This window comes from Leptodactylus fuscus, chromosome 2, assembly GCF_031893055.1.
Source record: "Leptodactylus fuscus isolate aLepFus1 chromosome 2, aLepFus1.hap2, whole genome shotgun sequence".
Taxonomy (NCBI): Eukaryota; Metazoa; Chordata; class Amphibia; order Anura; family Leptodactylidae; genus Leptodactylus; species Leptodactylus fuscus.
Genome location: NC_134266.1, coordinates 89,204,013 through 89,329,550, shown reverse-complemented (window position 1 = coordinate 89,329,550; position 125,538 = coordinate 89,204,013). Strand labels below are relative to the sequence as shown.

Sequence of the window (125,538 nt, the reverse complement as noted above, 5' to 3'; positions counted from 1 at the left end):
TAATTATTGCTCCCACAGTTGATTTCTTGAATCCAAGCTGGTTGCCTATTGCAGATTCAGTCTTCCCAGCCTGGTGCAGGGCTACAATTTTGTTTCTGGTGTCCTTTGACAGCTCTTTGTTCTTCACCATGGTGGAGTTTGGAGTCTGACTGTTTGAGGGTGTGCACAGGTGTCTTTTTATACTGATAACAAGTTTAAACAGGTGCCATTACTACAGGTAATGAGTGGAGGAAAGAGGAGACTCTTAAAGAAGAAGTTACAGGTCTGTGAGAGCCAGAAATCTTGATTGTTTGTAGGTGACCAAATACTTATTTTCCACCATAATTTGCAAATAAATTCTTACAAAATCAGACAATGTGATTTTCTGGATTTGTTTTCTCATTTTGTCTCTCATACTTGAGGTCTACCTATGATGTAAATTACAGACGCCTCTCATCTTTTTAAGTGGTGGAACTTGCACTATTGGTGACTGACTAAATACTTTTTTACCCCACTGTATTTCCCATTGCTTCTGTAGCCTTTCTAGGTTTTGGCTCAAAAAACCGCAGACAAAACTGTAATAAAATAAGCTGCATTTTTGCAATGTGGGGCCCAAGCCTAAAGCTAAGGCTCTACGTAGCAAGCCATAGCCAAAAATTACGTCCCAATCAGGACTTGCACCAGGCCCCATGGTTGCGGTGGCCCCCGGATCCGGGCACAAGATTTATGTCCAGGAGAGTACCACTCACAACTGATACAGTTGAAGCCTATAACAGAGCAGGATGCGGTAAAGTCCTTGCTCTGTCATAGAAGACTTATAGTAATGGGCAGGATGTCCCAGCACAGGTGATGACTTCACTGCATTGTGTCACCTGCATCGGGCCAGGACCTGGACCAGTATGCAACTACAGGAGAACATTTCCACTGCTCCAGGGGGATCAGGGAACCGTGATGTGAGAAGGTAGCAGGCAGAGTGCTGGAGTCCAGGTATATCAGCCCCAGGTTGCTGACATATGTGTGGTCCAGGGTGGATCTGGAGTAGGCCTCGGCCCAGGTCTGTGCACGCTATGGGGGCATTCACACAGAGTAAAGTGGCGGTGATTCTGCCACGATAACTTGAGGCAGAATCAGCGCTGATAAAAAGACTCCCATTGAGTTCAATGAGTTCCATCTTCCGCGCAGAACACATTGAAGTCAATGGAAGGCTTTTTTTTTCAGCACTGAAATTCCACACCAAATTCCTCACCATTTTCCTCCGTGTGAATGGACCCTTAGACAAGAATGGTTTTGTATCCCTCAGGATTTGGTCCAGGAGCTGATATTCATTTTTCAGGGCAAATTGCAGAAGTCTTGAAAAATAATAGTCAACTCGGAGTCTTGAAAGATTATGTGTGTTGTTTGTAGTGACTTGTGTACGGTATTATGGCTATTTTATTCATCCCAATCTAAGCTTGGTTCTGTGTGATATATTCATCTAATACCTTCCACCATTATTTGGGGGGTTATACATCCTTGCTTACTTTTGCTGACAGTTTAACGCGCAGTCTGTATATTTTGCCTTTAAGAGGACCATCCTTTATAAGATCATTTTTTTATGTGCACATGCGGGTGGTCTGCTCAAAGAGGTTTCACTGTATGGGCACAGTAGTAACTTTATCTCCATCTGGAACCCTGATTTATACAAGTAATTGTAGGGATAATATAACCCTGATCTTAAAGTGCGAATTTAGTGCGAGTGTTTTTGGCATTCTTTCTGGCAATAATTTATTAGCCATCCAAACACACATTGGGCTACATTGTATATTATGTATTTTTCAATAAAATGTAAAAAGTTATGAATGGCTTATAATTGTACTTCAGTTATCATAGAAACATCTGACTAAACACATTGCAGACGGTACGTCTGTGTAAATTGTCAGTGTGCTATCCAGGTTTTTCACGGATAGAATACTAACCCATTCATTTCAATGGGCTCGTATACATGGTGTGCGGGTGGATTGTCTAGGCCGCAAAATATGGAACAGGTCCTATTCCTGATTTTGCTGCCCTGCTTCCACAGCTCCAATTCATTGAACGAAAGGGGTAGCGGTAGCACAGCATCCGTGGATCCCACGTGCGCCGCCCATGCCATTAATTCACGGCAGAAAGTTAGCACACAGTCGTGTGCAACTGACTTAAAAGATCTAAAATTCAAGGCTGTGGAGTCAGAGTTAGGATCAATTTTGGGTGGCGTTGAAGTCAGATTCAGAGTTGAAAAAGTTAAGCCCAGTGCACATCTGCGTTCAGGATTCTGTTCAGGAGACCACTTGGAGACCCCCCTCGAACAGAAACCTATATGCATAGAAAAGTGGTAACCTGGGAAAACACGCAGAACTCATAGATTATAATGGGGTCCATTTGGTTTATGTTTGGTTTCCACACGAAAAATGCAGAGAGAAAAGTGCCCAAGCGGATTTCCCGAAAGGAAACCTGAACACAAATGTGAACTGGGCCTAACTGACTCAGACCCTAGCTTCAAAATAAAATACTGTTTTTAACTCCTTAGCAACATGTGAAGTAATAGGAAATTACAGCCACCAAGCGTTAGGGCAACTTTCCATAAGAGTATGGCACAAGTCTTCTGACCAGTCAGACACTCTGAGTGATCTCTGGGGCAGCTGTTAGCTACAAATTACAGCTAATACCTTGTTCCTACACACCCGGTTGGAGCTGAGATACAATTTCAGAAGAAGAATTACTGCTTCAAGTCCTCTAATGGGACATACAAAAAAACGAATAACAAAAAAAATCTAAAATTTAAAAATAAATAAAGCTTCCACTTTCTTATATGAATTATGTACAACCCCCCCCTGAAAATATATAAAACAATACATATTTGGTATTGCCACATCTGCAACAATCCCTTCAATAAAACTGAAACCTGTCTGCTAAACGTTGTGAAAAAAGGAAAATAAAGCCAGTCGTGTCTCAAAATGGCATAAAAAGTGATACAAAAATTATATATACCCCTATACAATACCAATATAAAGCACAGCTCATCACACGAAAAATAAGTTTGCACTTCAAATGCAGATCCATGGAGTGAAAGGAGGTGTATGGATCTGTCTTGTAACGCTGAGTCCGGTGAGACAATATTGCGCTTATTTTGTTCGTGTGGCTGATAGTAAGCCACTTGTATAGTTAGATTATAATTTCTGTTTAGTTACACGCTCAGATGAGCAGGATTTTATTTTGTTTTTACCGGAAGTTAAGGCTGTATTTTATTTTTGCTCATTTTGTGTCTGAAGTGAAAGTTGACTTATTTTCCTGCTTCTTTTTCTAAATAAACCTGTTTTGCTGCATAGTTTATGTCCTTGTCTTTGACTGCTTGGGTCTGCACCTGTGCTGCTACCGAGCTACCTCCCCTACAATATATAAATTAGGTATTATTGCAATCATAAGGACCTATAGAATGAAGATAACATGTTACTTATGATGTATGTTGAATGGCAAAAAAAATGTCTAAGGTGCATTCACTTCTGGGACAACTAATGCTCTCTAAACCCCTTGATAAATTCTTTATGGGGGTGCAGTTTCCAAAATGGGGTCTCTTTGTAGGCGATTACACTTTATTGGCACCTCAGGAGCTCAGCAAACATGACATGGCACACAAATACCAAACATCAAAATCTGATCTCCAAAATCCATATAGGCCTACATGTAAGACACTGTTGTACCCAGGATAAAGTACAATGTCATATGCGCGTATAAACTGCTGTTTGGGTACACAGTAGGGATGGAGCACTATTTAGTTTTTGGAGCACAAATTTAGATGGTTTGGTTTTTGGACACCATGCCATTATTGCAGAGCCCCTGAAATGACAGTAAAGTGGAATCCCTTGACCTGTGAACCCATTTTGGAAATTATACCCCTGAAGGAATTTATCCAGAGGTATATTGAACATTTTACCCCTAAAGTGTTACATTCATTTTTTTAGAATTGAATGATAGTGAAAGAAATATTTTTTTCCAGAAATATGTGATTTCAGCGCACATTATGTTGTACCCAACCTGTGTCAGAGACAAACCTTCCAAAAGCTGTTGTGCCCAGGATAATCGTTTCACAGTTTTTGGAGTGTGTGTCCTTCCGCTGACACAGGCTGGGTGCAACATATTGGGTACTGAAATGGCGTTTCTCAGGGAAAATTGCAGTTTATGCATTAACTCAAATGAGTTCTCTTTTTGAGGATTTCCATTATGCTGGTACCTTAGGAGCTCTACAAATGCAACATGGGACCTGAAAACTATTCCAGTAAAATCTGTCCTCCATTCTGAATAACGCCATGTACCCATATACATCATTTTACGATCACATATGGAATATTGCTGTTTTCAGAAGAAATTGTGTAACCAACTTTTTGGAGCTTTTTTCTTCTTTAACCCCTTGTGAAAATTAAAAATTTGGTGCTAAATGAACGTTTATTGGAAACTAGTAGTACCCGCGACTTCGTCCGCGGAACCCTGACCTCCTGCGCGACCCGCCTGTAGCGCTGCGCAGGCTTCTTCCTTTTCCTTGTGTCCACAGCGGCTCCCTTTTCCTCATCTCCCCCCTGGCGCCTGCCAACCCCCTTTTTCCTACCCACTCCATGTGCTCACTTCTTTCTCCTACCCCGTGCCCCTTTTCCCCAACCCCATGCCCCCTTCCCCCGTGTTACCTACCCTGTACCCCCTTTTTCCCACCACCCCATGCCCCCTTCCCTGTCTTACCTACCCAGTGACCCCTCCCCCCCCCCAGACCCTGTGTCACCTTTCCCCCCACCAACCCGTGCCCACGGCCTCACCAAACCCCGGGCTCCCCGTGTACCGATGTTACAGGGGTGCCTATGAGGGCCCCCCTCCTGCGGCAAGCCATGTGCCCCCATTCCATCTGTGGGCGCTGTGGCGGCCCTGTCCCCGTCCCCCTTCCAGGGGCCCCCGGGTTTACCTGCCTAGGCCCCCCATTCCCGCATCCCCCACTGGACTGGCAACCTCCTCACTCCCAACACCCCACCCCTCTCCCTTCTCAAAGTCCCCTAACTCGCCTGTCGTCACAACCCTTCTCCTGCGGCCGAATGACACTGTAGATAGCCCTAAGCAGACATCAGCGACATCCCCGACGGACATGCAGAGTCCAGAGGTCGCAGCCGCCACGGGACAGCAGGCCGAACCGGCGTTCCAGACCGCGGCGCAGGCGACCCCCTGTCTGGCCGCGGCAGAGCACTGCGGTCCTGTGGTAAGCCCAACACAGGCGGGGCAGCGTACGCACTTCTCACTGCCCCAGAGTACGGGCGCTGGTTCAGGACGCTCTGGACCTCTGAGAGCCGTCATGTTCTTGTGGACGCCGGCCGATAGCTCCGCCCACATAGAGAAGCGGCACCCATCCAGGTGAGCTGCTGATGGGGCTGGGATGACGTCATCCCAGGTCCTACAGTGTCCCAGGTTGCCTGCAGCAAATTCAAAAGTGAAAAGCACCAGTCACGGGAGTGAATTGCGGTGGTGTATGGGAATTTCATGTAGCCTATCGTTCAATCTGGGACCCAAGGCATGTATGTGCGCAATTTCAGCCAAATCCGTTCGCCCGTCTAGGTGTCATTGCGTCCCCTTTCCAACCCCCCTTCCCCCCCCCGACCCCTTTGCACCCACCCCAGCAACCCCGACTTCGGCCTCCTCCCCTGCCTGGGGTTAGGAGCTAGGCCCGAGAGGGCAATAGGGAGTTTGTGGCTTGCTAATGCTAAAAATAATTAATGGGTTAATTATGGAGGTTTCTAATACATAGATCTCTAAAATCCCTTTCATTACTGTAATGGACCCTAACAAATGTGTTTGGGAAATTTCATTGTAAGGCTGAGGCACCTCATTGCGGAAATGCAGCTTTTTCTTTTGCAGATTATGCTGCGGTTTTCTGAGCCAAAGTCAAGAATGGGAAATATATAGGAAGTTCTCACACTTCTATCTTCTGTTCAATCCAATCCTGGCTTTGGCTCAAAAAACTGCAGCAAATTGTGCAACAAAAAAGCTCTGTTTCCGCAATGTGCAGCCTCAGCCGAAGGCCAAGACCCCACAGTTTGGAAATGCCACCGGAAAAAATGGCAGTGTCTTACAGTAAGTGCAAAGTGGATGAAATTCTAGAAAATCCCATACCCACTTTACGGTAAAAACCGCGGTGTGGACACGCTGTGTTTCCCAAAACTGTCATGTGTAAGAGGTTATAGACATGAATAAATCAGTATGTTTGTTGCTTGTTTACTTTCATAGGAATTCAATCTGTAGTTTGTTTTTATCAGTTAGAGGTGCTTTAGCACTTCTGGCTGACTATGACAGCCATTTTTGAGTCGGAGCAGGAGTTGTAGTCAGGCTGTACGTCATTGGTTTCATGGGGATGTACGAAGAGGGCTCAGAAGCTGAGCTATCTCCATGCGCGGGAGATGCCGGATGTATAATATAGCCAGGACCTGCCGCTAACATACAATCACGGCATCTAAAGTGAGCAGGCGCCATGGGTGCATCCATCTTTCACCGATCGCCGCCCTCCAGAACTTCATCGGATGGCAGCGATCGGTTGCCATTACAGCCTATTATAGCCTATTGAAGGTTCTCATGCTTTTCATTTCATCAGTTCTATTACACACTGCCATAGAAGTGAATGGATTTTCCTACACTATGTATAGTATACTATATTAGTATCCCATGTATATACTATATTCACTATATACACTCCTTATATATCAGTATACTATGAGCGATCAGACCCCCTAGGGTTCAAGATCCCTTGGGGGTCTGAAAATAAAAGAAAAAAAAAGTTTGCAAAAGTGTAACAAAACACACAATACACAAACGTTAAAATCACCCCCCTCCCCTTTCCCTAGATCACATATAAAAATAAATAAACAATAATAAATATAAACTCTTTAGGTATCCCCAGGCTCCAAAATGCCCAAACTATTAAAATATAAAAATATTTATCTCATATGGTTGAACAGTGTAGCGGGGAAAAATATCAAAATAGCCTTATGGCAGTTTTTTCAACACTTTGCCTCTTATATAACAGAATAAAAAGAGATCAAACCATCAGAACTTCCCCAAAATGGTATAAATAAAAACGTCATCTTATTCTGCATAAAACAATGTCTTACCAGCTCCATACACATAAATATAAAAAAAAGCTACCGGTGTATATGGCAACACAATTTTTTTCTATCTTGCAAAGTTTAAATTTTTTTAAAAGGTATCAAAACCTTACAAATACTATATAAATTTCGTATTGCTGTGATCATACAGAGCCACAGAATACAGGTAACGTCATAGTTACCACATAGTGAATGCTGTGAAAATTACAAAATTACAGCGCGATTGGCTGTGCTGTGAAGAAGGACGTCTCTGACTAACTGTCAGAAACGCCCTTCTGACCATAGAAGAGCTACGGTACCGGGACCGTAAGCTCTTCACACCGGGCCCAGATCGGGAAAGCCGACAGTGCGCTGAACACAGTATATAGAACTGCCTGTGGGCAAAATGGTGAAAGGTCCTCTTTAAGGGGCCACTATGGGGCATAATAGAATGCGCAGAAATGCGTAGGCGGGGGTCGGTCGAGGTCTTCAGTGTCGGGGGGGGGGGCATGTCAAAAGTTCGCCACGGGGCCCCGCCATTCCTAGTTACGCTGCTGGTGTAAAGCCATTCTTAGGGTAAGGACAAGTATTCAGATGTGTTGATTCAGGTTTTGATAGCAAAACCAGTAGTCAGTTTGAAAAAAAAAAGTAAAATTTCGGCAGTGCTTCCGCCGTGGCCCAGCCTTATATACAGTAGTTTTGTTGCTTATTAATGCTATCCTTTATTACTCTGTTCTGTTTTATACATCAATGAATGATTTAGAATGGTGTTCTCAAGAATATTTACGCAAAAGAAGAAGGAAAGCTTCTGGCAACTTGACAATTTGTATAAATGTGCCCTGTTGTTGCCAAAATACCGCCTAACCCAGTGTTAGCAAATTTCCATCCTGGGAACAACAAATACCCTATTGTATCATACACGAAGATTATTCTCAAAATTTAAACTACACGTCATTTTTGGGTTCTGAAAAGATATAAGGACTTATCCATTATCTGCCATAAGTAAAAATTTTACCTCCATTCACACATATACCACAAAGATTTTATCTTTTATCTAAAGCTCTGATTGGAGATGTAATGTGAAGTCCTGCAATAGCTTGTCAAAACTGGAAAAAGCACCAGTGGCAACCCTACCACATAACGCACCTGCACCCCTTCCTATGCAGCAATGTTATTCGTATGAATGTACTCTGGCACATCTGCACACCTTGAACTTAGGGCTTGTTGCATAGGAAAGGTTAAACCCCTGTCCCTCACGACATCCTCCTGAAGACACTCCCTCCTCCCGACTAGGCACATTCATTTGGGCCTAATCCGGAGCGGAGTGTGCGACTGGATGCCGGGTGCAGTGCACTGGCATTCAGTCGCGGCTACCCGTATTTTGGTCCGGAACCTGAGGCGGCCTCCACCTCAGGTTCCAGACTAAAAAAACTCTGTGTGAACTTACCATTATAGTGGGAGTGTTATGCTCGATTCAGGTTTCCGTTCAGGGGACCGCTTAAAAAAGCGGTTACCTTCGGAAACGGCAGAAAATGCGGAGAGAAAAGCAATTCTTGCAGGACTTTTCTCTTCACATTTTTAAAGCGGATTGGGGAACGGAATCCCCAGTTGGAGACCAGGCGCAGGTGTGAACTGAGCCTTAACAGAGCTTAGCATAGCTTATGGATGCACAAAAGGTTTGTTGTTACATTGCTATATCATTTGTTGTGTATGAGTTCCATAAAACTAAATGCCGTTTTATATGCCCGTTTTCTGTCAATTTAATTGGTTTAGACCCTTGCACAGTCAGTGCTTTATTATTTTATGGAAACTCCTTAGTCCCGGTTCACATCTGCGTTCGGTATTCCGTTTTGGGTTCAGGTCTCCATGCAAATTTCCCGAACGGATTACTGAATGCAGATGTGAACCTTGCCTTAGATGCATAATGAAGAATTATGGCTGAGCTGCAATACCATGCACAGCTACTGTACAAACGTATGGCACTGTGCTAGGTACAGTCATGGTCGTAAGTATTGGCACCCTTGAAATTTTTCCAGAAAATGAAGTATTGCACGTTTTGTTATTCACATGGTTATTTCTTTTGTAGGTAAGAAGGTTGTTGAGGGTTATAGGAAGCAATTGATTTCAGTTATTTTCCAAAGTGTGTACAACAAGATTCTAAGTTGAAGGTGTCAGTGATTTTGTCCAGCCCATTTTTTGGAGTTTGTGTGAAGTTATATAATTTTTGGCTATTTTCTCTCAGTTTTTCTTATGTGTAATTGCACATTTTCTGGATTATCTTCAGGGGTACCTACTCTTACAGTCATGACTGTGTGTGTTCCCCGCCCACTGTGACTATTTAGGATAATTTACGTATGACTTTTTATGCTTTCAAACATTAATAACTTCACTTAGCGGCAACAGAAAGATTACACAGGGGCAGCAATGAAAAGGGAATTACTTCACACTGCACATTATGGGGCCAGTGTATCATGTAGAACTGTCAGGTTCCCTTTAATATTACTGTATTTCTTGTACTGAAAGGGGTATTCCCACGTCGCATACTCACCAGTCTTCACTGCTGTAAAATCTTCTTTCTTCCTAGTTTCTTACATCATTTGGTGGGCGGGGTTTTACATGTAACCTGCCGTTTAGCTCCGCCCACCACATAGCGTGATCCTATGGGGCGGCTGAAGGGCCTGTGATGTCATCAAAGGTCCTTAAACACTATATGCACAATATTGGACTATGAAGTACAGGCAGCAGCAACTCCATTCAGTGTTACATACAGAGACTGCCTGTCTCTGCCATAATGAACACAATTGAATTAGCTAACCTGATAACTGGGAGAACAGAAGAAATGAGAGCAGCTCCTCTCCCCTATCTGAGAGCAGGAAGGTCATGTGGTGTAGACACAGGAATAGCTAGAAACACAGGCTCACTCCCGTGCACTTAGCCCCTCCTCCCTCCCCCCTGAGAGCAGCAGATACATCACTTGACTTTTGAGCAGATAAGTCAAGGGATGTGTCAACAATGAATTGAATAAAGTAAGATAGTGGACAAACACAGCAGCTTTGCTGCAGTAGTGTATTTATGAAAAGTCTTACATACCTCCCAACTTTTGAAGAACCGAAAGAGGGACAAAATGTGCGTCCCGCATAGCGCGTCGCAGCAAATTTGGCCCCGCCCACTTTTGTGTTTACTCGGCCCACTCGTTAATTTTTCATGTGCCCGCACACAGTATAATCCTCCTACAGTCACCCGTAAATTATATGTCCCCCCTCTATCTCTCCCCCAGTTTCATATACACCCTTCATCTGCCCCCAGTTTCATGTCCCCCTTCCATCTCTGCCCCAGATTCATGTCCCTCCATCTCTGCCCCCAGATTAATGTCTCCCCATCTCTGCCCCCAGATTCATGTCCCCCCTCCATCTCTGCCCCCAGATTCATGTCCCCCATCTCTGCCCCCAGATTCATGTCCCCCCATCTCTGCCCTCAGATTCATGTCCCCCCATCTCTGCCCCCAGATTCATGTCCCCCCTCCATCTCTGCCTCCATATTCATGTCCCTCCATCTCTGCCCCCAGATTCATGTCCCCCATCTCTGCCCCCAGATTCATGTCCCCATCTCTGCCCCCAGATTCATGTCTCCACATCTCTGCCCCCAGATTCATGTCCTCTCCATCTCTGCCCCCAGATTCATGTCCCCACATCTCTGCCCCCAGTGTCATGCCGTCCACTCCATCTCTGCCCCCAGTGTCATGCCGTCCTCTCCATCTCTGCCCCCAGTGTCATGCCGTCCCCTCCTTCATCTGCCCCCAGTGTCATGCCGTCCTCTCCATCTCTGCCCCCAGTGTCATGCCGTCCTCTCCATCTTTGCCCCCAGTGTCATGCCGTCCTCTCCATCTCTGCCCCCAGTGTCATGCCGTCCTCTCCATCTCTGCCCCCAGTGTCATGCCGTCCTTTCCATCTCTGCCCCCAGTGTCATGCCGTCCTCTCCTTCATCTGCCCCCAGTTTCACGTTCCACCTCCACATTACACTTGCCTTCTCCTCCGCTCCCTCGCAGCTCTCTGCACGCCTCTCCCGCTGACACATATGCGGCTGAGCTTCGCCGCTGCCGCAGGCTACTGGCTTGATGATCGCGTCTACAAGCCAGTAGCCGGCGGCAGCGGCGAAGCAAGGAGCTGACACAGGTCAGTTCCTCGCTTCAGCCGCATATGTGTCAGCGGGAGAGGCGCACAGCGGCGAAGCGAGGAGCTGACCTGTGTCAGCTCCTTGCTTCAGCCGCATATGTGTTCAACTCTGGACGCAGATCTGAGTTGAAATCGGGACATACCTCCCTCCAACCGGGACCGCGGGACATGTCACCCAAATTGTGAATGTCCCGCGGAAATCGGGACGGTTGGGAGGTATGGTCTTACATCCACATTAACAAGCAGTATAGATAGGATCCTTGCGATGGGACAATCCCTTCAAAGAGGATATCTGAAGACTAACATTGATGCCCATCAATAATAGATTTGTGGAGGTCTGACACTTAGGATCCCAGCAAATCACCAGTGCCCAGGGAGCGTGACTCTTGGTATTAGTGAAATCTATGTGACAGCACTGCAATACCTACAACCTCCTCAGTGACCTCTAGTGCTGATGGTGAGCTGAGCTTATGCAGCACCTTACTGACTGACGAAAGGAGACAAATTCAAGGAGCAACCTAAGGATAAGCCATCTTGTTATAAACCGGATAACTCCTTTACATAATAAACCTGGATCTAGTACTTATGTGCTGAGCTTGGTGCTGGTATTAATGGTCTTGGAAAATTTAGAGGAGAATACTGTTACATTGATACAACTAGTACAGTATATTTAGAATGCTATTATTATAAGATAATCCTTTAATAATAATCCTCATTATTAATAATAATAATAATAATATTTGACTTGCTTATTGAAGTAAAAATAATTTACAACACAGACACCCTACACATAGGCAGTCTGAATCCCACCCATGAGGAGTTCTCCACCTCTGACTTTGTATGTGATGTGCGATCGCAATCTATGATTTCACATTATATATTGAGCATAATTATAATTGAGTTTATGGTCATAAATCTACTGTTGTAAAATAATAGTTAAGGATGCGTTCACATCTGGGTTGGAGCCTCCCTAGGAGACTGTTCCTCAGATTCTGCCTACAATCGGAGAGAGAAGCCCTGGTGGAAACACGTGGGGAACCACTTTTTAAGTGGACAGGCTCTCCTCTACGTCTTTCACGTCCCCATGTGGAACCAAATGATGGACACCCTAACGCTAGTGTGAACCTAGTATAAAGCAAAAAGAAATCTGCATGCCCATGGCATGAACAACTCTTTATAGACCAGGTCCCTGCCAAGTGGATGTGATTCTAGTGAACAACCACAAGCCTGGCTTTGACTTTTACAAAATCTGCCATTCTCTTATGCCTGTAAATGTACAGGAGGGCGGACCTAGGGCAGCCACATGAAAGTCCTATTAACTCCAGGTACCTCAACTGAGTGACTGGTATATATGAATACTGCTCAGTATACAGCACAAATTACATTGTAAATTACATTGGACTTTAGCTCCACCTAGTTGTCATAATTGGTAACACAGCTAAGCGATATTTTCCATTTTTTAAGGGCAAAGGATTGTCAGTTTGATAATAGAGTAGGGATAAGCATTATTGAATTATTAATATTTTCCCCTTGTATATAATCTTCTAACAGAATAATAGTAGAGTTGTATGCTCCATCGCATAAGAGCATGCCTGTATGCTAATAAGCGATCTTGCAGTTCGGCACGCGTCCACTAGGTGGCGACTGTCTCTTTGGAGTTCTATTGTCTGCCTTGTTGAGCAGTGTGCTGCTCCCTGCCTGCTGCGCATACACTCTCATACACACACGGCTCTGCTCACACTCAGCCTCATTTCACAAGGATTTCCTTCGGATCTCCCCTGATCTCTCCGGAGGATTGGACCAGACTACTGTACAAGGAAGCAGGTGAGGGGGAGCGGAAAATAAGCCTGGGCCGCCATGATATCCGTCTATTTGTAGCAATCCCTAACTGTGTTAACCCCTGTGATGCCGCTGGCTGTGCACTGGTATCAGCAGGGGTGCGGTTGGTCATCTGCTTTCTGGGGTGCTTGTGTAAGGTGCATGGCTGAGGCTATGGGGCTGCAAGGAGTTGGAGGCTATTTTTTCTATGTATGAGGCATGAGGTGGGCAATGCCTCAATATCAGTCTATATAATATATATATATATATATATATATATATATATATATATATATAATATCATGTTGTATATACAGCCTTGTGTATGTAATAATAGCAGGCGGTCATGTATCCTGCTGTGCTATATGCTATCCTAGCATGATGTTATTTTATGTGCATGCTACTCCTAGTGATGCTTGCCCTGGATTTCTAGAAAGCAATGTCTGTATATGTAATGATTGTAGAGGAATTGAAAGGTCGCTCAGTATTCTCTGGGGATACTCCTATGTGACCCTAGTAGATTGTCTTGGGCTGAAGTCACCCCAAAAGTCGGACATTGTAGACGGCAGGACTGGTATGTGATATCCGCAGTGTCTATGAACATAGCAACAGTGGCCCATCATGTAGAGCTTCCTGGACATCTGTGGGATTGGAGTCCTGACAAAGGAGTGGAGGATTGCCCTCTATGTAGGAAGAGCCCAGCACATCCTGACCTGAGCGTTTGGATTGGAATATGTCAGAAATAATGGATGCCGTATGCTAAATCTCGAGTTAACCAATATGAAAATTTTTCGTTTTATTGGCCAATATTAGTGGTATGACCTAAAAGTTGATCCAGAACAAATAAGACAAAGTTTGCAGAATAAGTAAGTGTTCTGACCCAAGAGGCAGAATTGCAACAACTGGAACCAGTAATTTTTACTTCCAAAGATGTTCTGACAAAGGTTAACAATTGTATAGTTGGTTACAGGTTAGTTCACACACTGCAGATTTTTTTTCAGTATTTTTTCTACAGAAACAAATGTATGGAGCAGACTGTCAGTCATAGAAATTTTCAGGTGTGACTATATGAATAACCATGATAGTTCTGTGGCCATCATCAAGACCAATGACTGATTTAGGCTACAGCCACACGTGGCGGCTCGCAGCGGACCCACCTGCGCCAGAAACTGTCTGGTATTCGCTGCATGTTTAACCTGGTTGCTGAGCAGTTCAACCATTACATTGCAAAGGCTTAAACCCGATGTCAAATTGACTCCGCTCAACACTTTGTGTTATGTTTTTTTTTTCAACAGTGTGTGGATAGGATTTAGATCCCATCCCCTTCACCACTACTGTAATTTGTAGCTGCGCTCATTGTTAATGTGCTACAGACTCGCAAGGTGTGGCCCCAGCCTAAGGGCCCTTTGGGAAGATCTGATGTCCAATCATAACAAGTAGCAATTGGCGATCTGACTTGTCAACACTGTAACCATTTTTTCGTATGCAACAGTAGTCCTATGGGGATTCCTAGCATCCTAACTGACTATGATACTGGGAGTTTGCGCCCCGACTCAGTGTTGGGTCCAAGAAATACAGCCAACATCACTCTTGGCTAGATTTGCCTGTGTGAAGCAGAATAACTTCCAGACAGCGGCACCTGCCATAGCTAGTGGCTGCACAGTTTGGAAGGTAATACCATGGTTTCCCCCAGATTTGTGTGGCACAGTGTGACCTATATAATGAGTGAAAGTACTATTTATTTATTTTTTTAGTCTGTGCCTGGTTCTAACAGACTCTTGAAGTCTTCATTGTTTAGTCCATTCTGCCCCATGGCTACTAGAATCTATTCAGGACTCGGCACAAGCATATCGCGGCATCATACAACCTCGAAATTGTATAAATCCATAATATGACATTGATGGGGCCCTAATGGATCTCTCTAGGCATCCTATTACATGTAGGCACAAAGATCTTCACCTAGTTCACATATATATGCTTGTTTGGCTGAGTGCGTATGTGTTTGTGGTGCACCCAAGAGAAATCGTGAGTTCTTAGATTAATATTGACTGTCATGAAGATATTGCTAACAATATATTACTAGTGTGACCATAGATGTGTACTCAATCTCATGATGTAAATGCCTTTCATTCTATGTTTTTTGGGGTTTTTTTGTAACAGTTTTTTTAGTAAAGAAATAAAATAAATTTTAAGATTTAAAAATTGATGCTGTTAGTATGGAAAGTAGACCTGTGGTTGTGCTGGAACTCCTACCATCACTATGATACAGTGAGTTCTGTATAACCAGTCTGCAAAGTCACATGGAAAGTGTCTCCTGGATCAAACAATTGTCTGAATGGTCCCTTGGGCCTGGTTCACAACTGCGTTCAGTATTCCGTCCGGGGAGTCCGCTTGGGAACTATAATCCGTGTTTTTTCCATGTGGTGTCCACACGAATCATGCAGAGGGAAAAGTGCTGCAAGAAGTGCTTTTCTCTCCATATGATTCATGTGGACACCGCGTTGAAAATACACGGACCCCATTATAGTCTATAAGGTCCATGTGGTTTCTAGCTTGCCACTTTTTAATGCGTTCGGTATTCCGTTCGGGGGTCCCCAAGCGGACTCCTCGAACGGGATACCGAATGCAGATATGAACCAGACCTTGGCTGAATGAGCCTTCAGCTGACAATCTGAAATGTTTGGCCATCTTCAGGCTGTGTTTACATGCCCCTTTTTCTTTGCTGTACAACTGCATGCAGTTTAATTGCAGTTATGAGTAGCATGTATATACTATGCCAGAAAACCAGAGGTTTTCAATGTAATAAACCTAAGTATATAGAGAAAATGTATAGTAATATTTATTATGGATTACTGCAATTATGTAGTGTATGTAGTTCACTCAGCTTTATTTGCACCCCGTGTTGTAAAGTAATGGCGTTGCTTCCTTTTTGATTACTCAGAGACACCATCATTTATCTGTTCATCTGTATGTAAAATTACCCCCGCTCAATACTACAGGATCGATCAGAGTAAATCTGACCTCTTATAGATTATTGGTTAGTCCATGAAGACTGTGCGAACATGATCCAGATAAAGCAGGTCTGGACTATCTTTCACATCTTCGTTGTTAGAATGCAGGTTTACGTGACTCCACCTTTGGTTCCATTTGTGCTTGGAGCTCCATTACAAAATCTGTCAGACTTCAGAGAAGATATAACTCAGCACGCAGTGTTTTTCGTCTTGTGAGCACAGTGACACCTCATCCATTGGACTCTGTTGTTTTTGTTGCACCCTGGAATTGTCAAAGAGTTGTGGATTTGTTATATCTGGAAGCCACAACACAGGTGTAAACAGAGTCTAAGCCAACCATAACAGGTAGAAATGAAAGTGTTGTTTTTTGGGGGGGTTATATAATTAACACTTAACTACTTTATAACAAGGCGTTGTGCAACTTTCTAGTACTTGTGTTTTAATAGATTGCAGATGTCAGTGAGGATTTTCTTGTTTTCTCTTGATCCTCATATTTCTTACAGCTGAGTGTTCACTATGATGTAGACATTCAGATCTTCTCCTTGTATTAATGTAGGTATAAAATCTGGAATGATCAGTTTACATAGGATTGTCTAGGCTGAAGAGTATTCTGTTACCACTTGAAAAAAATGCAAAAAAACTGTAAGGTCTTCATTGGTTTTTAGTCTGTAAACAAAAACTTCACTGTCCGCAAACAGATCTTGAAAATGGAGACTCCACTGCAAAAAGAGAAAAACTGATATGAAGGGAAAAAAAACACCTGGCAGACCCCATCATAGTCTTATCCCATAAGCTTTAGGAGCACACACAGCAAGCTGGTGATTTATTGCACTTGAAAAAGGGATTATAAATCCCGAAACGCTTTGTGCTTTTATCCCTCAATAAAACTGTAATTTATACAGTCCTATGAAAAAGTTTGGGCACCCCTATTAATCTTAATCATTTTTAGTTCTAAATATTTTGGTGTTTGCAGCAGCCATTTCAGTTTGATATATCTAATAACTGATGGACACAGTAATATTTCAGGATTGAAATGAGGTTTATTGTACTAACAGGAAATGCGCAATATGCAATAAACCAAAATTTGACCGTTGCAATAGTATGGGCACCTCAACAGAAAAGTGACATTAATATTTAGTAGATCCTCCTTTTGCAAAGATAACAGCCTCTAGTCGCTTCCTGTAGCTTTTATTCAGATCCTGGATGAAGGTATTTTGGACCATTCCTCTTTACAAAACAATTCAAGTTCAGTTAAGTTTGATGGTCGCCGAGCATGGACAGCCCGCTCTCAAATGATCTGAAAACAAAGATTGTTCAACATAGTTGTTCAGGGGAAGGATACAAAAAGTTGTCTCAGAGATTTAACCTGTCAGTTTCCACTGTGAGGAACATAGTAAGGAAATGGAAGACCACAGGGACAGTTCTTGTTAAGCCCAGAAGTGGCAGGCCAAGAAAAATATCAGAAAGGCAGAGAAGAAGAATGGTGAGAAAAGTCAAGGACAATCCACAGACCACCTTCAAAGAGCTGCAGCATCATCTTGCTGCAGATGGTGTCACTGTGCATCGGCCAACAATACAGCGCACTTTGCACAAGGAGAAGTTGTATGGGAGATGATGAGAAAGAAGCCGTTTCTGCAAACACGCCACAAACAGAGCCCCCTTAGGTATGTAAAAGCACATTTGGATAAGCCAGCTTCATTTTGGAAGAAGGTCCTGTGGACTGATGAAACAATGATTGAGTTGTTTGGTCATACAAAAAGGTGTTATGCATGGCATCCAAAAACAGCATTCCAAGTAAAACACTTGCTACCCACTGTAAAATTTGGTGGAGGTTCCATCATGCTTTGGGGCTGTGTGGCCAATGCCAGCACTGGGAATCTTGTTAAAGTTGAGGGTTGCATGGATTCCACTCAGTATCAGCAGATTCCTGAGAATAATGTTCAAGAATCAGTGACGAAGTTGATGTTACGCCGGGGATGGATATTTCAGCAAGACAATGATCCAAAACACCGCTCCAAATCGACTCAGGCATTCATGCAGAGGAACAATTACAATGCTCTGGAATGGCCATCCCAGTCCCCAGACCTGAATATCATTGAACATCTGTGGGATGATTAGAAGCGGGCTGTCCATGCTCAGCGACCATCAAACTTAACTGAACTTGAATTGTTTTGTAAAGAGGAATGGTCCAAAATACCTTCATCCAGGATCCAGGAACTGATTAAAAGCTACAGGAAGCGACTAGAGGCTGTTATCATTGCAAAAGGAGGATCTACTAAACATTAATGTCACTTTTCTGTTGAGGTGCCCATACTTTTGCACCTGTCAAATTTTGGTTTAATGCATATTGCACATTTTCTGTCAGTACAATAAACCTCATTTCAATCCTGAAATATTACTGTGTCCATCAGTTATTAGATATATCAAACTGAAATGGCTGCTGCAAACACCAAAATATTTAGAACTAAAAATGATTAAGATTAATAGGGGTGCCCAAACTTTTTCATAGGACTGTATATCCCAACGTTGGATTGCTGTCCACTGATCTTTCCTGCAAGAGCGCGGTTTGTCCATTTGTCTAGCTAAAAGAATCCTCTTATAGCTATCCTCCAGTTCATTCAATCCTTTGACGTTTTTGCTGATGTACCAGGACAAAGACGCTGCCACCCTAGGTTGGGTTATAGGTGCTTTAAGTGGTTGTGACGTTTCACAACCGTCTAAGGTAAGAGGCCAATAAGGCCCTATCAATAGTCCACAGATTTGCTATAGAAATTTACACTATTGTGCCGCTCGGCGTTTCTCTTCTTTGTTTTTGACCTAAATAAGTATTATCATTGTCATTGCAACAAACTTTGCTGAAATGAATAATATGGGTGATTTGTAAGAAACTGTGTCATATATCTTCCTTCTTTCATGCATTTTACTTACTCTATTTCCCTCTAAGCTAAAGTGACTTTCACTGTGAAAATAACTGCTCTATTCCACTCAAGACAGACTGCAGGTCCATGACTCAGATAACTTCTCTCTATAGAAGTCTATGGAGTAGGAAGGGAGAGGAGTTATTAGGAAGAGAGGGTGATAAGACAAGAAAGACAGCTATAACAACTGCAGAATTTAAGGCATAAAATGTTACTTATTGTGCACACACCTTACAACTTATCCTGAAAAGTCAAAGGAAATAACAGATAAGTTTTAAATCCATAGGATATATGACCCTTGAGGACATAACCCTGTGCCATTCACATCACCAAAGGGGCACGGCCAGCACATTTGTTGGCAATGTCACAAAGAGGCATATGACACCACTAAGGGCTATTTCATACGGGCACAGAGGGGGCGGATTATGGCGCATAATCCACGTCATAATCCGCCCCCTCACAATGGTGGTCTATGGAGACCGCCAGGCTACTTTTTTCCCTGAGCGGCATGTTGCCGCTCACTGAAAAAAGAAGCGGGCTGCCCTCTCTTCAGGCGGATTCCGCGACTTGTTGAGCCGCAGTGTCCAACTCGTGGCAGCAACCTCCGGAGTCGGCCCATTCATTTGGGCCAACTCTGGAGGGAGAAGCTGCGACTGTCAGAAGCCTCGATAGTCGTGGCAGGCGGATTTTGATCCGAGAGTGATGCGGCTCCCCGCGTCAACTAACCCTAAAAGGGATGGGGCATTAGTAAAAGTGGATGTGGTCATATTAATATTTTCATGTACAGTTCTCCTGGTATAAAAGATGGCAAATGTTCTTTAGGGTAAGACCCCACGTAGCGTTCCGAAGAAAAAAGCACTGTGGGAAATCCGTGCACCGCTTTTGATAGAAAGAATGGGGATCTCTTCAGACTTTCTGCTTCATTTGTACCTATTGGGAAACCTCCAGCATTTCCTCAAGTATAATTGACATGCTGGATTTCCAAAACCGCAATGATTTTGGAAATCACTGTGTGTACGCAAAGTGAGGATAGGATTTGCTAGACTTCAGAAGCAGCAACAAAATTTTGTTCTGCCTTTGCATCCTGTGTATCACTAGCCTTAAAGTTTTTGCATTAGAGTGGGTTAACATTGTGGTTTTTTTCTAGAAAAATGCAGTTGTAAATCCTTGCATTATTTTCAATCCACTTGTGTTTTTTTTTTTTTTAACACGTGTTTTCAATATAAAAATGCATGCATTTGTTTTCAGGAAAAAAGCACAGTGTAAACGTATCCTTAAAATTCCCAGTCCTGTTTATGTTCTTCTTGTTTTAACAGAACAATATAGTATGATGCATAGGTGGAGGGCATCAGTCTGGTTTTACAACACTATTAATGCTTTATAGAAGGTGGTTATGTCAGCAGATGTAGAATGGAGAAATCTCTTAGTTTGTAGACTGGTTTTACAACTATGAATTATAGCTCATGTCATGGCTACATTTCCCAGATCGGTGACAGTCCATGTGAACAGGCGTTACAGCACCGTACTGTGTTTTGATGTTATAAGCTTCTGAATTACTGCCGCTATAGTGTACAGTATACACACGGTACTGCAGCAGGGTGTAATCCCGTAGCAGTAAGCTGTATATTTCCCTTCCTATTTTCATCTGGGCCTAGTAGTTGCTCAATATGGGAGTTAGTATACTGATTCATTACTTTAGTACAGGTTGCTGCAGTAACTAAATTGGGAGTAGAAAATAAAATAGGTCATTCTAGTTAGTCAGGCTCTGTTCACACTGCTGGTGCATTTCCATTGTTCTGATGCTTTGGTATCACTCATACATTACTTCAGTTCAAGACTAAAGCAGTCATGTGGGGAAACAAGAAAGTTTGCAGTTCATTCACCGCACTGTATAAGCCAACTTACTAATATGTATACCAGCCTGCTGTGACCCCCATTCTGAGCTTTGCAGAGCTCAGTAGGGGCCAGGAGCACTGCCTCCAGTGCTAATGCTCAGACTCTTAGTCACATGACCAATAATGTGCCACTGTACGTAAAAGCAGAGTTGGCGATGTCACCGGTCATAAATGGAGTAAGCAATCTTATTCATATACAGTATGTCTTCAGCTTTAAGCTAAGGCCACATGTTGTGAAAAACACAGGTAGAAAACACTGAAGAAAACAAATCTCCTTCTCTTTGGTACTATGAAAAGCAGCATTTGTTTCTACAACCTGTGGCCTTTGTTTTAGGATAATGCCCCACATTGCGGAAATGCAGTGGAAAAAAAAAAGCCGGGTTTTACAAACCAGCAAAGGGATTGAGATTCTGGTTAAAGCTGTGGAAAAATTGCAGAAAAAAATAGGTCGGCTTTAGCTGTGGAAAAGCAAGTGTTTTCCCTATAGATTTAATAAGGGAAAAATGCAGCAAATACTGTGGAAAAACCACAATGCATTTCGCTACGGAGGTCCTTAGACTTGAGCAGTTGTAGTGAAGTCTGTGGATTACAAGTAAACCAGATCCATTTTCCAAGAAGAAACCTACCAGATATACTTTACTGTCAATTTATGTAAGAAAGGTGAAGGAAACTTATAAGGTACCTGCTAAGTATTTACAGTCACACCACAAGTTTTTTCAGCTGGTCTTTACTTGAAGTGTTTATTAGGGGATTCTATACTATAAAGGTTGATACTGTTTGATGTGAATATTATAACTTGCTTGGATTAGAGAACACATCTCTATCAAATTGACTTCTTTGGAAGGATTAGAAAAAGACATATGACTTAGATTGTAAGCCGTGACAGGTGAGTCAGTTGTACATCCTTACCCAAGCTATATTTTATGACTGACAGTTGGAGTACAGGGTGGATTTTCTGTGCAGGTGTTGTAAAACTAGAAGCAGTCATCATGAATCCTGCAAGACCTGTTTAGTACCGGATATATTTACCATGGGTGAGTTTCCTGCTATGCCTGTTACCTCTGTAGATATCGACTTGAGATAACTTAGCAACATACCTTGAGCAGACATATAGGGTCCCCAGAACATTGGCATCTTCTAAACAGTACCACTGTCAGGTCACAGCAAGCAGTACATTACTAGCTGTTATTGAGTATGTGCTGATATCAGGGGTCTATAGATCTAATCGTATAAAGGTGACATGGACATATAATACATCCTACTTCCTACTAATATGAATGTGAAAGTTTGTGTGTTTGGATTTGTGTTCTTCAATCACACAAAAATGGCTGAACGGATTTGAATGACATTTGACACATAGATTGTAACCTTGATTAAAACATAGGCTACTTTTTATCCCGGTAAATGACATGGCTTCACGGCTGCTCATGAGTCAAGTGATGTATCTGCTGCTCTCAGGGGGGAGGGAGGAGGGGCTAAGTGCAGGGAGCGAGCCTGTGTATCTAGCTATTCCTGTGTCTACACCACATGTGACCTAGCTTCCTGTTAGCAGATAGAGGAGAGGAGCTGCTTTCATTTCTTCTGTGCTCCCAGTTATCAGGCTAGCTAATTCAATTGTGTTCATTATGGCAGAGACTGGCAGTCTCTGTATGTAACACAGAATGGAGTTGCTGCTGCCTGTACTTCATAGTCCAATATGGGTGGGCAGAGCTACATGTGAATTTGGGGGTGGAGCTAAACGGCAGGTTGCATGTGAAACCCCGCCCACCAAATGATGCAAGAAACCAGGAAGAAAGAAGATTTTACAGCAGTAAAGACTGATGAGTATGTGAGGTGGGAATACCCGTTTAAGAGCTACCAAAACGCCGGAGCAGGCAAACCATCGATGGCAGCGATTTGCTGAATATAGGCAGATCATTGATGCCAACAACACACAGACGAAGTCGCGGGCAGAGGCTATTATAGTATATTTTAGAAGCAAAATGGACTACTAAAAGGGTATTCCCACAAATGTAAGCATATTTAAAAGCATGTTCCAATAAAAGCTAAACATTAATCCAAATATAAGTAATTATAAGTTGTACAGTTTTCCTTTATCCTTCTTAGTGCTGACAGTGTGTTGTTTTGATCTTGTTGCCAATAGATACAACCATGAATGCAGAGGCTTTCTCTACTCTGAGCCTAGCATTGACTTCCTTATTGTGGCTGCGTTATCTCCTCATACATGTCGTGATTCTGCTTGATAACCTAAACACAATAAGGAAATCATGGCTGGAATTCAGAGTAGAGAAAGGTCCTGCATTCATGGTTGTATCCATTGCAACCGATCAAGACAACAGACTGTCCCCACTAAGATTAGAGAAAACCTTTAAACTCAGAAAAATGTTTAATTATTGAAATTTGCAAAAAGGTTTAACTTTTAATTGTTTACAAAAAGACTAAGGCCCCATGTTATGGAAAAGCAGCTTTTTTTGTTGCAGTCTTGGCTGTGTTTTTTTTTTTTTAGCCAAAGCTAGGAGTGTAAGTGCTTTCTATATATTTGCAATTACTGTAAAAGCCACTTTTGGCTTTTTCACAATGTGTGGGGCCTTATCCTAAGCCTACATTCACACATAACGCCATAAATATAGGTCATGCTGTATGCAAAACAGCCGTGAAAATGAATGTTTTTCGTGACCATTATTACCACATTCGGTGTGCATTTCCACGGATCCCTGGTAATCGCTGACTTATTATCGGCTATATTCTGTTACTACGAAGTAGCCCACAAAAGTGTGACTAGTAATGAGTAGAGATGAGCGAATATACTTGATCTAATACCTCGGCCACATAGCTCCCGGTACAAAAACACTTCCGGGGCTTTGAATTTTTACTGCCCCTCCCACCTTCCCTGCCGCCGGGAGCTATGCAGCAGAGGTATTCGGTCGAGTATATTCGCTCATCTCTAGTAATGAGAATTAGTTGATAATTGATGAATCATTTGTAGACCCCCCAAATGGAAACCTAATCTGCTTAAAAAAAGAGGTTACCTGTGAAAACCCATGGACCCCATAGACTATAATGGGATCCGCTGGGTTTCCGCCTGAAGCAGATCTTTTCTCTTTGCATTTTTTAAGTGGATTCCAGGACAGAAACCCCAAATGTAAATGAGGCGTAGATGTGAACCTAGCCATACTGAAATGGAATCACAGGCAACCTCATCATCTTGTGACACCAACCTTATAGCCACAGATTCTTCTGTTTTTGTTTTCTTAATTTTAATCCCTTAACAGATTTGAAAGCCTTGTGCTAATTTCTACTCTGTCATCCATTTTTTGCATAATTTCTGTTTACATACATGGAATTTTCACTGACAAACAGTAATTTTTATGTCAACACAACAGATGAGCTCACCGATAAATAATATCTTCTCGTTCAATGGTTTTAAACTACTTCTTATTTGGTTACTTTCCCTTTTTATCTGAGTATTTAAATGATTCTCCAGATATCTAATAGGGCCTTTATTCCCTCAGACTATATACAATGTGGACTCACAGATCAGTGCTGGCTGATATACCTGGTCAAAGGTCACTGTTACTGGCTGATATATGATGTTGTTATTAGCATTATCATTCAAGGAAATTCTCATTCCTTTTTGTGACTAGGAAGCAAGATTAAATAAATCCAGGCAGACACTTCATTTCAGGGTTCACACAAGAGAAAATTGTTTATAAAGTAAACAATCTATATGGTAACTATCTGTAGACATGCAAGTCCACGATATCTCAGGTCGCTGTCTTTTGTAAACCTTGAGATCTTCCATCCAGGAAAAACATAGTTTTGAAGATAGATTTACTATAGATATATATATATATATATATATATATATATATATATATATATATATATATATATATATAGTAAATCTATCAGACAATAAATTATATATAATTTTATTTTTTTTTATTGGCTGCTATTGGATTATTCCAATAGTTGGTGACAACACTTCACCCACCCATCCCTTTTCTGCTTTGACCTCCAGTAGGAACCGCATACTATGTGTGGACACTAACCACATCACATCCTGATATTGTTTACCATCTGCACATGGTGCCCAGCTCCCACTGGAGGATGAAACGGAGGCGGGTTTGGGTGTGTTAATTTTGGCGTTACTTGCTAGAATAATCCAACAGGTAATGGGCTAACGTGGGGACCATAAAAGGGGAAAATATACTGTGTAAGGGACATATAAATCAGGGTTATGTTGTGTGGTGGGCTATTAAAGGGGGCAATATTCTGTGTGGGGACCATTAAAGGAGAAACATATACTTTGGGGGTCAATAAAGAGGACGTTATACTGTGTAGGGGTCAATAATGGAGAATTTTTTTTAACTTGCAAATAGGTCGAGCAGTTCTGGTGAAGAGGAGGTGTGGCTTAAAAATCTTGATGTTAAGGAAGCCATATTTATTAGAGTTGGTTGGCCAAATGTCCTATTTCAGCGAATCAAGTGTGTATGAAGTGCTCGGCCAATGATTATTCAACATATGTCGGGAGATGAAAGATAGGGCATGTTTTAATTCAATATCATTTGTTCTTAAAAGAGGTCAGCTGCCACAAAAGTTTTCTGACTGTACCTTATTCCTCTTTTCTCATTAAAGCAACGTGTACATGCAGTCAAGCATGTGAATGAGAAGTTTATTGGATGGCTTAAGGGTTCTTTGCAAGTTTTAGCATAGGGATTCTTTCCTTCCACAAAAAAGAAGCCATAACCACTATTACTCCCATAGCAGTTTACACTTTTAATCCCTCTGACGCTACAATTGTGAGCATAAATTGCTCTGATCTGTCATAGGATGAGCACAACAGACTTGTACAGTGATAGCCACAGATCGAGCTCCCTCCATTTTAGTCTGTTCCCATTAACTTTAATGTAAACCACTTGACAAATGTTGGATTCCATACTTTTCTTCCTCCAGAAACTAGAGTGAATGCAGACACCAGACGGAGGGTGCTATGTCTGTATTCTGTAATAATGTCTCTTGTTTCCTTCTTATGATAGCCATGGACTTTAGTAATGTCAATCATGCCCATGAGATAGCATTACCCAGCAGGCAGTGTGACTAGACTGAGGCTATTCCCCGCCCACTGTGACTACTTAGGATAATTTACATATGACGTTTTATGCTTTCAAACATTTATAACTTCACTTTGCTAGGACAGACAGATTACAGAGGCGCAGCAATGGAGGGGTAAGTACTTGTACCTGCATATGGTCGGGCCAGTTTATGGTGGGAAAAACACTTGACAGCTTCCCTTTAACACTGCATGTCTGTTAAGCATACAATGACTTTTACCCTAAAGCAAGCTTCTGACCAGGAAATTGCTGTCTAACGTGAATGTTGATTTCTAGAAACTCTATTCTATTGCTTCCAATACAGTGCATAATACATTGCATATCAAAGCAACTTATGTATATAATAAGGACCCATATGATTTGTTACTTTTAAGACCTGTCGGGTTAGGTTTACATGTACTGAAAACTTTGCAGATGATACTATGGTCAACCAGCAGTAGATTTTGGCAAGGTATCTTTTCTTGTGTGGATGGCTTTATTTTTATGCCTTTGGCGGTGAGAACATTAGAGTCATGGCCTTAATAGGGTCTATCCGCTATGACCACAAGGCTAAAATCAGACGACCCTGTGTGCCTCTTGGCCATGAAAAATGGGCACATTGGTCTGTTTTTAACAGCCATTTTGCATCTGGACTGTGTCCGTTTTTTAAGACCAAAATGTTAAAAAATGTGTGTGTGTGTATATATATATATATATATATATATATATATATATATATATATATATATAATGTTGTTGACATCCTAGAATTTTATTTTTTGATCTGGATTGCTATTGTATTATTATTTCATCTGGATTATTTTAGCAAGTTTTCATAAATTGGAAATCCTGTTACTAATGAATTACATATTATATTTTCTGACTTCAATAAATTTCTGTTATGTTATATGAGGCCGTTCTGTAGATAATAATAGCTTTCCATTCATAGTGGTTTCATGTGTTGCTTTAAGCAAATGTGTATTTAAAGAATTATCTTATGTTGATGGAGCTCATGGCAAGTTGTCAGTAGTTTCTGTTCAACAGATCTCTCACCGGAGAATGAGGAGTGTTGCATGTAGGCATGTTGTTCTCTTTTTTTTATTTGTTTTCTCCTTGCTTTGTATTATCTACTCATGTATAGATGTGGAATTTATTTACAGTCTTATGCTTTTTGAAAAGAGTCTTTTACATAAGCACAAATAATATTTGTTAAAGGGATTCTACCTCTAAACCAAGATTTTTTTTTCTAATTACCACGTCGGAATAGCCTTAGGAAATAGCTTTAGACGTGGTCTCCGCGGCGCTGTTCCTTACAAATTCCGGTTTTAACCGGTATGCAAATGAGTTCTCCGCTGTAATGAGGGCGGGCCCCAGCGCTCAAACGGCAATGGGAGCGTCCCCACTGCTGCCCGAGAGCTCACTCCAGCGACGCCTCCTTCTTCAGCTGCAACCTGCCTCTTCTGTCTTCTTCTGTCGGTCCAACTTCCGATGCCTGCGCAGTACACTCCTGTATTGAACTGCAAGAGCGGTCTCCCAAAAAGCCTTTCTTATTTCAATGTGGTAATTAGAAAAAATCTTGGTTTAGTGGTAGAATCCCTTTAAATTGCTTCCCTTTCAGTATGACAAGCAGTATGTCAAATGGTCAACTTTTTTGTATTGAGTCAAACAATGGAAATGTAATACTTGTGTTTTGGATTACCCAAAAGATGCATTCAACTAAAACTATTGGTGGCATATTGTAAAAACTTGCTGAAACTAAGAGGAGGAGGATTTTTGTTCCTTTTGTAATGGTTTTAAAAAACTCTAGTAGTGATTTTTCCAAAAACGCTGTGTATAAAACAACCTTTAAAGCATTTGTAAGTTGGGGAAAGGTTTTGACCCTCTAAATATAGGCAAAAATATTTCCATTTACACAGAGCAAGCAGATAACTTGAGGGTGGTAAGGAAATGAAACTTAAGGGGGTGTTCCAGTTCATATTTTTAGTGCACGGCAAGGCTAAAAATGGCAAAACCGATATACTTCCGTCCCTGTTTAGCCAGGCAACCAGCAGGGGGAGCCTCTATTTCAGTACCAGGTCTTCCTGGTAAACAAAGGTCGGGGATTCAAACAGAAACTCTCTGTTGGATCCCTGGGCAAAAGGTGAGGTAAGTATACAATATTTATTTTAAGCCTTGATGTGAATTAGAACCACCCTTTTAGGTTAAGGCCCCACAGAGAAGCTGCTTTTTTGTTGTTGCAGATTTTGACAAATAAAACATAAATATAGTTTGAAATTACACTCCTAAAGAGCTTCCCTTCATTAAATAATATGTAATACAAGAGCCTGTGTAGCCCCATACTTCTGGGAGAAGCAGTGTACACATTTTCAGTTGACAATAGAGAAATATGGAAAATAATAAGAAATTCTGCCAAGGAGCCAACCTCCATTAATAAAGTATGTTGCAAAATTTATTAGTGGCACAAATTCTTCCAGAAAATATAACGTTGCTCACTAGGTTCACTTTAAAAACAGCAATACAGGTCACTTCAATGCAGGTTTTTTGCTGGACCTATACTTTGAATAGGTTGGTAGTATTAGATTGGTGGTGTGCTGACACCCAGGACCTCTGCTGATCAGCTCTTCTCACCAACCAGCAGTTGTCTGTGTTGTGGCCAGTTGTATAGGAGCTGAGCTGCAGTAACTCAGCACAGTCATTACACGGACAACAGAGCGATCTACTTCTGGCTCTATTCTCCATATAGTGGCGGCTGAGAACAGCTGATTGGTGGTGGACCCGGATGCCAGACAACGGCCCATCTGATATTGAAGATCTATCGCATGGTTATCAATATAATTTGCCTGGAAAACCCCTTTAGTGTATATTTTTCTGTATTTCAGATTTACTATCAGGGCAGAGCCTAGAAATTGGCCAGAAATGCTCCTCACTGGTGCAGCTTTGGCACGTGTGCCCTGCTTGCCACTGTTTTAGACAGGTACACCAGATTTAATATAACCTGCATCTGAAAACTGGTGTCGGTTATTTCACAAATCCGGATGTACGTGGGCATGTTCTGAGTTCAAGTGCACCTATATGCGCAGAAAGTATTAGGAGGCTGGAGCCTGTGAGGGAATGGATTAAAAATGGGACTAGTCTTAAAGGGATTGTCTGGGCTTATTTTGTTCATGGCATAGGCTATAAATATATGATGGATAAGGGTCCAACACCCGGGACCAATCAAATGTACAAAGCTTCTTCTGGCGCCCATCTTGTAACCAATACGGGGAGCAGAAAGCTCTGTCTGCTATGTAGCGGCCGGTGCCTTCACTGCAGCTCAGCTCCCATTGAAGGAAGCCTGAACATTCTGCTTCCAGGTTCCCACTATCGATCATATATCTATTGCCTATCCTGATGATAGGCCATAGAAAAGTTAAACCTGGATAACCCTTTAATATATTTCCACCTGTGTGTGTATAATTTAATAGCCATCGTGATTTGGGATGTTTCACCATCCCCTCCCCCCCCCCCAAGTCCTGATCTCTTTTGCTGTGGTATGTGGTTATACAACACAATAAATTAGAATTATTATTTGAATAATAATAATTTGTAATCTACCATTATTATCAAGCATTAACTGATTAATATGTTACTTATTTCTGCCAGTGTGAATTCTTGGGTAACATACCTTAGTTTATTGGATTGTTTCTCTGTCCAGAATGGATGCTTATCAGCAATGGATTGGCTTATTGCAGATCTATAATAAATTTATAGGTATTACATCTTATAGACTTGTAAAGTTGGCCTTTATAAAATTTCTTATTGTTGGATTATGCTTTTTATACTGGTTCACAGAGGGTAATTCCACTATTCTTTGTATATGACTTCACTGTACAATGTGGAATATGTCATGGAATAGTCATGTACGTGGAAGAATTAAAACATAAGTTATTATTTTACTTTATAATGAGTTCAGCCTTTGTTACATGGATATCTACCTTAAATGTGTGTAGGTTACCAGTGACAGGTGTATAAAGGCTAAGCTCACATGTCGCCGCAGAAACCAGTGGAAATCATCGGAGAGAAATGTCCTGCACAGAGGACACCCGGCAGACATCATTATAGTCTATGGGGACCGCCAATGACTGCGGCTAACTGCTGATTAGTGGTCCAGCTCTCTGTCATTTGGGTCCTCTAGATGTGACCCTAGCCGTAGGCTGAATAGGCCTCCAACCCAAACATGCTAGTAACTGATATAATGTCAACACGCCACACAACTCCTATATATTGTCTATGGTGTATCTGCTCCTCCTGTCTGTGTCTTCCCCACCTCACACAAGTCTTTAGTGGGGGTCCTTAGGATACTGAGAGCACAGGTAACTTGCAGTGAAAACTGCACTTTCCAGAGCCCTGATGGCGATTACCGGTACTTCCAGGATAAGCAAGCTAGCTTTTCAATTTAGGTGACATCGTGGGAATCCTCCAGGGTACTGAAAGTGAATTCAAGCTGGGTTCATATCTGTGCCGAAATCTCTGTTGGAGATTCTGTCACAGAAAACACCAAAAATTGGTGGAGAGAAAAGTCCTGCATGGAGGACTTTCCTCTCTTTTTTACTTTCAGTTTGAAAACAAGGGACCCCATTATTGTCAGTGAAGTCCACCAGTGAGGTCCATGTGTAACTGCTGTTTTAGTGGTCTGGCTCTCTGTTGTTTGGGTCTCCAGTGTGAAGCTAGTGTGAGAATTTGACTGATTTCTGTAAGCACAAGATTTTGTTATAATTTGTTTCATGCTATTTAGTGTGCAAACAACAGTGTAATGTATAAACCGTTTCTATGCAGTACAAATTCTTTGACTGAAAGATCTGTTATGTTAAAGATATTTTGCCATATTCTTGTCAGTTCGTGAACATCATAAATCACACTATTTCTCTCAGTGATCATATTGGTACTTCCTTGGTTTGATATATTCCTTCTTGAACAAACAGTAACTCAGGGTTCCAATGTGTTACACCTAAAACAAATCTGCAACTGTATACATGAAAATACTCTTCTAGTGGGGTAACGCGGTGGTTCAGTGGATAGCACTGCAGCCTTGGACAACATCTGCGAGGAGTTTGTATGTTCTCCCCGTGTTTGCGTGGATTTCCTCCCAAACTCTAAAGACATACTGATAGGGAAAAATGTACATTGTAAGCCCTATATGGGTCTTACAAAAAAAAAAAAACCTCTTCTAGTGCTATGCTCCTTTATACCATATGTTACACCAATAAGTGTACAACTGTACATACAATCTTAGGATGATATAAGAAAGTTCCACAAAATAATTCAGACAGGTGGAAAAAAAACGCATATTCAATCACTGGTGGGGTGTAATGCAAACTATGTATTTAGCATATCCATTAATAACCATATGTCATCATTAGTGTGATACACAGGTATCATTAATATAGTCTCCACCCCGTATAATACCTTATTATTTAGATGTTTGCCTTCATGTTGGATAACACTTGTTTATTTTGCACATGCCTCCTATTCTCATATTTGCAAACCGTGATCAGAGTATGGCAACCAATAGATAATACCTCATTGTGAGCAGTATACGGGAGCACAGATACAGTGTGCTCAGTTAATGGGTGCAATGTGCCCCCCCTGTACTGTCTACCCGTTCATTTCCTCCTCTAAGGGGTGTAATGGGGGGGGGGGGGGGGGTCAATCATACCCTGATATTACCTTATTTCTAATTTCTCAATTTAGTCAGAAATTTACAAAAGGAATAACAGGAACAGCACAATGTATAGTTCAAAGAAAAAATTCTATAGAATTGCTGTTTCTTGGAGAACACAAATACCGTGAGACCTCTCTGAAAGACCAGACCAGATTTCCTGTGCCACCTTATAGTTCCACCATATATTATGGATATTGGCCCTCTTCTTTAAGAAAGCCATGTTTGATGCAATTTGTAGTGGTCCCCTCAAAGAAGTTTCACCGTCCATAATAAAATCTTCATATCCCAACTGGCTGCAGGTCCTGTTTAAGCTGCTGTGCTGTGATGTGGTCATGACTGCGTATAGCATGATCTGCTAGATGTGACTAGTCACGAACCATTGACTTATGATGGACCAATATGCATTGCATGGTTTGTTAAAATTAAAAACGTGTATATGATTTTCCATTTCCGTATGGCATGTTGCTGTTGGAATTCTTCATAAGAACAATCCCATAATTGATCGGCCACATTCATGTGTATGGCCAACCCTACACAGCTTCTGAGAACAATAGTTGAGTGTGATAATGGGCTTTGTGTCTGGCATTCTCACAGTTCTTATAGAATTGATCAGCTTTGACAAGTCTTGAGATTCATTACGAAGGAGAAACTTACTACTGAGGCTGGTCTATAGGTACCAGTTTCCCATAAAAACATAAACCTTCCATGTGCAAGTTAAAATGCATTTGTTACAGAGAATATTTACATGTCCTGATGATCGACAGCTACATATTATATTATTATTATATTATAATGGACTAGGTTGTCGGATCATTTAATTTACACAAACCAGTAGTCAGTGCAGATATCTTTATTCTTGTAGCGTAGCCTTAAAGTATTAGATCTTGATCAAACCTAGAATTGTCTAGTGATGCCGTAATGGAGGATGGAGAAAGAGGAAGTGAAGCAGGTGGTGTTTACATTCTTATCTATCAGCTACCATTACTAGGCCTCAGCCACACTACCAGCGCAGAGAATGAGGACAGCGCAGAGCTGTACATTTACGTATGAGCTTATGGTGGGAAACTGCCTTACAGAAATAAACATTCCCCCAGACATTGTGATGAATTTTCCGCTTGATTCATCTGTAGATCAGGGGCAGCAGGTGCAGGACACAAGCATCAGAAGGAGGAGGGGGGTTGTGATCATACAGTGTAACCCCCCTTCCCCGCCCTGACTTGTGCTTCTTCCTTTACAGATGGGTAAATCCCCTCCTCCTCTCCCATTGCAGGTCATTAGGGAGATGCTGGGCGGCTCACAAAAAGGTACCTTGGGAATACGGGGGAAGGGGCGCAATGAAATGCTTATTCTTAGCAAATAAACATGGCATTTTTGATGCATGTCATCAGATAGTTGCCAGGAGATAAGACTCAGTTTTGGTGAAATAGATGATCCTTTATCTTGATCAGACAGAGGAGGAGGAGGCGGCAGGGCTCTGTGCTTACAGTCTCATATTTTAATCGGATACTTTCCATTAAGCATTTTGAAACCTATATTTCATATATATTTCCCTGTCCGCTTTGGAAGTTCAAACTACCAGTCCCTGAGATAGTAGTCTCTGTCCAGTTATCTTTTATACTATATGGAACAGTACTTATAAACTATAAGCAGAGATCCTTTACCCAGTATGTATGTATTAGTGTACAAGGAATGTAGAGAAAGATGCTGAAGGGATGAGGTTTTCTAGAAATAATACTGATAAAAAGATGTTTAAGTCTCTCTCAAAACTGTGAATGTTGAAAATGAATCTGATTGTCTAAGGTAGCACATTCTGTAGAACTGGTGCAGCACAAGAGAGAGATGAGAGAGAATTTTGGATTATGGAGATTCTTAATCTTAGAATGGTGGCAGAATGTAAAGCAGGCATAGAATGACACACTCCTAGGAGAAACAGAGATAAGTACAGCACTGTGAAGACCTTTTCCGTGAGTTTGTTAACTTTAAATTGAATTCTAAAGTAAATAGGCAACCAGGACAGCACTGGCACAGTTGGAGGTCTCAGTGTAGTGGTTGGCCAGAAAGATGAGTTTGGTTTGTTGTAGCCATTATGGATTGAAGAGGGGACAGTTTTATGAGGAGAAGACTGATCAGTGAGGATGAGAACATGTGGCCCGACTGCTGGATGTGGTTAAGACCCTGTTTGCACAAAGTGAATTGGGTTTTTAAATAGCTGGTTACGTATTTGTATTGTAAAACTGGCCTTACACATTAGATCTTCGGTAGTGCCGGGGACATTTGTTGGAGTCCAACCAAAGGCAAACTTTAATGAATTGTGAGTGAAGAAGTAATTGAGTCTAGATATGGACATTAAAAGACCTATAATGACTACATTTATCATAGATTTTTCATGTATATGATCGTATTTGATGCTTAGATGTAGATGGAGAATACCAGTTTCTCCATTCCTGTCCCCCCCCCCCGTCTTATAGAAATAGTTAAAATGTAAAATTGCAACTATTCAAGAAGCAGAAAATGAAGGACCGTTTTAGTAGAATGTAATAATGTATGATATGCTTAAATATCCTGGCCTGATAGGAATGTTATGACTGTAACTGATAGCCTCATAGGAGTATACTATAGTAGTTTCCCTTTAAGGTTGTGAAAGACTGATGTCACATACCGCACCAGGTTGTGATTAGGACCTCTGAAGATTAGTTTACTTTTGGGGATGGGTGATTAGGTCTGGGTCAGATATATATATATATATATATATATATATATATATATATATATATCTGAAACAGCGTAGCAAAAACATGTCTAACGTTTAGTAAAACATCATGTCATCATGTGCAAACATACACTTACACTTTTTTCAATACATATATTTTTTTTATATATATTTTTTGCACAAGCAAATTTTGAAATGCTATGGATGAATGGTCACCCATCAGTCATTCTTCTTCTGAATTCAGTTCTAAAGCCAACTAATCTACCAGTATTGAATTGAGTTTCTGGACAGATAAAATAACTGGCATGACTACATACACGTGAAGATGGCACATACAACCTATATAAATGTCAGTAGATGTTGGCCAGATTGACTTTAAGCTTGGTACTATAGTGCTAACTATGAAGACATTAAACAGAAGATAGTAAAAGATACACACATTATGTATATAATTGCTTCTAGAAAGATTGTGTCTCACATGAAGTGTATGCCAGAGAAGCTGCACTTAAAGGCCTCACAACGCACCTTCTTTTAACAATAAGTGCTAAGAAATCATGAACAAAACCTATATCCTTATCGATTATGTAATAAAACCATATATTTCAGTGCGGATTGTTTGTACTTCGCTGCTGTTTTCAAGTAACTCTTTGATGACCTTCTGTTCCTTCCTGTGACAAACAATAGGGACCTCAATGTGTACTTCATATATATCATGTATAGCTCTATATAGTTACTAGGTTTGTTGTAACATTCATCATGAAAAAAGGAGAATGCTTGGCGTAAGATTGAAACATATATAAATTGAAGAGAGTTAAGCAAAATATACCATTTTAATATTTTAGATTAGTCATACACAGCAATACAATTTCTGGTTAATGGAGTTTTTGTGTGGGAAGGTTATCCTATGGGCATTAAATCCAGTGTGTTATCGTTCATTTGTGCTTTTTGGATGTGTAGGATTACCCATATAGGCAATATGGATACTTTGTTTTCTGTTCAAAACCAAATAGGTTGGCGCAAATTGGCAAGTGATCAGCCAAATGTCCAATGCCAACCATGGCTGATAAATTACAGCTTGACGGGTGACGTTTGCAGACACGTTCTCAATCTGGATATCTATACTTCTGTTTCTGCTGAAGTGTGTGAGTATGAGAGGCTTGATGTTGGGCTATGTAGTTAGCCTGTGGTGTCTTCTGGCATAAAGCTAGTAGTTACTGGGTCAGTCAGTGTCTTACCACAGAAACCTCTCGTGGCCTGTTTGCGGCATTGCTGTTCTTATGAATGAATGTCTTTGGCCCTATTCATTTTTATACATTTGCTTATCTTAGGATATTCTACATTTGTTACATTGCCTGTGCAGTTAGAGCAGATATAAGACAATTAAACATTGAGGGGAATTTATTAAGACTTAGTATTTTATACACAAGTCTTAACAAGAGGGTCCAGTCTCTTAATAAATCGTGCACACTCCCGTGCACCATAATGGAAACCTATGCCAGTCAGGAATTGGTGTAGATTAGAGATGAGTGAGTAGTATTCAATCGAATATCGAATAACATTATAGTCTATGGGAAAAAACAGGAATGTTGTTCTGGTTTCCATGGAAACCAAAGTTCGACACATTGGATCCTCCAAGTTCCGGAAGTAGCAGGACGAGGAGCATGAGGAGATTTTTGCATTGAATTCAATGGAATTTTCCCGCGTGTAAAAATACACGTGTAAAATCCAGTAAGCCATTGAGTTCAATGGCTTTTTTTTTCCGTATAACGTGCAAAATTACGCATGTTATACAAAAAAAAAAAAAGCCATTGAACTAAGTGGTTTACTGGATTTTACACGTGTATTTTTACACGTGTATTTGGGGCACAGTGCGCGCACATTACTCCGTGTGAATGGCCACTATAGCTGCCAAGTAAATTTTTCCTTTATTCAAGGTGTTATTAAAATATATATTTCAATGTCCAAAGACAGTAGAAGCAGCGACAAAACGACAAAAAACAAGCTTTCCCTAGCGATGGACTGCTCAGCATACAACACAATAGTTGCCCCTACTCTAAGCCAGTCCACAAAGGGCATGCAGCCATATCAACACCGCCAGATATTAAGCTGATTCAATGTTGAAACGCGCAAATAAATATATAAAAAGTGTTGTGTGTGTGTGTGTATATATATATATATATATATATATATATATATATATATATATATATATAATTTTCTCTCTTTTTCTTCTGGCTGCAAATCTGTCGGCACTATGCACATGGTCTTGGGAATGCTTGCTCTGGTGTCTGTAATTGGTTGTGTTTATATAATGAAATTCAAGAAACATGTTCTTTGTCAGCTATTTGGGCTATAGATTCACTGTGAACAATATGAATTTTCCATTGCAGCTAAACATGCGATTAATTCTCTTTCAGAAATTTATGGAACTCATACAGATTTTTTTTTTTCCCTTCTTCCCATAACCTACATGTAGATAGCTTCCATTCTGTAAAATTGCTTATAGGGAGTGATGATATTTTCACATGTTCTACAGCAAGGGTCAGCAACCTTTTTTTTGTCAGAGTTGGCGACTAGAATTAAAGCTGAAATAGTCAGTGTACTATGCAATAATTGTAAGGTATCGCCCTATATAAAAGTCACATAACACAAACCATAACATCCTTGTCCCTGACTTCTTTACTAAAATTATTCCTATTTAGTGAATATAAATTTTGGCTGAACATGAGGCTAAGAGTAGTTTGCAGTTAAATGTGCTGAACCGTTCCAGAGACTCTGTTGTAGATTACGTCGAAAATCGGCGAAGGGAAAAATCTTTCCCTGGTTTCAGTCCCCAATCAGCAAAAATGTAACACTAGTGTGAACCTAGCGCCCAGTTTATCGCACCCTAACTGTATTTTCATGGTCCATTAGGAAGAGATTCCTGCCTGGTGAAATAGTGAGTCCTATGCCACGTAGATATGCCTTGGATGCCGATTCCAGTAACGGGGAGGTTTTTTTTTTGTGTGCTTATGTCTTGTTTATAGGGTTAGTTATTGATAGTCATTCCACCTAGAGTTTGTAGACAAAGTAAGGCTGGGTTCACACCAGCGTTGGCTCTCCGTTCGTGGATTCCATTCCCCTCTCCACATTTTTCACCCTTTTTGGGTGGAAACCGGGCGGACCCCATTATAGTCTATCGAGTCTGCAGGTTTCCTAAGGTAACAGCTTTTTTAAACTTATTAGGTTGCCATTCGGGGGATGATCTCTAGAAGATCACTTGAACAAAAACCCAGACGCAGGTGTGAACCTAGCGTAACTTCATGTAATAGTTCAGTGTTTGTTGTAGACTAAAAACTTTGCCAACACTATACACAAATAACGTAATAAAAATCTATTCTAAGTACAATAAATAATCCTAGCCAAGATCTTGGATCAGAGTTTAGATTTCCATTGATATCCAGCATCTATGCTTTCTGAGTGGTTGCATTTGCAGAGGCTATCTGACAGTAACAAAGCATCCCCTCTACTCTCGACATGTGCACAGACCGTACCACATAAATAACACTGACAATATGCACAGACATTCCATTATGAAATGCTTTTAAAATGAGAGATTGACACAAGTGACCTCTCTACTTCTGCAGCCAAATTGGGTTATACTTGGATTAAGTAGATTTTTTGCCTCTAATGTATTCTTGGTGACATCACTGCTTGCCAAATGCAAGGACTTGTTTTACCTTTTTTTACATGCCTACATGCTTCTGCACTACTTAAATAAATCTCAAGATTATTCGGTTTCTTTTTGAGCATTATTGATTTCTCACCGTTGAATTCATTTTTAGCTATGAGAGATGCGACATAACAAGAATGAATGAGATAAATAGTCTTTAAGTAATGAACTGGGTGGATTAATTTGCATTAACTGTGCCTTCGCTTTCAAAGACTAAACTCTCCGTGCTCTAGAAACTATTTGCATACCATGGCAATAGCCAAGATAAAAATACAGAGGCCCAACAAAAATCATACATCTGTGGTCCTCTCATTGAGATAAGAATTACAGGAATCTCTTTCCATTGCTCATATTTCATTGTGGGGAAGGTAGGTTGGTAGAAGTGGTGGTGCGGACCCAAATACTCAAGACAGGGACAGCAAACCGTTTTATTTAGAAAAACAGGAAAATAAATAAACCTTGACTTCAGGCATAAATGAGCAAAACAAAATACAGCCTTAACTTCAGGCAAAAAAAACCAAACAAACAAATTCCTGCTCGTCCGAGAGACTAACTAAACGGAAGTAATAACCAAACTGTACGTGTGGCTTACTACCAGCCACACGAAAAAAACTCTTGTGCAAAATTGGTCTCTCTTAGGACAGACCCAGTCACTTCTGACCCACATCTGGGGCTGAAACCTATTCCAGACCTGTACTGGACTACACATAGGTCAGGAATCTGGGGCCGATATGGCAGGACTCCAGCACTTTGCCTTTCACCTTCTCACACCATGTATAGAAATGAAGATTAGTAAACCTGGAATAACAGTGGGGCAGGTTTACTAAGTGTCTAAGTTTATGACGGTGCAAATTTAGGATAGTTTTAAGATGCGCCAGATTTATCGAAGTTACTGATGCTGTTTGATAAATCTGGCGTATTGTTAGACTGCCTAGTATAAAATTACACCACTTTAGTTTTAGTTTTTGCATGATAAATGTAGCACAAAGCATGTTAGTTTTTTGTTGCAAATTATGAGAGAATTCTGGTGCATTTTGTTTAATAAATCACCCCCCATATGTTGTAGGTTTTGTTGTACACCAAAGTTTATAAATGGGTAAGGTTTCACGTTTTCTAACCCTCCTCACCTTAACCTCTCTACCAAACTGTAATGTACCCCGATCCCTATCTCCACAGCTCCTTAGTTTCTATACTTGCATTGATGACAGATACTAAAACTGAATGGTTAAAGGGGCTGTATCATTGGAATAACGTGTTTTTTGATATTCATATGCCTGAATAGCCTTTAAAAAGGCTATTCAGGTGCTGCTTTTCTTTTTTTTTTTTAAACCCTGGGCGTTCCTCCAAGCCTGCGTGCACCCCCCTGCGTCATACCTTCAAACCGTCCCCTCTGCAATTGTGCTCAAAGTTAGTCCTCCTCCTCTCTCCATGTAACCCCCGCCTCCAGCGTCTCTTATATTGCTCCTGTACATTGAAATGTCAGGGATGCGCAGTAACACGCCCTTCTGAGCGCTACTGCACATCCCCGAGCGCCATTTTCTTGTGCACTTTCTTCTACTGTCCACACGAAAATGGTGCTCAGGCATGTGCAGTAACGCTCAGAAGGGAATGTTACTGCGCTTGCTCGACATTTCAATGTACAGGAGCGATATGAGAGATGCTGGAGGCGGAGTTACATGGAGAGAGCAGATGGACTAACTTTGAGCAGGGGGTGCACGCAGGCTTGGAGGAACGCTCAGGGTGCACGAACAGGCTCATTTACATATCGGTTTTACTGGTATGTAATAAAAACGGGAGGCTCTTTTAAAAAAAAAAAAAGAGTAGCAGCATCTTTTTAATGGCTATTCCGGCATATGAATATCAAAAAAACACATTATTCCAATGATAGAGCCCCTTTAAGGCCTGGTTCACATTTGCACATGGGTTTCCGTTTGGGGAGTCCGCTTCGGGACCCCCCTGAACAGAAACTTCAGTTCGCACAATGTAACGTTGAGCGTGATCTGCAAAATAACGCGGTGTATACGCTCCTAACTCCCATTGAAATCAATGGGAGCATTTTGAGCGCGTCATCTGCCGGCACGTGTATACGTGCCAGATCACGTTCAACGTTACATCGTGTGAACTTACCCTAAGACTATAATGGGATCCGTGTGGTTTCTGCATGAAAAATGTGGAGAGAAAAGTGCAAGCCTTTTCTCTACGCATTTTTCATGCGGAGAGGGGAATGGAATGGCTCAGATGCAGATGTGAACCAGGTCATAGATGGTAGCTGTATTATACTTAAGTGTTTTTAGTTGCACACTTAAGTATAATACAATCTAATACTTTATCACAGTATACACCGCATTACCTGGTGTGTTCAAGAACAATTTGCTTGATACCTCCAGCTAGAATGTCCTATAGAATGACAATAGCTACTGTATTAAAATGGCTTTGTATACTGGTACATGTGATGCATTCTGTAAGTTATTTTCCTAATGACTGTGAAAATAATGTTATAATAAAAAATAATGAAACGTCTAGCGCATGTTATTCATATTCCAGGCACTTGAGGGTTTTACCGCTTTACTCTACAGAGTATTGTCCAAAAGCATGTGGTTATAGCTATAAAGTACAAAGTGGTCAGACTAGACATCAATTGCCGAAGCCTTTTCAGAAGAATATCACTTAGCAAAGTCTTTTTGAAGAAATGATGTATGTGTGCTATGTAAGTAAATGCAGATTTGTGTTACTTTTTATTTCCTGATCTTTTTTAATTTTTTTTAATTTTTTTTTTAAGGTGTAGTTCTGAAACATTATGCCTCATTCAACTGCAAAGGATTTTATTCGACAGTAGCCATCTTCTGTCTGCTATTTTCTTTAATATAAATTCTGAGTAATGTCAACTTCGGGTGGAAAGAAGGAACAATGGAATGGCCTAGAAGCACTGGGAATGAGTAGAAAAGAACTGGCTTTAGCAGAGGCTCTACAAATGGAGTATGATGCGTTGTCCAGACTGCGGCGAGACAGCCAACAGTCCTTGACGAATGAAAACCCTCTCATATCCTGGGGAGATGTTTCACACTCTTCCTCAGTCCCTTCACCTCCCAGAAACAAACCTTCACCTTCTGGAGACTCCCTCTATATATATGATGATACATACCACAGAAATGGCCAAGATGAAGTAAGAAGGTCCCCCAAAAATGTGTCCTCTCAGCTTCCCTCCCACTCTGACGTTATGAAGTATATCAAAGAGGTCTCCCCATCTACTGATAAGATATCTCAATCTCGAGATGTGAATGTGTTCACTGAAGATGGAGGAGGGAAACTTCTTAGCCGTAGGATCTCAGAAGAGGAAGATGCTGCCTTATTAAGTAGGGAAGAGGAATGCTCGGATTTAGACTATGAGGATATTAATGACACACTTACCCGCCTTAATTTGGCACCTACCTATGATTCTGAACTTTTGCGCCGAGCTGAAGGACATTGGAAAGATGAACGTTTAAGAAAGACTTCGACTGGAAAACCAGTAGCCCGAAGCAACACATTGCCACCTCAACTACCACCACGAACCTATGGACAGAAGCAGCATAGGAATACTAGAGCGTCAATGGTAATGGTGAGTTACAGGTGCTGTCACATTCAAATATTAAGAATTCCAACATATGACATGGTATGGTGTATAGAGATGAGCGAACAGTGAAATGTTCGAGATTTGATATTCGTTTCGAATAGTCCCTTAATATTCGACTACTCGAATCGAATATCGAACCCTATTATAGTCTATGGGGGAGACATGCTCGTTTCAGGGGTAGGCAATGTTTGATCAAATTATACTTACCAAGTCCACGAGTGAGGGTCGGGCTGGATCCTCCGAGAAGTCTTCTCCGTGCAGCGTCCCTGCAGCATCTTCCGGCTCTGAATTCACTCTGCCAGGCATCGGGCCTGGGCAGAGCCGACTGCGCATGCCCGCACTACAAGCGGGCATGCGCAGTCAGCTCTGCCCAGGCCCGATGCCTGGCAGAGTGAATTCAGAGCTGGAAGATGCCGCGGGGAAGCTGCACGGAGAAGACTTCTAAAGGTAGGAGAAGAACCAGCGTTGATTGGCCGACTGTATAGAATTCGGCCAATCAATGCTGGTTCTGCATCGAACTTTTCCATTCGAATAGCGAGTGGTACTCGATCGAGTACGAGTATTTCGAATACCGTAGTATTCGATCGAATACCTACTCGATCAAATACTACTCGCTCATCTCTAATGGTGTACTTAAAGTATACCAATGTGTTTAAAATTTTGGTATGTCATATGGATATAAGCAGCTTTTGAGGTTTGTTGCACTATACCCCAGCATTTGATGTGGAATACATTGTCACAGATTCGGTGACATTTCCATTGCACTGTATATGTGATACCTGCACAGAAGTGTTATATGGGTGAGAGAGAGGCCAGCAGGGAGTAAGAGCGGAAAGCAGGGTGGAAGGAGGGGAAGGAAAGGGATATACACAGTATAACTACAGACCGAGAGCCACTGTTTCCTGCAGATTAGTATATAAAAAGTCTTATAAATAATTTCAGCCATGGATTATTGGAGTAATGTGCCTCTTACATGAAGGGATTTCCTTTATGGAAGTTTTGCTGCTTTTTATTCTGCCTCCATTGTCTTTACATTGTCATTGCTCTGTTTGTCACCATATCTTACCTTATCTGTTATGTTTACTGTCCATGACAAACAATCCTCAGTGAGGGAACACAGGAGATAGAAGGCAATACTTGTCAGGGCTGCTGTATGAGCGGAAGAGGAAGACCTGGAATGTCTTAGTAATGTCCCTGTTTCTTGTACAGGACTCCATGCGGCCGGACCCCCAGCACAACGGCTGCGAGCTGTTTGAGATGTCAGAGCAAAGGGATGAGGAGACTGCTGCATTCTGTCACATGCTGGATGTGTGAGTAAATATTTATTAATGCCTGAAGACCAGAGTCATATTAAAAGGATGTGGACCTCATGACGGCTTCTTAGAGGCATATTCTAATGATAAGGCAATCTACAGCCCATATTCTTTGTATATTAAAGACATCAGTCTGTATAATCTGTCAACCCTCTGATGTCATAGAGAGATGCCCGATGTTGTGAAGATCGGAGGTCTGAGCGCTGAGACCCCAACTGATCACAACAAGAGACACTATTGTGCTCTACTTAGTGTACAAGGGCATGGTGTAGTAGAGAGTTACATCTTCTTCATTATGGTGACCCTGAGCGCAGCTCCTAAAAATGAGAATATCTCTGTAATAGAGTGCAATTTGTAAGAATAGACTAATAATAATAATAATGATAATAATGATAAAAGAAATGGTTCTATAAATTGGCCCCAACGGGAATCTTTCACATTAAAAAATGCAATCCAATCTGTAAGCAACATGTCATGGAGGAGAACGATCTAAGCACATTGATATGCAGCATAACTTGTCATTTATTTATTTGTCTCTGCTTATAATTGGGTTAGGAGTCCAGTGGGCGGTCCTACTCGGGGATTGACTGAGCAGTAATAGCTATCTGGACTCTTAAGCCCATTATGAGCAGAAACCTAAGAAAATGACACATTACATAGGAAATTTTCTAAAAAACTATGTGATCTTCTCCGTGTCCTCTTGCTCTATAATATGAATGGCAGGTTCCTTTGAAGGAGGTTTACCACATGGATGGGCTCGTTCACATCTGCGCCCGGCACTCCGTTCTGCAGGTTTCCGTTTCCTGCACAAAACTGGGCAGGAGACGGAAACCTGCCGGCATCTTTCCAAAGCCATTCTTTTGAATGGGTTTGAAAAGTGTCTGGCCGTGAGCGTTTTATGCTGTTTGCGGAAGACCCGTTTTTTAAACCGGAAACAGAGTCGGACATGCAGTACTCTGTCCGGTTCTAAAAAAAAAACTGTTTCGCCGCGGAGAGCTCAAAACGCTCACCGGCGCTCATGGTCGGACTCTGCATGACAGGTTTCCGTCTTCTGCATGCAGAAGACGGAAACCTGAAAACGGAGATCGAATGCTGGTGTGAACCCAGCGTAAGTTATATCATATTTCTAGTATATATTGCCACTTGTTGAAAAACTGACCACAGTCTACTATGGTCATAAGAACAAAGGGACAGAGACCGCTTTAGAATTTTCTTTGCACTGCATTGCTTCTGTCCATCCTTGAGCGTCTGTCCAGTTTTTTGACACAGGCAAATCGACTGCAAAAAAACAACTCCAAAAAAAGTTATCACATTACACCAGGTTTTTGGATAAGGATTTTGTAATGGCAGTAATTTAGTGCACCTTTAAAAAAAAAAAAATAAAATAAAATTCTGTCTGAGAATTTTTTCTCTAACACCTACCATTCTCGAGCAACTGATGCACCTATTTTTGGTGCCTGGTATGCTATATAATCTATGTACTGTCAGAAGGGCAGTGTCAGACAGGAGCAAACAAGGGGTGTGAGCTCTGACACTGACTGCCTTTGTTTTAAGATCTGAATCACTCCCCCTGTATGTTGTGTGTGGTTTTTTTTTTTATTTAAATTCCACCTACCCTGGCATCCTTGCCAAAAACTGTATATCCTGGGGGAACCTCTTTAAGCTCTGTAATTTCAAAAGGGCAGTGTCAGGCAGAGGGGTGTGATTCAAATCAGAGGCAACCAGTATCAGGGCTCAGAATCACACCCCTTTGTCTGCTCCTGCCTGACACCGCCCCCCTGACAGTACAGAGCCTAAACGACATATCAGTCACCAAAACTACTAGCATTGAATGCTCGGGAACACCAACTACGCCAGAATTGGTGGAGCTGTACCTTTTAACAGAACTGGAGTTGGTGGAGGTGATGAAAGGTCCTCTTTAAGTATAAAAGTAACCAATTGTTGGACCCCACCTATTAGCATGTAAGGACATCTCCTATAATAGCATTTGCTTTGGCTGGAAAACTTCTTTTGTTGCACAATGATCTGTTGAGTAATGGTTTGTTTGGTAACCTACATCTTATCATTGTTTCTACCTCTACAGTTTACGCTCCGGTCAAACTATGACAGACCAAATAAATACAGGTATTGTATGGAGTCCTGTGAACCTCAGTCCTGAGCACCTGGGTCCTGGCGTGAGCTTGAAAATCACTGTGATCATTGACAATGTCAGAGATCCTCTGACGTTCACCTGTGATTGTGAGTTGGTTTTTATCCATCAGTCCAAAAAAAAAAAAAAAAAATACAGGATTTTAGAACATAACCATAAAATATTCATAAATTGTATATTGCAATTCCTTACCTAAACTTTCTAATAACTTTTGATCTTCTGGCAGAAATTATGTTATTAATAAATATACTGTATTAATGAGGTCCTTTCTGTGAAATCCTGAATGTTTTTATCCTTTATCTTATTACCTCTATTTCTCTATTGTCATCTGAAATCTGTTCACCACTTTTTCTTGGAGTATGGGGTGTATTTACCCTTGTGTAATGCAGGGAAGGTGCGGCTGGGCGGTCACTTCACACCGTTATATCTTGGGCATTATAAAGCATTGGTGTCTTATGAAAAATGAGATTTGGGATTAGAAGTAGCCGCCTATAAATGTGCCAGTCTCAACTGTGTTTGCAACTGGTGATATCTCTGGATAAAATATAGGTAGATCTGTGAACATATTATATAAAATAGGAGAATTTTATAATGTCCCAGATATAACTTTGTAGAGTGACCCCACCAGCCTCAGCTTCCCTGCATTACATGGGAGCCAATGCATGCATACTCCAGTGATAAGTGGTGAAAGAAACCAGTTAAAAAATTTAAAAAAAGGGATAGAACAGTGATGGCGAACCTATGGCACGCGTGCCAGAGAGGGCACGCAGAGCCCTCCATGCTGGCACGCGTGCGGTCGCCCGGATCGCTCACCAACAGGGAATCCGGTACAGGATTCCCCGTTGATGAGCGATCACTGCCTTCAGTTGTATGTGCAAATGCACATACAGCTGAAAGCTGTCAGGGTAGGCCGCGGATCGCGCGACTGCGGCCTACACTGGCTGCAGAGTTTGACCTCTGCTCCGACGCGGGCGCGATGACGTCATCAGCGCCGCCAGTGACAAGAAGGTGGATGCCGGCGGCTCTTCAGGGGTGAGTATGAGAGTGGCTCACTGTGTATATGATGTTGGGGGGAGCGCTTATAATACTTGGTGGGGTGTATGATACTGGGGGGGCTTATAATACTGGGTGGGGTGTATAATACTGGGGGGAGTGTATAATACTGGGGGGAGTGTATAATACTGAGGGGGCTTATAATACTGGGGGGAGTGTATAATACTGGGTGGGGTGTATAATACTGGGGGGAGTGTATAATACTGAGGGGGCTTATAATACTGGGGGGAGTGTATAATACTGGGGGGCTTATAATACTGGGGTGGCTTATAATACTGGGGGGTGTACTAAAGAGCATATAATACTGGGGGGGGCCTATTTATAAGCACACAATACTGTGTGTGGATGCCACTGTGGAGCATATAATCCTGTGGGGGGGGACACCTACTGCGGAGCATATAACACCGGGGGGCTACTGTGGTACTGTGGAGAATATAATATTGTGTGGTGGGCCCACTGCAGAGCATATAATACTGTCTGGGGTCCCCTCACTATTTATATCACACAGTATCTGTTTTATAGCAGACGTGATATTAGTACAGGATGTAAGAATATTACACGGTAACTATAAAACAGATCCTGTGCGATGCAAATAGTGAAAATTAATTGTTCAAAGTACCAAATGCCGAGACCTTTACATTTCAGTACAACGTTGTTTGTATTATTGAAAGCTCTGTAAAGCCCCACATGACTGTAATTTTTGGTCAGTAACTGTCCGCAATTGTGGATCCGCATAGTATTAAGTCTATATTGTCGTGTTGGCACTCCGCGAAAATTTTGTGGGTTTTGGGTTGCAGTTTGGGCACTCGGTCTCTAAAAGGTTCGCCATCACTGGGATAGAAGGTAGATTTCAGAACAATATTTCATGGAAAAAAGACAAAATCTAGTAATATATACTACGACATTTATTAATGTTACAAATGCTGCTGGAAATATGGTTTGAAAGTTTATGTAAGCTTCAATGCATGTAATATTTAGATAACTATGGCAAACCGTTTTAAGGCATACCATATTAGACAGAAAGATATTCAGATATTTTTTAACTATTGTCAACAATCGCTCCTAGGAATGCTTGTACCCGATAATACTGTAGTCCTGTGCAATAATGCTCAGTCAGTCTCCTGATAAACAAGCGTTTGCTTGTCCATCGGGTGATCGTTTGCTTTCGGCAGAAGCAAAAAAAATACTGTTCGCCATCAGCGCGCCTCCTTGTGTAATGAAAACTGTACTGCTGACAAACAATGAAAGGACATGCTGGGGCAAATTATCACTTTAGCTACTAACGCTAACATACAAAGCCATCCACAACCTGTCCCCTCCATATATCTCTGACCTCATCTCCCGCTACCTGCCCACACGTAACCTCAGATCCTCCAACGACCTCCTACTCCGCTCTGCCCTCATCCGCTCCTCACACAACCGTCTCCAAGACTTCTCCCGTGCATCCCCCATACTCTGGAACTCCTTACCACGACACATAAGACTGACCCCCACAATCACAGGATTCAAGAAGGCCCTGAAGACTCACCTATTCAGGAAGGCCTACAACCTCCAATAACACTATCACCGCACCGCCATCTGTACAGTCTCCCCCTCTCCTTCTGTCTCTACCCCCTTCCCTCTTAGATTGTAAGCCTCTACCCCACTGTGCCAGCCGATCACTGTTAGTATGATATGTACCTGTATATTTTGTGAATTGTATGTAACCCCCAAATGTAAAGCACCATGGAATTAATGGTGCTATATAAATAAACAATAATAATAATAATAGCTATAGTCCCTCTACCACACGCTCTACATCGGTGTCTGTAATAGGTTAATACTAATACTTATTGCTGTGGTTTGCTACTGATGAGCACAAAAAAGCAAAAAAACTGTGTTTCTAAAGCGGCCCTAACTCTGTTAATTAAGACTACAGTAGTTGTCCTTGGCATCCAATCCACCTTTCGTTTTTCAGGGGTATATCGGCTAAACGTCCTAATAAATGTGCAGAGCCAAGTTTACGTTTATGCAATTGGTTGTCATCTTATAACAGAAGACAACAAAAACCAATGAAAAGTCATTGGAAAAACATTTTTCTATGACTTTTTATTGTTTTTTGTTGTCTTCTGTGATAAGATGTCAGGCTGTAGCAGGTCAGCCAATTGCAAAAGTTTGGGTTAACTCTGCTACATCTGTATATGTGATTTTGTGAAATACATAGGTGGACAAGTTGGCAGCTTATTGTGAATGCATTCTGTTTTGCTATGTGTATGATTTTTGTTGGGTTCATTCTGTTCTTCTCCATACTGGCATAATAATAAATCTAGGCTCACCTGTATTAGGTACGTTGTATCAGGTATCCGGTGAGTTGCTTTTTTTGAGCCGGACACGACTGATGTCAGACTTGTATATTTTGTGCAGCTGTTTGATGTCCTTAAGCCAGATAGAGATGTCTCTGTCCAGGCAGATGTTCAGTGGAAAGAATGATGGCATTGGATAAAAAATTACCCGATAGAAGGATTTGTTATGTCATTAGATTACTTCTTGAAGTTTTGTATGAGTTTAAGGGCAATATATTGAACATATCATGATAATAACAGTGCCCATAACAATGGCTCACTACAGCTTATATACTTTTTAGGAGACCCATCATGATCATTTCAGACTGGAAGAGCTGAAAAGCTGCTAAATATTTGGCATCAAACACATAATGTGGATTCTGAACATCTAACATCATTTTACTTACGTATCGCTCAATGTAACAAAAGTATTGACACAAGATGGCTGGAGTTTGATGCCTTTTTGGCTAATGGTTGTCTCTTCTCACCTTGCTTTAAAACATCTATTCAAGGAGAGGAAAAGAGAAGTCAGTGCCAAGGGATGTTGAAATCCAATATGCCTAAGTCTCTGTTCACACTAAGTTACTGGGAAAATCCTCATGGGTTTCCGTTCACCTTACACTGACCCTGTCGGGTCAGTTTATGAGGGTGTAATGTAAAAAGCTGTGCAACAGTGTGATAGTTTTCACTATTTCAATCAATGGTATAAAGTAAAGTAAGTGTTTACTGAGCAGTTGTGTGTTCAACAATAGGAGCCAGTGAATGGGAGATCCCACTGTTTGCATTTACAGTGGAATACTGCAGACTTTTACAGGAGATTATACCAAGAGTTGAAAAGACAGTGAATGGTCCTAAGTCTCTTTTTTTTTTTTTTTGACATCTACGATTATTTACAATAACTAGCTTTATTTTATTGTAAAATAACAATGTGACTTCCTTTTCACAGGTTCTTCTACTGTAGATCTCCTCATTTACCAAACTCTCTGCTGCACCAACGATGAACTGGAGAATCTCAATGTGTCTGACTATGTGCTAAAGCTGTGTGGTTTGGAGGAGTTCCTGCAGAAGTAAGTGTACTGAGATGTTCATGCTCCTTCTAGAAGCGTTTCCATCACAAGGATCCTATCTATACTGCTAGTTTATGTGGATTTAAGACTTTTCCCTAAATAGGTTGCTTTATCAAAAGTGCTTTGTTTGGCCATTATCTTAATTTATTCACTTCATTGTTTAAACTCAGTTTCTATGGCCATGGGGCTTATCTGCTCAGTTCCCAAGTGATGTAGCTGCCTGCTCTCAGGGGGGAGGGCCCCTGAGTGCTCTGAGCTGTTTATGTCTGACAATTAACGGAGCTCCTCAGATAGGGAAGGGGGGAGGTGAGAGCTCTGGGTCTATCTTCAGCCCCTCCACTTATCAGCTGGTTTAATTGAATTTGGCTGATAAGGGCTGAGATAGGGAGTTCGTTACCTCTGTATGTATTACAAACTGACTCAAATCCAGCTCTGCTACATCATTCTCTACATCAACTTCATACTGTAGTAATGCATTTACAACCAATCCCTCATTACTGACTGCAACCATAGTAGATAGCAGAGCAAGTGAAACCCCGCCCACCAATGTGCCGAGAAAACCAGGAAGTGAACAGAGCACGCAGCCTGCAGGTTTGTGAACAAGGGTTATGGGAGTACCCCTTTAAATTCACAAAGACGACTATACCCTTTGTACATGTGACAAGATAAAGCTGTGAAATAACTCATTTGGTGAAAATGTTATATCTGCTGTTGTCCATATTTGCAGCTTTAAGCGTGTGAAAATGACACCAGTCATATATAGTCAAGGTTGGTCTTCTCAGGATGCTGGAGGCGTTGCGATTAAAAGCCTGTGTGAACTGTATCTGCAACCCTGCCCAGTTCCAGCATTAGATAAACTTTAATTCGTAGAGATTGTGCTGTGATAGAAGTTTATTCTCTCACATATTCTGCTTCCTTTCTGGCACCATTGACTTTTCCACTCTCTTAGACGTATGAAAGAATATCTTATTGATTATGGGAAACTTTTGTACACATTACAGAAGTTTAAAAAAAATAAAAATTCCCATGTGCAGAAATGCATAAAAAGATACTGGCTACTTCACAACGCTTCCTTATACACAAATTTTATCCAAAAGGTGGCGTAAACATAAGAATACAGGGCCAAGAGAGAGTTAAGTGTAGCTTCCTGGCCCTGTCACTTAATGGAAGGAGGCATATTAGAGCTTTTTGGGGCATATTAGAGCTTTATGGGGCGTATTAGAGCTTTATGGGTCGTACACTGTCTACCAATAAGTATTTGGACACCTGTGGTCCGAGCGGCAACAGCCTCAACCCTCTGGGGCTTGCTTTCCACCAGTCCTTATATTATGGCTAGTGGTATTTTATTCCATTCAGCTTGGAGAAGACGGGTAAGTTCTTTCACCGCTTCTGCATGGCTGCTGCACCCCTTAATTCGGCGATCCAACTTGTCCCAGAGGTGCTCGAAAGGGTTTAAGTCTGGGCAGGCCAGTCCAGTCGGTTAACCTGATTGTCACTGTACCAAGACATGGTAGACCTCGCTACATGATAGCTGGTGTTGTCATCCTAGTAGTAACATTGGTCCGACCCATAGAACCGCCATAATGTAGGATACCTCTGTAATGGGGGCATAAATATTCATGGGGGAAAAGGTTTGAATGAACTCTGTTGCTGGTTTAATATGCTTCACTTTGGGGACAGACTTAGTAGTTGGAAATGTGGGGCCTTAGCCTTAAATAAGTAGAAGTGGTGTAATGTTACCCATGAACTAGCATAGATTATATCATTTTGTGATCAAAATTAGGCAAAGCGTTTTGAATAGTGGAACGTTTGTGCAAACATCAGAAAATTTTTCCAGCTGCTGTTCCCAGGGCTTCCTTTATCGCAATATCATTCTTGAGGACACGCGATTGTTAATCTCTTAAACAGCCAGTTCCTTCTTTTAACCTTCTTTCCTCCATAGGGTGTTATTGCTGGATTAGCATTAAACTCCAGCTGTAACAGTGTCGCTGTCTTTTTAGAAACTTTGACCTAACTCTGAAAATTGGCCGACAATAGAAACCAAGTATAAAGTCTGTTATTATAAGAGATACAGCCAGTATCGGCCTCAGTCATTGTGTTCATTTCCTTTTACAAGAGGATAGGATTCCCCCTTTCTACTTTTTTCTAGTTTTGAAGACATCTGTAATAAGATGCTAACGATAAATGCAATGGATTCCACAATATACATATGGGTACTACCAGGATGTGTCGGAATAAAATGTTGTGGTGTCCAGAAGTAGTCTTAAAGGGAACCCATATTGTTGAACGTGCAGCTCATTGATAATAGTGGGAAAAGATTCAGTAACACTTGTTTTATTCATTAAATTTCTGCTATCTCTGCTCTTGCACGTCCAGTGAGCGGTCAGCCTTCCCTGTATAAGTGAGCAAATAGAGAACTGGAAATCGCTAAGTAAGACCACCCACTGGTCTCCTAAATCCAGAAACAGCAAAGATTTCAATGAATAAAATACAAATTATACCAAATCTTTTCCCACAAAACTGTCAATCTGCTCAACATCTCTTGCTCTATAACTTGTTGCCAAGCTGTGCAGAGAGGGAAAGTAGATAATCTGTGACATCACCTGTTGTCCATAGTAGATGGGTGTTCTCTTCTATTGTAATCCTGTCTGTGATGTAATTGAGGTGACTGCTGTAAAGAAAACCCCTACAGAATTAGAAAGTGTTAGTCTTTTATTGAGCCAGACTGAATACTGCAGGATTTAATACATTTTTATATTGAAACTGACAAAAAGGAATCATGAATTCTCACAGATGTTTAAGATTAAAAATTGGTTTAAAACAAAAAAAGGTGTTTTTCTGGTGACATATTCCCCGCAAGAAAACAATAAAAGAAGTTGGCTAACGCTAGGTTCACATCTGCATTCGGCACTCCGTTCTGTGGTTTCCGTCCTCTGCATGCAAGAAGACGGAAACCACAGACCGGGTCCGGCCGTGAGCGGCAGTGAGCGTCTTGAGCTCTCCGCCGTGAAACCGTTTTTTAAAATCCGGACACAGAGTACTGCATGTCCGACTCTGTGTCCGGATTAAAAAAAAACGGTTTCGCGGTGGAGAGCATAAAACGCTCACCGCCGCTCACGACTGGACAGCTTTCTCACCCATTTAAATGAATGGGTGAGAAAGAGTCCTGCAGGTTTCCGTCTCCTGCCTCTGTTTTGTGCAGGAAACGGAAACCTGCAGAACGGAGACCGGGCGCAGATGTGAACCTGTATGCTCAAGATATTAATTCTCTGTTGGAAAAATATGTGATAATTCTTACCTTTCTTCAGTAATCAGCCCCTTGGAAGTCATGAATACATCCAGCAATGCAGAAAGTTTGATACGGATGTCCGGCTTCAACTGATGAAGAAAGAGATGGTGCGAGGAGATCTTGCAAGAACGGTAAGACAGACGCTTCCTAACAACATTTGCGATAAGTTATTTTAACATTTATTTACAAGACCAAAAAGGTAATTACATTACATAAGTTGTATATTACCCCAAACAATATATTTTTAAGTTTTAAACTTTTTTTTTTCCCTAGTCAGTGTAGGGGATGAGTGTCTGACCACAAGGACTTTGTTCCTTGTTTGAATGAAGCTACAGTCACATAGGTGCTGCCATCCCATTTCTCTCTGTGCCTGCCAGAGATAGTTGACTGATGTATTTGGCTTCTCTTTGGCAGTCCATTAGAGATCATAAGAATGGAGCGTCAGTATGTCTACATGACTATTGCTCTATTCAAACTATATACATGGGACCATCCCAGTGGTCAAACCCAGTAATTACACACATATCCTATATCCTGTATATTGAAAAAACAAACTGATACCCATTTTTTTAATTTATGGGCCTCTGCTGTAAAGCATAAATTTCATAAGCTTATTCTATGCAGGAATCCTGATTTTAGCAAGCAAGACTTATCTATGGTTAATTTGTGATTCATTATCCTTAGGCAAGTGATGTCCAAAGCCCTTCTACTCTTAATCTTCACATCCATCTTCAGGAGAGACCGGCCAAACAGACCATCACCAGGTAGGAGATAAGGATTCTCACCATGAAAATGCTGTGTAATCTTCAGGCAGGTTGTTATATAGTTTTGTGGGAAAAGACACAGAAACCTTAATATTTACAGAAAAGCAATCCACAAAATGGTGACGTTTTGGTCCCCCTGAACCTTCAGACTTGGTGCATATAAACCCTTCCAAGACTAACACGTGTCACACCAATGTTATATTCGATGGTTCTTAAGCAATTCTTATTACACCTTGAGTTTGACTCTCTTTCCAGCTGAAACTGTGTTTTTTTTTTGCTACATACAACAGGTATTCCTTCAAATATGGATTTTGCTTATATCTGGAACCATTAAACTATGTTGTGGATAACCATTGTTTGAGACTTTCTACCAGCCCGTACGATTACGCATCACATTTTGACAGCCATTCTAGTGATATTGCTAAAGTTTTTTTTATATAATCTCCATTATCTCTTCATGTTTTGACATGAATTTTTTGACGTTTTGTGTTTTGTCTAGATATCCATAGAGTCGGATGAAAGTCCAGAGGGCTGAAACGTGACTCTATGTAGTGTATTGCTTTTCTGTAAATAAATGTTCAACCGTGCCGAGTTACTTCTGGTCCATTGTGTTTAGGGTTACAGTTTGCCTATACTTATCCCTTCCTTTTCTGTGAAAAGTTCCATAACAGGATATGTCTATGAGATTGTGGCTAATATGTCTCTTCTTCTCAGGCAGGCCCTGTCTCTGCTCTTTGACAAATTCCAGAATGAGGTGGATGAATTTGTTGCATCAGATGTAAGTGTATTTTACAACAAACACATGTCCATCATTGTATAAAGAGGGGGGAGTCTGTCAGCAGTAAATTCATTACAATTGTGAATCTACATTTTCCAAATACATCTCTGTCATTCAGCTTTGTAATCCCATTTTCAATGGTTTTTATTCATATACAAATGAGGTGAAAAGTGCTTTGCTTGAGTTTCTAGAGCTCTGAGACCAAATCCCAGACAAGCAAATATGCCCCCCTAAGCTTCCACTTATTTGTATATTTGGAAAATTGCAGTTTAAAAGAAAATTGGGCTCCAAAGCTGAATTTAACGGAGGCATATTTGGAAACTGTAGAATCTCCCATACAAGGTATTGTGATTTAGGTTTATAACCAGTTTACTGCTGACAGACTCCCTTTTGATAATGCATTGAGTTTTGCTAATGCAGATGTTTAGTAAAATTCTCAGAATTAATCTTTTGGGCAATAGGAAATGTCAAAACAAAAAAAGTCATATAAAAATGCTGTAATGTCTGGCGTCTTCTGCCACTAACACAGTTTGAATGCCAGTTTTTCAGTTCTGTCCGCTCATAGTTTCCATGTTTCACTCTCTAACTTTTCTCCTATACAGGCCGATTACCATTTACGAGCTGAAAGAGTGGTACAGTCAATGAAAGCTATTTGCAATGCTTTAGCAGCTGTGGAGACTCTGGAAATTAGCAATGCCCTCAACCAGCTTCCTCCGTGCCCATCCAGAGTCCAGATCAAGTCCAATAAGGTACAGAATACTAGATGTGAAACAAAATTTATTGTAAAGGTCAGTTATTTGGGCAAAGGATCTGCCATTTATATTGGTTCACATTTTACGTTTGTTCTACCTGTGATGAAGGTTATTAGTGAGCACTCTGCATCTGCACATTTATTCTTCATGCATAGTTTGTATTTCATAAGGCTACAGTTAAACCTATATAGGTTTTGAATAAGACTTGTGTTTTTCTGTAATGGAGTTATTTATATGGCTGCAGTCACACTGTGATATTTATCATCTCCTGCCAAGTCCAGGTAATAGACAATTTTCTGTAAAGTACCTAAGCTAGGAACGTGTTGATTTCTTATTAAGCTGGGTTCATATCCGTGTCAGAGTCGCCACTGGAGACTCCTTTGCAGAAACTGCTGAAAATTGGTGGAAAAATAAAGTCCTCTGTGTGGGACTTTCACTTTCAAAATGTCGGACACCTGATAGAGCTCCTTATAGTCAATGGGATCTGCCAGGCTTTGTATGTAACCGCTGTTTTAGTGGTGAGCCTAGCATTATACTGTCAGGTTTGATGTTGTTTATATAGATTTTGCACTTGATGTTTATTGTGAAATATTTTTTAATTGTTTATGTTTTTGCAGGACCCCTCCTTTCTGACCAAAAGAGAGAACAGAGGTAATTTTGTGTTTGGGGAAGTTCACACTACTACACCCTACTCTTAAAAGGGTATTCCCTGGTCTCATTGGTGCACCTACTGCATCCTGTGAGGTCTCTATCGTTTACCCTTCCCATCTTTTCCTGTTGTCACCCCTAAATCCTTTTGTGGACTGTCAAATTCTTTTCTTTCTTTTTTTTCTGATTCTGATATTTGTTCCTCTATTTGGATAGCACCTGTTTTGGTTTATCACGTTATGTTTTGGCACTACTCTTTATGTAATTGAATATTTTCTTCATAAAATTCAATAGAAATTACAAGGGTATTCCCACTTACATGAAGTGAATGGAGTGGTGTCTGAATATGGACACCACCACTCCAGTCACATGGGGAAGTTGGATGCCTCTGTTCTTGTGCTTGTCCACCCAGTATTCGGTCTACCAGGCACTTAGTCCCTCTCCCGTTGATGCGCCATCAGATGACCTGTGATGTGATTTATACTTGTTAAGCTATACTAACAGTTGCATCCTTTGATTCCATTGAGTGTAGAGAGATGCAGGTAGTTAAGTGGGAGATGTAGTGAACATGCCATATGAAACTCGAAAAGTTAGGTCCTGTTAATCAGTCTTGGAACCATGAACAAGATTCTTTGGTTATCATATAGTTGCTTTGGCTGTGTTGCTACCCAGAGTGATGCCTACATCTACATCACAGCCCAATATGCATTTGTGAGGAAGAACACAATTATTGGTACACTTTCACAGGGGTCCATATAAAAATGAATGTAATCTATATGACATTGAAAAATCCCAACATCCCAACACTGCTTGTGCTATAATTTATGGTTCTTCCTCTTGATCACAGAAAGTACACCACTTGTATTTTGAGCAGACCAGGCCAGAACTTACAGATTCTAAATGTAAGGCTAAGGCCCCACTTTGTGGAAAAGCAGCTTTATTTTCTGTAAATTTTGCGACTTTTTTTTTTTTTTTTTTTTTTGAGCTAAATAAAAGAGTGGCTACAATAGGAATGTGACATATTATTCTTCTTCCTTTTGCTCATCCTAGTCCTGTCTTTGCCTCAGAAAACCATAGCAAAATCTGCAGCAAAAAAACGCTTTTCCACAATGTGGGCCTTGGCCTAAAGGTTTTTTTGTATTTATGTTTTGGCAAAGAGCTCCAATCCAAAATTTTTGGGCTCAAATTGGGTGAACAGAAAATAAACTGAACTATTTTGTCTGATAATCTTTAATTGTGTGTGTAAGTTATGTAATTTTTTTTAATTTTTTTTATTTTATTTATAATAATAGAGAAAGTTGTGGAGAGTCTTACAGCAGCCATCTTGGATCTGGTTCATCTGTATTGCAGCACATTCAATGCTGATTTCCAGACAGTGCTTCATGCTGAACGCAAACTAAGTATGACCCAAGACTCATCACTCCTTACAAGCCCACTGGCTTTTACAGTGTATGCAGCACATCGCATCCCTATTTCATGGGCAACCAGGTAAGATACAGGCACGGCTGAGTAAAGCTATGGTCTCTGTAGGCAGGTCATGGCATTTTCAGCAAGTCCGAAGCTTTTCAATAAGTGTCAATCAACAAGACACACTTGGAGTTTCTTGTCTAGGTTTATGTTTCTAGACCTTCAAAGGTGGATCTCGTTGATGTAGGTGACAAGTATCTTTAGATGTGGTGAGATACTACTGTTCTAAGGACCAGACTTTCTTTTGCTAGATATAAAAATTGATAGTTGGACGGCCGGTGATACTTACGGTAGTTTCCATCAATACCTAGCAGTTGTAAGCTATTCCTCTGTACTACTAGTAACAGTAGTTTCTACCGTCTTAATTTTATTTTCATTTGGGGTTGATAAAAACTATAAAATAAACGTAGTTGTGAAAATGGTTAAGAGTCTTAAGTGTTTTAAATAATAGGGATATTATTAGATTAATGTAATTGCTTTTATTTCCTTTATTGAGCTGTATTTTCTGTTTCCAATCTATAATAACCTACTGGCTGAAATCAGTTTCGGAATGTATACATAGAGCATGTGTTCCCATGAAAAGGAGGGCTGAAATGCGAATGAGCTGCCTGCATTGTAAATGCAAGCCTTGTAATGCATCATTTGACTTTGAGACACTGACCGCAGGGGGTTGATGAAGACCCTCGATGTTGCCAGTCCCTCCCCTCTTGCTCGGCCTTTCTGTCTCCTGATCATGAGTGCCATGGGATGAATAGGGAGCAGTTCATTCAGCCGCTCCCCTCTGCTCGCAGCTGTGCTGGAATTCTCTGCTCTTGTCCCATAGCTTCCTCATTCTCCCTGCCGCTCCCCCCTCTCTGTTTTCCACCCCCCCTGCTCAATGCAGTGACAGATGGTCAGTTTCAGGCTTTGCTCTGCTTGTCCTAGGCTGTAACATCAGGGAGTTTGAGAAGTGGGTGGGGGGGGATCCCCTTTGTTTAAAGGTGCCTTTCATTTCTCCTGTTGTGCTATGGGAAGAGGAGGAGATTAGAGGAGGTGTAGAAATAGGGGAGAGCATGACCTTTGGTATTTTTCTCTACACCCTCACCACTCCCTTAATAAATCTGTTACAACTTGCCTTGTGAATGTCTTTGGAAAGGGTGGGGATGGAGGCTTGCAGCTGGGCACTGGCTCCACTTGTTCATGTACCATATCTCACGTCCCCCCCCTTCTCTAATCTGTTTATATTTATTCTCATGATCTCCTCCCCCATTCCTCAAATATACCAGGTTATTGGCATCTTTCTCATTTTTCTTCCAATCTTTATTTGCATGCAAGCCTTTCCTGTTTGTCAAGTTTAACTTCTTTTTCTCCTTTCTTCTCCAGTCTGTCTGCCCACGCTTTCCAAAACAGATCTATAAATGCCTTAGATATACACAGCGTCTTAGAGGGTCCTGCATGCTGGAATGTCTAGTGCAAAGGAGAGGGAAATGCAAACTTAAACCCAAAATAAATACAAGGTACTTCATGTTTTGCTAGGTTCACACCTGCGTTCAGGTTTCCATTCTTTGTTTGCAGGACTTTTCTTTCCGCATTTTTTAAGTGGATTCGGGGACAGTAACCCGAACGTAGAGCAGACGCAGGTGTGAACCAAGCATAACATTGAAGGTTCCAGGATTGAATAAAAACCTAAATGTTGCAGGAATATCTACATAATCAACACAACAATTTCCATTGCGGATGCCAGCCATGAAGATTTATACAAATCATTAGAGATCATATGATCAGGATATCTAAAGACGGTGCAGAAGCAACAGTCACAATTGGTTCCTGCTGCCTGAGGGGTGCCATAAGAAGACCTCTGTTTTATAAATGTCACATATTAGGTGGATAGGCCGTGACACAGAGCTTCATGTTTTGCCTCTGGCTTGGTATTATAGACCATTAACTTTCCTTCAATGGCTTGCAGAATAAAGATTATTAGTATCTATATGAAACACTATTTCAGTAGTCGGTGATCGATTACCATGTTCACGGTCTTAAAGGCACGTGAGAAAAAAATAAATTCCCTGGAATTTTTTTTCTGCAAATTTATATTAGTGTATCATGATTTTGGATCTACACCACAAATCCACAGTAAATTTCATGTCAATATGTGCATAGAAAGCCACATTCACACGCAAAGGAAATGGGGGCAATGCTTCAGATTGTAAAATCCTTAGTATGGTCTTTTCTGTGGATTTTTACCCACTTTATTGTTAAAAGGTGAAATCTGTGGCAAATGTGTGTGTTAAATATTCTCGCCTGCGGTGGTCTCTTTTGAGTATCGTGAACAATGTAACATAGGGTTATTATAAGATATTTTCTGTGTTTTGTGCAAGAAAGTGCTTGTACTGCAACCAGTGGATGTCTGGTAGTGCTGCTTTCAGTACCTATGACAAACAGTTGAATTTGTTGGAGAAGCATGTGACCATTCAGACAATTCCCCTGCAGCGCCTACTATAGGAGAAATGTATTATACAATAGCCATTCAGATAAAGCGCTGTCCTGTAATACAAGCACAATTTGAGTTTTTCATTTGCATATTAAAGGCCACAACTGTTATAATGAAAAATAGTGAAAATATGGTACATTTGTGTTAAAGGATTGTCTGAGACAGGGCCAGTAATATCAGATGAGTGGAGATCTGACTCCCGGGCACCCTTGAAGAGGTTGTGGAACTCTGGCATGTAGTGTGGCCTCTTTATTGAATACGAGGCACAATGTCATACTGCTCACTTAAATGGGACTGAACTGAGAAAAGACCTGTAACCTCTAAATAAAAATAACAAAATGTGAAGGCCCTTTCAATCATCTTCTAAGTACTGATGTTCAGTTGGTCCCCCACTGATCAGATATTGATGACCTATTTTAGGGATAGGCGATTAATTTTATACTCCAGAAAACCCATTTACAATGTTATTACTTACAATGTTGTTAATTTTCTCTGTCTTTTTCTGAGAACAGTTGGAATCTTTTGCAGTGTTCTATATTTATTAAATATTCAATGAAGTATGGCAATAAGAGCACAGAACCTTAATATCTGTATGTTGTCTCCTTACAGCTATGAGGATTTCTACGTGTCCTGTTCTCTGAGTCATGGAGGGAAGGAGCTGTGTAGTCCCCTACAGACGCGCAAGATTCATGTGTACAAGTACCTGTTTCACCTTCTCGTTTGGGACCAGATGTAAGCACTGATATTTACTTAACTTACGGTATCATTTTTGCCAGTAACAACCAAGAATGACTTGAAATAAACTTCTGTACATCTATAGGACATATATTTATTGTGCTTTTCTCATGGGGTGCATATTCTGTATACGGTAAAATTCTGATGATCCAGCATTCTAAAGTTAAGGGCCAGAATTTGCTGGAAATTCTGAATCTACCGTATATACTTCTAAACAAATTGGCAATGGCAACGAGCGAATCATAGTTTTATCCATCTTACTGGTATTAGGTAGATGTCTGTCTATCTATCTATCTATCTATCTATCTATCTATCTATCTATCTATCTATCTCTCTAATATGTCAATGTTGGCACCAGTGTGGAAGTGCTCCATATATTTTTGTCTGTATACATATTTGCTGTACCCCACACTAACATAGATACTAAGTTTGATATGTCTTAGGGCTCGTTCACACAGGCACAGAGTGGGCTGATTATGGCACGGAATCCACGTCATAATCCGCCTCCATACAATGGTGGTCTATGGAGACCACTAACGTTCGTTTTTCTGCTAGCGTTTTTTTGCCGCTGGCGGAAAAAAGAAGCAACATGACCTTTCTTGAGGCGGATTCCACCTGAGGAAATCAATACAAGTGAATGGGAGGCGGAAACCGCATCACGGTTTTTAGCAAAAAACCGCGACGCAGTTTTTTAAGGTCCATTCATTGTCCAGGAGGAAAAACCACCTGATGTTTTCTGAGGCGGTTTTTACCAAAAACCGCTCCAAAAATCGCCTCAGGGTCCAAAAACCGCTTCCTAATTCCTGAAGCGTTTTTTTTCTGGACTAAATTACGCCAGACGGTATTCACGTGTGAACTAACCCTTATTGGGCTTGTCATGCTTCTGGTTGTAGTAGGGCAAATGCATGTTATCATTTAGAAGTGTGTGGGCTGCACCTTTGTTTTCTGCACCCCACAGGGTCTTAAATCTCAGCTGTGCTCCCAAAATAGCCTTCAGGAATTGACTCTGTCCATGCCCTGTTCCCTCCCTGCCCTGCGCGGAGCAACATCAAGCATATGGAAAATAGATAAAATTAGAAAGTGCCTGATGGCCTTCTAGCCGCTCTGAGACAGGACAAGGGGACAGGATAAGACGGAAAAACAGGGATTAAAACCAAGAGTTGGACTTGTTATTGTGGACCGGAACGGTGGAGGTAGGAGTCTCACGGGATATTAAAGCTGTTGAGGTCTGGATTAGTTATCTCCTGTGAAGGATATAAATATACACTGCTGTGAAGAGAGAATCAAGCACAGCTTGTATCACTAGTTCTGATGAAAGCTGTTAGCTTCCACATAGTCCAGGACGACTTTAAATCTGAAACTTTACGAGGTGGACCTCATGTAACCTTGGGATTGATATAAAGGGATCGGAAGATATGGGAGTTCCCCGTGGTTCCCACAGCTTTTGGATCTGATTGCTAACAAGATTAACCCTACTGGGCCTGGCACTGGGAAGTCCGCCAGTCAGCAGGAAGGTAATGGCATAGTGTGCAGTAATTGAGCGTCTGGCTTAAATTGGAAAATCATGGGTGAACATGTGTTAGTGTGGAGAACTGGAGCTCTTTGGGGAAGTACATCAGTAATAGAGGACGGCATGAATACCAGTAATTTATGATTTCCTGTAGAATGCATTATTCATCTGGTATTTAATTATTGTTTAGTAAATACCAACTTTATTTTCTCTGTTTACTTTGTTTATAACCTTCATACATTGCAGTCTATGAAAGATTTGTGAAAATGGGCACCCCTAAGGTGTAAAACGGCTGTGAAAAATGTTTTTCATGGCCGTTTTTACTTTTGTTTGTGTGAATGTAGGCTTAGTCTCTGTTCCTGGCCACTTCTCTTCTCTTCTCTGTGATTGACGGCTAATAGATCTGGAAAGTGCATTTAGCTGCTGCCGGTGCATTCACAAGGGGGCAGTTTCATGGTTAAAATCACCCCCTTGCTGGCTCTGCCTGACACAGTATTCCTGAATGTTGATTTAGGAGAGAGGTTGTCTATTAACCAATGAGCATTTTACATTACTACTGATGTTGGCAGTCATTCAGGGCTGGACATAGGGGTGTACGACTGCATGGGGTACATCACTTCTGTAATACTTCAGTGCCTCCACACATGCTTCAGTCCTCTACATAAAAGGCACTTATATTACTCAGGAGAATCACATACTTCCTTTCAGCAGGTCTTACCTGCAATTCTCTCAGCTTTTTTTTTGTACCTTGTGAGAAGAAACAGATGACCTCCTTCTGGTCATCCTTTGGGAAAGCTGGGTGCACAATCTGGTTGGAGCCAACAGTAATACCTACTTGGCTTTACTAGGCGCTGCTCCACTGATTCTGGCACAGTTGGAATTTATTCTCTAGCCCCCGACGTTCCTGAGCAATCAGTGCTATTAGTTTTGTGCCTGATATGCTATTAAGTCTCTATACTTTCAGGAGCGCGGTGTCAGGGAGGAGCAGACAAGGGGTTTGATAGTGAGCTCTGACACACTCAATCTCTGATTGTAGCCATGAATCATGTGCCCTGCATTTTCCTGCCTGACTTCGCCCTCCTGACAGTACAGAGTCTATTGCCTAACATGCTAAAAGCATTGACTGCTTGGGAATGGTGGGAGCTATAGGAAAAATTGCAACTGCACTGGAATTGGTGGAGCAGCAGCTATTAACAGATGCTAAGAACTGGATTTGGTGAAGGTGGTGTAAGGTCCTCTTTATCTAGTCACAGGGGACGTTACTAGTCACACAATTATTATGCTAAATTGCACCCTGTGAGGTGTGATTGCAAGGGGTCAGTCAGAGGTAGAAAAAAAATCTTATAAATTCCCAATAAAGCTAAGGCCACACATAGCATATCAGCTATAGGTATCATCCTGCAGTGGACCCAACCACTGCAAAAACAACCAAAACCAGTTGAATTTCGCCATTGGTTGTATCTCTGTAGCTGTGCTGGTGTTTAGCCTTTGCATTGCAAATGTTGAAAATCATGCTGAAATTGTAGCAAGAGACTAAGGGTTTGAACAAATCCCATCCCATCCCATCCCATCCTGTATATTGCAGCCGATGACCTTCGCCTAATATAGATTTTCTCAGTGTGATATTTTGAGTTCCATTCTTGTAAAGGCCCACACACATCTGGAGATGTTCCTGGTATTTTTTGCGCTGCCTCCTGCCAGTACAGATGAATATAGTCTTCTGATTCATCCAGAGGGGGAAGATGTAGATGTGTCATGACAATAAATTGTATTTCATCTAACATGTCGGAAAATAAATCAATGCAAAGTGATATATGGTAATGTGTTATATAACATTGAAATAATTTTGGATATAAAATAACCACTTTGTCTTTTCTCTGCATCTATTAGCCATCATTTAGCGTTCAGTATTTGTTTTACATCCGTCGGCACATGTGATAATACCCAGCTATGGCTTCTCTCTACTTTTGTATTTATAAAACAGTAATGATCTGCTAGAAATGCAATTACTATTCCATTTATAGATTCCATGTGTTCTGTTCTGTTTCCTTTCTGGCTTCAATAAAGTCCACATGTCTGTGTTACTACATCAGAGCTACAAACTGAGTTGTGTACATAGAAGTGAAACATTTGTTTAGATTTATGTGCAGATTCTGCAGTCTCCAAAATTGCCGGTATCTACAGAGTGTGAGGAAAACCATACATTTCTGCACTATAACAAAGTCAGCGAGGCATTTTATTGTGTCTCATGGTTATAGCCTCTGTAGCTGACTTTTAGGCTAAGGCCCCACGTTGTAGAAACACAGCTTTTTTTTTTGTTGCAAATTTTGTTGCGGTTTTTTTTAAACCAAAGCTAATAATAGACTAAATCACTGTAGGAGTAAATAAAATATAACTTTTAATAATCTTTCTTAAAAATGACCTCAATTTATTTAATGTTTTTTAAATATTTTTTTTTTATTTTTTTTTAAAAAAACTGTACTATGACCTCATTGATAAAGGGTAACCAATAATTATTAAGTCAATCCCTGTCTGGTACAGCCATTAACAGTTTCATTCCCTGATAGTGTGCCAGGAGCTAATCTGGTATGCCCCAGTACACCTATATATCCCTGGAACTCTAGATGAAATCAGGTGCGAGGAAATCTAGATACAAATCCCTAGTGGTTCCACATAGGCTGTGAGTAAGGCCAGAGGGAGACCTTACTCACAGCCTATGTGGAACCACTAGGGATTTGTATCTAGATTTCCTCGCACCTGATTTCATCTAGAGTTCCAGGGATATATAGGTGTACTGGGGCATACCAGATTAGCTCCTGGCACACTATCAGGGAATGAAACTGTTAATGGCTGTACCAGACAGGGATTGACTTAATAATTATTGGTTACCCTTTATCAATGAGGTCATAGTACAGTTTTTTTAAAAAAATATTTAAAACACATTAAATAAATTGAGGCCATTTTTAAGAAAGATTATTAAAAGTTATATTTTATTTACTCCTACAGTGATTTAGTCTTTATGTGAGTAACTACCCGTCAGTGATAAAAGCTAATAATAGCTACAAAAGGAATGGGAATTATAATGGAAGCTCTTATACTTCTCCCTTCTGCTCAATCCACTCCTGGCTTTGGCTCAAAAAAATGCAACAAAAAAAGCTGCTTTTCTGCAATGTGGACCCTTAGCCTTACAGTGCTGCCTTTCAAATCTGAATATCACATGGATAAAACTATGGTTCCCCTTTATGTTGTGCTGTGTATAATGTAGCACATACCTATAGTTAATTTTCTTTCATGTTCTTGTGTAGGATCTGTTTTCCAGTCCAGATAAACCACCTGCCACGAGAGACTCTCTTAACAGTTACACTATATGCAGTTCCTCTCCCCCCTCCTGGGAGCTCCTCTGAAGCCAGCAAGCAGCGACGAAACCCTCAGCCACTGGGTTGGGTCACCACACCCCTGTTCAACTTTAGGCAGTAAGTCTTTAATATTATCCATCATTAAACCACCCACATTTATCCAAGTTCTTTGATCTATTAAACCTAGAACATGTCCTTATCTTCACCTGAATGAGAAATATAAAATATTAATAAATAAAAAATGATTGCACCACAGATTAATATATATGAAGGGTGATTACAGAGGCATAATGGGGGAGATTTATCATCAATTTTTGTTGGGATCTGTATTGTCATTATTTGAACCAGAATTAACAACGGGTTGGACAATATTTGATAAATCTGGTGCACCTTTAAGGCTAAGGCCCCATATAGCGCCATATAGGAGGTAAAAGCTGTGCTAACAAGGCGTCACAGTTTTTCCTGCATCGCTTTTCACAGCTTCCATTGTATCAATAGGGAGACCTTCAATGTTTCCATAAGTATAAATGACATGCTACTATTTCCAAATCCGCATTGGTTTTGGGAATCGCAGTGTTTTCGTTGTGTGTATTTTTCTGCAATTTGTATATGGGATTCGCTAGATTCCCATCCACTTTGCAGTGACTGTAAAAAGCCATGGTTAACACCAAATAGGGTCTGGTTTAAAAATAACACAACACTTTTTGTGGAGGATATGTGTGTTTGGACATCCATTTGGCAAATAATGTTCAATGTGGATAAAACTAAATATTAAATAGCACACTAGAATGTAACTTAAATAATGGTATAAAAAAACCTAAAAACATCAAACAATAATCCCACTTAGTCATGTATAGGTGAAAAGTATGGTGCAATGCTAAAGCACGCCTAACGGCTGGCGTAAAATTGTAGGTTTAGCGCAACCACTACATATACAGCATACTACTGTAATTGCTGGTATCATACTGGAGCTAAGTACTGGTCATCCACATATAAAGGGATTACCCCAGTATCCAGAGCCCCGGTAAGAAAGTGCAAAAACGGGAAAGGCGTCAATTCCACGTCAGCACTTGAAAAACAAAGAAAAAGAGAATTAACTTCCTTTGATCCACAAAGTGTCTCACCTGGGGAGTTTCCAGTATGATATATACAACTAGGATATTCTTAGCATGGCATGTGTTCATATGTGGGTTATATATCTTGGATTAAGCCAACCTAACAGAGTGGCTATTTACAGCCAGCCGAAATCTGTGGTTTAAACACCCCTAAGAGACACTTAACCTCACAGCGCTAAGTGGTATAGCAGCCAAAGGGATAGCTATAACTGTTTAAGTCGGCACACTCCACCACAGTTGTTGTTGTACACACGCCTTAGCCTAAAGTCAGATGTGCCTGCATAAAATATACACTAGACACAGAAGAGAGCTTACATTGCACTTCTCCTTCCCTATAAATTAAGTGATAACCCCTTCAACTAACGTGTTTCCACTATTTGGTAGTATTATCTACCCAGCCGGCTGTGATGACTGGCCGCTCAGTTACCGGGGCTCTGTATACTGGGATAATCCCCTTTATGTATGGATTCAGTTTACAACCCACAAACTGTAATAAAGATGGTTATATATGCAATGCTGTGTGTTTGTGATAGAAGCTCCACATCGCTAACGCCGACTGCAACTGTTCTGCTTTATAGGCCCAAAAATACAATATTATCCTATGTTTCTCTTAACACGTTTTTTTTTTTTTTTTCCTTTAAATCCCCTGAAGACTTTTAACCTGTGGTCGTCGTTTACTTGGTCTCTGGCCAACTACAAAACATGGCAGCACTAGTTTCAGTACACCAAATGTGAACCAACCAGACAGCACCATTCTTCAGGTAACATTCATAACAGTATTCTGTCCTGACATATAGAAGTTGTAAGTTTTCATGTATTTAGCGATTGATCCGTGTTCTCTTCATTTTATAAGCTGAAGCTTCAGAGCAGAAAGGTTTTGTTATGACAACTTTGTGAAACATCTAACCTGTTTACTTGTGTCTTAAATAGTTGTGGCCAAACAGATAGATTTTTGTATGTGACATTGTGCCCCCAGCTTTTCCAAAGGACCTCACAGTGTTTGTATCTGACCGCAGTATATTCATCAGTGGAGAACTGAGCTGTTTCAGGGGAGTTTATGGTAACAAGAATAATGACAGAGTAAATGGACTGCTATTGCTTCAGTGTTTAAAAAACCCAAAAAACAAAAAAAAAACCACTTAAATGTGTATCTTCAATTCTAAAACAGCTTTTCATAAATGAATAGTACAAGAAAATCCAAAGTCCATTGAGTTTAACCAAGGAATGGGAAGAGGGCTTGAATGTAAGGGGTAAGGGAAACAAGTATTGTATGAATTTTATTTTATTTTTTTAATAAAAAGCTTCTGGGGTAGTTTATTGCAAAGCTTCACAGTTTCAGGCCAAGACCCCATGGGTTGGAAACGCCGCGATTTCAGGTGAAAGTAATCTTAGCCATCAGCTTGCAGTTCTTAAAGCATACATGGCACCAGGTCTGAACAGCCCAATAACTTACTGTATGGCAGAGTATCTCAGGTGATGTAACACTGTACGACGTACATCAGACAGACACCCCATCCTCTGAGAAACCACGGTGTTTAGTGCCCACTTGGGTAATATTTCCTTATTTTCTTCTAATTCAGGGCTTGCCTTTGGAATGACAGAACAGATTTGGATAAATAAAATGTTCAGGGTGACAGCTCCTATCAGCTGATGTATGTTATTGGGATTTTCTGACCTCGTGACCTCTTTAATTAAAAAAGCACTGTGTTATTTCAGCCTGAGGTGCCACATTGCAGAAACGCAGCTTTTTTGGTGCAGATTTTTGCTGTGTTTTTTTGAGCCAAAGCCAGGAGTGGATTGAGGAGAGGTTAGAAGTATTAATATTTTCTATATATTTCTTATTCTTTTTGTATCCATGCCTGGGTTTGACTCAAAAAAAAAAAAAGTGGGGTATTAGGCTAAAATAGCTTTTTCTAAGGGTACAGACATGCATTCAGGTTTTTTTATGCCAGTTTTTAAAGCCAAAGCCAGAAGTGGGTTAAAAATGGGGAACACTGTGGCTCAGTGGTTAGCACTGCAGCCTTGCAGTTCTGGAGTCCTGGGTTCAAATCCCACCAGGAACGACAATCAAGGAGTTTGTATATTCTCCCCGTGTTTGCATGGATTTCCCCCCATTCAACAAAAACATACTTAAATTAAAAAAAAAAAAAAATGTACATTGTGATCCCTATATGGGGCTCACAATCTACATAAAAATACAAAAAGTGAGTTAAAAAGTACCATCTTCCCCTTATAGGTGCTCACCCTTTTTGAAACCAAAACTAGGTGTGGATCATAAACTGCATAAACAAGTGTGTGTCCTTTTTTTTTTCCTAAATCCTCTGCCTGACCCAACTAGGTAGCTGAAAGTTAGACAGAAATTAACTAGAAATCAGATATTGGTGAGCTGCTGTTAGACAGAAAGAAAGGACTTAACTGTTGGAAATATGTATTGTCATAGAGGTCTCTCATATGGACTGATGCTAGTGAATCATTGCTGTCTGTCTTTAATCTTTGTTGCTGCTGTCGGCCAGTGTGTAGACTGTTGGGTTCCTTCCATGGCTCTGTGTATTGGCTTCTACATTTTCCTATAAAACATGTCTTTGATTCACTTTGTTTCCTTCAATCACTGTACTTGAGGAATTGGACATTTTTACAAGGTCTGCATCTAATTTCTAAATTCTGCTGATGCCAGACTATGTGGCATATTATGAGTTCTATGGTTTTTAGTAAATAGGTACATCATCCTTATGTGCAGCCACTGGAATATATATATATATATATATATATATATATATATATATATATATATATATATATATATATAATAAAGTGACAAGTACCTAGGTTGTGTAAACAGATAAGAAATATAATAAATATATATATATATATATATATATATATATACACACACACACACCTAGGTATGTCACTTGACCCCTTAGGTTGTGATGTATAGCGGTAACAACAGAATATATTGTGTAATAAATAGGGAACTCCAACAAAAAAATCCACTTCCACCAGGATTGGGGCAACAAACTAAATGTTTGCTCTGAGTACAGGAAATCCTAGCTATGGCTCAATCTACATATAAGTGGCTTCAGTATTTTTAAGACAAATCAGAACAGACCTATCTGTCAATTATAGAAAAATAGAAACAGAAGAGTGACTGTAAAAATAAGACCACATGGTCCATCTAGCCTGCCATTACATTGTTACCATTTTATCATAGGAAAGATGTGTTTATTCCAGGCATTCTTATAGAGGACCTTTCACTACCTTCAACAAATCTAGCACTTTGCATCCCTCGGAATCACACCCCTGCCTAACACTGCCCTTCTGACATAACATAAATGGTACAACCAGCCCCAAAACTAACTGCACTTGTTGCTCAGGAGCAATGGGGGTTAGTGAAGAAATTCCAAGTGTACTAGAATCAGTGGGGCAGAACCTATTATACTAAAAGTTGAGCCCTCTTTAAATTCCCTTATTGTAGATTTCCCAACCACATCTTCTGGATGGTTGTTCCAAGCTTTATTAACAAACACTTCCCTCCTGAATCTTATTTATACCTTTGACATATGTAATTATCAGTGCAGACCACGATAGACACAGAGAAGATCTTAAAAACAATTCTTGAGGTGGAGGGAGAGCCACCTTTACCATAAACAGGAGAAGGTTTACTTCTATTTTGAAAGTTGCAGGTGGTACTTGGGCAGACAGCTACATTAAAGGGAGTTCACCTCCCCCAAGCATAGAGAACTGTCACCTCCGTATTACAGAGCACATTGCAGTGATACAAAAACAAAAAATCATACCTTTATGTCACATTTGTAGAGTTGGAGAAACACAACTTTGAATCTTTATTCAAATGAGCCAGTTGGTGCACTGGGGGTGGCCTTCAGCTTCCTGGAGCACTGCCTTCAGACACCTACTACCTTCTGCTTGTGCCACCCCTTGCTCAAGAATTGATCTTCCTGCTGCTGGGACATCACCTAACCTACTTGAGAAGAAAGAGAAGTGGCCTACCTCTAGTGCAATGAATCGTTTGCATAAGACTTTAAGGGTCCATTCGCACGGAGTAACGTGCCGCGTGATGTGGCACGTATACGGCATGTGATACTTTGTGCGCCGTAAAAGCTCCCATTGATTTCAATGGGAGCCTGGATCGTATACGTGGCGTGATTTTGCGGCCGTGATTTTGCGACCGCAAAATAACGCCGCGTATACGATCCAGTCTCCCATTGAAATCAATGGGACTTTGCGCGCAGTAAAAGCTATCACACGCCGTATACGTGCCACATCACGCGGCACGTTACTCCGTGTGAATGGACCCTTAAGTTGTTTTTCTCCAAATCTACAAAAGTGTCATGAATAACAAAGGTATATTGTATATCACTAGAATGTCCTCTGTAACATCATGGTGGCAGTTGAATCTGCTTGGGAAGGTGATAGATTCCCTTTGTCAGTTGGCCCAGTGAACAGACCAGCTTAAACACTTATAGTCCATCATTTCTCTCTCTCGACAACCTGTTGATTTAATTCTCTAGGGCCTCCTTTTATATTCCTTGCAGGGCACTCTAGTCATGACTATGACTATTCCTTTAAAAGCATATACCACCACCACCACCGCTGGTGGTCACTGTGCCTGAATTATTAAGAAGCTCTGGCCTCTTTTCTGTGTTGGCGCACTGGATTGTGCCTTATTTATAGTCCACTCTAGTCCGAGATGCTGGCATAGATTTGTTATTGCGGGTTCACATCTGCGCCCAGTCTCTGCTTTAGCCAATACGGCGGGTTTCAGTCTTCTGCTCCAAGAAACTGGACAGGAGATGGAAACCCGGCGGTCAGTTTTCAAACCCATTCACTTGAATGTGTTTGCAAAGTGACCGCCCATGTGCGTCTTCTGCCTCTCCGTAGCGAACCCATTTTGTTTAACCGGACACAAAGTCCTGCTTGTCCGACTTTATATCCAGTTTAAAAAAAAACGGTTTCGCCATGGAGAGGCAGAAGATGCATACAGGCACTCGCTTTGCAAACCCAGTCAAGTGAATGGGTTTGAAAACTGACTGCCGGGTTTCTGTTCCCTGTCCAGTTTCTCGGGGCTAAAGCGGAGACTGGGTGCAGGTGTGAACCCGCCCCCTGACTTGCGCCAGTTTTATGAAATCCGTTACAGTAAATTTGTTGGGCCAAGCATGGTGCAAAAAGAGAGAAATGGAGCATTTTTGGTGCAAGAAAGAATTGAGCTAGTCTTCTTGCATAGAAAGAATTGGAAATGTTCAACAAGTCAGCAAGATATCTCAAGTAAAGTGGGCTTTAGAAAATTCATATGTACACTAGCCCCAAAGTACATTATGGTTTAGCAGTATAAGGCCTCGTTCACACGGTGTAACGTACCGCATGATGTGGCACGTGTACGCCGCGGGACCCTTTGCGTGCCGTACACGCTCCCATTGATTTCAATGGGAGCGGGGATCGTATGCGCCGCGCTAGTTTGCGGCCGTGAATAAATGCACGGCCGCAAACTAGCGCGGCGCATATGATCCCCGCTCCCATTGAAATCAATGGAAGCGTGTACGGCACGCAAAAGGTCCCGCGGCGTACACGTGCCACATCATGCGGCACGTTACACCGTGTGAACGAGGCCTTATACTGCTAAACCATAATGTACTTTGGGGCTAGTGTACATATGAATTTTCTAAAGCCCACTTTACTTGAGATATCTTGCTGACTTGTTGAACATTTCCAATTCTTTCTATGCAAGAAGACTAGCTCAATTCTTTCTTGCACCAAAAATGCTCCATTTCTCTCTTTTTGCACCATGCTTGGCCCAACAAATTTACTGTAACGGAGCGTGTACGGCACGCAAAGGGTCCCGCGGCGTACACGTGCCACATCACGCGGCACGTTACACCGTGTGAACGAGGCCTAACACACTTAAGCAGACCATTGGCCATGATAAAAGACAAATTTCAAGCATACCTAAACAATTTTTGTAATTGAATAGTGTATTTGACTATAAGAAATCTGTTTCCTTTTCCACCTATTAGAATGATTTCCCTCCTCGTCACCTTATCAGACTGTTTATATAGGATTCACCCCTGTATTCACCACGTACACACAACTGTATGGAGAGGGGAAGAGGCTTCTGCTGCCTGGACATTGATTTATTTGATCATTCTGTGCAGTATAATGTCTTATCTGGAATATATAGCAGTATCAAAGATATCTCTCATTAGCAGAGCACAGTAGCAGCAGTTATTGGAGTGGTTTTTTTAGCTGCCATCTCCTCTCTCCATAGACTTCTATGTAGGAAATAACTGAAAAGTGGAAAAGGAAGCACACTTCTTTAATAACCTGCATTACAACATTTCTTACATTCACTTGTACTATTCATTTATGCAAAGTCAATTATAACTGGATCAAAGATACCTATTATACAGAATCTTTCCCGTAAAGGTTGGGGTTAAAGAAAGGCTTCATGTGCCACGTCCTCCGCTCTTTGTATTTGGAAATAAAGCAGCACTTCACTGGATTAAGAAAAAGGGAAAAAGAATGAATATAAAACAGCTGCTAATGTTTTTTTTGCCAGGAAACCAAGAGTGAAAGAACTTTTGAGTTTAATAATGGAGACTTTTTTTTCCCTTTGCGAAAGCAGACTTTTTTCTTACCATAAAACCAGTTTGCATAACTTTAACCAATGAAGTGCTAGTATAAGGCAGCAAATTGTCATGGAAATTTTAGAAAGTATTGGATTCAGCTGCTGGTGTTCACCCAGGTAGGAGACTCAGGAGCTCACACAGACAAGCAGAGTCTGAAAAGCACCAGCAGGCAGGGATGAATAATGGATTATAACATGTGCCATTAAATACTGTGGTTGACTCAAAGAAAGAAATTGAAGAAACAGATGAAAACTAGTCACAGACTGAAATTTTCTTACTAGAAGTACGAGTTGATGATATTTGAGTATTCTCTCAAACACATATAAGAATATTATGGGTCAGAACAGAGTTCACCTATCCAACTTCACTAGATCCTCTGACACCTCTTGTTTCTGTTGCAGATTGATTTTCCAACCTCCGCTTTTGATGTTAAATTCACAAAACCAGAAAGTGAAGCCTATAGTCCCAGATACGATATTTCCAGCTTGTCTGGGGACGATAAAAGCAAGTTAAGGGAGGCCATGCAGAAGGAATCTTTATACTGGTAGGTACTAGAGTTTCACACTGATACATTTTCTAAGTTGTGAGTATGTTTTCTATTACCTTCATATAAAAAAAAATAAAAAAAAAAAATCTCAATTTGAAATCCTAAATGAAGCTGATGTGACATTTCATTGGTAAAAAAATTGTCAGATCTGATCTTTGTGTTATCAGTGTTTTCAACAGGTGGGTCTTACAAGATGGCATCACACCTGTCTATAGACTGCCATTGTATCTCTACTACAGTAAAGTGATTTTGCAGGGGTGCAGAACCACAAACATCTAGTGGACAGATGTAATGCTATTTTTAGAAATAGCCATGTGTTAATATATATGTATACAATAATAACCATAATCAACATGACTAAACAGTAAGGTCAGTGGCGTAACTAGGAATGGATGGTCCCGTGGCAAACTTTTTATGACCCATAGTGGCGCCTGCACACAGTATTATCCCCCATAGTGGCCCATGCACATAGTATTATCCCCCATAGTGGCCCCTGCACACAGTATTATGTCCCTTAGTGGCCCCTGCACACAGTATTATCCCCCATAGTGGCCCCTGCACACAGTATTATGTCCCACTGTGGACACCCATAAACAATTATTATACTCTGGGGTCTTTTCAGACCCCAGAGTATAATAATCGGAGATCCAGGGGGATAAAAACATTAAAAAAAACTCTCTCCCCTATCTCCCGGCTCCTACGCTGTTGGCCTCCGAAGTAGTCCATCTTCAATGACCTCAGACGTCACATGACCCGGGACGCAGGCTGGGGTCATGAGACGTCAGACGACTAGGCCGAATCCTGCCCGGATCGTGGAGAGGTAAGTAACAGTGTTTTTTATGTTTCCTACCTCTCCCGGTCTGCCGATCATTATACTCGGGGGTCCGAAAAGACCCCCGAGTATAATGATAGCAGCGGTAGCGGCTGCCGTCGGGCCCCTAATGTCCCGGGCCCTGTGGCAGCTGCCTCTGCTGCTACGGTGGTAGTTACGCCACTGAGTAAGGTTATACACACTGACACATTCCAAAAAAGGGTTCTAGGGTTAATGGTCAGTTATCATTATAGCAGAATGGTTGCCAAGCCTGAGACCGTAAACTTTCTGGAATTTGTATAGACACCCTCTATGATAACAAGCCAGTTTCTAGTGAGGTATAACGATATGTACTAGTAGTTATTATTTTTATGCGCAATAATTCTATACTTAAAATTTCCTTTTCATGTAACTAATAAAGCATCTCTAAGGGATTGTTGCCATGCTTTCAATATCTCGTGCGCATACTAAGCATGGCTATTGTATATATCAAAGACTGCACTTATATACCCTAATACTTGTCACAACCCTTTTAATGAAGGGACTTTCTGCAACATGGATGATGACTAGTAGGTACAGTATGCTAACCATCATATGCATAAATATATGTTTAAATGGACAGACCAGATTTACCCAGATCACTTTGTTCTCAGGGTATATACTGAGCTACATTTCCTTATTTCACAATCTTCCCCATAGGCATGTGTCTTGCTTTAGCCAAACTCTCAAATAATTTTCCTTGTCTTAAGTACATATAGCAGACCTCCAAAAATATTCCATATACTGGACAAGTAAGTACAGGACTGATCAGATTATTGTAGACTTTTTATTTTCTTTTAAGTCTCACCCAGACCAGAATTGAGGCCGCTTTCAGCAATAACAAACCTTAATAGCGTTTGCTATCCAGTCATCTTTGATTCCCTGATTTTACATTATATAAGCCGCCTTCTTCCGCAATACTCTCTATGCCAGGCATAATACCCCCGTGACAACACAAAAGATCATCGCCCATGATTTTAGACATGGCTTACCATCTGCATGGGCTTTTCTTTTTCTGCTGTCAGTAGAAGGCAAAATATTCTTGACATTTAGGTCACAGCTGTTTTTACTGCTAGCATATGTCTGGCAAGGACCCTGGGCATTTGTGTGTCCCTGGTGCCTATGTTTCTTGTTCTTACATTTAGACTATACTTGTTAATTCCTTGTAACTGAAGATGGCACTGGAATCTACCACCTGAGGCAGTCTACTATGATAAAATGGTTTTTTGGGACTCTCCTATTGATCATCTTTCCATAGGATTGATCATAAATATCAAACCAGTCCAAAAGCTGAAGCTCCTACAGAACAGCTGACTGAATGGGCTGCAGCGTTTGGACAAGTACTGTATTCCTAGTCCAGTGCTTTACATTGAATAATGGCTGTGGTTGATATTACAGCTCAGCCCCATTCATTGGAATAGTATTGAGTTGCTGTGTGGCCATGTGATCAGTGGTTGTCAATGGCCTGAGAAGTGAAGCTCACCCAAGCGTTCCAATCTCTTCAAACAGCAGGTCAGTACCAGTCCCAGATGTTGGACTTTACTGATCCAAAATATCATTCTATTGAAGAATGAAACAGAACAGAAGTGCAAACACAGAAGAAAAGAGATAGAAGGGCACATAGTGATATTACAATGGGGTATCTCAGTACCTTAAAGTAGACTTCAGTCTATATACTGTAAGTTTATACAGTATTGCAACCTTCTCAAGAAAGCATTTCAACTGCTGTTACGCCTTCTATTGTATAGTTTCAACTTTGGGGTGAAGAGATTATGGACACGGTTTAGAAAATGTATGGAATTACAAAATTTAAAGGATAAGAATTTATTGTAACTCGAGTAAGTGTAAATTGACACAAACTGTTCCATAATTTGTAACATTTTTCAGGGCATCTCCTGGTTTTATATACTATTTGTTTAGTATAATAGTGTTGGCCATATTTCTCCACTGTGATATAGGGTCTCCTGTCCATCAACCTCATAGAGTCTTTTGTGCAAGGAGTAAGGGTTCATGTAAAAAGATAGGTCTGATGTTGCCAGCTTTCCTGTCCTTTCCTGAGTCGTAATAGTGTCATTGACATATTCTTGTGCCCTGAATTGCACGTGTGCCGCTTTTATCATCTGGCTCGCTTCTGTCCACAATGTGGAATCAGAATATAATACACTAAATAGTGTTCTGTATCCACCCAATGACCAAGGTGATATTTATCTACCCTAGGGATACTCTTGGGAACCCCCTTGAGATTGTTGCTGTTCATTTCCATTCCACAGTTAAACATTATACTTTATTTACAGTCTTTGAGTGTCTTATAGTATTACACGCGACATGTAATCGTTCTTTAGCACATTGACCTTCTGACATTTTCCTTTGATAATATGCAAATTCTGCCATTCACATCTCTCTACTATCATCCTCGAAGGTCATCTGTGAAAGTGTCCCCAAACCTAGACTCCAGGTGTCAGAAGAGTTCAGAACATGTCATGGGTGTGATCCATGCATTACACATACTCCCATGCATGTTGCAGCTGTCTGATGGTAACTTAACACTCAGTCTGGCCTGGGAATATAGCAAGGAAAAGGGGACTGTAACAAGCTTTCACAAAGACTTTGTCGTGTGGCTGCATAACCTGTCATTTGAGCCTCCTACAACAGAGACTCATAAGCGATCGCTCAGACTTCTAGTCTCCAAGGACCGCTGTTTCATGTTTGTAGTGTGCTTTCAGTTACTAGGCTTTTATGGTGTTATCATGATTTCATGTATTGTTACAGCACTGTACTGGTTAAAACATTTTCTTTTATCATTTATGTAAAACATTATTTTTAGTTTAATCATTTAATAAATGGTCAAGAAAACTAACTGAATATCTTATGATACTAACCTATCCATGTCCTGCTGAAGCTGGAGTGTGGTCAGGTTGTGTAGATGTTTGTGTATTCTGCCCTCTAGTGACTGAATTACATCTCTAACTTTGAATCTTTGGTGTTAACAACAACAATAATAATAATTAATTAATAATTATACATAGTTATATAGTGCCAACATATTCCACAGCACTGTACAATTTGTAGGATTCAAGTACAGACAAAAAAAAGACACATTACAAAGGAATAGTCAATTCACACAATGGGACAGAGGGCCCTGCTCACAAGAGCTTACAATCTATTAACATTTAATGTTCATTAAACCTCGTTGACATTTATTTACAAATCTGAATGCTGAGCTTTGTATACATGATATATGGTTCAATATATGAACATGATGTGGAGAGAATGCTCTGTATACGCTCAGATGAACATATATTCATATGGGCCCGGCATATGCCAAAATGACACTCTTTTGGCATATGTTCAAGCAGTATGTGTCTTTCTAATGCTAGGGGATCAGTAGTTTATATGCTTTTTTACAATCTGTGTCTTAGGGACAGTATGTCAGGACCCTAAAGCTCCATTCACACTGAGTAACGCTGGCGTTTTTTGTGCTTATTTTGGCACATAGCGCCGCGTAAACGCCGCGTTTGCATCGCGCTATTTTGCGGTCGCTTTGTATGGCGTTTACGCGGCGCTATGTGCCAAAATAAGCACAAAAAACGCCAGCGTTACTCAGTGTGAATGGAGCCTAAGTCTGTTTTTAATAATAGGTGATATTCCATGTGTATACAGCAGGCATGGGCTTGAAGAGCGCTGACCCTGGGAAAACCAATAACTAATATTTAAATGCCTGATTGTTGGGAGCCCCACTACTGGGAGCCTCGCTGATCATGAGAATGGGGTCTCTTGTCCGCTGTTCTTGCTTACAATGAAGAGGAGATTAAATGAGGAAGGGGTCGAATATGTGCTGCCACTCTTATTTGATACTGACAAAAATAGTACCCAGCTATCTGTATCTATTCTATAGACATTGATTGGAGTGAATGTATGTATTCCTTACCCCCACTCCATTCATCTAAACAGGAAAGAGGAGGCACAGGACTCCTGCTCTAGTGACTAGTGGGGGGTTCTAGAGGATGGGACCCCAGTGGTCAGACAGATATAACCTATCCTGTGCTAGAAGTGTTAGTTATGATAGAGATCAACTCTTTGAGTTCTCCAGTTCGCCAAAGAGAGAGGATTTCTGATGTAACTGGAGGTCACTTAGACTATACCTATTATATAACAAAGGGCCACAACAACATGGGGATCCCATTTGAAATCTTTGCCTACACTAGTCATTATGGGTTAATAATACGTCTGAGTTTGCTATAGGCTGTTCTATAATGAGGAACTTGCACAAGTTTGTTTTATAATGTGTATATATGGTAGGACGATTCTCTACTATTTTCTAATTATTTTATTTTTTAAAATTTTTTTTTCAGGTTGACAGATGCAGATAAGAAAAAACTATGGGAGATGCGCTATTACTGTCACTCAGAGGTTAGCTCCCTTCCATTGTTGCTAGCTAGTGCTCCAAGTTGGCAGTGGTCATGTCTCCCAGACATTTATGCCTTGCTGGGTCAATGGACTCACATGAAACATCAGGATGCTCTGGGTCTTCTTCATGCAACGTAAGTAATCTTTCCTACCTTCGCTCTTGTCTGGCCTGTAGTGCATCTTCTCAGGATTTCTATAAACTGTAACTAAGCTTTCATATGTTTTTCATAAATCTATTGTGCAGTTTAAGGCCTAGTTCACATGGGGCTATGGACCGCGTATTTTGGTCCTGATTTTGACGCAGGAAGCCGCGTCAGAATATGACCAAAATGCGCCTGCCACGACTGTTGCAGCTTTCAACAGTCGCGGCTTCCCTCTCTGGAGTAGGCCCAAATGAATGGGCGTAGACCCGAGGGTGCTGTCGCAAGGCGGACTCCGCGGCTGAATCAGCCGCAGAATCCACCTGAAGAAAGGGCAGCTCGCTTCGGTTTGTTCCTGCTCACGGGAAAAAAGGACGTTTGCAGTCTACATAGACCTCTATTGTGAGGGGGCGGATTTTGAGGTGGATTCGGCTTCAAAATCCGCCCCCCTCTTGCCCTGTGTGAATGAGCCCTAAGGAAACAAATATTGCAAACCTCACTAGAGAATGTGCCGGTGTTTTTAACTATTACTTATGTCAATGGTCCATACTCCATATACAAGCAGAGGAGGGAAGAGGAAACCGATATGAGAAGATTGGATAGTAATTTCTGATAACCCAACTGTGTTGTGAGAGAAAACTGTCTCTCTGTCTCCTGGAGCTCTCCTCCCCCTCCCCTTCTACTGTATTGGTTTGAATAGGGCAGAAGGAGGCGGCAAATAAATGAAGAATCTGGCACTTTTCTTTAATAAAGTATATTACAAACTGTGTGTTCACCTGCACTATGGATTTATGAAAAAATAAATAAAAGGTTAGTTATGCTATAACTGTTTGAACTCTGCAGATTGCTATTCTCTGGTCATAAGGGAAACGGGCCAGTGGGAATTTGGACTGCTGCCTTGTGATACTGATAACATTATATAATGGAATTGATAGTTATGATAGCATCATAGTAAGATAGATAGTAAGCTTTATTATAGCGTAGTACCGGGGGGGATAGGGGGGCATTCCTCAGCATCATGGCTGGGCAGTAAGGAATGCCCCCTCATAGTACAGCAGTACACACAGTACTGTCAGGAGTGACCGTCCCAGTTACGCAGTCTGGAACATCCTTCTGACAGTGAAGAGATATCGGTAACTGCACCGTTAGCTCGTCCCTGTGGCACATAATGGGAAAGTCAACAGTGCGCTGAATTCAGCGCACTGTTGGCTTTCTAGCGGTATTAAACCGCATGTGCCCAAGGACATGAAAGGTCCTCTTCAACTGCATCAATAATTCCTCAGACTTGGTGAGATGTGCTATCCAGTTACCATCACTTTATTGAGCAGCTTGTCTTTTTAATGACCTTGAACGATTTAGCAAATTTTCTTTGCTTTATCACTTAATGTGGACAACTCTGTGTTTCAACAGTTTCCCTGATCAAGAGGTAAGACGTACAGCGGTGCAGTGGATTGATACGATATCTGATGCTGAGCTTCTAGATTACCTACCGCAGCTTGTACAGGTGAGTATATTTTGTAGAACGGCTTACATCTATATGTTTGATGCCCATTTTATTCAATGATTGCAATGGACCCCCATTGATTTTAATGGGCTGGTGCAGACATCTGTTCATTTCCATAGGGATATACTCAATTTTGAACTATTTTTCAGACCTCAGAACTCCATTCTAATCTCTGGACTTAGAAAAGTACAGGGGGAAAAAAACTATTCATCTGTGCTGCCAACCATATGCAGCACATGACCCGAAAATGAGCAAGTTGTGTGCTGTGTAAATGAGGCCTAATAAAATAATTTGCTTATTTATCCCATATCTTCCCTTATCAGGCTTTGAAGTATGAATGCTATCTAGATAGCCCACTTGTGAGGTTCCTACTGAAAAGAGCCATCTGTGACTTAAGGATCACCCACTACTTTTTCTGGTATGTTATTAATTTCTTCTCTATAGATTTATGTTTTAATATCTCTTTCCATGCTACTGGGTCTGAATGATTATTTTACGTAAATTCATGTATTTATAGAGTTAAGGGTGCATTCAGACTACGTAACGCCGGGCGTGTATGAGAGCCGTACACGCCGGCATTACGGCAGACTGCCGAACACTTCCCATTCACTTCAATGGGAGCGCTCGTAACAGCGGCGTTTACGAGCGCTCCCATTGAAGTGAATGGGAAGTGTTCGGCAGTCTGCCGTAATGCCGGCGTGTACGGCTCTCATACACGCCCGGCGTTACGTAGTCTGAATGCACCCTTAGGGTGAATTCACACTGAGTAAACGCTAGCTTATTCTGAACGTAAAACACGTTCAGAATAAGCGGCGTCTAAAGCCGCTCCATTCATTTCTATGGGAGCGGGGATACGAGCGCTCCCCATAGAAATCAATGGGCTGCTTCTTTCACTCCGTGCAGTCCCATTGAAGTGAATGGGGAGTGCCGGCGTGTACGGTAAGCTCTGCTCATGCCGGAGCGTACACGCCGGCACTTCCCATTCACTTCAATGGGACTGCACGGAGTGAAAGAAGCAGCCCATTCATTTCTATGGGGAGCGCTCGTATCCCCGCTCCCATAGAAATGAATGGAGCTGCTTTAGACGCCGCTTATTCTGAACGTGTTTTACGTTCAGAATAAGCTAGCGTTTACTCAGTGTGAATGCACCCTTACTCCGCTCAATTTAAAGGGGTGTTTCAAGTAATTATTTTTCTACTTCATTTTGCTTTAAAATTAATACAAAATGTCATCAAAAGAGCCAACCTCTCCATTCGGCCAGGAATCCAGGAGATGATCTTTGTTTGTGTCCCTGGTCTTTGTTAAAGGGATTCTATCATTACAATCCTGTTTTAAGCTAAACCCATGTTGGAATAGCCTTAAGAAAGGCTATTCTTCCCCTACCTTTAGATATCTTCTCCACGCCACCATTCCTTGTATATCCTGGTTTTCGTCCATATGCTAATTAGTTTTCATGCAGCACTGAGGGCGGTCCCCAGCGCTCAGACGGCACTGAGGGCGTCCCCAGTTTTGCAAGAAAACTATCCAGCGCCACCGCCTTCTCGTTTAGCTCCTCCGCCTCTTCCTTGTCCTGTCACTGCGAGAAAACTAATTAGCATGTGGATGAAAACCGGGATATCTATGGAAAGGCGGCACGGAGAAGACATCTAAGGGTAGGGGTAGAGTAGCCTTTCTTAAGGCTAGTCCAATGTGGGTTTAGCTTAAAATGGGATTCTAATGATAGAATCCCTTTAATTTCTTTAATCCATACATGAATGGAGCTGAGAAATGTTGTTTGAACCGTACATCACCTCTCAGCACCTGACTGGCTGTATTTCTCATGTGTGAGCCAAAAGTCAGATACAACAAGGAACCCAAATGCAGAAACTGCTGGATCCCTGGTCAGATAGACAGGTGAACTTGTATATTTTGTTGTTTTACGCTGGAACATTCCTGTACATACTGCTACATATCCTAAAAAAACAGGTATTTTCCGACATCGCTATTCCATGAAACTGAGTGGCAGCTGGTATGATAGCATATCTTAGAGGAGAACCTAAAATCCAGAATCCATATCAGTGGAAAATAAGTATTGTAATGCCATTCAGGACACTGCAATAAACGTGATAGTGAGAAACACGGCATTACATCACGCTACTGACCAAAAGTAGAATGCAATAAAAGATGAAGTAAGAGGGGCTGAGCAAGGGTAAACAAAAGTATTAAATAAGACATAAGGGGTCCAAAATAAATGGAGGGGAAACAAACCTGTATATGACATGGATTTGTTTTTGTCAGAACATACAAGTATTTTAATGAAGATTTATATATATCCTAGGCTGCTAAAAGACTGTCTGAAGGATTCTCAGTTCAGTATTCGCTATCAGTACTTGCTCGCCGCTCTTCTGTGCTGTTGCGGGAAAGGTCTGAGGGAAGAGTTTGACCGTCAGTGCTGGCTGGTGAACACATTGACTAAATTAGCGCAGAAGGTCCGAGAGGGAGCGCCATCATCCAGACCTGTAAGTGTGTTGGTTTGGTTATTGTCTCTTCCGTCATATCTCTAAATTTATTGATGGATTACCAGGCTTATGTGATATGAGCTTGATGTATATTGCTGGAAGTTTTTTTCCTTATTTTTCGAGGTTTTATAGTAACAGCTTCACATATTATGAATAATTATGATCTTTTGTATAGGAAATCCTAAAAAATGGGTTAGAAGATGTCAAGCATTTCTTCTCAGTGAATGGATCGTGTCGACTCCCACTAAGCCCTAGCCTTGTTGTAAAAGGGATTGTGCCTCAGGTAATTTCCATAGCTTTAGTCATGTAGGTCAGTGAGCTTTTGAATATAGAAAAAGTCACGTGAATTATGTTCATTCATTCTGACTTTGTGTACAAATAGTCATACATATGTCCTGAACTGTGCCTAACAGAGCTTAGGAAACACAAGTTCTTTCATTCTGGTTGTTGAAGTATTCTTTGTTACTCTCTCTATGGGAATTTTGCTGATACTGTTTTGTTGTCTGTCGTTTACCTGCAACAAGTTTTTTTTAATGTTACGACTATTGATAAAAAAAAAAAGTTATGTGCATAGTGAATATCATAAGATCCATTTTCAAAGACTTGTTTCAAAAACCGGTAAAAATTGTGTATAGTGTTTTAAACGACCTGGTTATTATATTATATGGTTATATCTGAAGTGTAATCTGGTAGATTTAATAGAAATAAAGCAGGCAATCTGTTAATATCTGTCATTGATCATTTATTGTGTATTTGTTTTTATCAGGGCTGCTCACACTTCAACTCAAATGCCGTGCCGCTGAAACTTACCTTCCAGAATGTGGATCCACTCGGAGATAATATACCTATTATATTTAAGGTATCTGTCTACAACTTGGCAATGGGCAGAATGAACAAAGATTAAGAAGTTCATATCAATTGGACACAAAACTTATAGTACTACACATTTTATGCCACAAAAAAAATAATGTATCCTCTTGCAAGAGGATAAAATGCTGATTGCTGGAGCACTTTTCTCCGAGCATGATTCATGCGGACATCGCACAGAAAACACATGGACCCCTTTATAGTCTATGGGGTTTGTGTGGTTTCTTAGCCAACAGTTTTTTTTTTTGTTTTTTTTTTAATGTAGATTGTGAGCCCCATATAGGGGTCACAATGTACATTTACTTTCCTATCAGTATGTCTTTTGTAGAATGGGAGGAAATCCACACAAACACGGGGAGAACAAACAAACTCCTTGCAGATGTTGTTCCTGGTGGGATTCGAACCCAGGACTCCAGGGCTGCAGTGCTAACCGCTGAGCCACTGTGTTGCCCCTAGATAACCGCGTTTTAATGCGTATGATATTCCATCCGGGGGGGCCCCCAGGGAGGACGTATAGATACGTGGCTCGCAGGGCAAGGGTTTAACTATAAATGAATTTCTGCAGAAACCTGTTTATATCTTTTATCTTTCAATCCTGCCTCTGTGTCTTTATTTCCTTATTGTGGCCAAGGTTATATGTAGAGGCAGCCTTGATTTTTTTTATATTATTGTTAACGGACTATTTGAAGGCATTGCACTTTAGCATTATCATTTCCTTATTGTGGGAGACAATTGTAATGACTCAAAGCAGGATCAGAACGTCCTCATTTATGTACTGTTGTACCTACAGTAACCAGGGCATGGGCAGTAAACTGTATCTTTGTCACAGCAAAAAAAATAATCCTAGCTATAGCTCTGGTTTGTTATGACTAGAGATGAGCGAACACTAAAATGTTCGAGGTTCGAAATTCGATTCGAACAGCCGCTCAATGTTCGTGTGTTCGAACGGGTTTCGAACCCCATTATAGTCTATGGGGAACAGATACTCGTTAAGGGGGAAACCCAAATCCGTGTCTGGAGGGTCACCAAGTCCACTATGACACCCCAGGAAATGATGCCAACACCTCTGGAATGACACTGGGACAGCAGGGGAAGCATGTCTGGGGGCATCTAACACACCAAAGACCCTCTATTACCCCAACATCACAGCCTAACAACTACACACTTTACACACTCAATACCACCTCTCTGACAGTAGGAAAACACCTTGAAACATGTGTATTTGGCACTTGCAGTGAGGAGAGCTTGTCACCAGCAGTGAATTTGGCCCTTGTAGTAAGTTGAGGTTGGCACCAACATTTGTTTTGAAAATCAGGGTGGATTGAGCCTCTAACCAGCAGAGTTTGGGCAAATTCATGGTGGAGGGAGCCTCTAAACACCCCAGTTTGGGCAAATTCATGGTGGAGGGAGCCTCTAAAAACCCCAGTTTGGACCAATTCATGGTGGAGGGAGCCTCTAACCAGCCCAGTTTGGGCAAATTCATGGTGGAGGGAGCCTCTAAAAAACCCAGTTTGGACCAATTCATGGTGGAGGGAGCCTCTAACCAGCCCAGTTTGGACCAATTAATGGTGGAGGGAGCCTCTAAACAGCCAAGTTTGGACCAATTCATGGTGGAGGGAGCCTCTAAAAAACCCAGTTTGGACCAATTCATGGTGGAGGGAGCCTCTAAAAAACCCAGTTTGGACCAATTCATGGTGGAGGGAGCCTCTAAAAAACCCAGTTTGGACCAATTCATGGTGGAGGGAGCCTCTAAAAAAACCCAGTTTGGACCAATTCATGGTGGAGGGAGCCTCTAAACAGCCAAGTTTTGGGAAATTCATGGTGGAGGGAGCCTCTAACCAGCCCAGTTTGGACCAATTCATGGTGGAGGGAGCCTCTAACCAGCCCAGTTTGGGCAAATTCATGGTGGAGGGAGCCTCTAAACAGCCCAGTTTGGACCAATTAATGGTGGAGGGAGCCTCTAACCAGCCCAGTTTGGGCAAATTCATGGTGGAGGGAGCCTCTAAACAGCCCAGTTTGGGCAAATTCATGGTGGAGGGAGCCTCTAAACAGCCCAGTTTGGACCAATTCATGGTGGAGGGAGCCTCTAAAAAACCCAGTTTGGACCAATTCATGGTGGAGGGAGCCTCTAAACAGCCCAGTTTGGGCAAATTCATGGTGGAGGGAGCCTCTAACCAGCCCAGTTTGGACCAATTAATGGTGAAGGGAGCCTCTAAACAGCCAAGTTTTGGGAAATTCATGGTGGAGGGAGCCCCTAAAAACCCCAGTTTGGACCAATTCATGGTGGAGGGAGCCTCTAAACAGCCCAGTTTGGGCAAATTCATGGTGGAGGGAGCCTCTAACCAGCCCAGTTTGGACCAATTCATGGTGGAGGGAGCCTCTAACCAGCCCAGTTTGGGCAAATTCATGGTGGAGGGAGCCTCTAAACAGCCCAGTTTGGACCAATTAATGGTGGAGGGAGCCTCTAACCACCCCAGTTTGGACCAATTCATGGTGGAGGGAGCCTCTAACCAGCCCAGTTTGGGCAAATTCATGGTGGAGGGAGCCTCTAAAAAACCCAGTTTGGACCAATTCATGGTGGAGGGAGCCTCTAACCAGCCCAGTTTGGGCAAATTCATGGTGGAGGGAGCCTCTAAACAGCCCAGTTTGGACCAATTAATGGTGGAGGGAGCCTCTAAACAGCCAAGTTTGGACCAATTCATGGTGGAGGGAGCCTCTAAAAAACCCAGTTTGGACCAATTCATGGTGGAGGGAGCCTCTAACCAGCCCAGTTTGGGCAAATTCATGGTGGAGGGAGCCTCTAACCAGCCCAGTTTGGACCAATTAATGGTGGAGGGAGCCTCTAAACAGCCAAGTTTTGGGAAATTCATGGTGGAGGGAGCCCCTAAAAACCCCAGTTTGGACCAATTCATGGTGGAGGGAGCCTCTAAACAGCCCAGTTTGGGCAAATTCATGGTGGAGGGAGCCTCTAACCAGCCCAGTTTGGACCAATTAATGGTGGAGGGAGCCTCTAAACAGCCAAGTTTTGGGAAATTCATGGTGGAGGGAGCCTCTAACCAGCCCAGTTTGGACCAATTCATGGTGGAGGGAGCCTCTAAAAAACCCAGTTTGGACCAATTCATGGTGGAGGGAGCCTCTAAACAGCCCAGTTTGGGCAAATTCATGGTGGAGGGAGCCTCTAACCAGCCCAGTTTGGACCAATTAATGGTGGAGGGAGCCTCTAAACAGCCAAGTTTTGGGAAATTCATGGTGGAGGGAGCCCCTAAAAACCCCAGTTTGGACCAATTCATGGTGGAGGGAGCCTCTAAACAGCCCAGTTTGGGCAAATTCATGGTGGAGGGAGCCTCTAAAAACCCCCAGTTTGGACTAATTCATGGTGGAGGGAGCCTCTAAAAACCCCAGTTTGGACCAATTCATGGTGGAGGGAGCCTCTAAAAACCCCAGTTTGGACCAATTCATGGTGGAGGGAGCCGCTAAACAGCCCAGTTTGGACCAATTCATGGTGGAGGGAGCCTCTAACCAGCAGAGTTGGGGGAAATCAGGGTGGAGGGAGCCTAGTATTAGCAGAATTGTGCAACGCTTATGGTGGATGAGTATGAGGATGCGGAGGAATTGGAGCGGTTGAGTACAGACATGGAGTTTCATGTTGGGGTGCTTTACACAGGTGGGCACAAAAATGACGGCTCTACCCAGTGGTGGTTCATTTTTATCAAAGTGAGCCGGTCGGCACTCTCAGCTGACAGACGGGTGCGCTTGTCAGTGATGATGCCACCGGCTGCACTGAACACCCTCTCAGATAGGACGCTGGCGGCAGGACAGGACAGCACCTCCAAGGCATATAGGGCAAGTTCAAGCCACAGGTCCAACTTCGACACCCAATACGTGTAGGGCGCAGAGGGGTCGGAGAGGACAGGGCTGTGGTCGGAAAGGTATTCCCGCAACATGCGCCTATACTTCTCACGCCTGGTGACACTAGGACCCTCCGTGGTGGCACTTTGGCGAGGGGGTGCCATCAAGGTGTCCCAGACCTTAGACAGTGTGCCCCTCGTTTGTGTGGACCGGTGAGAACTTGGTTGCCTACTGGAGGAACTGCCCTCCCTGCCGCCAACGTCACATGCTGGAAACATCTCCATCATATTCTGCACCAATTGCCTGTGGCAAGCATTGATGCGATTGGCCCTCCCCTCTACCGGAATAAAAGACGAGATGTTGTTTTTATACCGGGGGTCAAGGATAGCAAAGATCCAGTACTGGTTGTCCTCCATGATTTTGACAATACGCTTGTCGGTTGTAAAGCACCCCAACATGAACTCAGCCATGTCTGCCACAGTGTTAGTTGGCATGACTCCTCTGGCCCCACCGGAAAGTTCAATCTCCATTTCCTCCTCATCCTCCATGTCTACCCATCCGCGCTGCAACAATGGGACGATTCGAAGTTGCCCGGAAGCCTCCTGTATCACCATCACATCATCGGACAACTCTTCTTCCTCCTCCTCCTCCTCCTCCTCCTCCTCCATTAAACGCAGTGAAGCGGACAGATGTGTGGACCTACTCTCCAGCTGTGACGGATCGGATGCTATCCCTAACTCCTCTGTGTGATCTGAGTTATCCCTGATGTCAATCAGGGATTCTCTCAGAACACACAAGAGCGGGATTGTAAGGCTCACCATCGCATCCTCAGAGCTCACCCTCCTTGTGGACTCCTCAAAGACCCGTAGGATGTCACAAAGGTCTCTCATCCATGGCCACTCATGGATGTGAAACTGAGGCAGCTGACTTTGTGGCACCCTAGGGTTTTGTAGCTGGTATTCCATCAAAGGTCTCTGCTGCTCAACCACTCTATTCAACATCTGAAACGTTGAGTTCCAGCGTGTGGGGACGTCGCACAAAAGCCGGTGTTGTGGCACATGCAGGCGTTGCTGGAGAGATTTTAAGCTAGCAGCGGCTACTGTCGACTTGCGAAAGTGGGTGCACATGCGCCGCACTTTCACCAGTAGCTCTGGAACATTGGGGTAGCTCTTTAGGAAACGTTGCACCACTAGGTTGAAGACGTGGGCCAGGCATGGAACATGTTGGAGTCCGGCAAGCTCCAGAGCTGCTACCAGGTTCCGGCCGTTATCACAAACGACCATGCCTGGGCCCAGGTGCAGCGGCTCAAACCATATTGCCGTCTCATCGAGGAGGGCATCCCTCACCTCGGAGGCAGTGTGCTGTCTGTCCCCCAAGCTGATCAGCTTCAGCACAGCCTGCTGACGTCTACCAACGCCAGTGCTGCAACGTTTCCAACTCGTAGCTGGGGTCAATCTAACAGCGGAGGAGGAGGCGGTGGCGGAGGAGGAGGCGGTGGCGGAGGAGGAGGCGGTGGCGGAGGAGGAGGCGGTAGAGGAGGAGGAGGCGGTAGAGGAGGAGGAGGAGGGGGGTGTTCTTCTCGTGTCCCTGCCAGGAATGTTAGGCGGGGAGACGAGGTACACCGGGCCAGTTTGGGAAGCAGTCCCAGCCTCAACTACATTCACCCAGTGTGCCGTCAGTGAAATGTAGCGTCCCTGTCCGCATGCACTTGTCCACGCGTCGGTGGTCAAGTGGACCTTTGTGCAAAGCGCGGAACTAAGGGCCCGCCTGATGTTGAGTGACACGTGCTGGTGCAAGGCGGGGACGGCACACCGGGAGAAGTAGTGACGGCTAGGGACGGCATAGCGAGGTGCCGCAGTTGCCATCAGGTCCAGGAAGGCGGGAGTTTCAACAAGCCGGAACGCCAACATCTCCTGGGCCAGCAGTTTAGCGATGTTGGCGTTCAAGGCTTGCGCGTGTGGGTGGTTAGCAGTGTATTTCTGCCGCCGCTCCAATGTCTGAGAGATGGTGGGTTGTTGTAAAGAAGCGCCTGATGGTGCCTTTGATGGTGCAGGAGAAGGAGATAAGACAGGAACAGGGGAGGATGAGGGAGAAGTCAACAAAGTGGCGGAGGCAGATGAAGTGGTGTCCTGGCTCGTCCTCTGGAGTGCATCGCCAGCACAGTCAGCAGTGGCAGTGGCAGTGGCAGAGGCAGAGGCAGTGGCAGTGGCGTGAACGGCAGGCGGCCTTTGTCCTGCCGTTGCTGCCTGCCACTGATTCCAGTGCTTGGATTCCAAATGACGGCGCATTGAAGTGGTGGACAGGTTGCTCTTCTCAGAGCCCCTAATCAATTTCGAGAGGCAAATTGTGCAGACAACACTATATCTGTCCTCGGCGCATTCCTTGAAAAAACTCCACACCTTCGAGAAACGTGCCCTCGAGGTGGGAGTTTTTCGGGGCTGGGTACGAACTGGAACATCTTGGGAGATTCCGGGTGTGGCCTGGCTTCGCCTAAGCTGCTGACCTCTGCCTCTGCCTCTAGCTACCCTTTTTGGTGCTGCACCTGCCTCAACATCCACACTACTTTCCCCGCTTGACATCCCCCCTGTCCAGGTCGGGTCAGTGTCCTCATCATCCACCACTTCCTCTTCCAACTCCTGTCTCATCTCCTCCTCCCGCACAATGCGCCGGTCAACTGGATGCCCTGACGGCAACTGCGTCACATCATCGTCGATGAGGGTGGGTTGCTGGTCATCCACCACCAAATCGAACGGAGATGGAGGAGACTCTAGTGTTTGAGCATCTGGACACAGATGCTCCTCTGTTAGGTTCGTGGAATCGTGACGTGGAGAGGCAGGTTGAGGGACAATGAAAGGAGCGGAGAACAGCTCTGGGGAGCAGGGACAGTTTGGGTTATTGTTCTGTAAAGCTTCGGAATTTTGGGAGGAAGGAAGACAAGACTGTTGGGTAATAGGAGGAGAGGAGGCAGAGTCTGACTGGCTGCTGGACAATGTGCTGTAAGCGTTCTCTGACAGCCATTGCAAGACCTGTTCCTGGTTCTCGGGCCTACTAAGGTTTGTACCCTGCAGTTTAGTTAATGTGGCAAGCAACCCTGGCACTGTGGAGTGGCGCAATGCTTGCTGCCCCACAGGAGTAGGCACGGGACGCCCTGTGGCTTCACTGCTACCTTGCTCCCCAGAACCATTCCCCCGACCTCGCCCACGGCCTCGTCCACGTCCCTTTCCGGGAGCCTTGCGCATTTTGAATTCCTAGTTAGAAATTGGCACTGTATACCAGTAGTAAAAATTGTGGGTGCACATAACCCCAATATATTCTTTGAATTACCAGTCAGAAACTGGCACTATATGGCAGTAGCAAGAAATGAGGGTATTTGTATTCCCAATATATTCTTTGAATTCCCAGTCAGACAATGGCACTGTATACCAGTAGTAAAAATTGTGGGTGCACGTAACCCCAATATATTCTTTGAATTACCAGTCAGAAACTGGCACTATATGGCGGTAGCAAGAAATGAGGGTATTTATAACCCCAATATATTCTTTGAATTCCCAGTCAGACAATGGCACTGTATACCAGTAGTAAAAATTGTGGGTGCACGTAACCCCAATATATTCTTTGAATTCCCAGTCAGAAACTGGCACTATATGGCAGTAGCAAGAAATGAGGGTATTTATAACCCCAATATATTCTTTGAATTCCCAGTCAGACAATGGCACTGTATACCAGTAGTAAAAATTGTGGGTGCACGTAACCCCAATATATTCTTTGAATTACCAGTCAGAAACTGGCACTATATGGCAGTAGCAAGAAATGAGGGTATTTGTATTCCCAATATATTCTTTGAATTCCCAGTCAGACAATGGCACTGTATACCAGTAGTAAAAATTGTGAGTGCACGTAACCCCAATATATTCTTTGAATTACCAGTCAGAAACTGGCACTATATGGCAGTAGCAAGAAATGAGGGTATTTATAACCCCAATATATTCTTTGAATTCCCAGTCAGACAATGGCACTGTATACCAGTAGTAAAAATTGTGGGTGCACGTAACCCCAATATATTCTTTGAATTCCCAGTCAGACAATGGCACTATATACCAGTAGCAAGAAATGAGGGTATTTATAACCCCAATATATTCTTTGAATTCCCAGTCAGACAATGGCACTGTATACCAGTAGTAAAAATTGTGGGTGCACGTAACCCCAATATATTCTTTGAATTCCCAGTCAGACAATGGCACTATATACCAGTAGCAAGAAATGAGGGTATTTATAACCCCAATATATTCTTTGAATTCCCAGTCAGACAATGGCACTGTATACCAGTAGTAAAAATTGTGGGTGCACGTAACCCCAATATATTCTTTGAATTACCAGTCAGAAACTGGCACTATATGGCAGTAGCAAGAAATGAGGGTATTTGTATTCCCAATATATTCTTTGAATTCCCAGTCAGACAATGGCACTGTATACCAGTAGTAAAAATTGTGGGTGCACGTAACCCCAATATATTCTTTGAATTACCAGTCAGAAACTGGCACTATATGGCAGTAGCAAGAAATGAGGGTATTTATAACCCCAATATATTCTTTGAATTCCCAGTCAGACAATGGCACTGTATACCAGTAGTAAAAATTGTGGGTGCACGTAACCCCAATATATTCTTTGAATTACCAGTCAGAAACTGGCACTATATGGCAGTAGCAAGAAATGAGGGTATTTGTATTCCCAATATATTCTTTGAATTCCCAGTCAGACAATGGCACTGTATACCAGTAGTAAAAATTGTGGGTGCACGTAACCCCAATATATTCTTTGAATTACCAGTCAGAAACTGGCACTATATGGCAGTAGCAAGAAATGAGGGTATTTGTATTCCCAATATATTCTTTGAATTCCCAGTCAGACAATGGCACTGTATACCAGTAGTAAAAATTGTGGGTGCACGTAACCCCAATATATTCTTTGAATTACCAGTCAGAAACTGGCACTATATGGCAGTAGCAAGAAATGAGGGTATTTATAACCCCAATATATCCTTTGAATTCCCAGTCAGACAATGGCACTGTATACCAGTAGTAAAAATTGTGGGTGCACGTAACCCCAATATATTCTTTGAATTACCAGTCAGAAACTGGCACTATATGGCAGTAGCAAGAAATGAGGGTATTTGTATTCCCAATATATTCTTTGAATTCCCAGTCAGACAATGGCACTGTATACCAGTAGTAAAAATTGTGGGTGCACGTAACCCCAATATATTCTTTGAATTACCAGTCAGAAACTGGCACTATATGGCAGTAGCAAGAAATGAGGGTATTTATAACCCCAATATATTCTTTGAATTCCCAGTCAGACAATGGCACTGTATACCAGTAGTAAAAATTGTGGGTGCACGTAACCCCAATATATTCTTTGAATTACCAGTCAGAAACTGGCACTATATGGCAGTAGCAAGAAATGAGGGTATTTGTATTCCCAATATATTCTTTGAATTCCCAGTCAGACAATGGCACTGTATACCAGTAGTAAAAATTGTGGGTGCACGTAACCCCAATATATTCTTTGAATTACCAGTCAGAAACTGGCACTATATGGCAGTAGCAAGAAATGAGGGTATTTGTATTCCCAATATATTCTTTGAATTCCCAGTCAGACAATGGCACTGTATACCAGTAGTAAAAATTGTGGGTGCACGTAACCCCAATATATTCTTTGAATTCCCAGTCAGACAATGGCACTATATACCAGTAGCAAGAAATGAGGGTATTTATAACCCCAATATATTCTTTGAATTACCAGTCAGAAACTGGCACTATATGGCAGTAGCAAAAATAGTGGGTGTATATAGCCCCAATTCTATTGCTAGGGGACTTGCAGGGTATTTCTGGGGTGAAGGTGGGGGGGCACACCGTTGGAACGGGTATCGGGGGTATATATCGGGTATACGGGAATACACTGACAGTGTATTCCATTCAGGATCCTGGGAAAGCTGGGTTGCGGCGATTGAGCCCGTCAGTGCCACGTTACACTGACAAGCTTCTCCCTGGAATTTAGCTCTTACAAGAGCTGTTGTGGTTGTCTTCTCCTTCCTATCCTAGCCTGTCCCTGCCTACCCAGAATCTAAGCCCTAGCTAGCTGGACGGAAACCTCCGTCCTCGGTGAATTGCAAGCTCAGAATGACGCGAACCTGGGCGGCGCTGTTCTTTTAAATTAGAGGTCACATGTTTTCGGCAGCCAATGGGTTTTGCCTACTTTTTTCAACGTCACCGGTGTCGTAGTTCCTGTCCCACCTACCCTGCGCTGTTATTGGAGCAAAAAAGGCGCCAGGGAAGGTGGGAGGGGAATCGAGTAATGGCGCACTTTACCACGCGGTGTTCGATTCGATTCGAACATGCCGAACAGCCTAATATCCGATCGAACACTGTTCGCTCATCTCTAGTTATGACATCTATTGCTTCAAGACATGTACAGTAATTTAATGTAGCTATTTTGTGCAGTCTTCAGTAGTAAGAATCCACATATAAGCTGCTCAAAATCTGCTAGATCAGCGGTCAGCAACACACACCATAACAGTAACCAAATAATTGAATGACTAAACATCCATTTCAATTTGATTTCTATGCAAAAATGATTATTTTCCGGTGGATAGGGCTTTTGGCTGAACAGTAGAATGATCTGCTGTAAACCTCATATGAAGAGTCAGAGGATGTCCCTTACATAACCTGTTTGGGTTTTTTTCCCCCCTAATATAAAACCATACAAATCTGTCCAGCTGCCATATCAATCTTTACTTTTGCACTTGCTTACAGGTACAAAAATGAATTATAGAGGGCTGCCCCCTGACTAGGCCAGCTCACAGCCCAGGCACTAGAATGCCATGCCTTATTCTTTCTTATTCCTCCTAATGTATTTACATGGTCCATGAGAGCTAGGGACTTAAACGGAGCAGCAATGTTTTAAACATTAGAGAGAGCCCTGTGCCGAGTAAATATTCCGCCTGATTTGCCAACCTCTGCACAGGTACCGGAGGTTGCTGACCCCTGTACTAGATTGACCATCTGCCAAAGTTATAAGTGACCAGTATTTTCCTATTAGTAGATCTCAGCACATAAAACAATACCAAGAACTATAATAATAAAGGAAAATGAATAAATATCCTAATTAAACAACCGAACAAAGTTAAGCAGCAGTATAAAAATATAAGAGAATATATCTTTGTACCGTATTAGCCAGTGGATATGAAATGAAAAGATTTTTGTTAACCATTAAAAAAGGTATTAGCTACTGAGGACTCTCAATCTTTACATTTCATATAAAAATATAATCTTAGTCTAAAGATCAGCAAGGAATGCATAACCATAATATAAGCAATAAACTAGAATGTGGAAAAACAGGGTTTATAGTGGACATTTTCACAGTAACTTGCTATGACAGCTTTTTATACCTCTACAAATTTTGCTGGCTAATGTAATGTCTATTTCCTTCCTCAGTGTGGAGATGACCTCCGGCAGGACATGCTTACCTTGCAGATGATCCGCATCATGAATAAAATCTGGATACAAGAGGGCTTGGACATGCGCATGGTGATCTTTCGCTGCTTTTCCACTGGACGAGGACGAGGTATGTATAAAGGGAGTGTACCGCCACCAAAACTAGCTCTACACCACTTATATACTGACAGGTGAGGTCATACCCAATTAGTAGCTGTTAATGGTCGTGCAATCTTACTGCTAATAAAATCGACATTTAATTTTTATGCAAGTGAGTTGTTTGGTGCATCTGGGGTATGACCAAACCTGCCAGAACTGTGGTCATCACCAAGCCCCAACCGCTAATATAAAAATTGAAGTAGCTATAAGTAAAGATGTTTGTGGATTTTCAGTGCAGATGCCACATTACAGTACAGGGGAAATCAGGTGCTCTGGTAACTGTGGCCATGCCCGGGATGCACCAAACAGCTCATTTACCAGTACTCATTTTTTTTGCATGGACACAAAGTCCATGCATGGTCCAGACTTTGTGTCCGTGCAAAAAAAAACAAAAAAAAAAAAACCCAAAAAACGGTTACCAGGTGTAGAGGCTGCATTCGGACACTCGCGGTTACCTTTAAAAACCCATTCAAATGAATAAGTTTTAAAGCTGACCACCAGCAAGCCGTCCCCTGTCCAGTTTCCCCAGAGTTTAGGACGGAAACACCGGGGTGGAAAGCGGTGGTAGTGTGAACGCCCCCTTAGAATTGATATTGTGATACTTTTTGGAAATTATTAAACCTTTCAGCTGGATATTCATCGTTTTTATTTTTATTTTTATTTTTTTTTTTTGGGGGGGGGGGGTGGGTGTTTATTGCCAAGCTACAGATTGCTATAGACTGTACCATGCCCAGGTGGGAGTTTACATTCACTCCTACTGATTTACATTAATAGTGATATTGTAGACTCTGAATCTGAGACTGGCTACCATGTGGATACACAGTGTGTTTCCTCAGAAAGAAATTAAATATGACAGCTGGAATATATTTTATTTTTTTAAATCTCCCCACCTCTTCCTATATAATTACCCCGATCTCTTCTGCCTGTGGTGGATGTAATTTCCCTGCAATCCCTCTTAGTATGTCCAGATATGCAGTAGATGAATTGTGTTGAGTCAGTTGTGTTTGCATGTATATATTTGCTAGTGCTGCTCTGGCATTTAGACAGTTATACAAAGGAATGCAAATTGCTTTGGCTATTTTGCAATTGGCAGTCTGTACGCGTTATTTATGGTTCTCCCCTGTCATAACCTAGACTAGAAATATGTAAGCAGGAGACTGGCACTGTCTCTGAGCTTCTATATTCACATTTCTAATTTAGGCTGTGACAGGGAAGAGCTATGAATAATGTATACAGGTTGACAATTGCAGAGGAGTAAATGTTGGACTGTTAGCCCGATGAAGTAGAGCTGAATGTGTGTGCTAAGCACACACATTCAGCACTGCTTCATCACGCCAATACAATGCATTAGCCAGTGCTGATTGGCCAGAGTACGGAATTCGGCCAATCAGCGCTGGCTCTGCTGGAGGAGGCGGAGTCTAAGGTCGGACCTGAATGGAGACTGGTGTGGAGCGATCTTAGACTCCGCCTGCTCCAGCAGAGCCAGCGCTGATTGGCCGAATTCCGTACTCTGGCCAATCAGCACTGGCTAATGCATTGTATTGGCGTGATGAAGCAGTGCTGAATGTGTGTGCTTAGCACACACATTCAGCTCTACTTCATCGGGCTAATAGAATGCATTGGCCAGCGCTGATTGGCCGAATTCCGTACTCTGGCCAATGCATTCTATTAGCTTGATGAAGCAGAGTGTGTACAAGGGTTCAAGCGCACCCTCGGCTCTGATGTAGCAGAGCCGAGGCTGCACAAGGGTTCAAGCGCACCCTCGGCTCTGATGTAGGAGAGACGAGGGTGCACTTGAACCCTTGTGCACCCTCAGCTCTGCTACATCAGAGCCGAGGGTGCGCTTGAACCCTTGTGCACACTCTGCTTCATCAAGCTAATAGAATGCATTGGCCAGCGCTGATTGGCCAATGTATTCTATTAGCCTGATGAAGTAGAGCTGAATGTGTGTGCTAAGCACACACATTCAGCTCTACTTCATCGGGCTAATAGAATGCATTGGCCAGCGCTGATTGGCCAGAGTACGGAACTCGACCAATCAGCGCTGGCTCTGCTGGAGGAGGCGGAGTCTAAGATCGCTCCACACCAGTCTCCATTCAGGTCCGACCTTAGACTCCGCCTCCTCCAGCAGAGCCAGCGCTGATTGGCCGAATTCCGTACTCTGGCCAATCAGCACTGGCTAATGCATTGTATTGGCGTGATGAAGCAGTGCTGAATGTGTGTGCTTAGCACACACATTCAGCTCTACTTCATCGGGCTAATAGAATGCATTGGCCAATCAGCGCTGGCCAATGCATTCTATTAGCATGAACTGAGTTTGCACAGGGGTTCTTGTGCACCCTCGGCTCTGCTACATCAGATTGCTACATCTGATGTAGCAGTGCCGAGTGTGCATTAGATGTGTAGTTGAGCAAAACTGACTCAGCACTGCTAAGTCTCTGCATTCGCATAGGAATGCATTGGCCAGCCTTTGGCCAATCAGCGCTGGCTCTGCTGGAGGAGGCGGAGTCTAAGGTCGGACCTGAATGGAGACTGGTGTGGAGCGATCTTAGACTCCGCCTCCTCCAGCAGAGCCAGCGCTGATTGGTCGAGTTCCGTACTCTGGCCAATCAGCGCTGGCCAATGCATTCTATTAGCCCGATGAAGTAGAGCTGAATGTGTGTGCTTAGCACACACATTCAGCTCTACTTCATCAGGCTAATAGAATACATTGGCCAATCAGCGCTGGCCAATGCATTCTATTAGCTTGATGAAGCAGAGTGTGCACAAGGGTTCAAGCGCACCCTCGGCTCTGATGTAGCAGAGCTGAGGGTGCACAAGGGTTCAAGTGCACCCTCGGCTCTCCTACATCAGAGCCGAGGGTGCGCTTGAACCCTTGTGCAGCCTCGGCTCTGCTACATCAGAGCCGAGGGTGCGCTTGAACCCTTGTGCACACTCTGCTTCATCAAGCTAATAGAATGCATTGGCCAGCACTGATTGGCCAGAGTACGGAATTCGGCCAATCAGCGCTGGCCAATGCATCCCTATGGGAAAAAGTTTATCTCACAAAAATCACAATTACACACCCGATAGAGCCCCAAAAAGTTATTTTTAATAACATTCCCCCCTAAATAAAGGTTATCCCTAGCTATCCCTGCCTGTACAGCTATCCCTGTCTCATAGTCACAAAGTTCACATTCTCATATGACCCGGATTTGAAATCCACTATTCGTCTAAAATGGAGGTCACCTGATTTCGGCAGCCAATGACTTTTTCCAATTTTTTTCAATGCCCCCGGTGTCGTAGTTCCTGTCCCACCTCCCCTGCGCTGTTATTGGTGCAAAAAAGGCGCCAGGGAAGGTGGGAGGGGAATCGAATTTTGGCGCACTTTACCACGTGGTGTTCGATTCGATTCGAACATGGCGAACACCCTGATATCCGATCGAACATGTGTTCGATAGAACACTGTTCGCTCATCTCTACTTATAACCTGTTTTATTACTCTACCTTATCTTGCTAATGTATCACCTCATGAACTGTGACTTGTAAAGTGCTGCAGAACATGCTGGTGTTATATAAAGAAGATATTATTATTATTATTATTATTATTATTATTATTATGAACTAATAGCCTTTGCGTAGCATCTTGCTAGTATTGCGCTGTGCTCATTCATTCATTTGTATCGCCTGAAGAAGAGCTTGTAAAAGTAATTTTTATGGTTAGCCAATAAAAGAATCATACCTACAATTCTTAGGAATAGCAATGGAGTAGTATCAGTCATACAGGTGCAAAGGTTATGCTTTAGAGAACAACTTTACTCTAGAACTTTGTATTGGTCAGGAAGATCCTTGGCCCAACATTCTTATAACTAGTGAGGGTACTTTCAGTGGCATGGACCTATTATGTTATTAGTGGCAGCAAATATACCCAATGTCTTTACAGTAGGCTCACTATTAGGCCATGGTAGGCAAAGGTTTGATCAGTGCCCACAATATGCCAGTCTGTAGCTCCCTGACTGAAGCTTTCTTTCAGTTGTCTTAAATGTTGTTCCTTACAGAAGCCGTTATTACTCCCCTGTGTCTGAAAGGAAACCCATATATTACTCACCACCTGACGTCTGTAACGCAAAGATTGTGCCACTGTGTCTCCATGACAGCCCGGCATCAATAAGCTCAAGCCTATTATATATTGGTCTAATAATGGGAACCCCTCTCACCTTTTGGCTATGGTCATAAGTTGGAATTTAGAGTTTATGTTAAACCAGATTCCACCTCAAAATCCACTTGAAATTCATCTCCATTCACTTCAATGGTAGGTTGATGCTAAGTGAAATGTTTGGGAGATGGAAAAATACTTCCTGTCCATTGTGGAATTTGATGCAGAATTTTCAAATTCTGGTGAACATTCCGTGGTGGATTTAGTTAAGTTCTTAAATTCTGCTTCCAAATCCCAGAAGCAGATCTTTTCAGCTTCTACAAATTCCATAGTGTGAACCTAGCCTTATAATCCCAACTTTAGATGTAGTTTTAAGGATTGCTTTAAGGATGCTGCCAGGCAAATACCTTATTTTCAAAGTAGGCTGGAGGAGGTAAAAAAAACCCAAACCCTTATTCACTTGTCCCAGATTCTTGGGTGTCTTCCCAGTGTGGTCTGGTCCTGCAGCTCCGGTTGGTTTCTGCACTGCTCCCTCAATAGCACTGTTGGACTGTACTGCAATTTAAGTAACTTTTGAGAAGCAGGAAAATAGTTTGACATCTATTTTACAGGTATGGTTGAGATGATCCCATCTGCAGAAACTCTCAGGAAGATCCAGGTGGAGCATGGAGTCACAGCTCCATTTAAAGACAGACCACTAGCTGTCTGGTTGCAAAAACACAACCCGGCAGAGGATGAGTATGAAAAGGTGATGAAACCTGCATGGTGTGCCATAGCCTATTATCACTTCCCTTCTCTTCTGCAGTTTCATGTACTTAGTTTTATAGTCATTGGTAACCATGTTCCTATTTTATTTGTACAGGCAGTTGAGAATTTTATCTATTCTTGTGCTGGCTGTTGCGTAGCCACCTATGTACTTGGGATCTGCGATCGACACAATGACAACATCATGTTGAAGACAAGTGGTCACATGTTTCACATAGACTTTGGCCGCTTCTTGGGACATGCACAAATGTTTGGAAACATTAAACGGTGGGTATAATGCTGTATATATTATAACATCATGTCCTGTACGAAACTAAGTAATGCTAGGTTCACACTAGTATTCAGGTTTTTGTTGTTCGGGTCTGCTTGGGGACCTAAAAAACGGAAACCTCATGCGATTAAAAGTAGTTATCTGCCCGGTTGCAATTGCCTTTATACTGAAATCGGAGGAATGAAAAGTTGTGCAAAGTGCAATGGCGACAGAGTCCCCTAATGCTAGTGTGACCCTAGCGTTAGACAGAATATTTTATCAGATACTATATTGTGAAGTCTTTCTCTAAAGTTTTTACTAAATACGTGTTTGTATGTTATTTCTACTGCAGAGACCGTGCACCATTTGTCTTCACGTCAGATATGGCATATGTTATTAATGGAGGAGACAAGACTTCCAGCCGCTTCCATGACTTTGTGGATTTATGTTGCCAAGCATATAATCTCATCCGCAAACATACCCATCTTTTTCTCAATCTGCTGGGACTGGTAAATGGCATTTGCTTATGTTCAGAGTACAGACACTGTAGATTTGATAAGTTATAGACCTCACACTCACATACAAGTTTATTGTTATGCAGTGCAACAATACACCACCTATAGTAATCTATGAGTATATATTGGACCGCTCTACACCTGCTGATTTTATTTAGCGGATTTTTCTCCCAGGTTTATATATAGAAAAACAAATAACATTTTCCAAAAGGAAGCACATTAGAAAGATGTTCTCTCCTAAAAGCTTTACTCCTCAGGAGAATATTCGGGTAAACGTTGCATCATATAGTGCCTGGGACTCCTTCATATGCCTGGAATTGCACAAAGGCAATATTTTTATTAGTTTGTATAAACAGATCCTTTTATTAAAGAGGTTTACTGGACCAAATGTAGCCAGAAGCACTATTCAAGTGAATAGGATCTGATATGCAGTAACTCAATATGACCACTACACAGAGAAGGAGCTGTCTTCTTTTGGATCCATTCAAATCAAATCAAATAGGCTTTATTGGCACGTCCGAATGGATATTTGGCATTGCCAAAGCTAGTAAAGTGGGGGGGAGTTGGAGTCGAGGGGGGAGAGTATGGGGTTAAGGGGGTGGGAGGGGTGGCTGATTTGGGGTATAACAGTCCATGGAGTCTCAACTTCCTCTTAGTTGGTGACTGCTATATGGGGAGGTGGGGCAGGTGGTTTGGGGTGTGTATCAACTGCTAAGAACAGCAGATAAGTGGTCTCCTCCAGAGTGTTAGACCCCAGCCGATCTGACATTGATGACTTATCCTAAGGTTACTCTCTTATAAACTTTCCAACAGAATAATTTTGCATTGCTCTTTAAAATGACCACCAGATTCACTAGTAGCTAACTTTCTGTGTCTTTGAATAATGGCATAGTGAATGAGTTTTCACCAGTTTATATATTTAGTTATTTATAGATTTTGTACCATGCTGATGTGCCTTTAAATTCTTAAAGGGCTTATCCAGTACTATGTTACTGAGCTACACTTCCTCTTCCAGGAACTGACCTCACATGCATTGGTCACACGATCATGCTACAACTCTGTCCCATTCATTTGAATGGAACTGATCCACAGCACGGCCGTATAACTAACCGATATGAAGTCACTTCCTGAAAAGAAGAATAGGAGCACAGTGTCATAGTCGTGGATAACCCCTTTAAGGATTTGTGATGGTTATCCTAAGTTTTCCCATGAACAGAACCAAATTTTAATATGTAGACAATTAAAAGTTGACAATTTTTTTTAAAAAAATAATTCTCTGTCTTAATATCAATGGTCTTTTATCTTGATCAGTTACCAATGGATATGACCGTGACAGCAGGAACTGTGTATAGTGTGAACAGGTTATCAGGCATGGACACTACATGTTATGAGAAAATATCCCAGCCACAGTAGGAACCATAGAAAATTCCTGCAATCATGTTTGTATCCATTGACAACTGATTAAGACGAAAGACTGTCACCACTAAGATGTTAGAGAAAATATTTTAACATCTGCAAAAAATGCTGCGAGGAAAGAAACTTGATGTGTTTCCATCAGTCTTTTCTGCAGAGTTTTTCGGCTGCGTCTCTCTACGTGGAGTCTTCTCTATAAGCACATGGCTACACCCTACCAATTAACTCCTTATGCAACAAATGTAAAATCTTGCAGGCCTCAGATTATTCTTTCTCTACCATTGTCAGAATATTTTAGTAAATTGCACAGTGTAAAAATAGAATGAAGACGAATTGGAACAAAAGGCAATGACGTCATATTACAAATATTCACATGTAATAAAATGGTGAGATTTAGTAATATATGAATTGATGAAAGGTGGAGCTCCACATCTGGTTTCATGTTGCAAGTGCAGGTAAAGCTCAGCAAGCAGCAATAATCAATTTGCAGTCACCACTATTTGGCTCCACTGTCTTAAGCCTTTGAAGTAAATACATAGGGTCTGCAACTCTTCCTGCTCCGCTCCATTGGTTTGGATCTGGGTCACCACAACCAGCAGATGTTTTTCTAAATTGCTCCAGAAATCTTTGCAGGCTGTAATTATTGAAGTATTAGCACTTGGTGTAAAGCCTAACCCCTGACTGTCTGCCTTAGATGTTGTCATGTGGAATTCCGGAATTGTCTGACCTGCAGGATTTGAAGTATGTTTATGACGCTTTACGTCCACAAGATACTGAAGCTGATGCCACCACATATTTCACTCGGTAACTTGAGCAGAGCTGTCTTTTTATTCTTATAAATATCAGATTACCAGTAAAATACCAGCAAAAGTCTTATGAGTCTTTGTTTCTCTTCACCAGTCTCATAGAATCCAGTCTGGGATCAGTAGCCACAAAGCTAAACTTCTTCATTCACAATCTGGCACAGCTGAAGTTCAGTGGGTCAGATGAGCGGTTAACACTCTCCTTTGCTCCAAGAACTCACACCATGAAAGCAGATGGGAGGATTCGGGATGTCTTCGTAACACGTTATAAGAAGATATTCAATCCTAACAAAGGATATGTGAGTGAAGGTTTTTATACCCATTGTCTGGGGCAAGATATTGCTTTGGCACTTTTAGGGCTAGTTCAAACGGGGATTCCGCGTGTGCACATTCCGACGCGGCTTTCGGCTCCAGATTAGGCCCAAATGAATGGTCCTAGTCCGGAGGGTGCTGTCGCGAGGCGGACGCGCCATGGCTGAATCAGCCGCGGAATCCGCCTGAAGAAAGGGCAGCTCGCTTCTTTTCCACAAGCGGGAACAAACCGCTAGCAGAAAGAAGAACGCTAGCGGTCTACATAGACCACTATTGTGAGGGGGCGCATTTTGTGGTGGATTCCACGTCAAAATCCGCCTCCTCTTGCCCCATGTGAACTAGCCCTTAAAGGGAGTCTGTCACCAGAAGCCAACATATCAGCCTAGTTCTGCAGATAGATCGATTAGGGTCACTTGAGTCAAAGTGTTTCCCCCTTGTACCTGTGTTGCCACTACATTGCCTTTTTAAATCAATATGCAAATGAACTATTTGGAACATTTACCTCTTGCTCCAAAGAGAAGTGACAACACCCTTACTGGTCCCGAGCTCTGATCTGCATATTGACAAAATAGTTGAGATCTTAGCAACTAAGGCACCAATTCACAAGAGTGAAACACTGTTGGGTTAGGGTCACCTGAATCAGTCTATTTGCAAGGCTGGGTTAATATGCTGGGTTCTGGTAAAAGATTACCTTTAAGAACAAGCAGCTGGAATTTTGTATGTTGCCCCCCACTGTTCCTGAGTAATCAGTGCTGTTAATTTTGGTGTTAATTAAGCTGTGTACAGTCAAGTGGGTGGCCTCAGTCAGGAACAGGTAAGAAGGAGTACGCGCCTGTCCGTGCCTTAAGGCTCCATTAGGCTATATTGTCGGAAACAAGTGCTTATACTAGCGGTCATAATCAGCCCTTCTAACAGTGTCTGCAGCCACCTCATGAACAAGTGCTTGCAAATTCATCAGGTGATCTGTTGAGTTCGGCAGGAGAAAAATTCATTGTTCGTTGGCACACATCACCCTGTTTAATAAGGGCTGTACTGTCATCAAACAATGATAGTATATGCCAGGAAATGGATCGCTTTAGTTGGGTGTTCCTCCTTCGTGTGATCTGCATCAGCCTGTTTAATCAGACCAGTAGTGCAAGCGGTGATTGACACATTTTATAGCTGATCAGTGCTCAGTAAGAAAAATCTCAAAATATCAAGGACTGAAACAGACACCATTGATTGCTCAGGAATGTTGGGGACTAGAGAAATTCCAACTGTATTAGAACCAGTGGAGTCACGTATATTAAAGGAGTCAGAGTTGGCAGAAGTGGTGAAAGGTCCTCTTTAATGGCAGAACACTATACAGTAAGACCTACTAGTTGCTTACATTTATGTTGCTGTATACGTGTATTAGAAATGTGTAGGGGTTAATGTATATGAACAATGTTTGTGTTTCCTGTTATAGGTCTATGTTATTAAAGTGGTACGAGAGGGGCTCCATGAAACTACTCATATACAGAGATCTTTCGAGGAATTCCAGGAGCTGCATAGCAAATTGAGACTACTTTTCCCATCATCACAACTCCCTAGGTAACTCCCTAATCAGAGCTTGGGTGTCTAGTTTTCACAGCTTTCATCACCAGTTTTTTTCAACCTTTTACCAGAAACAGTCAGTGGGCTGAGTGCTACATATACTGTACAATTGTCTAGTTTACAGTCATAGGTGTTGTCCACGTTATTACAGAATGTTGTCAAATGCAGGGAAGGCATTAAGCGGATTTATATATCTACTAGCCTCTGCCCGCGACTTCGTCTGCGTGTTATTGGCGTCGATGATCCGCCTATATTCAGAAAATTGCTGCCATCGACTGTTTCCCTAGTTCGGCGTTTCAGCAGCTCTAAAGATGTCATTTTGCTGCACTTGTTCCTCGCACTGTGCCCTTGATTGTTCCAGCAGCTCACTGGGACGCCATATAATGAACGTGTTGTTGGTGTCAATAATCCACCTACTCTGGCATTTCGGTAGCTGTCAAGCTGGCCTGCCGCTGAACTCATTCCTCGCACTGTGCCCATGATTGTTCAGACATCTCAGCAGCTCACTAGGAAGCCATATAATGAGCGTGTTGTTTGCGTTGATAATCCGCCTGCTCAGGCGTTTCGGCAGCTGTCAAGCTGGCCTGCCGCTAAACTCGTTCCTTGTGCTGTGCCCGTGATTGTTCCAGCATCTCAGCAGCTCGCTGGGACGCCATATAATGAGTGTGTTATTGGCGCCAATGATACCCGTCAGCTCCGCTTGAGGAGAACTCTGTTTACTTCTGGCTACGTTCATAGCTGTCATTGTTTTAGAATTTAGCAACAAGTTAGATTTTCTTTTTCCCGACATGTTTAAAAGTAGCAAACTGCCAATTTGGATTAAAGGTGTTTTCCCATCCAGTGAGTAAGCATGTTGCCTGGAGCAGATCAGATAATATGCAAATGTGTGTACAATCCACTGAGGGTCAGCTGAGTGTTTACACAGAGAGATAACAGCCCTGGCTGAGATAGGGAGCTGCAAGAGCAGTATAATATAGTATGTGAACATAAATGCATAACAGTCGTGAAGCCATGTCATTTACCGGGATAAAAAGTATCCTATGTTTTAATCGAGGTTACAAACTATCTATGTGCCGAAATTGATTCAAATCCGTTCAGCATTTTTTGCGTGATTGACTAACAAACCCACAAACATCCAAACTTTCACATTTATAATATTAGTAGGATACTAGGATACTTAAAATGATCAAGAATTACCATTATTTTAATACAGACTTTCCTGCTGACAGACTCCCATTAAATAACCAATATGGACAAAAAATTTTTTTATTTTTTTGAACCACTTAAAGATTGAGCCAATTTTCATTTTTGTGTATCTGTTTTTTCCACCCCATCTTCCAAGAGCCATAACCTTTTTTTTTTTTTCTGTATTTCGGTACATGATGGCTTATTGTTTGCAGGATAAATTGTACTTTGTAGTGGCACTATTCAGTATCCTGTACACTGACTGTACTGCGAAGCTGAAGAAAAATTCATTATGAGGTGGAATAGGAAAAAAAATGTATTTGTACCAATTTTATCTGGATTTAATTATTTACTTTCAAAAGTATTTATTGAATGACAACAATAGGAGGAAAATACATTGTAAATGGGGCTCCTGAGCCCTATCCATATAGCCCCATACGACCCAAGACATACTATTACATCGTATTGGTCATTACAAGGTTAAGTATCATTGGGGGTTGACCACAGCATTAGCAAAAAAGATAGGGGAAACCCTTCCCCAACTCTATTTGCCAAAAAAATTAGTTATCACATTTCATCCTTCCATGTATGGGCTCGTGGCTAGGAGTCCAATGGGTGGTCTTATTATTCATTGTCAAGTATTTCTTTGTGTGCACTAATGCCGGGAAGGCTGTCTATAACCTGCTGCTTGCAGTTTGGATTATATTTTTATTGTGTCAGGATCCCTTTAAGTTGAAAAAGTGTCAATACAAGCCAAGTAGTGAAGCAAAGGTGAAGAGAGACACATCTGACCACTAGTACATATAACCCTGAATTTGTATGTAGTTACTATGTATAACCCGTGACTTCGTCCGCTGTCCCCTCACCCTTGCGCGAACCACCTGCAGCGTGGCCCATGGCCCCCACGGCCCTTTCCTTTTGGCCGGCGCTGGGCCTTTCCGCAGCATCGTGGGCCGGGACCCCACAGCCCCGCTGCTGCACCTCCGGCCCTCCCCTTTCCCCCCACCCGCGCCCCCGGCCCTTCTTCCTTTATAATAGGTGTGGTCCATCTAAACCTGTACTTCTCAGTTTCCACCTATACAATATTGTATCTTATGCTAACCTTATTTTGTTTTCTAATCTGTCTTTTTCTCAGTTTCACAAGTCGCTTTGTTATTGGTCGTTCTCGTGGAGAGGCCGCAGCGGAGCGCCGGAAGGATGACTTGAATGCGTATATTTGGCACTTGATCCATGCTCCCCCTCAGGTGGCTGAGGTGAGACCAGGTTTTAGCTTTCTGAAATAGCGTTGAGGTTACAAGGTCTATTTATATCTGTGTCTTGCAGTCTGAATGTAAAATGATCTGTGTGTACTTCAGGGTAACAACACCAGAATAGAACTAATGTAACCAACAAACCAATTTCACAGCTCAGTCCCATTCAATTGGATGGGGCTGAGCTGTGATATCAAGTATAGCATCTGTAAGATGTAACTGTGCTGTGCTTGGTTTTGTGTACAGAGTCTGAATACTGCAATCTATTCAAAGAGCTAATAGATGGGGGAAGGGGCCTGATTTAGGACCCTAGCTAACCTTCAATAGAGATGCCATACCAACAATTGTATTCTATATAGATGTATTAGTCATTAAATGAGTTTCTCAATATGAATATATTACAAAATAACCGCTGTCATAGAAAAGTAAATGAACAAATGTTTGTTAGCTCAGAACCAACTCTGACTTCTGAGCTACAGAAATTACAGCAGGCACAACCATGTAAGGGCTCGTTCACATCTACGCCCGGTCTCCGTTCATACAGGTTTCCGTTTCCTGCACAAAACAGAGGCAGGAGACGGAAAGCTGCAGGATTCTTGTTTGAAAGATGTCCGGCCGTGAGCGCCAGTGAGTGTTTTATGCTCTCGCCGCGAAACCGTTTTTTTAAACCAGACACAGAGTCGGACATGCAGTACTCTGTGTCTGGTTTTAAAAAAAACGGATTCGCGGCAGAGAGCATAAAACGCTCACCGGTGCTCACGGCCGGACCCGGTCTGACAGCTTTCTGTCTTCTGCATGCAAAAGTCGGAAACCTGAAAACTGAGTCTGGACGCTAGTGTAAACCCAGCGTCAGTGGTCCGTGTGAGGGATGAGACGGACACACAGGTTTATGCTTCCCTTAGAACAAGCACTGAGGTCAGAGCTAGCAGCTCACTTGTAGGCATTTAATATGGTGAGCAGATTTAATGAAAATAAAAGAATCGGCATACAGCACTCACTGGAATATGTAATGAAATTTCATAACTATTTTAAGAGAATATTTAGCATGTGTATGCAGTGGTGAGAGCTCACTATATTATGTGTATGCAGTGGTGAGAGCTCACTATATTATGTGTATGCAGTGGTGAGAGCTCACTGTAGTATGTCTATGCAGTGGTGAGAGCTCACTATATTATGTGTATGCAGTGGTGAGAGCTCACTGTAGTATGTCTATGCAGTGGTGAGAGCCCACTGTAGTATGTGTATGCAGTGGTGAGAGCTCACTGTAGTATGTCTATGCAGTGGTGAGAGCTCACTGTAGTATGTCTATGCAGGGGTGAGAGCTCACTGTAGTATGTCTATGCAGGGGTGAGAGCTCACTGTAGTATGTGTATGCAGTGGTGAGAGCTCACTGTAGTATGTCTATGCAGTGGTGAGAGCTCACTGTAGTATGTCTATGCAGTGGTGAGAGCTCACTGTAGTATGTCTATGCAGTGGTGAGAGCTCACTATAGTATGTGTATGCAGTGGTGAGAGCTCACTGTAGTATGTCTATGCAGTGGTGAGAGCTCACTGTAGTATGTCTATGCAGTGGTGAGAGCTCACTGTAGTATGTCTATGCAGGGGTGAGAGCTCACTGTAGTATGTGTATGCAGTGGTGAGAGCTCACTGTAGTATGTCTATGCAGTGGTGAGAGCTCACTGTAGTATGTCTATGCAGTGGTGAGAGCTCACTGTAGTATGTCTATGCAGTGGTGAGAGCTCACTATAGTATGTGTATGCAGTGGTGAGAGCTCACTGTAGTATGTCTATGCAGTGGTGAGAGCTCACTGTAGTATGTCTATGCAGTGGTGAGAGCTCACTATAGTATGTCTATGCAGTGGTGAGAGCTCACTATATTATGTGTACGCAGTGGTGAGAGCTCAGTGTAGTATGTGTATGCAGTGGTGAGAGCTCACTATAGTATGTGTACGCAGTGGTGAGAGCTCAGTGTAGTATGTGTATGCAGTGGTGAGAGCTCACTGTAGTATGTGTACGCAGTGGTGAGAGCTCAGTGTAGTATGTGTATGCAGTGGTGAGAGCTCACTGTAGTATGTGTATGCAGTGGTGAGAGCTCACTGTAGTATGTGTATGCAGTGCTGAGAGCTCCCTATAGTATGTGTATGCAGTACGCATCAATATACACAGCTAGACTCTGTTACTGACTCACTATTAAACATATTGGCAGACACAGATTTAAAACTATCATTCATGGCCCCCCCTTCCCCCAACAACAGGTTTTCCATGTGAATGACTTGGATGTTTATAGGAGACATGTGAAGATCAGTGTGTCTATACTCTGATTAGAGATTATTAAAACCCATGCACATACTAAGGCTAAAACTGGGCATGTTTCCTTCTTTATCCTCACACCTTGACACTGCAAAGATGACCCTTAAAGGCCTATAACACTTTTTCTTGCTTATATTATTGGGGGACACAGCACCTTGGCTATACACCTGGCCATTAGGAGTCTGACAGTAGGAATAGCAAAGGATGTCAGCTCCAACTCTCTCCCCAGACAGTATGTCTCTCTCCTACTCTTGCAGTACAAACTGGCTAGCACAGTGTCTGTGGAGAGGGTATAGCCCTTTTTGCTGTTCTTAGTGTTGGCCTGCTAGTGGCCAGGTCTATATCCATGTTGCTGTGTCCCCCAAAGAATACGTAAAAAGGATTTTACAGGGAGTATAAAAATCCATTTTTAGGGAATATGCGCTCTTTAACCACTTCTGAAAGCCTAATTTGTGTATGTGGGAAATTTTCGGTTGCTAGTTGTCTCCATAGCCTATTGATCAAAGCCATAGTGTAGAGATTATCTTTCTGCTCTCCTTTTGCTTGTTTCGGGGTGATAAAAGAGAGTAACAGAGGTACAGAAAATGATACATTCTGGGGGGGGGGGGGGGGGGGGGTTAAACTTTTAAATAATTTTAGATTTTTCTTACTCTCATATTTATGTAAGAATTTTTCTGTGAATCGCTGATAAGCAGTTAATGTTTCACTACATTTGCCTTCTGGCTTAAGCTGCACCTGTCACATTGTTTGCCTTGCTGTAATCTGGCCTCTCTGAAGATCCTTCCCACAGTCTGTTGTTAGTGGAGACAGTTCTCATTATTTCCCTTATGGTCCCATAGATCTAGATGCAAAGCAGTTTACCTAAATGCATCTCCATGTCTTGCTCAGGGCTCGTTCACATCTGCGGCCCAGTCTCCGTACTTAGGTTTCCGTTTCCTGCCTAAAACACAGGCAGGATACGGAAACCTGCAGGAGACTTGAATGGGTGAGAAAGCTGTCCGGCCGTGCGCGGCGGTGAGCGTTTTGCGCTCTCCGCCGCGAAACCGGGTTTTATAATCCGGACACAGAGTCGGACATGCAGTACTCTGTGTCCGGATAAAAAAATCCGGTTTCGCGGCGGAGAGCGCAAAACGCTCACCGCCGCGCACGGCCGGACCCGGTCTGTGGTTTCCGTCTTCTGGCATGCAGAAGACGGAAACCACAGAACGGAGACCCCAGACGCAGGTGTGAACCCAGCGTCAGTCTGTCAAATCTCCTATGATAGTTTGTGTTAACATTTAATCTTGATCTGTTCTCTTGGCGCTTTGTTCTGTCTAAGTCAGTTTATTTATATTTTTACATCTGATCATCTAGGATATTTGATATTCTGGCACCTGTCAGGTCCCATTGGTGTCAGATTAGAGGAATTTTATTTTAGTAGCTTGTTTTCTATATAATGTAATATATTTTCTACACAATGTTAAACAATGTTTAGGCCCAAACATTGCCAAGATGGAAAGGCCCTTTACATTAGCTGGACACAGGGACTGAGAGTGTTAATATACTAGAGAACATAAGGAACTACTGGGGCAGATTAGTTAATCAAACTGTGCCCAAATTCTGGCGCCCATGTCTTGTATGACATTTCATAAAGTAAGTTTATCACCGGCTACTTTAGTGCCACCATTATGCTGTAATGTGAATAAAAATCCTATCTTTACTCAAAGTTAACTCAAAGATGTTCAAAGAATGACTAGAATGACACCAGAATATAATAAAGTAATAAGTGTTTAATATATGAAAAGAGATAATACTTAGCTGTGGTGGTAAACGATGTAGTAGCTCACTGGATGAGGAGCCCCATTATATATCATGCAGTGATATATATATACACCCATTATTTGATTACTTCCAGACATGCTAGAAATCCTTCTTTCTTAGGATTCCAGCCAAGATTATCCAAAACAATAGGCATATAGTTTTCATAGTAACTTTGTGGGAGGGAGAGGGGCTGAGTGGTCAAGCTTATGGTATGAGTGGTCAGCTTATAACTTGACCATTTATGATACAATAACTAGGAATAATGAATAGGAAGTAGAAGTCTCCACATGCCTAATAGGTGGTTTCTCCTTAAGGAGTAACATTATCCCCATAATCTGGTCTCTCAGCCTCTCACTTCTACCAAGTCTGTTCTCTCTACGCTGCGCTGATGAGGTCCAACCAGACCGAAACGGCCGCCCGTAGCTAATAAATTGACTTGGTAAAAATCCCACATTATGCAGTAAAGGCTTCTGGTAAAGTCGAGCAAGAGGGCAGCATAACAGAGGCACTGTCTCCCTGTTTACATCTTGGGAGACAGATTTGCATATTCCTCCCATGATCCCTTATAGTGGAGCGACTATGGCTGTATAAGTCTCCACACACCTAATAGGTGATTTCTCCTTAAGGAGTAACATTAGCCCCACAATAACTTGAAGAAATGCTGTTCAGTAACATCCTATAGAAGTACAATAAGAAATACAATATAGACTGATCAGGCAAGACATTCACCCTTTCATATCACATCCCTAAGACACTGAGTTTTGTGTAAAAGAAAACATGTCCTATTGCTATTCCATATGCAAAGTAGGAACTTGGAGCACTGGAGACGTTCCAGTGGTACTTGGACATCGAAGGTATCTGTTGACAACATGCCCCTAATGCTGTTAATGCAGCCCCATTGGTCTCTGACATCACCAAATCATCAGCGATATGCTAAGCATCACAGTATGTCCTACACATAGTCTGCAGCATGGTCCTACACTCCAAAGACTAGAAGGGCATAATGCGCATGTGCTGGATGTTTACTGATGATCTGATGATGGCAAAGGTCCAGGGGGCGGCACTAAGAACAAACAAGGGCAGATTTTCTACGTATACATTGATGGAATTGAATGTCATTTTTGCTGCACCCTTGGCGCTGTCAAAAACAGCAAAGGTTTGATTTTTTTTTCTTATTCATATTAAAGCCTCTGCAGCACAATGGAGGCTGGGGGAGATGATAGACTCCCTTTAAGTGTTTTGAAAACCTATTGTGCCTCATTCAACAAGAGACATGGCAGAATAAGGGACTGTGTGTTAAAGGGCTTTTTTGGTTAATGTGTATTGATCTATTCTTAGAGCAGACCATCAATATACAATTGATAGGGATCCAACACCTGCGGTGGGGCTTTGTTTTGGGTCATTGACCTGTTGAAAAACAAATTGTGATCCCACTAAGCGAAAACCAGATGAGATGGCACATTGCTGCAGAATGCTGTGGTAGCCGTGCTGGTTAACTGTTACAGCAAACCTCCTACTCCATGCTTCATATTGGGAACCACAGATGAAGAAACCATCTGCTTACCTTTTTCTGCGTTTCGCAAAGATATGGTGGTTAAAACCATATATCTTAAATTTTGACTCGTCACTGGTCTAATGTCCATTCCTTGTGTCACCATGAATATCAACCAAAGTAATAGCACTCAGTAGCCATTTTTCAGTATTTAATGAATTAATCAGTTGTTTCTTGGTTTTTGTGTCTTATTACAGTGTGATCTGGTTTATACGTTTTTCCATACTCTGTCTCGTGATGAAAAGAATGTAAGCAACTCATTAGCACAAAGACCATCAGGTAAAATGTTTTTTGTTAAAAAATTTTTATTAAGCTGATTTTTGCTTACATGCATCCCATCATTTTTATTGATGTAACAGGGTTTTCGGGACTTTAATATTGATGGCTTATCTTTATAGTATAGATGGGTGTCAGACTCCCAGCTGATCAGTTATTTGAAAGGATCTTGGTGCTCAGATGAACACTGCAGCATTGCTTACCAGGCACAGTGCCCTACGTTTTGTAATGCATTTCTGTCGCATTTACATTGAACTACATGTAGTACCAGGTATAGCTAGCACACAATGTACAGTGCTATGACTGGTAATAAAAAGGCTACAGTGCTCACCTGAGTGGAAAACCTGCCAATATGGTATTGATAAATTATCCTAAAGATAGACCATAAATATTAAGGTCATGGAAATGCCTTTAATTATAATGTAAATGGCTACATGGTGGAATTGAAACACTTGAATGAGCAACATGGCCATCTTCCACATACACTATAGTTTCCCAGTTCATGAAGAATCCCTAGTCTAGTTTCAAGATTCTTTAAAGAGGACCTTTCACTAACGCTAAGTATAGCTCTTTAAATTAGTTCATAGGCACTGCTCCACTGATTCTGGCGCAGTTGAATTTATTTTTCTAGCCCCCACCATTCCTGAGCAATCAGTGCTGTTACTTTTAGTGCCTGATATGCTGCTTAGTGTCTGTATTGTCAGAGAGGCGGTGTCAGACAGGAGCAGACTAGGGGTGTGATTCTGAGCTCTGACACTGACTACCTGTAATTGGAGCTCTGAATAACACACTCCTGCCTGGCACCACCCTTCTGATTTTACAGAGCTTAAATAGCACATCAGGCATTAAAACTAACTGCGCTTATTGCTCAGGAATGGTGGGGGCTAGAGAGAAAATTCCAACTGTGCTGGAATCAGTGAAGCAGAGCTGGTCTATAGTCTATAACAGATGCTAAGAACTCGAATGGGTGAAGGTGATGAAAGGTCCTCTTTAATGGGTTGGACATTGACTTGCAAGATAACTGCTCTCCTAGGCCAAGAATAGGTAGCTTTCTTCACTTTGGTGGATTGCTAATCTGAATTGCAAACAGCAATGCTATGTCCATAGACTGACATTAGTAATAGTGCCTAGAAGTAGCTCAAGCTCAGTTTTAAAGCAGTAGTCACTTAAACACATTAAACACTTAAAAATGACATGAACACAAAAATTGAGCGTCAAAAGCTTCATGAAATGAAAAATGACCATGCACAATGCCAAGTATCTGCTCAGGTGGTATAAAAACTGGATTCGCATTTCTCTATGTAGGCAGTTTGATGGACAAACCTGGGTTTGACAATTGTTTGGAGAATGCATGCATAGTGCCTACTGTAAAATGTGGCGGAGGTCAAATGTATGGAGCTGTTTTTTGGGATCTGGATAGGACCCTTATTTCGAGTGACAAGTAATGTTAATGCCACAGCACATAAATACATTTGTATACTTCACCTTCGTGGCATTAGTTTAAGGAAGATTGGTTTGGTGTGAAGGCCTGCATAGGGCCTTAAACTCAAGCCAGTGGAACAGCTTTAGCATGATTTGAAATGCTGATGGTGAATCAAACCTTACTGTCCAGGATTCTCCAAGATACAGCATATTGCATGTGGATATACTCCTGAATCATTGAAAAGTTGTCCCAGGAGAGTGGAGCTGTAACTTAAAGGGCTTCCTGGAAAAATTATATTCATGACCTATCTTTAGGATAGGTCATCAATATCAGATCACATGGGGTCATCAATATCATATCACTTGGGGTCATCCATATCAGATCACAGCTGCCAATCAGCTGTTCTCAGCAGTTGCTATATGGAGGCAGATAGATGTATATTTTCTATGTCGTAACTGTGCTGAATTACTACAACTTGGCCTCTATAAAAATGAACAGAGCTGAGCTGCATAAACTCAGCACATCTACATAGACAGAGTTCTGTTCTCCCTATAGTGGCTGCTGCTAACAGCTAAACAATAAGGACCCTAGTCAGAACTATAGCTTGTCCGGAAATGGGTTGTCCATTCCCCAGTGTTTCATTATAGAAGACACAGATGGGACTCTTGACCACATCAGAGTGTAATTGTCATGTTCAGTCAGTGCAATGAATATTTGAGATGACATATGTGCTTCTTCTAGACGTGTTTGTAATGTTGCTTATTTTTCTAAATTATAAAGATATATATATTTGTGTTTTAGATGCAACGTGGGCCGTTCCTGTGGGTAAAGTTGGAGGAGAGGTCAAACTCTCAATTTCCTACAAGAATGAACAGCTGTTCATCATGGTGATGCATATCCGTAGCCTGGTAAATACAAATCGTATTCAGTACTGAACAATTATAGCTCATTGCGTTACTAAGAAACTGTGGCGCATATTTATTATTTCATTTACAGCAAATATCAAGTGTTAAAAAAGTTAGAAATCTCAATTTTGCAACATTTAAAAGCCAGTTGCAGGAATAATTGTAACAACTGGCGTTTTTTGCCCCTCCCACAGCAGTTTTGCTTACAAGAAAGTGACGTGGGAATTGCAGTACATTTCAGATTATTTACAGCAGTCCCATATACTAGTGTGCCTGCTGGACTGCTGCTCCATTCAAATTTATTCTCAATTTTGTCATGCAGTAAATTGAAATGGGGGACTCTACACTCCCGTTCTAAAGATCATTGGGGCCCAGTGAGCAAATATTTTTAACCTATTAGAGCTGCAACTGCATTGAAAGTGGCAGGAGAAGAATGCTGTTTTCAATGCAGTTTTAACCCCCCATCAACTGCACAGTGGAACAGATAAACTAAGAAATATGCACCAGAATTCTAGTATAATATGAGCAAAAAAAAATGCCAATCATGTTTTACACCTCATTTTCTATGTTTTTAGACATGTTCCAATGGTTTGTGCACCTTGTATGTCATGTGAGTGGGGTGTGGTAAAAAATTATGCTAAGCTGTGAGCCAGACATTGCGCTACAACGTTGGAAGTTGTGCCGTAATTTCAGCCACACTTTTGTCGGAAACTAAGCCAAATAATATGTGAAGTAAAGTTAGACTAGAGGGGCTAAAAGTGCACCTGATTTTCAAACCGCATTGGACACCTGGTGCCCACTGACCTTGTACCTTCTTTTTGTACGACGGCTACCACATGGCGAGATTGGCAAGAGCCATCCTGTTACTTTGACAGCTGGAAGCATTCTGAAGGCTTCCAGACCTGCAATAGTAATATCTCTATTAAGACTGGTCATAGCAAAACTCCCACAGACTGCAATACAGTTGCAAAGGGTTGCAGGCTCAAGCTTGGGCTGATAAAATATAAAATAATAAAAATATAGAGTTTTAAAATAAATAAATAAATATATATATATATATATATATATATATATATATATATATATATATAATTAGTTTTATAAAACACCCTTCATTCCCTAGTATAAATTTACAATGAAACACAAACACATTAGGTACCCCTATGTCTGAAAATTCCCAGTCTGTAAACTTCTAAAAAAAAGTAAATAAAATGTATTGTTTTATATCAGATATATTGTGCCATTCTGGATGGCAGTGATATGAAAATGGAAAATCAAAAAATGTCCCTGGCATTAAGGGGTTAAGAATATCTAGTCGAACTCTGCTCTGTCTAAAAGTTAGACTGTTTTCGTTTATCTGCACCATTGTAAATACCCCCTTTAACCACATTCTGTTTGTAGCAGTCATTCTGCAGTGGACCTGTCTGCAGGAAAAAGAAAGCCAAAGTTAACCATTTTTTGCTGCAGTGTCCCATGCTTCTGGCCCAGGTTTTAGCTTTTGCATTGCAAAGGTCAAAATCCATAGGCAAATATTCAGCAATAATTGACATGGAGCATGTTAAAAACCTGAAGTGTAAGACACTTTGCACTGTGGGGGGTTTTGTGCATTGTGTGCATGGGATTTGCTGAAATCAATGCACAACACTTTTTACTGTACTTTGTAGTGGATTAGCTCACAGCATGTGGCCTTAGCTTAAAATAGAAAATAACAGGTGAATATGTTAAGTATGGGGTGGAAACCTCTTTATGCTCTTATCATTATTTTAACCAGTTTGTAGGCTGTTACAAATAAACAGCACTATTAACCTGTGGCTGTAGGTTCCATCTGTTATGGAACAATAGGGTTTGTTTGATGAGTTGGATGTGTCAGGCATGTATGTTCCCCTGGGGTTATTATACTGGTGTTGCTCTTTAGTTGCACAGTCAGGTAAATTACATCAGCTGCTTTGCTTTGTGTATTGCACTGTGATGACATCATATAAGACCAAGCAATCCACGGGGGGTCTGGCCAATACCGGCGAGGCAGAATGTGTGAACTTGCGTTGCAACATTTTTGTTGTAATATTAAGTTTAAAATGACCTGTACCACGGGAATAAGACAAAGCACCTGCATAAGAAATAACAATAACATTGCATATGAGCAATTGCTCATTAAAAAGACAATACAAGTAGCAGATTTATTATTTCTTTCCTAGGCCATAAAGTGATTAATGTTTTTTCTTTTTAACGTTAAAAAAAATTTAATTAATGGGCACATTGGGGCAGATTTATTAATAATGTTTAATTTGTTTAACATGATCAGTGTGGCTTTTGCTGTATGATAAATTTGGTACATGTTGAAGCAGTTCTATCTAACTGTATGCCAACTCTTGGTTGTCTTACTTTGCAACAGTTTGACCAAATTTTGGCACATCGGTGCATCATAAACCATGCCCTCTCCTACAAGCCACAGTTCTTGGATTTACCAGTTAAACACACAATATCTAACAATCACAAATTAGATGGATAGACAGACAGAGAGATGTCTCACTTTGCATGTGTTTTTGATCAGCCCCTTCAGGATAACAATGAGCCAAATCCATATGTGAAGATCTACCTGTTACCAGATCCACAGAAGACAACAAAAAGGAAAACTAAAGTGGCCAAGAAAACATGCAACCCAACCTATAATGAAATGGTAAGTGTTTGCATAGACTAATAGCTATGAGCTGTAATTCCCTGTCCTATCTTCCTGGAGATGACAGTCAGATGAGATGAAAGCTGACCAACCACTTTAAACCTAACAACTTTGACAGGTTCGACCAACCATCTAATGTGTATGGGGTTGCCTCCCCATTTTCTCTATCTTAGTGATATCAGTCTTGAGTCTTTTATTATCTTAGTGATATCAATCTTATGTCTTGATCAGTTGCCAATGAATACAACGATGTATTTAGGGTCTATCTATGGTCTGGTACAAGTCAGAAAACCAGCCATGATTCCTTTAATGTGGACAGATTATCAAATATGGACTGTGCACAAAAGAGAAGATAATCCTGCCACAACAAAACAAAAAAAGAAACGCGGCTGGGTTTCTGACAAGCATCGGATCATAGAGCTCTTACATTCATGGTTGTAAACAATCAAGACAAAAGACTGACCAATTGTAGGCTAGAGAAAATCTTTAAAGGGATTCAATCATTAAAAAGCAATTTTTTTTGTCCCTAACAAGTAGGAATAGCCTTAAGAAAGGCTATTCTTCTCCTACCTTTAGATGTCTTCTCGCGCTGCCGTTCAGTAGAAATCCCATTTTTCTTCTGTATACAAATGAGTTCTCTCGCAGCACTGGGGGCAGTCCCCAGCACTCAAACAGCACTGGGGGCATCCCCAATGCTGTGAAAGAACTCTCCAGCGATGCCTCTATCTTCGCCTGGAACAGCCTCTCCCTGCATATTCTTCTGGCGCTGGCTTCAAACTTCAAGGCATGCGCAGTTGGCACTGCCTTTATTATTCGTTTACAAATGTGACTCTGTTCATGAAAAAGCCCTTTAATGAAGAATTATTGATTTTGGCTTTGGGTAAAGGTGGCTGATTTTGATCACGTCTTTGTTGACCATCTATCAAGGAATCTTTTGAAGACCAGTCATTCTTTTTTCTGAAGCTGGCCTTAAATATGTGCATGCAGTTGTAATAATGGCGTATTAGAGAAGTCTTTCCAAAAAGGTTAAACATCTGGGTGGGGTCTGACATCCGGACCCCATACAGATCTGCTCTAGAAGTCTTCAGGTATGAGAAGCTGCTAGTGGATGATATTGAAGTGGAGCAGAGGCTGCTAGGAGAAATGATAGGTCATCAGTATGAAAATTCAGTTTGTGGCCAGAAAACCCCTTTTATTTTATCTGTCCTTTTCTGTGCAGCAGAGATCCTTGTATTACGGTACAATCGCAGAACATACTGGATGACACAGTTAAACACAATCCGATACATAGATAAAATAAGGATGAATTTCAAAAGCATTAAGTCTGTATTAGACAGCCAGATGTCAGCCATGAGAAATGCTGATCAATGAGAAACACTTTGATCGGCACTTGTTTGCCTAGTTAGACAGGTCCGTTCGCTTGGTAGGGAGAAACCATCTCTGCTGCATTTGTTCTTCCATCATTGGGTTGCATTTTCGCCAGTCTAAATAGCGCCCTTAGCGTTGCTACATATTGTAGATGAAGAACTGCTTTCACTATTGCATAATGAAATGTATATTGGTTAAACCGTTCTATAGTAACCACATTTACTAGTTTTAGATTTATCAATTTTTTTTTGCTTTTGCATGGGGGTCTAGTGGCTCTGACATCTCCAGGGGGTGTAAATGAAGGGAGTTTCAGCCCCTCTAAGAGTCCGAGAATAAACACCTTTATTTCTGCAGTCAATAAAACTTACTAAATTAATAAATGTGGCTTTATACTTGATGATTTTGGCTTGAGTGATGTGTGTGAGGATGTCTATTCAACATCTTGATCAGATAGAAGCAGCCCTAACTTCACTAAGATGAAGGAACTATGGGGTGTTATATTTTTCCTGTATGAAGTCTAGATGCAGGCCTAAGGTGTGTAGCGTTATCAGTTGTTTTTGAACTCTGGTGTCTGATAGGCAGATTTCATTGGGGTCCAGAGACCTCAAGGATCAGGTATAAACACCCAGGAATCCGGAGAGAGGCCCGGCATCATTTTCCTTCATTGTTTAATAGAATGAGACATTCCTGTTACAGCACATAAGATTTTATTCTGTGAAAATATCTTTTTTTCTTATTTTACAGCTGGTATATGACAGGATTCCTAAAGGAGACCTTCAACAACGTGAGATTTGGCTAACCGTACTCAGTGAAGGAGGATTTTGGGAAAATATCCTCCTTGGAGAAGTCACCATTCGACTTAGAGATATAGACCTCAGTCGGGAGAAGATTTGCTGGTTCAAGCTTGGTTCTGCTAGTCAAATGGATAATTAAAGCACACTGAGTAATTCTTATAGCATGTGTCACCGGTATGGTGACTGCTCTCTAAGATGCCTTGTTTTATTTATAAGGCTATTGTAACCAGACACGAGCTCAAGGAGTTTTAATTGACAGCGGATATTAATATATATTATATTTTTTTCCAAGGGAATTCAAGAGACTGCAAATAATTACTGGCTTCCTTCTAAAGAAGGGTTCAGACAAAGACTGGAAAAAATACAGTATGTTTAATAAGTTTACCTTGTGTCAAGGGAAGCGGTCTAGTACAGAATTAGCCTAAAATTTACTGTTTTGTTTGTTTTTTAATGGACAGCGCTGAAGCATAGGTTTTAGTGGTGTAAATGAATCTGTCCATGACATGATATGGGGATAGGTGGGCATGAACGAGCCTTACTGTGCAAGACGTAGCTCTGAAACTCTTAGACCTGTGCATCCTGGAGAGTTTAGATCACGTTACCAGTGCAAATAGATCTAAGCACCTTTTTTAATGCAGCTGCTTTGGAATTGTATGTATCTTGATTCATACTTCTCGACATTTCGTTTTTAGTGTTGTCGTTGTATTTATTTTATTTCCAAAGCTAGATCTCCTGCTGGGTCTTTTCCTGTAGCCTCTTTTTAACCCAACTAAATATGATCTTGAAGAAAGTAAAGATCCAGTATATCCAAATATTAACAAATAAGAGGACCAATGCCCATTGTACTTAGCGTGGAATAAATATCCCAGAGAATGTTCGTGTATAAGGGCTTGTAGTTCTGTTAAATTATTTTTAAGGCCTGAAGATTGTATATTAGCTATAGGTCTCTTCTCCTTCTGTATACCATCCGGGGAAACACTTGAATCCTGCATTGCTCTGATTTTAAGGTTCTCCACAAGAACTGTATTGAACAAACACCATCCAGATGGACTGCTTTTGTTTTTAGATGTATGAAGATAAATAACATAATGTCAGTATATATGAAAAGTACATGTAAAAATAATATTGTGTAGTTAGAAACAAGGGGGACCATGTGAGGTATCTCCATAGTGGTTATGTTTTTGCACAGGCCAGTGATTGCACTCATAGAATGCTAAGAAATTTTATTGACTGTTATATAATATTCTTACTGAATTTTTGTACTTGAAAGAATTTTCAAAATATTGGGGACATTAAAAAAAAATCTAAACTTCACCAGGCAGTAAAATGTCTGCAAACCATATTCTAGCCTCTCCAAAATATGAAGTAATTCAGGTACTGCTGAAGTTGGAGGTTGCGCCTGTAATCCTCATACAATTTGGACTTGCATACGCTGTCTACACGTTCAGTTAAGAATTTGCTTCCCAAGGAGAGCTGCGTTCAAGAGGTCAGTGATTCATCTGCCCCTGCCTATTACTGACCACTAATGCAAAATTTCTGATAATGTGTATGTGCTGAATAAAAGAAGCTGTTCTGATTTCCACAGTACTCATGTCTAAATATTACTTTATTGGGAGATTATGACTTGTATTCCTGTATACCGTATATACTCGAGTATAAGCCGACCCGAGTATAAGCCGACCCGAATATAAGCCGAGGCCCCTAATTTTACCACAAAAGCTGGAAAAACTTATTGACTCAAGTATAAGCTTGGGGGGGGATGCAGCAGCTACTGCAAAATTTCAAAAATTAAAATAGATACCAATAAAATTACATTAACTGAGACATCATGGTCATGTGCATTATAGCTTGGTAACTCCATGTGCCTCATAGTAATAGCAGTTACTGATATGTGGGACATATGGAGGTAATAATTAGGTATCTTCATAATTAAGGTCCTTTATTAGTACCCCCATGTGTCTCACATATTAGTAAGCCTTATATAGGGCACACAGGGATTAATATGAGGGACATGATGGGGTTAACTGCTATTAATGTGAGGCACATGGAGTTACTGAAACTAAATGAATAACCCCAAATTCCTAACATTACTAGGAATAGTAACCCAGCAGGTACCTGTGTGATTTACTTTCACTTTATTCTAGCTTCCTCTCCTCAATACAGGGCTGCAGCAGGGGCCTCCTGGGCTTTCATCTCTCATGCTAGAGAAGGGGGAGTGTCATATATCATTACTGTAGCACTAAAGGACCTCCCCCTTCATTTAATTTATGCAGGTCCTTGCCACTCCGACGCTGAGTTGGACCCTGACTCGAGTATAAGCCCAGGGGGGCTTTTTCAGCATAAAAACTGTGCTGAAAAAGTCAGCTCATACTCGAGTGTATACGGTAATTTCTATTTTTAAACACTCCTCAAAGTTGAAATTGCAGCACCAAGAAGAAATGTGTTGGAATAATGGAAATCACAGAATCAAATGTAAGTGAGTAAAAAAATGGAAGCAAAATATTCAAAATCTGTCAACTTATTCAGTATCGCGTATAAGCACCACTCACAGAAATAAACTTGCCTACATGCCTTGGCATACCCATTACTGAGGTTATTAATGGTTATCTGAAGAATGTTATACCACTCTGAAAGCACGTGGTCACACAAATCCCTTTGCAAGTGACGATAGTCGCAACTTCGCACTCCGGAGTAGGCCCAAATGAATGGGCCTAGTCTGGAAGGTGCTTCCGCGGAATCCGCCTGAAGGAAGGGCAGCTCGCTTCTTTTTTCCGTGAGCAGGAACATACCGCTCACAGAAAAAAGGAAGCTAGAGGTCTACATAGACCTCTATTGTGAGGGGACGGATTCTGAGGTGGATTCCGTGTCAAAATCCACCCCCACTTGGCCCGTGTGAACGAGCCCTTATGGAGCACATTCCCCTCTGCTTTCCGTGTGTTGTCTATAGCAGACATCATAGCTGCTAGTCTCCACTGTTCTAATTACCAAAATCTGCTTCATGAATGAAACTTTGTAAATCATTAGACATTGCACTGAATAAAAAAACCCTTTCAAATGTTAGAATTTTTTAAGGGGACTTGTCACCGGGATTTTCACCACTAAACCCACAGCATATGGGTATGTTTTCTCTCTACATAAGACAATTCCCTTTAAACAAACAAAAAAAAATGCTAATTGTTTTAAGGGAAAAAAAATATATATATAATTTTATTTTTTTTTAAAGAAATATTTAGGCTAAATCCCCACGCTGCGGAAGCATACTGTTTTTTGGCTGAAGATTTTGTTTTGTTTTCTTGAGCCAAAGTGAAGAGTAGCTTCAATAGGAATAGAAATATCTAGGATGTGCTTATAAAAGCTGTATTTCTGTAATGCGGGCCTCAATCTTAAAATAAAAAAATGACATGGGTCTCCCCCTCCCCTCCTTTTTTCATACCCAGCTACTACAAGTGATAATGAGAGGATGGATTGAGAATTTGTTTTTACTGGCTAATGCTAATCACCATTTTAATAATCCACTCTGTTACTCAGACAGCAGCCATTAGGGCTCGTTCACATGGGGGCGGTGGGGGTGGATTTTGACACATAGAGTGATGTAGGAGCCTCGTCACTCTCGGGTCAAAACCCACCTGCCACAACCATCGCAGTCACGGCTCTCCCCTCTGTAGCCGGCTCAAATGAATGAGCCAACATCGGAGGGTGCTGCCGCCAGGCGGAAGCCACGGCTCAGCGCGCCGCGGCTTCTGCCTGAAGAAAGGTCATGTCGCTTCTTTTTTTCTGCTAGCAGAAAAAAAAAATGCAATCTACATAGACCACTATTGTAAAGGGGTGGATTTTTATGCGAAATCCGCTGTCAAAATCCGCCCCTTTGTAAATAAGTGTTTTGTTTTTTTGTTTTTTTGTTTTTTTTAATATTGAAGTAAAAACTACCCACATAAAAATAAAATCATATGTTAGAAAGGAGTGGGTAAAATAAGGCGCTCACAAAAAAGTTCCAGCATCCAACTGCAAGAAAATGTATCAAAAATATTAAAAAATAACTTTTATTGATGCATGGTAAAAAAGTAACAAAAATGTTACAAGAGATATACCAAATACATAAAGCTTACGTGTTTCAGGGCATGCGGCCCCTTACTTGGAGCTATGAGTAAGGGGCAGCACACTCTTAAACGCGTAAGCTGTATGGACCAGGGATATCTCTCGTAACATTTTTGTTACTTTTTTTTACCATGCATCAATAAAAGTTATTTTTTAATATTCTGGATATATTTTTTTGCAGTTGGATGCTGGAACGTTTTTTTGTCACTGTTACTGGATTATGGTTTGTTCAGAGGAATTCATGGAGCGTTCCTTAGCATTTGGGCATGTGAGTCCTTCCATGTGTGAATATTGGTGAGCTGATAAAAACGCTTTTGTTATGTGAAAATAAGGTGCTGCCTGGTATTCCGTGGATCTAGTAGGTGGCACTGCCTACTGTGATTGTTAGTATGAGGCACCACCCGCTCTGTCCGTGTCAAACCAGGTATCTTAGGGTTGCATATAGGATAGACATATTTAATCTCTACTCCCCCCATATTCATCCAAAAACGCAGACTTGGCATTCTCTTGTGGTCTCTTACACGAGCGCCTGTTCGGCCGACGAACATGAGCAGTCTGCACTTTTGAATGAAGAGACGGCCGGCAGAAGAAGATAGAGGCATAGCTGGAGAGTTTTCGGACAGCACAGGGGATGCCCCCAGTGCTGTTT

At 41.7% G+C, this 125,538-nt stretch overlaps 1 protein-coding gene across 1 annotated transcript; it reads left to right on the top strand.

The window, feature by feature from the left end:
* Nucleotides 1–12,975: 12,975 nt before the first annotated feature.
* PIK3C2B (phosphatidylinositol-4-phosphate 3-kinase catalytic subunit type 2 beta) lies at nucleotides 12,976–122,374 on the top strand. Its single transcript, XM_075264102.1, has 33 exons — nucleotides 12,976–13,099; nucleotides 40,913–41,731; nucleotides 42,956–43,056; nucleotides 45,143–45,297; nucleotides 49,529–49,649; nucleotides 52,958–53,069; nucleotides 53,623–53,702; nucleotides 54,417–54,480; nucleotides 55,083–55,229; nucleotides 55,850–55,883; nucleotides 57,173–57,368; nucleotides 60,427–60,549; nucleotides 65,368–65,535; nucleotides 67,186–67,294; nucleotides 73,576–73,718; nucleotides 78,924–79,112; nucleotides 80,529–80,622; nucleotides 80,946–81,040; nucleotides 82,940–83,120; nucleotides 83,296–83,403; nucleotides 83,887–83,979; nucleotides 95,330–95,459; nucleotides 100,235–100,371; nucleotides 100,486–100,655; nucleotides 100,991–101,147; nucleotides 103,261–103,370; nucleotides 103,467–103,668; nucleotides 105,129–105,253; nucleotides 107,577–107,694; nucleotides 113,549–113,630; nucleotides 115,852–115,958; nucleotides 118,507–118,632; nucleotides 120,745–122,374. The coding sequence occupies exons 2-33, from the start codon at nucleotides 41,012–41,014 to the stop codon at nucleotides 120,931–120,933; spliced, it is 4,686 nt and encodes a 1,561-aa protein (XP_075120203.1). The 5' UTR covers nucleotides 12,976–13,099; nucleotides 40,913–41,011; the 3' UTR covers nucleotides 120,934–122,374.
* The last annotated feature ends 3,164 nt before the right edge of the window (nucleotides 122,375–125,538 follow it).

Bases quoted from the DNA above. Each gene is read 5' to 3' on its own strand.
- PIK3C2B (XM_075264102.1), top strand. From the start codon at position 41,012: ATGTCAACTTCGGGTGGAAAGAAGGAACAATGGAATGGCCTAGAAGCA. The intron at 57,369-60,426 runs GTAAGATACAGG...GTCTCCTTACAG, and splicing joins CCTATTTCATGGGCAACCAG to CTATGAGGATTTCTACGTGT. The intron at 65,536-67,185 runs GTAAGTCTTTAA...AATCCCCTGAAG, and splicing joins CCCCTGTTCAACTTTAGGCA to ACTTTTAACCTGTGGTCGTC.